This window comes from Pelobates fuscus, chromosome 1 (assembly GCF_036172605.1).
Source record: "Pelobates fuscus isolate aPelFus1 chromosome 1, aPelFus1.pri, whole genome shotgun sequence".
NCBI lineage: Eukaryota > Metazoa > Chordata > Amphibia > Anura > Pelobatidae > Pelobates > Pelobates fuscus.
In genome coordinates this window covers 162,098,307-162,242,485 of record NC_086317.1, presented here as the reverse complement: position 1 = coordinate 162,242,485, position 144,179 = coordinate 162,098,307, and the positions used below count along the sequence as shown (strand labels likewise).

General features: G+C 43.5%; 1 protein-coding gene across 1 annotated transcript; it reads right to left on the bottom strand.

Moving 5' to 3' along the window:
• Positions 1–29,734: 29,734 nt before the first annotated feature.
• Positions 29,735–142,730, bottom strand: SLC26A9 (solute carrier family 26 member 9). The gene is made up of 21 exons (XM_063444356.1): positions 142,611–142,730; positions 89,046–89,231; positions 86,198–86,337; positions 85,998–86,108; positions 85,658–85,833; positions 85,129–85,293; positions 84,889–85,041; positions 83,783–83,865; positions 80,318–80,465; positions 77,208–77,321; positions 76,184–76,261; positions 75,265–75,360; positions 55,839–55,945; positions 54,687–54,756; positions 51,225–51,317; positions 40,139–40,246; positions 38,847–39,134; positions 36,701–36,755; positions 36,291–36,436; positions 32,013–32,087; positions 29,735–30,118 (listed from the first exon to the last, which is right to left on the bottom strand). Exons 2-21 carry the CDS (start codon positions 89,168–89,170, stop codon positions 30,071–30,073), a joined length of 2,379 nt encoding a protein of 792 aa, XP_063300426.1. The 5' UTR covers positions 89,171–89,231; positions 142,611–142,730; the 3' UTR covers positions 29,735–30,070.
• Between the last annotated feature and the right edge of the window lie 1,449 nt (positions 142,731–144,179).

Sequence of the window (144,179 nt, the reverse complement as noted above, 5' to 3'; positions counted from 1 at the left end):
GTATAAAAAGGCTGAAGGAGAACGACCTGTACTGGGTGTCCACGCTACTAGACCCCCGGTATAAGCAGAAAGTGCCTGAAATGTTACCGAATTACGGCCAGTCGGAAAGGATGCAGCAGTTCCAAAATAAATTTAAAAGTATGCTTTACACAGCATATAAGGGTGATGTCACAGCACAACGGGAATCTAACAGGGGAAGAGGTGAAAGTAATCCTCCTCCTCCCACGACCACGCCGGCAAGGGCAGGACGCTTTACAGACGTGTTGTTGATGGAGGATATGTGGAGCTTTTTAAGTCCTACACATCGCCACAGCCCTTCGGAGTCCACCCTCAGACAACGACTCAACCGACAGGTAGCAGACTACCTCGCCTTAACTGCAGATATCGACACTCTGAGGAGCGATGAACCCCTTGACTACTGGGTGTGCAGGCTTGACCTGTGGCCTGAGCTATCCCAATTTGCGATAGAACTTCTGGCCTGCCCCGCTTCAAGTGTCCTGTCAGAAAGGACCTTCAGTGCAGCAGCAGGTATTGTCACTGAGAAGAGAAGTCTCATAGGTCAAAAAAGTCTAGATTACCTCACCTTTATTAAGATGAATGAGGGATGGACCCCGAAGGGACTGACAGTGGGCGATACATTCGACTAAAAAAAGGCCTGATGAGGGGGACTACGTAACACATCACTCCTATCTGGTGGCACATTAGATTGCACGCGCAGTGCCCCAAATTTGAAGTAGGAGGACCGACCAAGCATCTTTTTCCATCTCCCGCTTCCTGGGTGGAGGAAGAGAGACCTTCAATGACATCAGTGAGGACAAGGAACGGGACATGGCTAGCTTGGTATCCAACCTTGTGCAAATGGGGAGTTTGCGGTTGTGCAAATGGACAGTTTGCGGTTGTTTGCGGTGCGTTAAACGGGGAGTTTGGTCTGTCACTGTGAAGCGGGCGTAACCCTTACACTACCTGATCGCTACAACATCATACCTAATGTTTTAAAGCAGGTTATTCCAAACAATTTAGGAATGTTAGGTGATTTATGCCCTTTATGGATTAAAACCAGACTCTGCATCAACTATGTAATTTTCCATTGGAGTTTTGCCATGGATCCCCCTCCGGCATGCCACAGTCCAGGTGTTAGTCCCCTTGAAACAACTTTTCCATCACTATTGTGGCCAGAAAGAGTCCCTGTGGGTTTTAAAATTCGCCTGCCCATTGAAGTCTATGGCGGTTCGCCCGGTTCGCCCGTCCGCGAACATTTGCGGAAGTTCGCGTTCGCCGTTCGCGAACCGAAAATTTTCTGTTACACACTGACACAGAGCAGAATAGAGACTGTTCCCCCTACATAGGGTCACTTGGCAGATATGGATTGACACCTGTCCTCAGAGACCATGATACACACTGACACAGAGCAGAATAGAGACTGCCCCCCCTACATAGGGTCACTTGGCAGATATGGATTGACACCTGTCCTCAGAGACCTAATTGTGTAATAATGGTAATACTATTACCTATTATATAATATTGGCAGGGGCAAGGAAATTCCCTCTAAATAGATGGGTATAGGCAGAGAGTATGGAGACCGGAGTGATAAAGTGTCAATAAGGTGATATAAAGTTAAATGTATCACAGACACACAGTCACCCTTTCTCTTAGCTAGTTTCCAGAAATGCTGGATAGGTAGAAGGGCTATAAACAAAAACAGAACAAAAAAATAGGTAGCGGGTAACAGACCAGATAACTGAACCCGATTGAACAGTCACTAGCCCTGAACAAAATGGGACAGTCACAGTCTGGTCCCGCTTGTCCTATTGTACCGCAAGGAGACTCCAGGGGTCTCCAGGGGCTTAACCCCTAAACTATATGAATGCAAAACAGAAACAGTTGCTAAAGGTCTCAAACTAGAGTAAGTAATGAGACCCTAGGCATACCTGGATATACGTATAGTAATTGGAAAAGTAAAAGATGTACATAGATACTAATAGCCGGATCCCCCCAGCCAGGGAGGAAAGTGTTACAGAAGTAGTAAATAAATAAATCAATCAAATTAAATAAAGTATATACAAAAAATTCCAATCTCTACTGTCTGATGGGTCTGGGATATAGTCAAACTGCAGAGGACTATTATGGGATAGAGGGAAAAAATAAAAAATCCTTTAATGTTAATAATGAATAAATATATCCATATCCCTGCCCCTAATGTTTACCCAGCCATGTATATATAACCATTGCCTGTTACAAGCTAGGGCTTAGACCTAATACGTAATGGTATAGTATAGGTCCTCAGCTCTCAGGCAGAGATACAGTTGAATCAAACGAAGATATTCAAAAAATCAATGATACAAAATTGAACTGTATGACAGGGGTAATGCAAGCAGGCAATAAAGCAAAATAGGGAGAATGTAGAATAGAGTAAGAGGTCAGTGCTAAATGTACTGACAAATGCTTTATAAAGCCTCTCTCCCTTTTCAGCTAACTAGACAGACATAGTAGAGAAAGAGAAAAACAAATTAAAAGTGGTGATTTAGAGCATAATCAAAGTGCTCCACACCCAGTGTTTAGTCAGTGCCCATGTGAGAAACAAAGAAAAGTTAATGCTAAGAAACGCCCAACGCGCGTTTCGGTGCCTATGTCATGCACCTTCGTCAGGGACCAAAAGAATGTGGTCACTAACCTCCCTTAAATATACAATGCGCCCAAATTTTAGCCAATTAGCCGGGTCGGGGAAGAAACCCTCAGGTGTTCCTAAAATTACCTTGATATCTCCACTTGTTATCGGCATTCCATGCCGGGTGGGGTGTCACATGACCGCTGCCTCGAAGGAGCGGATTGGTGTGATTAAGGGCTCCTATGATTGGTTCAACACCACGTGGGGCTCCTTCGATCGGCAAGTAGTGTGTGGATGTATACCACGCCCCCCTTAAGTATCTTGAACTATCTGCCGATCATATCCATTTAATGGATATCAAATAGAAGAAATACCATTCCTATAACTCCCAGGCAGTCGCCCACATGAATACATTATACATAATTTCGAACCACAGACCAGTGTATGTCACTCCTGGCCGGCTGCTATATAAGGTCATATATGACCATGATTCAAAAGGGCCACCAACCACTACAACTCTCAGCCAGCCGTGTAATAGGGAGTCTAAACAAAATCTAGACTCCTATAGACGCGTGTATAAACTGTCCAGTGGACTCCCACTATATAAGTGGTAATAAATGAAGCCCGGGATACAATAATCCCTGATAGGAACTAGTCATACATACATGTACAGCACCGGCTAAGTGGACATTCCCAAAGTCCAGGGTATAGATGGAGTGTATCTCACAACGGTCTCCCAGGGTAGATGGACCTCCAATTAGGCGTCTATTGTATTGGAGGTGCAATGTTGCCTGGGAAGCAATTATGACATACTCCATAATTCATCCTCCTGTATGTGTCTGCGGTTCCGATGCATTTAAAGGGACAGTATCCTGAAAGGAGGTATACTTATAGGATGGTGGAGGAAAACAGGGATTATTAAGCCATACAGTGTAAGATATCTTGGGGCTTATGATATAAGATAAGGGTATGGGCTATAGAGGGGGTCAACAGCATCTAAATAATAAAAATAAATATACTAATAAAAAGGTCCAAAATTGCTATACAAAATCTTAAGTGAGTATGAGGCGTATCTTAAATATTTACATAATTACATTATTTATTTACATTATTTACAAAAGTGACTAAAGGTCTTAGTCTGCGATAAAGGAGGTGTATGAGAAACCCTCGTTGAGACCAAGGGGTGAGAGTGTCTTGAGTTTATAGATCCAAAAACTCTCTCTTTGTAAGAGTTTTTTTATCCAGATCTCCACCCCTTGGTCCCAAAGTGACCTTTTCCAAGCCACAAAACCTGATCCCATCTGAGGACCCCCTATGATGTAGTTTGAGATGTTTGGAGACTGGTGTGTCTATCAGTCTCCTTGGGTTCACTGAATTCACATGTTCTCTTATCCTTAATTTTAGCATCCGGGAGGTTTTACCTATGTAAAGTTTGTTACAGGAGCATGTAAGTAGGTAAACTACGCCTTTTGTCTGACAATTAAAGAAGGTTTTCACCTTAAACTCCTGAGAGTTGGAGTCTGTAAAGGTTTTAGATGGACGACGTATAAAGTGGCAAGCTTTGCACCTCCCGCACTGGTAGGTGCCTACCACTGGGAACTTTAGCCAAGTGGGATTCTGAGGGGTGCTCTTAAGGTGGCTAGGGACTAATAAATCCTTTAGGTTTTGCCCTCTTCTTGCAGTAACAGAAGCATGGGGAGTGATTACCTTATGTATATGGGGATCCTGGTGTAAGAGGGGCCAATATCTTTCCAGGATCTTTATGATTTGGTTCCAGCCCGCATCATAACTCCCAATGCACCTAATCACATCCTGTGATGTTTTGCAATTACTGTCCTCTGAAAGGAGATCGTTACGGTCTACCAGTAAAGCCCGTTTATAAGCATACTTGATGCATTTATTCGGGTACCCTTTCTGTTTGAACTGGCTCCGAAGGGTCTTAGCCTTAAGCTTAAAATCCTCCAGATTGGAGCAGTTCCGTCGAAGACGTAAGTATTGTCCAATTGGTATACCTCTTTTAAGAGGTGGGGGATGATAGCTCTCCCAATTGAGTAGGTTATAAGTCGCTGTAGGTTTTCTGAATAGCGTAGAAATAAGATGACCATCTTCTGTCATTGTAATAGTGATATCCAGAAAATTGATTTTATTGCCCCCTACTTCACTTGTTAGTTTCAAGTTGATATCATTTAGGTTCAGAGCCCTCACAAATTCTTGGAAGAGGTCAATGGTGTCCGTCCAAATCAGCAGGACGTCATCAATGTATCTCTTCCAAACTTTGATGTGCTGGGTATATTTCTGCATCTGGGTGTTAAAAACCATAGTTCTTTCCCACCATCCTAGGTGGAGATTGGCATATGAGGGGGCACATGCCGTCCCCATAGCCGTCCCTCTAAGCTGGTGGTAATACTTGCCCTGGAATACGAAGAAATTATGCGTCAAGATGAATTGCATTAAATCATGTACCAGGCGATTATGAGGCAACGAGGCCCCAGGTTGTTCATCCAGGAAGGCCTGGATGTGTTTAAGGCCCACTCTGTGTGGTATAGAACTGTATAGGTTCTCCACATCGAGGCTACATAGGATGGCATCCCCTGTTATTTTTATTCCCCCAATGATATTCAAGGTATGCTTGGTATCTCTTAGGTAGGATGGGAGTTTAATGACTAGTTTACGTAGAATCTGGTCTACATATAGGCTTGTGTTCTGGGTTAGATTACCCCTCCCCAAGACGATAGGTCTCCCACTTAATTCGGGTTTTTGTTTGTGTATTTTTGGGAGGGCATAAAAGGTCGCTGTTATGTTTTTTTTTGTCAGAATGAAATCAAATTCGTCTTTAGAAATTAGCTCTCTGCATTCACTACACTAACACACTCTCTGCATTCACTACACTAACACACTCTCTGCATTCACTACACATTAACACACTCTGCATTCACTACAAATTTACACACACACTACATTCATTACACTGACACACTCTGCATTCACTACACCCTAATACACACTCTGCATTTATTACACACTAACACACACTCTGCATTCACTAAACTATGCACACACTCTGCATTCACTATACTAACATACACTCTGCATCAACTGTACACACAGCATCCACTACACAAACATCTTGTATTCACAGTACACACACTACATCCACCACAAATTAAAACACTCTGCATTCACTATACACTGACACTGCGTCTAATACACACACTACATCCACTACAGACACTGCATCCACTAAACACATTTCATCTAGTACATACAAACACTACATCCACTACACAAACACACACTACATCACTGTACACACACTACATCCACTACTCCAACACTCTCTGCATTCACTACACATTAACACTCTGCATTCACTACACTAATACACACTCTGCATCCGCTACACACTAACACACCCTCTGCATTCACTACACATTAACACACTGCATTCACTACACTAACACACACTCTGCATCCGCTACACACTAACACACCCTCTGCATTCACTACACATTAACACACTGCATTCACTACACTAACACACACTCTGCATCCGCTACACACTAACACACTCTCTGCATTCACTACACATTAACACACACTCTGCATTCACTACACATTTTCACACACTCTGCATTCACTGCACTAACACACACACACTACATTCATTACATTGACACACTCTGCATTCACTACACACTAACACACACTCTGCATTCATTACACACTAACACACACTCTGGATTCACTATACTGACACACACTCTGCATTAACTGTACACACAGCATCCACTACACAAACATCCTGTATTCACAGTACACACACTACATCCACCACAAATTGAAACACTCTGCATTCACTATACACAGACACTGCGTCTAATACACACACTGCATCCACTACAGACACTGCATCCACTAAACACATTTCATCTAGTACATACAAACATCACATCCACTACACAAACACACACTACATCACTGTACACACACTACATGCACTACTCAAACACACTTTGCGTTCACTATACACACTGCATCCGCTACACAAACACACACTCTGCATTCACTGCACAAACAGTATCTAATACACACAAACACTACATCCATTACACACATTCTAATTCACTTCCACTATACACACCACATTCAGTCCCGCATCATTGTCAGCGGACTAGGTAGGGCGTGGGCGGGCCCGGGAGGGGGCAGAGGGGGGGGGGGGGGCCCAGACCTTGTGCTTTATCAGGGGCCCCACAATTTCTGATGGCAGCCCTGCTCCAGGAAGAAAACAAATGGTATGATGTTGCTGATGGTGCTTTCGGTGCGACTGACTAGGTTTGTCACCTACTCAAAAGGACGCATGAGCCTACAGGCATTGCGCATGAGCTTCCAGTAACATGGCAAATAAATTCCCAGCTCCCCAGAGGCTGTCCTAGCACCCCGGTCATACAAATATTCATTAACGGCTTTTTCTTGTTGGAGCAGGTGGTCGAACATTAGGAGTGTTGAATTCCAACGTGTCGGGCTGTAGCAAATCAAGCGCCTCACTGGCATGTTTCGCCGCTGGATATCTGCAAAGTGCGCCATGGCCATGTAGGAACGCCTGAAATGGCCACACACCTTCCTGGCCTGCTTCAGGACGTCCTGTAAGCCTGTGTATTTATGCACAAAGCATTGTACGATCAGATTACACAAATGTGCCATGCACGGCACATGTGTCAACTTGCCCAACTTCAATGCCGCCAACAAATTTGTTCCGTTGCCACAAACCACTTTGCCGATATCCAGTTGCTGCGGAGTCAGCCACGTTTCCACCTGTGCGTTCAGGGCGAACAGGAGTGCTTTTCTGGTGTGACTCTCTGCTTTCAAGCATCGTCAGGCACTTTTCCACCTGTGCGTGTCAAACCCAAGACGGCGTGACACTGCTGTATCCGGGATGTGGAATAGTACCTGGGGGGGTGCCGTTGATGTGGAGCAAGACGCAGCAGCAGAAGAGGATGGAATTGGAGGAGTAGAGGAAGGTGGCAGCAGGCCTGCTTGGCAGCCGTCAGCAGGTTTACCCATTGTAGGTGATATACCTGCCCTGACCATGCTTTGCAGACCAGGTATCAGTGGTCAGATGGACCCTTGCCCCAACACTGTGTGACAGACATGCCATTACTTCCTTTTGCACAATCGAGTACAGGTTGGGGATTGCCTTTTGTGCAAAGAAATTTGTCCGGGTATCTTCCACTGCGGTATCCCAATAGCCACACATTTTTTCAACGCCTCAGACTCCACCAGCTTGTATGGTAAAAGCTGGCGGGCTAATAGTTCAGACAAGCCAGCTGTCAGACGCTGGGCAAGGGGGTGACTTTCTGACATTGGCTTTTTACGCTCAAACATGTCCTTGACAGACACCTGACTGTGGGCAGATGAGCGGGCAAGGAGGACAGCAGTGGTTGACGTGGCTGAAGATGCTGGACCAGGAGGAGGATTGCGGCTTTGAGTTTGTGTGCTGCTTGTACTCATGTGTTGATCCCATAGGCATTTGTGATGTGCGATGATGTGCCTACGCAAAGCTGTTGTACCTAGGTGGGTGTTGGACTTACCACGACTCAGTTTCTTTTGGCACAGGTTGCAAATGGCATCGCTGTTGTCAGAGGCAGACACACAAAAAAATTCCACACTGCTGAGCTCTGCAATGACGGCATTCTGGTGGTGGACACAGCATGCGTTGATTGGCGTACTGTCGGGCTGACCCCGGGTGCCGATGCATGCTGTCTGACTGTGCCACTAGCTCCTTGCGACAACATCCCCCTGCTTCCAATTAGTCTCCTCCTCCTCCTCTCTGTCTCCCCATCTGAACTTTCCCCCTGTTCTTCTTCTTGCCGAGCGGGCACCCACGTGGCATCCATGGATGCATCGTCATCATCAACCGCTTCACTTGTATCTGACAACTCAGCAAAGGAAGCAGCAGCGGGTACAACATCATCATCATCACACCGTATGTCCATGTGTGTAATGCTGCCTGCCTGAGACATATCCCTATTATCTACATCCTCTGGCAATAATGGTTGCGCATCACTCATTTCTTCAAACGGATGTGTAAATAACTCCTCTGACATACCAAGTGAAGCGGCTGTGGTGCTAGTGTTGGTGGTGGCGGCAGGCGGGTTAGTGGTATCTTGAGAGGTGCCCAAAGCTAAGCTGGAGGAGGGTGGTGCGTCAAGGTTCCGAGCGGAAGCTGTAGAAGATTGGGTGTCCTGTGTTAGCCAGTCAACTATGTCCTCAGAACTTTTCAAGTTCAGGGTACGTGGCCTCTGAAAATTGGGCAATATTCTAGGGCCAAAGGGAATCACCGCACCACGACCACGATGGCCCCTGCGGGGTGGCCTGCCTCTGCCTGTCATTTTTTTTTGGATTAGTGGTACTATGCGTGCAAGCTACTGTGAGACCAGATATGAGTGGCAATGTGCACTGGCAGAGGTTGGCAGAGTACACGCTGTAAGCCTGACACCCGCTTGAAGACAACTAACTGCTATTCAATCTATAACAGTGAAAAAATTTTTTTTTTAAATGCACGCTATAGTGACACCAGATATGAGTGGCAAAGTGCACTTGCAGAGGTTTGCAGAGTACACGCTGAAGGCCTGACACCCACTTAAAGGACACTGACTGCTATTAGCTTACAGTGAAAAACTTTTTTGCTTTTTAAAGGCACGCTATTGTGACACAAGATATGAGTGGAAAAGTGCACGCTGAAGGCCTGACACCCGCTTGAAGGACACTAACTGCTATTAGCTTACAATGAAAAACTTTTTTGCTTTTTAAAGGCACGCTATAGTGACACCAGATATGAGTGGCAAAGTGCACTTGCAGAGGTTGGCAGAGTACACGCTGAAGGCCTGACACCCAGACGCTTGCAGACAACTAACTGCTAGTCAATCTATTACAGTGAAAAAAATTTTTTTGTTTTTAAATGCAAGCTTAAGCTATTGTGGCACCAGATATGAGTGGTGGCACTGGGCAAGTGGGCACAGTATCCACTGTGAGCCTGACACAGAAGCTGGCAGACAACTAACTGCTATTCAATCTATTACAGTGAAAAAACATGTTTTGGTTTTTAAATGCAAGCTTAAGCTATTGTGACACTAGATATGCGTGGTGGCACTGGGCAAGTGGGCACAGTATCCACTGTGAGCCTGATACAGAAGCTGGCAGACAACTAACTGCTATTCAATCTATTACAGTGAAAAAACATGTTTTTTTTTTTTTTTTTAAATGTTTCATTTTTATTAAGATGAAAAGTGGTGGATTGACACAAATCAGGCTTATCACAATCGACAGTTGGTACATAATGACATCGATATACAAGGTAAGGACAACTTTCAGCGGTATTAAACATCATACTCATGCTGTAACGGTACATATTAACGGAGGTTAACATTCATGACTACGTTATGAGTGGTGAATAGTGCCCCGCTCATGGAAGCTGGAATCTTTGGGGTGTGTCGGATAGGTACCATGGTACTTACGCTTCACCTCATGTTTTGGGGCTCGCCATGGCTATGAAAGCCCTTTTTGTGTGTGTGTGTGTGGGGGGGGGGGGGGGGTTGGAGGAGTTTAACTGGGAGGAGGGTAAGATGTGGGAGGGGGGGGGAAGATTGAGATGCTCTCACTCTATACAGCTTGATAAGGTATATCGAGACAAGTTGGTGCCACTACCTATATCACCATTTCGACCAGGTCCTGTTATAGTGGTCTAGTGTTCCACTTATTGTATGTGCCATCTTCTCGTACTGTTTCGTAATGTCCACTTTAGCCAGTACTGTCTGTACCTCAGGGACCGTCTGGGTTTTCCACAGAGCTGCTATGCACGTTTTGGCAGCTAGAGTTATGTGGGTAACCAGCTCCGCCTCGGAGGCTTTGAGGTCTTGGGGCAACATGTGGAGCAGGTAGTGTTCTGGCTTAAGTGGTATGTGTTTACCTATTTTAGAGTGGATTATGTCTTGGATTTTTTCCCAGTATTGGTCAAGTGCCTGGCAGTACCAGAATATGTGGCTCGTGTTTCCCACTTGGTGGTTGCAGCGCCAACAGTTGCCCTGCACCCCTGGGTAAATTTGGGCCAACCTATATGGCGTGTAATACCACTGCATCCATATCTTGTAGGCTGATTCTACGTGGTCCAAGCACCGTGTCGCCCGCTTAACCACAGTCATGGCCCTTGTCCATTTCGCAGTCTCTAGGTCACAGTTCAGCTCCCTCTCCCATCTGAGCATGTATGATTGTTTTGTAGGTCTGTCTATGTCTAATAATCTCTGGTAACACAGAGAGAGTGGTTTCTTAGGAGTTTTTTGGCATTGGCATAGTAAGTCAAAGAGGTTTTGAGATTGTAAAGGTGATGTTGTCTTGCTGGGAACTCCTACAATATGTTTTATACGCAGGTACGTAAATATTTCACTGTTTGGTAAGTGGTACCGGCTCTGGAGATCCGGGAACGGCAGCAGCCCTCCCGCCCCGTATAGGTGTGCTATTCTCCGTATCCCTCTTTTTACCCACCCGCTGAGGGCCAGGTCATGTGTGTGGTGCTGAAGACTCGTAAGCGGGGCTAGGTATTCCATCGGCTCACTGAGCATTTTTGGGGCCCACCGCAGCCAGAGTTGTAGGGATACTTTGGTTGTTGTAAGAAGGCTGGTGGGACGAGGTTGGGCTTTGGCTGGGATCCAAATCAGGTCCCTGAGGGAGTTGGGTGCATAGGCCGCGCTCTCCAGGTGGTGCCACAGTGGGCAATCCAGGGAGGAGAGGAGGCGCGCCGTCTGAGATAAATTCGTTGCTAAATAATATTTGGTTTATGTGTGGCACACCCACCCCGCCTGTCCCATAGCCATACTGATGTTCGCCAACGAGACCCTAGGTGGTTTTTTCCTCCAGATGTGTGCGTTAAGGAGGCGTTGGAACGCTTTGAGAGTGTATTTTGGTAAACTGACAGGCAGGGCCCTGAAGAGGAACAGTATTTGCGGTAGTATAATCATTTTTATGGCATTTATGCACCCTAACCACGATGCGTGTTTTGTACGGTTTTCCCATCCTTCCAGCACTTGCTTTGTTTTCGCTAGGAGCTTCCCATGATTATATTGGATGAGGAGCCGTCTAGAAGGTGCCAGTTGTGTGCCTAGGTACGAAATGGAGTCTTTCCTCCATTCAAAGGGATAAAGTGTGCGGAGGGTCGTGAGTTGGGATCTGGGCATATTCAACGGGAGCACTTGCGTCTTTGCTACATTGTTCTTGTAGTAAGAAACTCGGCCGTACTCCCGCAATAGGTCCAGGAGAGCAGGTAGGGAGTCCAGTGGGTTCGCTAGGAAGAGGAGTATGTCATCAGCGAATACCGCTATTTTCTGTGGGCCTATCGGGGAGGGTGTACCGGTAATGCTGGGGTCAGTTTTGATTTTGAGAAGCAAGGGTTCCAACGCTAGGATAAAAATAAGAGGGGATAAGGGGCAGCCCTGCCTCGTGCCATTCGACAGGGCGAATCGTCTGGAGACGAAACCGGAGTTCATAACTGTGGCTCGGGGGGGAAGTGTATAGGGATAAGAGCCCGGTCAAGAATTGTTTTGGGAAGTTGAACCTGCAGAGGACCTCCGACATATACCCCCAGTGGAGTCTGTCGAAGGCCTTTTCCGCATCTAAGGCCATCATTAATCCCTGTTCATTATTTCCATTATGTCTAGGGCCCGTCTGGTGTTGTCCTCCACCTGTCGCCCAGGGACAAACCCCGACTGTTCTGGAGAGACTAATTGGGCTAACATGGGGCGGAGTCTGTTCGCAAGTACCTTAGCGAACAACTTGGTGTCAGCGTTAAGGAGAGATATTGGGCGGTAGTTCGTGCATGAGTCAGTGGATTTGCCCGGTTTTGGGAGTGTAATGATAGTGGCCTCTAACATTTCCGGGGGTATGCTGCCTGATTCCAGAATGTAATTAAATAAGGCCGTGAGGTGGGGAAGCAACTGGTCCTCAAAAACCCTGTAGTAGTGAGTGGAGAAACCGTCCGGGCCTGGGGCTTTGTGTCTAGGTGTTGCGTGCAGAGCTTTGGATATCTCTGAGGCTTCAATTGGGTTGGTCAATGTGTTGGCCTGCTCGCTGGAGAGCCTGGGGAGGGACACTCCGTCCAGGAAGGTAGCAATGTCTTGGGGGCTTGGTTGGTGCTGGGTTGCCTCTCCAGAAAGATTATATAATCTTTCGTAAAAGTGGGCAAATTCGTCTACTATTGCCTTGGGGTTTCTGATTTTAGCGCCCGTGCTGTCCTTGACGTACGGGATTTTCACCTGAGATTCCCGTTTTTTGAGTTGGGAGGCCAATAACTTGCCTGCTCTGTTTCCCTGCCTATAGTAAGTGGTTTTCAATTTTCGGATTGCACGTTCCACTTGTTGCATCTGTAGTGCTTCTATGGTGGCCCTGATTTTTTGCACCTCTTGCCTGTCAGAGTGTGTAGAAGAGGCCTTGTGGCGTGTTTCCGCCTGTTTTAAATCTGTCATTAGGGTCTTGCTCTTTTCTGTAATTTGGCGTTTTAATTTTGCCCCCTGTCGTATGAGCAGACCGCGTGTAACCGCCTTATGGGCAAGCCACGTCATGGCGACGTTCGTGTCAGTGTAGTGGTTATCCACGAAGTAGTGTGCCAGAGCGCTACGTATCTCAGCTGCTCCCTCTACCCTGTCTATCAGAGACTCATTCAGTCTCCACTGTCCCCGACCCCGGACTGGGTGGAGCGTAGTAAAGACCGATGTGAGGGGGGCATGGTCCGACCAAGTTATTGGGGCCATAGAAACCTCCTCCAGAGTATCTAACCCCTTAGCGTCCACCAAACACATATCTATCCGGGAATATTGATCGTGTACTTTGGAGTAAAATGTGTAATCTCTGGAGGCTGGATACATTGCGTGCCATGTGTCGTGTAGGCCGTGTGAGTGGATGAGTGTAGTTACCTTTGCACCCAGTTGCGTGGATCTCAGATGAGATGCGGGTTTGCCGGTCCTATCCAGTCCGGGGTCTAGGACACAGTTGAAGTCCCCACATATAAGCGTCTGCCCTCTCTTTTTCTGGTCTATGAGTCGTAAGGCTTTCCTAATGAAGTCATATTGGTTGGTGTTGGGGGCATACAGGTTGGCTACTGTCACTTGGACATCGTTGAGCAGTCCCACAAGTATTAGGAGCCTACCGTCGGGGCTCTTGTGTTCTACCTCGCATGTAAATTGCCAGTCTGAGTGAAAGAGGATGCTGACCCCACGAGTCTTATTAGGTGCTGTGGCATGGTAAGCTTGTGGGTAGGACGTGGATGAGAATTTCGGTGGGTTGTTAACCGAAAAGTGGGTTTCCTGTATGCAGGCAACCGAGGCGCGCAGGGAGCGTATTTGAATGAGCGCCAGTCTGCGTTTTTGGGGGGTGTTCAGCCCGTGGTCCTTGAGGGACACTAAACGGAATTTATGGTCAGGCATCAGGGTAGATAATGGGGGAGGCCGTGAGGCCTAGTGGTTTGGGTGAAGCATTGCCCCGTGTCAACACGTGAGTGATCAGGTGGGACGGGTCACTTGTTTTACCCGTTGTCTTGTCTAGTAGTGGGGGGGGGGAGCATCTCGGGGATAGGGGGTCGGGACAAGGGGAACAACCTGGTGTATAACCATAATAACAAAACCATACAATAAAACAAAGTATATACAGTTCAAACAGCTAATAAGCATCATGTGGAGGACCCCACCGCCGCGCTCACACCCTCTACTGCACTGAGAGAGGGTCACAGCGGCGGGTGGTGTCCCGTAAAGGTATTAGGGGGGGGTATTCGATAATAGGAGAGGCCTGTACTTCTTCCAGAGCCCAGACCCTTCTGAGCTGGGTATAGGGAAACGGGTGACTGGTACGTGTCTCTGCAAAGTCCCGTGTGAAGGTCACGAATATGAGCCTCCCCCATGGAACTGGGAGGCAGTGAGAGAAGGGGGGGGGGTTGTGTTCAACTTGCCCATGCTGGGTTAAGTAGAGCCTGCGCCCGCTGTTGTTAGTAACAGTTCGGGGCTCCTGAGCGGTAAGTCTCAAGGCCTAGTGTCTATATGTCGAGGCCCAGGTTGGGCATCCATTTCAGTGGTGAGGCTGAGGCCAGTTTCTGTGTGCTAGGCTTGGGGGGGGGGGAGGGAAAAAAGGGGGGGGGAGGCTGAGTGACCGTACTCACGTGGGTGCCAAAAGTCCTTCGTGCTCAGCAAGTCCCGAATCGGGATAACCATCCTAGGGAGTCCCTTGGAGCGTGAGAGAAAGTAGGAATCAGGCTGGATCCGGCATCGCCATTCTGGTAGCTGTATAATCTCTTAGGCCTTGGTCCAGTCCGCCGGCACCTTCTGTGGGGAGACTTGTGCAGTGGTCGTTTTATGGTCCGGAAACAGGCCCCATATCTTGAGCTTGTCCATTGCCAGAGTCGGATCTTCAATCTTCGTTGGGGAGCCATTCCGCCAGACGAGGAGTTTAGTAGGGAATCTCCACCTGTAGGGTATTTTGTTGTTTCTCAGACATTTCGTGACGTTCACGAAGTCCCGTTTCCTGGCCATTGTCATCGGTGAGAGGTCAGCGAAAAGTGAGATTCCTTCGTAGGTGGCTGGCATCGCTGAGGCCTTCCTTTGTGCCACCAGCACAGCTTCTTTGGCACTATAGTAATGCAGTCTTGTCACTATGTCCCTTGGGACGTCGTGTGCGAGGTTTTGAGGTTTCGGCACTCGATGTGCCCGATCTAGGCGGAGGTCCGCCGGTTCTAGGTTTGGCTGGATTGCCTGGAAAAGTCGCTGGAGGTAAGCTGGCAGCTCCTCTTGTGTTACTGTCTCAGGCACCCCCCGCACGCGGATATTGTTGCGGCGGGAGCGGCCCTCCAGATCTGCCAGTTTTTCCATAAGGCGCTTGTTGTCAGCTTCCATTTTTTGTATTTTCTCCACAATGGAATCATTTGCATGGCAGAGCTCGTCCGTTTTTTCTTCCAGTGCATTGACTCGCGACCCCACTTCATGGATGTCTTTTCTCATGTCAGAGACTGCAGCTTGGAAGTCAGCTTTCATAGAGGTGCGTAAGTCTTGCAGCATGGACTCCAGGCGTTTTTCCGACACAGAGAGGCCCTCAGCGGTTGCTGGCCTCGAGTCTGTGTCTGATCCTGCCTCTGAGGTGTGAGATGGTGAGTGGGAGCCGCCGCCATCTTGCTCCATGCGTTGTTTGCCGCCTTTCCCCTGTCGGAAGAAATCCGAGGCCCTCTGTGATTTCGAGGGGGCCATCCTGTGTGCTGCCGGGTGTCCTGCCGTTGGGTACCTTTGCAGGTCGTTTCGGTCTCTTTTGCCGGTGTTTTGCCGCTTAACAGGCCGTTCCGATCACGGAGCACTTACAACATGCGACCACTCCGTCCGACCGGAAGTTCCGCCCCACATGTTTTGGTTTTTAAATGCAAGCTTAAGCTATTGTGACACCAGATATGCGTGGTGGCACTGGGCAAGTGGGCACAGTATCCACTGTGAGCCTGACACAGAAGCGGGCAGGCAGGCAACTGCAATTACATTACACAGAATAAAAAAAAAAAGCAGAGTGATGTTCTAGCCCTAAAAAGCAGTGATCAGATGTGTCCTTCAGGACTGTAGTGGACACTGAATACCCTAGCCGAGCTATCAATTCCCTCCCCCCCCCCCCTTAAAATAAAAAAAATTACACTCCTATGCATATAGTGCAGTGCAGGGTGTGTATAATGAATGCAGTGTGTTTGTAGTGAATGCAGAGTATGAATAATGAATGTAGTGTGTTTGTAGTGAGTGCAGTGTGTATAATGAATGTAGTGAGTGTGGTGTGTATAATAAATTTCATGTGTTTGTAGTGAGTGCAGAGTGTGTATAATGAATGCAGTGTGTTTGTAGTGAGTGCAGATTGTGTATAATAAATGTAGTGTGTGGTGAGTGCAGAATGTGAATAATGAAGTGTGTGTAGTGAGTGCAGTATGTATAATAAATGTAGTGTGTTTGTAGTGAGTGCAGAATGTGTATAATGAATGTAGTGTGCGTAGTGAGTGCAGTGTGTATAATGAATGTAGTGTGTAGTGAGTGCAATGTGTGTATAGTGAATGTAGTGTGTTTGTAGTGAGTGCAGAGTGTGTATAATGAATGTAGTGTGTTTGTAGTGAGTGCAGAATGTGTATAATGAATGTAGTGTGCGTAGTGAGTGCAGTGTGTATAATGAATGTAGTGTGTAGTGAGTGCGAAGTGTGTATAGTGAATGTAGTGTGTTTGTAGTGAGTGCAGAGTGTGTTTAATGAATGTAGTATGTTTGAAGTGAGTGCAGAGTGTGTATAATGAATGTAGTGAGTGCAAAGTGTGTATAGTGAATGTAGTGTGTTTGTAGTGAGTACAGAGTGTGTATAGTGAATGTAGTGTGTTTGTAGTGAGTGCAGAGTGTGTATAATGAATGTAGTGTGTTTGTAGTGAGTGCAGAGTGCGTATAATGAATGTAGTGTGTTTGTAGTGAGTGCAGAGTGCGTATAATGAGTGCAGAGTGCGTATAATGAGTGCAGAGTGCGTATAATGAGTGCAGAGTGCGTATAATGAGTGCAGAGTGCGTATAATGAGTGCAGAGTGCGTATAATGAGTGCAGAGTGCGTATAATGAAGGCAGTGTGTATAATGAATGTAGTGTGTTTGTAGTGAGTGCAAAGTGTGTATAATGAATGTAGTGTGTTTGTAGTGAGTGCAGATTATGTTTAATGTAGTGTGTTTGTAGTGAGTGCAGATTATGTTTAATGTAGTGAGTGCAGATTGTGTATAATGAATGTAGTGTGTTTGTAGTGAGTGCAGTGTGTATAATGAATGTAGTGTGTAGTGAGTGCAGAGTGTGTATATTGAATGTAGTGTGTTTGTAGTGAGTGCAGAGTGTGTATAATGAATGTAGTGTGTTTGTAGTGAGTGCAGAGTGTGTTTGTAGTGAGTGCAGTGTGTATAATGAATGTAGTGTGTTTGTAGTGAGTGCAAAGTGTGTATAATGAATGCAGTGTGTTTGTAGTGAGTTTAGAGTGTGTATAATGAATGTAGTGTGTTTGTAGTGAGTGCAGATTATGTTTAATGAATGTAGTGTGTTTGTAGTGAGTGCAGATTGTGTATAATGAATGTAGTGTGTTTGTAGTCAGTGCAGATTGTGTATAATGAATGCAGTGTGTGTGTGCTGGATGATGTGTATGTGTGTGCTGGATGGTGTGTGTGTGCTGGATGATGTGTGTGTGTGTGTGTGCGCTGGATGATGTGTGTGCGCTGGATGATTTGTGTGCGCTGGATTGTGTGTGTGTTGTGTGCTGGATGATGTGTGTGTGTGTGTGTTGGATGGTGTGTGTGCTGAATGATCGGGGGGGAGCATTTTTTTTTTTACTTTATGTGTTTATATATTTTTATTTTATTCCCCCCTCCCTGCTTCTTACCTTGTCAGGGAGGGGGGAGATCGCCTAGTGGTCCGGTGGAGGGAGCCAGCCGCTGCACACAGGGACCATCAAATGCTGTGTTCCCTCTCCAGCTCTAACTCTCGCGAGACCCGCCTGTGCGGAGCGTTGCCATGGTAACCCGTGGCAACCAGGGCCGGTGCTAGGATTTTTAGTTGCACAGGCGAAGATGCATTTTGGTGCCCCCAACCCTCATTTAAAAAAAAAAAATGCATCTTCACCTGTGTGTCTTTCCTCCCAAGCCACAGGCACACAGGCATAATTTTTCAGTCACACAGTCAAAGTCATACAGGTACACTGTCATACAAAGACAGCAATAATCATACAGAGACATACAGACACATACAGTCAGAGACATACAAGCAGAGACATACATGCATACAGAGACATGCAGGCATATAAAGACATACATGCATACAGAGGCATACCGTCATACAGACACATACATAGAGACAGGCATACAGAAACATACATACAAAGACATTCAGGCACATACATACAGACATACAGGCATAAAGAAACATACATACAGAGACATACAGGCATACAGACACATACATACATACAGGCATACAAAGACATACACACATACAGATACATGCATGCATACAGAGACATAACGTCATACAGACACATACATACATACAGAGGCATACCGTCATACAGACACATACATACATACAGAGGCATACCGTCATACAGACACATACATACATACAGAGGCATACCGTCATACAGACACATACATACATACAGAAACATGCATACAAAGACATACAGGCATACAGAGACACACAGACACACACATACGTACATACAGAGACATAAAGGCATACAGTTACATACATGCATACAGAGACATATATACAGACATTCAGAGACAAACATACATCCAGTTACATACATGCATACAGAGACATACAGAAACATACGTACAAGACATACAGGCATACGGACACATACGTACATACAGAGGAATACCGTCATACAGATACATACATACAGACAGGCATACAGAAAAATACATACTCACACACACACAAACTCACAGACACATACTCGAACACACACACACTGACAGACACACATACTCACATGCGCACACACACACTGACATAGTCACACACACCGACAGACTCACTCACACACAAACTCATAGACACACTTACACACACACTGACAGACACACACACTGACAGACACACACACACTGACAGACACACACACTGACACACACACACTGACAGACACACACACTGACACACACATACTGACAGACACACACACTGACAGACACATACACACTCACTCACACACACCGACAGACACACTCACTCACACACAAACTCATAGACACACTTACACACACACTGACAGACACACACACTGACAGACACACACACTGACAGACACACACACTGACAGACACACACACTGACAGACACACACACTGACAGACACACACACTGACAGACACACACACACTCACTCACACACAAACTCATAGACACATTTACACACACACTGACAGACACACACACACTGACAGACACACACACTGACAGACACACACCCACTGACAGACACACTCACATGCACACACACAGTAATTAATAAAGTACTTAATAATAAATTACATTTAAATGTCCCACCCAGCCTCCCTACCTGGAGTGCTGGCGTGGGTCTCTCATTGGTGGTCCAGTGAGGCTGCTGGGAGGCGTGCGGCTGAAGTTGATTAGGAGGCGGCGAGGGAGCTCTCTCATCTCTCTGACCGGCTCTCTCGCAGGCTGTTTTCTGATGTTGCGGGAGCCGGAATATGACGTCATATTCTGGCTCCCGCGGCATCAGCAAAAGGCGCGCGAGGGAGCCGGTCAGAGAGATGAGAGCTCCCTCGCCGCCTCCTAATCAACTTCAGCCGCACGCCTTACAGCAGCTCCGGGGATCCAGGAGGTGACTGTCAGGATCGGGACAGGGATCCAACACGCAGAGTACAAAGAGTGGAAAGGTACGTATACCGGGCCTTAGAATGGCCGGACTAACGTACCGAGAGTAATAGAGAATAGTCAGAGACAAGCCGAGGTCGAGGGAACGAGAAGACAGATAAGCGAGAGACAAGCCGGGTCAAGGGATAACAGAGAAGCAGGGTAGTACAACAAGCCGAGTCAAAACCAAATAGAGCAAACTAGAATACCAGAGCACTGAGTGACTAGACAAGCTAGAACCACGACAGGGCAATGAGCAGAAGAGAGAAGTAAGCTTAAATACTCTGGCTCTGGATGGTAAGCACGCCTCTGACAAGTACCGATTGGATATCGGACACTTGAGTGACAGGTCGCTCGTAATAGCGTCATGACGTCACGTATTGAGCGTCCTGCTAGAAAAGGACGTGGATTCCTCGCGGCCGGTGTTTAAGTGAGTGGATGAACCGCGAGGAACGAAGGAAACAGCTCGCCTGGACGGAGAAACCACCAAGTCTCTACCTCCCTTAGAGGTAGAGGCCTCAGGTACCCTGACAGTACCCCCCCTCTCAGATACGCCCACCGGGCGGAAGGAACCGGGGCGAGATGGGAAGCGGAGGTGAAATGCTCTGCGAAGGCGAGAAGCATGAACATCCTCCTGAGGTACCCAACTCCTCTCCTCAGGACCATATCCCCTCCAGTTGACCAGATATTGCAATTTTCCCCTTGAGATTCTGGAATCAATGATGGAGCTGACCTCGTACTCCTCCCGACCCTCCACCTGAACAGGGCGAGGCGAGGAGACCTTAGAGGAGAATTTGTTGCAAATAAGAGGTTTCAACAAGGATACATGAAAAGAGTTAGGAATGCGTAAGGCAGGTGGCAGAGCAAGGCGATACGCAACCGGATTGATACGAGTGAGAACCCTGTAAGGACCTATGTAGCGAGGAGCAAATTTCATAGATGGGACTTTTAGGCGAATATTCTTAGTACTCAACCATACCCTATCCCCAGGAACAAAAACAGGAGCCGCTCTTCTATGTTTGTCAGCGTGTTTCTTGAACAACGAAGAACTATGTAACAGAATTTGCCGAGTCTGATCCCATAATTTCTTCAGGTTGGCGACATGATCATCAACCGACGGTATCCCCTGAGAAGAGGAAACCGAAGGAAAAATTGAAGGATGAAAGCCATAGTTCATGAAGAAAGGGCTAGAGCGAGTAGAATCACAAACAAGGTTATTGTGTGCGAACTCCGCCCAAGGAATCAGACCGACCCAATCGTCCTGGTGTTCGGAAACAAAGCAACGCAGATACTGTTCGATCTTTTGATTGGTACGTTCAGCAGCTCCGTTAGACTGAGGGTGATAGGCAGAGGAGAAGTTCAATTTGATGCCCATTTGAGAACAAAAGGATCTCCAGAAACGTGAGACAAATTGAGAACCTCTATCAGAAACAATCTCCGAAGGAATCCCATGTAGGCGAAAAACCTCTCTCGCAAAAATCTCCGCCAATTCAGGAGAAGTCGGAAGTTTGGGTAATGGCACGAAATGAGCCATCTTAGTAAATCTATCCACCACCGTGAGAATAACAGTCTGTCTCTTGGAAGCAGGTAAATCAACGATAAAGTCTATGGACAGACAGGACCAAGGTTTCTCAGGAATGTCCAAGGGGTGTAACAGGCCACATGGAGATGCATGAGGTAGTTTAGTCTTGGCACAAGTCTCACAAGCAGCGACGAACTCCTCAATATCTTTTCGAAGTGAAGGCCACCAGAAATCCTTGGATATCAGAGAGTATGTCTTGCGAATACCAGGATGACCAGCTATTCTACTTTCGTGAAAACATTGTAAGAGCTCCAGTTGAAGTTCAGGAGGAACAAAGTTTCTTCCCTCAGGAGTGTCTCCGGGAGCTAGATGTTGTGACTTCAGGATCTGGTCAAGTAGCGGAGAATGAATTTTCAGACTGGTATTAGCAATAATATTGCATTTGGGTACAATGGAGGACAAAAGTGGTTCAACTGAAACAGAAGGCTCAAATTGGCGAGATAGCGCATCGGCTTTAGAATTCTTAGAGCCAGGTCTGTAAGTCAGAACGTAATTGAAATGGGTAAGAAACAACGACCAACGAGCCTGCCTGGACGACAAACGCTTGGCCTCTCCGATATAAGACAAGTTTTTGTGGTCTGTTAGAATGGTAACGGGATGTAAAGTACCTTCCAATAAATGTCTCCACTCTTTCAAAGCCTTGATAACCGCTAGTAATTCTCTGTCACCAATGTCATATCTGCTCTCAGTACCGGACAATTTTTTAGAGAAAAATCCACATGGATGTAATGGTTTATCAACACCCAACCTTTGAGATAAGACAGCACCTAAACCAGTCTCTGATGCGTCTACCTCAAGTAGAAAAGGCAGGGAAGTGTCGGGGTGAACTAAAATTGGAGCGGAAGCGAAAAGCTCCTTGAGAGTTTTGAACGCAAGAAGAGCTTCAGTAGTCCAATTCTTAGTATCAGCCCCCTGTTTGGTCATGTTAGTGATAGGTGTGATGATTGAAGAATAGCCCTTAATAAAGCGCCTATAATAATTGGAAAAACCAATAAATCTCTGTACGGCTTTAAGACCTTTGGGTAAAGGCCACTCTAGAATGGACTGGAGTTTATCCGGATCCATCTTAAATCCTTCCCCAGAGATCACATAGCCGAGAAAGGTTACCTGGGTTTGATCAAAGCTACATTTCTCCAACTTGCAGTACAAGCCATGCTGGAGAAGCTTGTGCAAAACCCTCCTGACTTGCTTGTGATGAGTTTCAATCTCACTAGAATGTATAAGTATATCATCTAGGTATACAATGACGCAATCTTGCTGAAATTCCCTAAGGACCTCATTTATCAGATCCTGGAAAACAGCTGGAGCATTGCATAACCCAAAAGGCATGACTGTATATTCATAGTGGCCATAGCGAGTATTGAAAGCCGTCATCCACTCATGTCCCTGCTGGATTCTCACCAAGTTATATGCCCCTCTGAGGTCTAACTTGGTGAAAATTGTAGAGCCCTTCAAACGATCGAAGAGTTCGGTGATCAAGGGAATCGGGTAGGCATTTTTAATGGTTATCTTATTTAGGCCTCGATAATCAATGCAAGGTCTCAAAGAACCATCCTTCTTTTGAACAAAAAAAAATCCAGCCCCGGCAGGGGAGGATGACCTCCTAATGAATCCCTTGTCTAAATTTTCGTGAATATACTCCTCTAGAACTGAGTTCTCTTTCGTAGATAATGGGTATACATGACCTCTGGGGGGCATGGTACCAGGGAGTAGGTTAATTTTGCAATCAAAGGACCTGTGTGGGGGTAAGGTATCGGCTTTCTTTTTGTCAAATACTGCCTTTAAATCTAGATACTGAGGCGGAATTTGTGTCTCTGTAGGATTGTCGGAGTTAGCCGATGTGTTGGTTAATCCGAGAGGTGAGACCTTCCGCAAGCATTTTCCTTGACAATTCTGTCCCCACGAAACTATCTCCCCTGACTCCCAATTAATAATAGGGTTATGTCTCCTCAACCAGGAGTACCCCAGGACTACGGGAATAGACGGAGAAGAAATGAGCAGTAAGGATATGTCCTCTCTATGTAGGATGCCAACAGTTAAGTTAATCGGTATGGTCTCATGGAAAATAACAGGCTCAAGTAACGGTCTACCATCAATGGCCTCAACAGCCAGTGGTGTCTCTTTTAACTGGGACGGAATAGCATGCTTGGCAGCAAAACCCTGATCTATAAAGCTCTCCGCAGCTCCAGAATCGATTAGTGCCATAGTCTTAACTACTCCCTTCTCCCACTTTAAAGAAACGGGTAACAGAAGCCTGAGCTCTTTGTAGTTGTGAATAGAGGACAAAGTAGAAACACCCAAGGCCTGTCCTCTAGAGAAACTTAGGTGCGAGCGTTTCCCGAACGATTGGGACAATTTAGGCGTAAATGACCTCTGACTCCACAATACATACATAAACCCTCCCTTCTCCTGTACTGTCTCTCCCTCTCTGTGAGATGAGTACTGCCTATCTGCATAGGTTCAGGAATACGTAAGTCCTCGAACTCAGAATTTTGAAAGGTAGGCGCTAATTTAAAGGAGGGTCTACGGGTCCTATCTCGAGTGTTCTGCCTCTCTCTTAAGCGTTCATCAATACGAGATATAAACGAAATTAAATCCTCCAAATTCTCAGGGAGTTCTCTAGTAGCGACCTCGTCAAGAATTACATCTGATAACCCATTCAGAAATACATCTATATAAGCCTGTTCGTTCCACTTAACTTCTGCCGCCAAGGACCTGAACTCTAGTGCATAATCCACAAGTGTTCGATTGTCCTGTCTAAGGCGCAACAGTAATCTAGCTGCATTGACCTTTCTACCAGGAGGGTCAAAAGTTCTTCTAAACGCAGCTACAAAGGCATTATAATTGTAGACTAGTGGATTATCATTCTCCCATAAAGGATTGGCCCATCTCAGAGCTTTCTCAATGAGTAAAGTAATAATAAATCCAACCTTCGCTCTATCTGTAGGATAAGAGCGGGGTTGTAATTCGAAATGGATGCTAATCTGGTTCAGAAAGCCACGACACTTCTCCGGTGACCCGCCATAACGTACTGGTGGGGTAATACGGGAAGAAGCACCTACAGTGGCTACCTCTAGACCTGAGACTGCAGGAGAAATAGAAGGAGTACGTGTCTCCTCAGGTGGATTATTAGTACGAGACAAAAGTGCCTGTAGTGCCAAAGCCATCTGATCCATTCTATGCTCCATGGCGTCAAACCTGGGATCCGAAGAACCAAGCTGACTGTTTGTACCTGCAGGATCCATTGGCCCTGTCGTAATGTCAGGATCGGGACAGGGATCCAACACGCAGAGTACAAAGAGTGGAAAGGTACGTATACCGGGCCTTAGAATGGCCGGACTAACGTACCGAGAGTAATAGAGAATAGTCAGAGACAAGCCGAGGTCGAGGGAACGAGAAGACAGATAAGCGAGAGACAAGCCGGGTCAAGGGATAACAGAGAAGCAGGGTAGTACAACAAGCCGAGTCAAAACCAAATAGAGCAAACTAGAATACCAGAGCACTGAGTGACTAGACAAGCTAGAACCACGACAGGGCAATGAGCAGAAGAGAGAAGTAAGCTTAAATACTCTGGCTCTGGATGGTAAGCACGCCTCTGACAAGTACCGATTGGATATCGGACACTTGAGTGACAGGTCGCTCGTAATAGCGTCATGACGTCACGTATTGAGCGTCCTGCTAGAAAAGGACGTGGATTCCTCGCGGCCGGTGTTTAAGTGAGTGGATGAACCGCGAGGAACGAAGGAAACAGCTCGCCTGGACGGAGAAACCACCAAGTCTCTACCTCCCTTAGAGGTAGAGGCCTCAGGTACCCTGACAGTGACCAGGCAGGAGGGAGCACTTCCCTCCTGCCGGTCACTGGAATTTTGCGCCCCCAGAGCCGGTGCGCCTTATGGACACGCCGGCCCTGGTGGCAACACTCTGACAGCCGCGGGTCTCGCGAGAGTTAGAGGTGGAGAGGGAACACAGCGTGTGATGGTCCCTGTGTGCAGGTAGCAGGGCAGGTCCTGCAGGATCACTAGCGGGAACGGCGTTCCTGCTTTAGAAAAAGTGCAGGAACGCCATTCCCATGCGTTCCTGCAGGACTCGAGCCCTGCTTTCCCTCCTCTATCTAAGAATGCAGCTTCAGAATGAATCTAAAATGGATGCTGTAAGGGAGGTGGGAGGGTCTGGAAGTGAGGGTCTGCTACTAATTTGCTGGAATGTGTCTGCTGACCATGACGCACAGGGTCAAAGTTTACTCAATGATGACGAATAGGGGGCGGATCGCCCGCCGTGGCGAACGCGAACACACTATGTACAGTCTCAAAAGCAACGTAACCAATCTGGCGAATTTCAATTTCAAATGTAACATGCTATATTTGACCCTGTAACTTCCCAAAACACCATAAAACCTGTACATAGGGGGTACTGTTTTACACGTGAGACTTTGCTGAATACAAATATGTGTATTTTATTGCAGTAAAAGCAAACAGTATTATGACATTGACAGTTAAAATGTCATGTAGAAGTAAAAAAATTAAAAATAAATCGTATTTTCTCCCTTTTTTCATATTAAATTATGTTTCATAGCGAAATATTTGATATATATAGCCCTGTTTCCCCTGAATAAAATGATATATAATAAGGGGGGTGCATTTAATATGAAAGAGGTGAATTACGGTTGGACAGACATATAGCGCAAATGCCAGGTTTTGTTTACGTTTTGTTTTGTTCACAACTTGTACGTTTGGCTCAGTCTTTAAGGGGTTAACTCTAAAATGGCAGAGAATTGAGCAGTGAGACTGCAGGGGCATGATCTATACACCAAATCTGATTCATTAAGCTAAAGATGTTTTGGTGACTCTAGTGTACTTTTAAGTTTGATATTCACTTTAAATTCTCACTTTTAATAATCATTTAAGTTTCAGATCAGGTTGAGAAGTAGTACTTGGGGAGTCAAGTATGTCACTAGAACATCTTTCCTATGATTTCTGCTACTCCTATTAACCATTAGGTAGTCCTACTAAACATTTATTCTGCTCCCATTCCTTGCTCTTACTCCCACAGCCTTAAACTTTCGCAATCACTATTCCCATTAAATGCTGCTATTCTAAATTCCCACCCTTCCCACTAATCACTTAAGTTTCTCTTCAACTCTCACAGCCCCAGCCAACTGCATACTTATGTTTCCAATAAACCATACCCACTTCTCTAACTGCATAATATTTAATTTTACCCATAACAGTTGCAAGAAAAAGTTTGCACTGTGATTATTTACATGGTGTGTTCAATAAAAACATGGCAACATTTCATTCTTTGTGTGTTATTAGTTTAAGCAGACTGTGATTGTCTATTGTTGTGACTTAGATGATGATCAGATCACATTTTATGACCAATTTGTGCAGAAATCCATATCATTCCAAAGGGTTCGCATACTTTTTTCTTGCAACTGTATTTTTTAATTAGGGTGTCAGCGTCACTTTGCAGTCCACAAGTCGAGGAAAGGGGAGTCATGATCTTGATTCATTGAAAGCAATTAAAGCCCATGCTAAATTCTTTTTCTGATAAATCAACCCATCTCCCAGTAATGTTTGACATCTTCATTCATTTTAGTGTAGATAATTTAATTGTTTATATTACTAACCAACTTCCACCCATGTGGAAAAAACAAACAAAGTGTAACTTATTTCTCCCAGCTTGATGGAATCCATGCTGTAATCCCACCTCTCTGGCTCACTTTTGATTATCTCAGTCAATCCAATGTTTCACCATAGGGAAGTGTTGGGATGCTAGTACTTATGTGCAGCAAATGCCCACACTGCACTAGTTAGCATCTCCTCATAGAGATGTATTGCCTAATGCATCTCTATGGGGAGCCTTCGCCATCTCTATATATAGCAAAGATTGCAGGACCTCGTCCAGGAAGTCCTTCTAGTGTCAGTCCAACTGACAGCCAGAGATGGATGTAAGGAGAAATGACAGGTTAAATGCCCGATAAGTAGTACATTAAACTAAAGTGTCCACTTAAGATAAGTGGCAGAAATGGTACTTATTCTGAGAGGTTACATGGGGGCTGATGAAGGATGATAATGGCATAGAATTTGTTGTTGTGTTGCAATGCAATGGTACGATATTCCAGTTTATTCTGTCTGAAAGGAAATCTCTTCTTATCTCCTTTATTCAAGGTTGCTGATTTGAAATACAATTGTAATGTTCCTGCTAACGTTGAAGAAACTAGCAATCACAGGGCTACCCTACCCCATCACCCCACCTTTCTTCTAGTGATGGCTACACAGGGTCATGCATACAGGATGTAGAATGTAACCAGGTCTATAAAAGGTTAGTGTGTGTGTGTGTATTTAGATGAGAAACGCTATACAACCATGAAAAAAATCTCCCATGAGTATCTAATCTATATTCCGCTTCTGTAACCAGCTTTGGAATTATATCAAGATATCACCTGCTTAAATTTCATTACAAGAAAAAAAACCTCTGAACTAATTAAGAAGAATCTGTGAGTTTTATGATCTGCAAAAGGGGCAATGGTAAGAGTTACATAAGTAAAAAATATGACCCTACTGTAGCACCATGTAACAAAAGCACAGCTTAGTGGAAAGGGGCCTTGACAGGGGTTAGGAGGTGGGCATGGGAGGAAGCTAGTGGGATTGGTTAATGGAGGGTTAAGGGACTGGGCTATATAAGTAGGCAGATATTTTGGAAAAATCACGCTTAACTTGCCTACCTGGCTGAGTTTTTCCCACCCTTGCTCCCTGGGTGTTTGGCCATAGTGGGGTTCCCATTTTGTCACAGCAGCGGGATAGGGAGCTATAGGAGAGGAAATAGGCTCCCCAGTAGGAAGGTTATGTTAATGGTTATTGGTATGTTTGGTAGGTTTCGAGTCCTGTTGGTGGCTTAGAACCTGATGGGTTAGGGGTGTCCGGGTATACCCCTACCATGGTTAAATTCTAATAAATGGTTGGCACTTTAAGTGATGTTATGTTGTTATAATGATATATATATATATATATATATATATATATATATATATATATATATGATATTTATACCTAACGGAAGGATATGGAAGTAATGGCGGGGCATAGGGCAATGACCCAAAAGTTTCTATGTTAAGTTATTATTATTTCTATAAGGTTCCGGATGCCCATATGGCGACGATACATCAGTCATGAGAATTATAGCGAGAGGACATAAGGACATGTTAGATGCTACACTGGAATTAAATGGACATATTAGAAAATGCAGTGAGTGTTGCGATACATTGCACTTCTAATCATTTGTGGAAAAACTCCGTACTTCTAGCCAGCCTTGACACAGCCTAAAGGGGCTAATGTTGACACTTTAAAAGTTCACTTCAATAGCAAAAAATAAACACAATTTAGTCAATAAAAGGTGTCACTGTTTAGTGACCAATTTAATGCAAGATTTGTTTTACCTGCATGCAACATAGCATTGAAAATACAGATAGATCATAAAGGAGATGAAATAAATAATGTGTCTAATTTCTTTATCTATATATACATTATAAACACTCTGCACCCCATATTTCAACTGCAGCATACAGTGTTAGTTGCCACAGTTCTGCTTCTGGAGTGGTTAGTACCTTAATAGCTGCAATTTATTTTGATACACCCTTAGTAATACAGGGGTGTCTGCTGCTAATTCTTCCAGCAGAATGAAGGCGAAAGCCTTGTCAATTATATGATATTCATAAGTTTCATAAAAAGAGAGGCTGTACATTTTTAAAGTAAAAGCAGAACCATTAAATGTTTATATGAAGCCTTACTGCACCCAGGAGTACTAGGTTATTTCATATGTTTTAGATTATATCTTGCACGTTCTTAGTCAGGTCAATGGACACTGATAATTGTAGAAAACGTCAAGGAGCGGAGAGATCCATCAAGAGATTTAAATCCATTCATGCGCGGAGTGATGTAAAAAAACAAAAACCACGGTTTCATCATAGGACATACTGTAATTGCATAGAGTGATTTTTTTTTTAAAAATGGCTTTTCTTTTTTTCTTTTTTTTTTATTCCAAGGATTGAAAGGTTTCTAATGAGTGACCAACAGTCCAAATAGGAAGTGAATTTTAATCAGCATAGAAAGTCAACTTTAGCCAACAGAAGATCAGAGAAGACAAAAGGATGTATGGGGTTTCGTTAATATTATTAAGATCCAACCTCAATTCTTTGTTAGCAGCTGATAATGTTTGAGCATGAATCCTATTCATGTCACCTGAGTTAGTTTGTTCTGCTGTTTGCTGAAACGCAGCTGGAACAAGAGTCCCCCTCGCGTCTAGCATGGATAAGATGGAAGCTCAGGGTTGCATTTATCACCAGGTGATTGTTATAATGAAGTCTGCAAGAATCTGCTCTGCAGGTAACGTAAGAGGGAAGGGGGGGATCTGCCGCTGTGCAGAACACTTCTCATTAAGTGATCCTTAGAGAGCTGTCTGGATTTCTGCTTGAAACATGCTGCCAAACATTGCCTGAAAAAGGGGACAAAATGGGAAATGAATGGGTTATAAAAATTCCCTTATTAAATGTGAAATCCTTATACTATTACTAATTGGGATTTTCTGGGAATTGTCCAAGGAATTTTACATTTTAGTCCAAAATAGCTGAGCTGAACAAGTGGAAAATATTTGGATACAAATATTAAATTACAAATGTTAATTTCCATGTTCATTTCACCCAAAACAAAAACAAAAAAATCACGGTTTAATAAATTATTAAGAATTATTCAATTAGGAAGGCATTATAACTGAGGAGGGAATTTGAAATCTTAAAGGAAAACTATAGTCATCAGAACAACTACAGCTTATTGCATTTGTTCTGGTGAGTATAATCTTTCCCTTCGGTCTTTGTGTTGTAAACACTGTCTTTTCAGAGAAAATGCAGTGTTTACATTACAGCCTAGTGATAACTCAACTGGCCACTCCTCAGATGGCTGCTAGAGGTGCTTTCTGGGGCAGTGCTGCACAGTGAACCTCTGCATGCAGACTCTGAATTTTCCTCAAAGAGATTCATTGATTCAATTCATCTCTATGAACAGATGCTGATTGGCCAGGGCTATGTTTGAATTGTGCAGGTTTGCCCATGATCTGCCTCCTTGACAGTCTCAACCAATCCTATGGGAAAAGCACTGTGATTGGCTTTAGACCACCCCTTCTGATGATGCCAGCAGACAACAGGCAGGTCAGAGAAAGACAGGGGCAAAGCCAGCAGTTGCAGACTTACATACAAGTAAGATTTTACTATATTTAGTGTGGCAAGGGGGAGGCAGGGAGGCTAGATGGTGGTTTTAACACTATAGGGTCAGGAATACATGCTGAAATATTCTCTAATTAAGCTAATCTTTCAGTTAAGTAGAAACACTCATAGAGTAGATCCTCCACAGGGATACAAAATCAGAACCTTTACTTAGGCAACATCATAGTTAAATGAACACTAAAGTATTAGGAACGCATACTTGTATTCCTGACACTATAGAGTTAAATCCACTATTCAGGTCATTGGCCCCCGTAGCATTGGTTTGAAAAGGTGGTTTTACTCACCTTTTTTCCAGACTTGATCATCTCAACCAATCCAATGCTATACCATAGGAAAACATTGGAAGGCTATTGCACATGCACATGCGCCAATAAGCATCTCCTCATAGAATCAATGCATCTTTATGGAGAATGTTCAACACATCCATGCAGCAGTGGACTAGGAAGTACCTCTAGTGGCTGCCTGAGTGGCTGCTACAAGAGGTGTTACTAGGCAGCAATGTAACATTAAAGGGCTGTGTTTACATTAAGCTGTAGTGATTCTGGTGATTGTAGTGTCCCTTTAAGATGAACACATCTCTGAGGTGTCACAGTTGACCTGAAATGCATCAGATTAATTAATTCCTTCCCCCCGCAAGCCTTAACTGCAATGTTGCTTCAATAAAGATTTTATTCTTTTTTTCCTTTTTTCTCCTTACTAACTCGAGTTTCAGCAGTCAGAGTCTGCATGCACCTCTCTCAGATTTAAGGAATATTTTATTTAAAAACTACGGTATGTCCTTCACTTAACTTAAATAACCTCCAGTAATTTTCATGCTCCGAGCTTGGCTTGCCTTTTCTAATTCCATTGCCAATTAGCCACAATTTTTGGACTAATATACATGGAACATTTGCAAAGTATTATGTAACAAAAGTCAGTAAAATAATTTTGTCAATCACATAGAAACTACTAATTTTAAAAATCATTACTTTTATCTGTGAATTGGATTCTATTACTGGACGATAAACTTAACTCTGGTAATCGAATAGCAAATTTACCATGGACTATTCAACTACAAGAGAAAATCATATAATGCCATCTATTCCTATGTGTGCTGTTTTCTTAACTCACCTCCTCAAGGTTTACATAATCATCACTGATCTCATCCTGAGTATCCTGTATATGAATATCTGCGTCACCAGCATTCTATAGTAGACATAAACCATTATTACTATAACTATTACAAAAAACAAACAAATAACGAACAGAATTTAATATAATTTGTTAGAAACAAGTGGTGATAGTCTCTTTATAAAACACTTAATGGTATTCCTGAGCAAGATATTAGGTCAACTACTTACAGCCAGGCATAATATTTTAATATGAACAATGTTATCCTCGTTGTAGCTGTTGAATTTTGGACTTTACATGAGAATAGGCAAGGGTGTTTGAGATATACTCCTGGGCATACTGGCTAGAGTACACAGTATATACTTAGGTTAGAACTATAGATCTGATCTAGAATTATATTCATGCACTTAATACTTTGGATAATTTCCATTAAATAAAAACTGCAAGCAAATTTTCTATCACGTGTCTACTGGCAGCGATGTAAAGCAGTTGTTTTACTTAATGTATATTTAGATGTCTGCACAGCCATTTTATGAAACAAACTTTCTTTGAATTTCATATAGTATTATGTTTGCATGCTACACCAAGGTTCCCTGTGGGCTGACTTTTCATTATGCATCAATCTCCAATCCTGGTGCGAGTGCAGTGTCAATGAAAGTGTCAGTGATACACAATGAATGAACTCTGCATATATTTTGTCATTGCTGCACTGTTAAACTATTTGCAAATTAGTATACCAACTTTTAGTGTACAGTTTATGTAAATCATCACCTTCGTTAATTAACAGAAATTATTTCCAGAACAGTTGTTGGACTCATGTGGTCATAATTAGAGTTGAGCAGACACTTGGATGTTCGGGTCCGGCGGGTTCGAAAAAAAGTCCGGGTTCGGGATCGAACTTGACCCCGAACCCCAACCCCAACCCCATTGAAGTCAATGGGGACCCGAACTTTTGGGCACAAAAATGCCTCTAAAAAGTCCTGGAAAGGGCTAGAAGGCTGCAAAAGGATGTAAAATGGGGGTAAGAGTAGGACTAGTGCCCTGCAAACAAATGTGGATAGGGAAATCACTTAAAATAACTTAAAATAACAGCAGCCGCTTAGTAGATAACTCCCTAATTCCCACGGTATTAGGGAGCTATCTACCAAAAGGCTGAAATACCTAAATTGGTCTTTCAGTCAAATTTACTAATACTAATTAAAGATTACTTAGTATTAGTAAATTCAGTCCCTATTCGCTATACCGCGAGTAGGGGCGTGTCTAGTAAACAGTGAGCAGCCAGAAAAAAAAAAAAAACAATTTCCCCCACCCCTGTGCGACGGGTGAGGGTCCGAAATAGGAATGTGGAGGGGGGACCTACTGTCCTCCCCCACCCCTGCGCGGCGGGTGGGGGCCCTAAATAAAACCTACTGCCCTCCCCCTCATCCCTCACCCCTGGGTGGGGGACATAAATAAGAATTTGGGGTGGGGGACCTACTGTCCTCTGCCCCGGCCCCCACCCCTGCGCGGTGGGTGGGGGCCATAAATAAAAATTGGGGGGGTGACCTACTGTCCTCCCCCCGGCCCCACCCTTGCACGGCGGGTAGGGGCCCTAAATAACAATAAGAGGGGGGACCTACTGTCCTCCCCCCCCCCGGCCCCCACCCCTAAGCAGCGGGTGCGGATCCTAAATAAAAATGTAACACCCCCCCAGTGACTAGTGGTCCCCAAACCCCTAGTCACTCCCCTTCCCCCAAAAAAATAACCCCTACCTACCCCCGTCATCCTAAAAAATAATGAGGGGGGACCCTTATCTAAAGACCTGTAAAAAAAAATAAAAAATAGACTTACCATTTGATGTCTTCTTTCTTCTAAAACAAAATGAGCACAAAACAAAAAATCCATTTTCACCCATGGAGGGCTCCGCGCAGACTGAGCTCTGCAGGGCGGGGAAAGGCTTATAAAGCAATTAGGCTCAGAGCACTCTGGTGGGTTTAAGCCATCCAATCAGAGTGCTGTGACAGGTAAATGAAGAGACTGACAGGTAAGTCTCTACATTTACCTGTCACAGCACTCTGATTGGTTGGCTTGAAATCCACCAATCAGAGTGCTCTGTGTCATTTTACACAGTGTGGGAAAGTTCTATGGAATTTTCCCACGCTGTGTAATTTTACTCATAACACTCTGATTGGTGGATTGAAAGTAATCAGAGAGTTATGAGTCAAATTACACAGTGTGGGAAAATTCCAAAGAACTTTCCCACGCTGTGTAAAATGACACAGAGCACTCTGGCTGGATTTCAAGCTAACCAATCAGAGTGCTCTGTGTCATTTTACACAGCGTGGGAAAGTTGTTTGAAATTTTCCCACACTGTGTAATTTGACTCATAACACTCTGATTGGTGGATTAAGTAACCAATCAGAGTGTTATGAGTCAAATTGCACAGCGTGGGAAAATTCCAAAGAACTTTCCCACGCTGTGTAAAATGACACAGAACACTCTGATTGGTGGATTTCAAGCCAACCAATCAGAGCGCTGTGACAGGTAAATATAGAGACTTCAGCCTGTCAGAGCACTCTGATTGGATGGCTTAAACACACCAATCAGAGTGCTCTGAGCCTAATTGCAGGGCGGGGCAAGGCTTTATAAGCCTTCCCCCGCCCTGCAGAGCTCAGTCTGTGCGGAACCCTCCATGGGTGAAAATTGCTTATTATTTTTTGCGCTCGTTTTTTTTGTTTTTTTTTAAAGTGCGTCGGTTATTATGGATTTTTATTTGGCCTTTTTGGGGGCTGAAAAAAGAAGATTTTAGAAGAAAGAAGACATCAAATGGTAAGTCAATTTTTTTTATTTTTTTTACAGGTATTTAGATAAGGGTCCCCCTTATTATATTTAGGATGAGGGGAGTAGGTAGGGGTTATTTTTTTGGGGGGGAGGGGGGTGACTAGGGGTTTGGTGACCCCTAGTCACCTGGGGGGGTTAAATTGTTATTTATGGCCCCCACCCGCTGCTCAGGGGTGGGGGCCAGGGGGGAGCACATTAGGTCCCCCCTCCCAATTTTTATTTATGGCCCCCACCCACCGCTTAGGGGTGGGGGCCAGGGGGTAGGACATTAGGTTTCCCCCCCCCTCAATTTTTATTTATGGCCCCCACCCACTGCTCAGGGGTGGGGGCCAGGGGGGGAGGACAGTAGGCCCCCCCTTTTGTTATTTAGGGCCCTCACCCGCCGGCCAGGGGGAGGACATTAGGTCCCCCCCAATTTTTATTTATGGCCCCCACCCACCGCTCAGGTGTGGGGGCCGGGGGGGGAGAGAACAGAAGGTCCCGCCCCTTATTGTTATTTAGGGCCCCCATCCGCCACTCAGGGATGGGGGCCAGGGGGAGGACATTAGGTTTTCAAAACGCGTCATTAAATCGCCGAACTCCAACCCGAACATACAATGATATGTCCGTGTTCGGGTCCAGGGGCCAAAAATCGTAATGTTCGGTACGAACTGCTCAACTCTAGTCATAATGCCTTTTTCACAACTAATCATTTTGCTAGTGAATCATTCATATCAGAGGTATGTCTGGGCAGGTGAGCTACAGGTTTGAATTATTATTATTATTATTATTATTATTATTCCACAGCAGGAACAATAGATAGATGAGGACTCTGCTCAAACGAGCTTACAGTCTAAATGAGATGGGATTCAAATACACAACAGGGCAGCAAGGGTGACAGCCACCAAACAAGGACGAAAAGTAGCAGAGCTGGAGGTGAGAGTGGAATATGGCTCTTTAGGAAAGCAAGAGACAGGCTTGGGTAAGTATATATAAGTTACTTTGGGAGTCCATAAGCATTTCTGAACAGATGTGTTTTGAGGGACTTCTTAAACAATTGAAGACTAGGGGAGAGTCTGATGGGGGTAGGCAGGCTGTTCCAAAAGAAGGGAGCCTCCCACAAGATGTCCTGCAAGCGCGAGTTAGCAGTAAGGGTGCGAGCAGCAGACAGGAGAAGGTCACCGGCAGAACGGAGAGACAGAGAAGGGGCATATCTATGAATCAGGAAAGAAATGTAAGAGGGGCTAGAGTTGGTTAGAGCTTTATAGGTAAGGGTTAGTAATTTGAATTGACACCTATATGACACAGGAAGCCAGTGTAAGGATCAACAGAGGGGTGAGGTATGGGAGGAACGACTGGTGAGAAAGATCATGTAAGTTGGAAATTCAGAATAGAACACAGTAACAGCCAACAAAAAAAGGATAAACAGAAATGCGTAGTGCGAAAGACGGATATTTGAATTGGAGGAATTTTCCATACCTTGCCTGTACAGGCCGTGTGTCTGGCTCCTGTGGTGTTGGCCATTGCATGTATAACAGCATCATGCACAGTGAGGAAAAGGTGATCACGGTTCAGACCACCTTCCACAAAGACTCCCCCAATCTCAATGTCATCATATACTTGAGCTGAACCAAGACAAAAGAGTTGAATGGAGACAGGATTTCATGTTTGGTACAGATCATGTCTTATACACCTGTCATTTTGTATTCTGAGTCATAAAAGTAAATTCACTATAGTATTCATCTATTCCTTCACCAAATAAAAAAATAAAAACACACAAGCATATCCTAGATTAAAGAAAATGTAGGTTCTTACACTGACTTAATAACGTTAGGTTATCCCCACACACTAGTGCTCAAAACATTACCACTATAAAAACAAAGGTTTACCTTGTACATCCGCTAAGAAGAAATTCACCCCGATTCTCTGATAACTGGAGCACAGCTAAGGGGGAAAAGGGCACAGTTATTTAAAATGCTGACACAGGTCAATGTATTTACTTTTTGGGTATTGCACTGAAAATATGTATTAGTTTTGTATGACAGCCAAATTATGCCTGAGGGCATATACCGTTACACTGCAGGGGGCACAGCACACTCTCTACTTCCCAGCTGCTCTGATCTTCCCTAAGTCTCGCAAGAGTTAGACAGAGAAGATCAGCCTGGAAGTGGAGATGGAGTGTGCTGGGCCCCCTGAAGTGTACAAATAGCCAGGGGCCCACACATCCCACCAGACCACCAGGGAATGTTATCTTCTCTCCCCCCGGCCTCACGTAAGACGCTTTGTGGGAGGAATAAAATAAAATGTTTTATAATAAATGAGAAAAATACTATATGCTCCCCCCCAGTACATTTACACACACTATACACTAACATTTACACATGCTACATCCTTACACAAACATGCAGTCACTACACACTACATCATTACACAAACACACTCTGCAGTCACTATACACACACTACATCCACTACACAAAGACACACTCTGCATTCACTATGCAAACACTACATTCCGCTACACAAAGACACAATCTGCATTCACTATACACACACCACATCCACACACACTGCATTCAATATACAAACACTACATCCACTACACAAACACACACTCTGCATTCACTATACACACACTACATCCACTACACAAACATACAATCTGCATCTTATACACACAAACACTACATATATTACATAAATGTACAATCTGCATCCATGACACACACACCTTATTCACTTGACACAATCTACATCCACTATACACACACCACATTCAATACACGCACACACCTCATCCCTGTGGCCCAGAACTTGAGCTGTGTCAGGGGCCCCGAAAGGGGCCCAAACCAAGTACTGAGTCCATATGCATGCTTATACTTTTCAGAGGTCCGATATTGTTCTATGTACACTCCTTGTTTTATTGATTGCATGTAATATTCTAATTTACTGACATTGTGGATTTGGGGTTTTCATACGCTGTAAGCCATAATCATCGCACTTATGACAAATCACGGCTTGAACTATCTTGCTTTGCATGTAATGCGTCTATCTCATATATTCGTTTCCTCTTTTACATTGCATTACTGAAATAAATTAACCTTTGCACGATATTCTAATTTTTCGAGTATCACCTGTATTGATGGCAGCCCTGATGGCAGCTATAGTTACCACTTCCTGATCTTTGCAGATGCCATTGTAAAAACTGCAGATCAAAGCGATTTTTAGCAAGTGCAGGAAAATTTAATTTATTGTTTGCAGATTTTTGCAAGCATTATCATAGAACTGCATTCTGTTGTGTTATTTTAGCACATTTCTGTTACTAATGTTGATCTAAAATAAAATGAAAACTGAAGCTTTTTCCAATCTTGCCTTAAAAATGGAAAAAAATTATATTTTGATTCTAAAAGTATTGTTGTTATTAGTTATTATTAAAACACTGTAGTATAATGTTTAGAATATAACCAAATGCAGTAAAATGTTTAGATTATTTGGACTATTATTAACATACAACAATAGCTCAGGTATCAGTTGAGTAAGGTTTCTGCATCACTAATTTACAATTTTCAGGTCCTGTCCTGCCGTCATGGCCGTCATGGCTTTGCTCCCTGGTATCCTGCTTTTGACAAGTGTAGCGAGAGCACATCATTAGACATGATCGCACTATGCTCAGGTCATTAGGAACATGCAGAGAGCATTGTTACAGTGCTCCCTGCATGGTCCACCCTTGGTGAGCCGGCCTACTTGATATATAGGGTACCTATATACAATAAAATAATTACAGCATATTATGCAGCAATAGCAACCAGATATTTCACATCTATAAACAAAGCAAGTAGCAAACAGTTCATTATTTGAGTAACCCCTGCTTAAAGGAATATTGTCTGGTTTTGTTTGTAATTCACATACATCACACATGAAAAGTGCTAAATATAATACTTCATAAAATACTGACTAAATATGCTAAATTTAATACTTCATAAAGATGGGTATAAAACAAGCCAAGAAAAACTCCCAAAACATAAATAAAACATACCTTCCCAAGAGCTTTGATCCCCATGAGGTCTACAAAGCATACTCCACTCATGTCAATGATGACAGTATGGAAATTAACAATTGGAGGAGCCGTAACAATAGGATCTTCAATTTGTGCTGGAGCAGACACACCATTTGTGATATTTGGCAGTGCTGAGGAACCCACTGTTAGTGTATTAGATGCAATGTAACTGATCGCATTGCTTGTCCCATTCATTGTGCTGTTGTTGTTGGAGTCTGTGGGTTGAGTACCATCAAAATCTTCCTGAAGCTCTTGCAGTGATAAAGTCTGTACCATGAAGACAAGAATAAAGCATTGATAAGACAAGCAATTTTAGCTGGCATCATGTTTTGAGCTAGCATTTTCTTTGTGACTAACTTTAGATTGGTTCTATTGAAAACATTCTAGAGCTGAATAGATGTTTCTGATATTTCTTATCTGCAATCTTTAATCAACTAGTGTCCAATTATCTACTTCGATGTTGAGCAATGTTTTAACGTAGAGAGTAACATTCCATTCAGATGAAGAATGTTGAGGATCCAGACATGCTAATTGTATAATGCAACATAACTGTGATGTTTTGGGGGGCAAGAAGAAGGGCTTAATACAATCCTTCATTTTCTTTTTTATAACAATGAACTATATCATGGCTGTTGTCTAGAATATTTGCAGCTCTGTTACTGATTAAGAGAAGGGCTTTAAGTTCTTTAAAATTAAATCTAAAATTAACTAATTTGAATTTAAAAAGACACTATAGTCACCAGAACAACTACAGCTTAATGTATTTTTTCTAGCGAGTATAGTAAGTCTCTGCAGGATTTGTAATGCAAACCCTGTTATTCAAAGTAAAGGCAGTGTTTACATTGCTCGATATGGACACTTCCAGTGGCAGTCACTTGGACAGCCACTAGAGGTTCTTCCTGGGTCTAATTAACGGTTCCTAATTAATTCTGGGAGGTAAATGAAAGTTTGGCCTTTGGCATATGAACTCTCTAGGATCTGGATACAGGTTTGTTTTTCCAGAAAGATATTAACAGTTCTCCTTTTAAATAGTTTGTACAATGATGCCCAGCCACCTGGACCATTTTAAGTCATGGTGGCAGCCAACTGACTATTATTTAGGCTTGAACTTTTTAACCTTTGAAATATGTTACATGAGTCCTAAAATTGTACATCCCTAAGCCAGTCATCACAAAGTCTAACAGTGTTCCATAGAAGACTGAAGGTCACTTAAAATTCTAGCTTGTATGGCATACCCTAGCTCCCAAATAATATGTCCAATATAAGCTTACTTTACTCTTCATAAACAGAGATCCTCGCTGTCTCTTGTGCTCTTCTTTCTCTTGTTTCTTCAAGTACTTCTTTTTTGTGAGGTAGACCTTGCAAGGATCCAACCCAGTCTGGAACATAGAAATAAAGTAATTTAGTGAACCTGGAACTTAGGCTGAACAAATTGTGAGCCACTGGATTACCTATAGACTTTATAATCATATTTACTCTACATCAAGCATGTCAAAGCCGCGGCCCATAATGAATATCTTTGCGGCCCAGCGAGCCGCGAGTACATGCTTACTATTAAGGCAGAGAAGGCATCTGCTCTCCCCACATTGCAGGTGCCTACTCTGCTAAAATGTACCCATACGGGAGGAGAGGAAGCTGGCGGCAGCGAGGGAGCTCAGTCTGTTCTTCCTGCTCCTCACTGCTCGCGCGCCCTCTGTGGTGATGCCTGGTGCCAGAATATGACGTAATTCTGACCCAGCATCACTAAACTGCGCGCCTAAGGAGCAGGGGGACCTCCAGAAAGAAGATCCTCACTAGACCCCAGGGAGGGGCCACACACCAGCTCCTAAAGGTAGGGAGCAATCAGAAATAAATAAAATGATTTGTAAATGTGTGCAAGAATGTGTGTGTGTGTGTGTGTGTCTGTCAGTGTGTGTGTTTGTCAATGAGTGTGTGTGTGTCTGTCAGTGAGTGTGTATGTGTCTGTCAGTGTGTTTGTGTGTGTGTGTCTGTCAATGTGTGTGTGTGTCGGTCAGTGAGTGTGTCGGTCAGTGTTGCGATGGCAGCGGCTGGACAGTGCAGGACCTGGAGGTGCACAGAGGCACGCAATGCCACGTCACATTCCGACATGACATTAACGTGCTTCAGCTTCACAGGGTTTCAACGAGTAGCGGGATGATTCACTTTGGCACAGGGTGCGGACAGCCCCATTGGGAGTATACCAGAGGCTGGACTCCAGAGTTGCATACTGGCAGTGGCAATGTGAGTGGAGTCTGCTTGTTGGCTAATACTGTTGTTTTTTAAAACAGGTGCAGGGATTTAGTAGAGGGGGGATGGGGTTTTATAGAGGGGGGGCTGGGGCCTATTTGAGGAGGGTGCTAGGGTTTAGTAGAGGGTGATGCTGGGATTTTTTTTAAACTGTACTTTTCCAAATAAACCTACAGTGAGGGAAAAAAGTATTTTATCCCCTGCTGATTTTGAAAGTTTGCCCCCTGACAAAGAAATGATCAGTCTATAATTTGAATGGTAGGTGTGTTTTTTTTTGTAATTTGTATTTTATTATTTTTTCAGCAACATGGGATGGGGGAAGGATACAGAAGGAAATAGGGGGGGAGGGGGAATTACATAGCAGAGTACAATGGTTATACCTTTTTCATAACATATACATGTTTTGTACATACCGAAGTGTTAGGGATTTTGGTTCTATGCCCTACCAACTCCTCCCGCATGGACATGTCTACCTATTGACTTCAACCTGTGGGTGTCAATCTTGCCTTTCTTAGCCCCACGTCTACCATTTTTGGGTTAGTGACCTACTATCCCTGCAGTGTTTCCCGAATAGTTGTTACTCATGCGGGGGTGAGGGCAGCACACTAGGTTATTGCCTCGAAGAGTGGCTGGTTTGTGTCTCATCCTAGCCTACATCTAATTTTGTGTCTCCTTGTTTGTTCAGGTTGACCCCACTCCATTCGCGCCATAAGTCCCACTTCCCTTGAAAGTGATGTGCGTGAGTTGATAGTTTGCCAAATTGCGTTTCGTAGGACATTTGTTTGTCTATTTCTTGAATGAGGTGTGGAATAGATGGGGCTGTGGTGGTTTTCTATGACCTGGCTATCAGTTTTTGTGCAGTCAATAGTATGTGATATATCAGTTTCTTTGCTTTGGGAGGGACAACCCCGGGGAAATCGAGCAACAGGCAAGTTGCGGGTTCAAAATCAATGTCCATGGTGGTGACCTCTGCTATGAGTTTGTGTACTTCTTTCCAGAACCTAACTAACCGTGGGCATCTCCACCAGATGTGTATGACCGTGCCTTGTTCTAGGTCACACCGCCAACATGTCTGAGAGATGTTCGGGTATATTTTATGTAGACGCGTTGGAACCATGTACCACCTGTATAGAGTTTTCTGGTGCTGTTCTAAGAGTGGGGCGGATTTAATCAATTTCCTCACAGAGGAGGAGATGTGATGCCATTTGCTTTCAGGAATGCTCGTGTTTAGGTCAGATTCCCATTGTTTAGCTTGCGTGGAATTATGGAAAGGTTGATATTGTTGAAGGAGCTTGTAGCATTCTGAGAGTGGCTTGAATTTAGGTGGGGGTTTTCCTGCAATACCTATCTTTTCCCATATTGAGAGGGCACTCTTCCCTGGGCCGCAACTTACTTGGGTCTTCTCTTTGGGTTGCCTGTTTAGGAAGGATTGAAGTTGGACATAAGAATAATGCGATGTATTTGGGATATCGTGGTCTAAGCTAAGTTTAGTGAATTCTATCAGCTTGCCCTCTTTGCACACCTGTGATAGGTGGGTGACCCCTTTAGCAATCCACGGTTTGGCGTGAAACGTCGGAATGCAGTCGGTTATGGCTTTTAGGGGAGTTGCCAAGGAAAGGGGGTGCCCAGTGTCGAATTTCGCTCTGTGTGTGTCCCACGTGTGGAGGGCCAGGGCTAGTTGCGTAGGCATGTCTGGGGTACTTGGTCTAGATTTTTTATTCAGCCACATTAAGTTGGAAATTTGAAAGGGTTCTATGGTGTCGGATTCCATCTGCACCCATTGAGGCTGGTTTTCTTTAGTGATGTGGTTCAGCAATGAGGTAAGTACTGCTGCCTGGTGGTATGATTTGATATGGGGGAATGCCATCCCTCCCTGTTTAATCGGGGCCGTTAATACGTTTTGGGAGATTCTTGCTCGGCCTTTTCCCCAAATGAATTGTATCAATTTAACTTGTATGTCCTTAAAGTATGTTTGTGGTGCTCGCATAGGGAGGTTCCTAAAAACGTATTGCAGTTTGGGCAGAATGGTCATTTTTATCGCTGTTATGCGGTCTGACCATGTCAGGAAGAGTCTTTCCCAGCCCCGTAGCACCTCTGTGCATTCTTTCCACACCCTGTTATAGTTAGTAGGGAACATGTCTGCCGTGTTTTTTGTAAATGTGAGACCTAAGTATTTTAGGTTATTCTTCCTCCATTCAAACTGGTAGTGTTGGCGTAGATTTGTGATCGTTTGTGTGTCTAGTCGGAGACCCATCGCCTGAGTCTTGGTGGTATTAAGGGAGTAGTAGGACATCTCCCCATATTCCTTGATGATTTGCATTATGTGAGGTAGGGAACTCTCTGGGCGGGAGACGTATAGTAATCGACTCCTTTGATCTCCGGGTGGGTTCTAAGTGCTGTAAGTAAGGGTTCTAAGGCCAGTACGTAGAGTAAAGGGGACAGCGGACACCCCTGGCATGTGCCATTTGTGATCTGAAATGGGTGTGACATAAATCCCGCTTGGAGTACTTGGGCTGCGGGGTGAGAGTAGAGTGCAAATGTTTGTCTGATAAATTGGGGTGGGAGTCCGTATCTCTCCAGTACTTGTCGGAGAAATGGCCAACCCAGATGGTTGAACGCCTTTTCTGCGTCTAGCGCTAAAAGTAGACCGCCTGGGCCCGACCTCCTCATTCTCTCTAGGATGAGGGATAGTTTTCGAGTATTGTCCAGTCCTTGTCTTCCCAGCACAAACCCAGTTTGATCATCGTGTATGAGTGATGGTAATATTGGTCCCAATCTGGAGGCCAGTATCTTAGCGTATATTTTGGCGTGTTTAAAAGCGAGATGGGTCTAAAGTTTTTGCATTGGTCTGGGGTTTTTCCTGGTTTGGGCAGGGTGACTATTGTTGCTAGTAGCATTTCAGGGGGGAGCTCACCTGTGCTTGTCGTTGTCTGGAATATCTTTACTAGCCATGGACCTAATATCCCCGCAAATTTTTTATAGTACGCATTGGATAGACCATCCGCCCCCGGAGATTTCCCTATTGGAAGTTGGTTTATGGTGCGGAGCACTTCCTCTAGGGCGATAGGTTGGAGTAGGGCATCAAGTTGGTTTTGTGTGATGGTGGGGAGGGGGAGACGGGCCAGGTACTCGCTGATGGTGTTTACATCCCGGGTGTTGACTCCCGGTTGTTCTTTCAGGTTATAAAGCCCTGCATAATATTTTGCAAATTCTTGGGTGATATCTGGGGGGTTTAATATTTTATTGTTATTCGGGCCTAGGAGGTGTGTTATCTTAGAGGTCGTTATTTTGTCTCTTAATCTGTTGGCTAAATATTTAGTGGCCTTCCCGCTGTGGTGGTATGAGGTCGCCTTCATTTTATGGAGGAAATAAGCTGTCTTCTCTGCTTGTAGGTCAGTTAATTGGTTGGACAAGGTTCGGATTTGGGTCGCCAAGGTTAGGGAGGGGGATCTTTTGTTTAATGAGTTGAGGATTGCCAATTGCTTCTGGCAGTCTATTAGGGTCTTTTGTCTGTGTTTCTTGAGGTAAGATGAGCGTCTAATGAATAAGCCCCGTACCACTGCCTTATGTGCTGACCACACTGTTGTGTCTAAAACGTCATCGGTCACATTAGTACGGAAGAATTCTGTGAGATCGGTCCTCATCTGTTCTACGAATGATTGGTCCTGTAACAGAGATTCGTTCAATCTCCATTAGCCCTTACCCTTAAATTGGAAGAAATCGTGCAATACCATATATATTGGGCTATGGTCGGACCAGGTGATTTCCCCAATGGTACAGACAGAGACCTGTGCCAGGGTGGGTTGGTCAACATAAAAGGTATCTATACGGGTATACGTGTTATGCACTGCCGAATGGAAAGAGTAGTCTCTCTCGCTCGGGTGTAGCACCCTCCAGCTATCATATAGATTGTGTCTCACCAGTGTTTTTGCTAGTGCCTTGCCTGTGGCCAACATGTTTTTTCTCACCTCTTTGGGGAGTGCTGAGGTGTCTAAGTCGGGGGATGTAAAAAAGTTAAAGTCTCCACTTAACACTAGTCCTCCCTGTCTGTGTTTATCTATTTCTAGGAGGAGATGTTTAAGGTAGCGTTCTGCTCCTGTGTTAGGAAAGTGTGCGGACACTAGGGTATATTGTATGTTGTTGAAAAGGCCCACTAGTATTATGTATCTACCTTGGGAGTCGATGGAACATGTCTGTTCCTGGAATGCCACATCTTTGTGTATTAGTATGGAGGTTCCTTTCGTTTTATTTTCGGAAAGGGCATGGTATTGGTTCGGAAATAGTTTAGTGAAGATTTCAGGGGTTTTGTGTTTTTTAAAGTGCGTCTCTTGTATACAAGCGATGTCTATCGAATGGTCTTTCAGTTCTTGCAGCAATAATCTATGTTTATCCGGGGAATTAAGCCCCTTTACATTATATGTCAACACTTTCATGTTAGGTTGGTAATAAGGTGGGGAACGCTGTCGGTGGCTCCCGGGAGTCTCCTGTTGGGTGTGATTGCTTAGTGTCCTGGTACTTCGGCCTGTACAGGTGAAATTTTATTTCAGTTTGTAACAAAGGTACTTGACTGGAGTTTTATAGTCTTGTCACTTTTATTATTTTCTTCATGCAGCACAGATATTATCTGCAAATGTGAGTATACTCATTCAAGCACCAACACTTTAATTGTTTAGTTGTTACACTGTTTTTAATTGCTTTTATCACTCTTTATTGTATACTCACTTTGCTCTTACAAAGAAATTAATTTAATACACTGTTGCTTATGTTTAGCACTAGTACTATTTAATTTATCTCCCACATTTTTGTTATTAGCGTAGGACCCACTGATATTGGGGTACTTTGAAGCAGTAGTGGGCTTAACATCATATGGCCATATGGTGGAACTAAATCCCCATATTTATTCTCTTAGATAGGCGTTTTAGAGTAGCCTTCTTAGTTGTGAATTTTTACATGTCTGAGTGCGCCGTAACTAGTTTTTCTGTATGAATTTTGGTCACTGCGGCAGCACCTTTCATGCATAATGCATCTTTCGGGTGTGCCCCCAATCTCTCCTTTGTGCAAATATATTTGGAATCCAGACCAGATTCCTTTGGGGTTAAGCACCCCGCCCAGGCCCCCCAGCTTCTGAGACCTCTTTAGAGGTGGCCACAGGTGTGTATAAATAGGAGGAGTTTTATAGTCTTGTCACTTTTATTATTTTCTTCATGCAGCACAGATATTATCTGCAAATGTGAGTATACTCATTCAAGCACCAACACTTTAATTGTTTAGTTGTTACACTGTTTTTAATTGCTTTTATCACTCTTTATTGTATACTCACTTTGCTCTTACAAAGAAATTAATTTAATACACTGTTGCTTATGTTTAGCACTAGTACTATTTAATTTATCTCCCACATTTTTGTTATTAGCGTAGGACCCACTGATATTGGGGTACTTTGAAGCAGTAGTGGGCTTAACATCATATGGCCATATGGTGGAACTAAATCCCCATATTTATTCTCTTAGATAGGCGTTTTAGAGTAGCCTTCTTAGTTGTGAATTTTTACATGTCTGAGTGCGCCGTAACTAGTTTTTCTGTATGAATTTTGGTCACTGCGGCAGCACCTTTCATGCATAATGCATCTTTCGGGTGTGCCCCCAATCTCTCCTTTGTGCAAATATATTTGGAATCCAGACCAGATTCCTTTGGGGTTAAGCACCCCGCCCAGGCCCCCCAGCTTCTGAGACCTCTTTAGAGGTGGCCACAGGTGTGTATAAATAGGAGGAGTTTTATAGTCTTGTCACTTTTATTATTTTCTTCATGCAGCACAGATATTATCTGCAAATGTGAGTATACTCATTCAAGCACCAACACTTTAATTGTTTAGTTGTTACACTGTTTTTAATTGCTTTTATCACTCTTTATTGTATACTCACTTTGCTCTTACAAAGAAATTAATTTAATACACTGTTGCTTATGTTTAGCACTAGTACTATTTAATTTATCTCCCACATTTTTGTTATTAGCGTAGGACCCACTGATATTGGGGTACTTTGAAGCAGTAGTGGGCTTAACATCATATGGCCATATGGTGGAACTAAATCCCCATATTTATTCTCTTAGATAGGCGTTTTAGAGTAGCCTTCTTAGTTGTGAATTTTTACATGTCTGAGTGCGCCGTAACTAGTTTTTCCTTTACATTATATGTCAACACTTTCATGTTAGGTTGGTAATAAGGTGGGGAACACTGTCGGTGGCTCCCGGGAGTCTCCTGTTGGGTGTGATTGCTTAGTGTCCTGGTACTTCGGCCTGTACAGGTGAAATTTTATTTCAGTTTGTAACAAAGGTACTTGACTGGTTGGTAGGGGTGTGGGTCTCAGGGAGGAACAGGGGAAGTGGGGGTTAACTTGTGGGTCTCGTACCCAAATCGGCTCCCAGGGGTGGTGCCGTAGCTCGCCGCCTGGTGGGCAGACGCGAGGTGTGGGGGGGGGTGGTGGTAACACTGACTATTGTGTAGTGTCAGTCACCGTAAAACCTCGAGCGGTTGTGTCTCTGCTATGTAACAACCAATAAATATGCCATATTATACACGTGTAGTAATATGAAAACCTTATGCAGTATCTCGTTATGCATACATTCTTAGTTATTCGTTAACACTAATTGGGCAGTGCCGGAATCTAGCCAGCGAATAACGCTGCATTCTATGAGTTTAGCAATGTCCATGTGAATGTCTCTGGGGAGATCTCTCCGCATCTTGAACTGGGTGAACGTGGCAGCCCATAGAGGATTAACTTGAACAGTCAATAACATAATGTGTGTAGTGTACAATTCATAGTTACGTGTCGGTGCACAGGCTCCGTGGTCTTAGCGGGTCGCACATTCCGGTGTTATCCGCGGAACTGTGGTCGCTTGGGATGGGTCCGTTGCTGGGACTGGGAGGCCCCAGTCCTTCAGTCTCTGGAGGCCTTGCGCTGCGTTGTTAATGGCGTGTATTCCATCTTGATAGGAGACCAGAAGTTTGGCCGGGTAGCCCCAGTGGTAGATTATGTTCTGTTCTCTCAGGGTAGAAGTTATGCCCGACATAGATTTTCTGAAGTGCAGGGTGTCTGCCGAGAGGTCTGCGAAGATTTTTATGGCCCCGTATTTCCCTGGCATGTCTGCATTTCTGCTGGCTTTCATAATTCTCTCCTTTGCGTGAAAAAAGTGTATTCTCGCAATCACGTCTCTCGCCGCTGTCGGTGGCAGGTGTTTTGGCCTGCGTAGTCTATGGGCTCTGTCAATGATGAGTTGGTCTGGGTGGATTTCGGGTGTGAGTTCGTGGAACATGTCGAGGAGGTAATCATGCAGGCCAGCGTTTTGTACAGTCTCTGGGATTCCCCTGAATCTAAGATTATTCCTCCTAGATCTGTCTTCCATGTCTGCTATTTTTAGCCTATGTGCTTCCAGAGTGTCATCCATTTCTTGGAGTTTGTCTGCTAGGCTGTTGTGTGCCCCGGCATATTCGTCCATCTTTGTTTCAATCTGGGACGTGCGGTTACCTAATTCTTGTATGTCTTTGCGGAGTTCAGTTGTCAGAGACTGAATCTGCTTTTGTATATTATTCTGTAAGGATTCTGAGAATTCTGCCATGAGTGCACGGATGCCCTCCATCGTAATATGCTGCTCACCTGGCTCATGAGTTGGAGATGCCTGTGGTGAGAGGGAGTGTTCCCGCTTGCTGTGGCCGCCGCCATCTTGTGCAGGCTCCAGCTCTTCTCTGTGCTTGGAGGCCGCGTTCTTTGCGAGGAAAAATGAGGCGTGTTCCGTTTTTCCTGACTTCGTTTTTTGGCGTTGGGATATTGTAGCACCTGTTTCCTAGCCGGGTAGGTTGGTAGTGCTCTGTCTACTGCTTATTTTCCGCTCGTTTTCGGTTTCACCGCCGGGAGCTACACTGACATGCGGCTACTTAGCTCCGGCGTCAAGCCACGCCCCCCCGGTAGGTGTATTTTAACAGTAAAAGACAGAATAACAAAAAAAATCCAGAAAAAGTTATACATTGATTTGCATGTCAATGAGTGAAATAAGTATTTGACCCCTCTGACTTAGTACTTGGTGGCAAAACCCTTGTTGGCAATCACAGAGGTCAGACGTTTCTCATAGTTGGCCACTAGGTTTGCACACATCTCAGGAGGATTTTCTCCTCTTTGCAGATCCTCTCCAAGTCATTAAAGTTTTGAGGCTGCCGTTTGGCAACTCAAACCTTCAGCTCCCTCCACTTATTTTCTATGGGATTAAGGTCTGGAGACTGGCTAGGCCACTTCTGGACCTTAATGTGCTTCTTCTTGAGCCACTCCTTGGTTGCCTTGGCTGTGTATTTTGCGTCATTGTCATGCTGGAATACCCATCCACGACCCATTTTCAATGCCCTGTCTGAGGGAAGGCGGTTCCCACCCAAGATTTGATGGTACATGGCCCTGTACATCGTCCCTTTGATGCGGTGCAGTTGTCATATCCCCTTAGCAGAAAAATACCTCCAAAGCATAATGTTTCCACCTCCGTGACGGTGGGGATGTTGTTCTTAGGGTCACAGCCAGCATTCCTCCTCCTCCAAACACGGCAGTTGAGTTGATACCAAAGAGCTTGATTTTGGTCTCATCTGACCACAACACTTTCACCCAGCTCTCCTCAGAATCATTCAGATGTTCATTGGCAAACTTCAGACAGGCCTGTACATGTGCTTTCTTGAGCAGGGGAACCTTGCGTGCGCTGCAGGATTTCAGTCCTTCACTGCGTGTTAACGGTGTGTTACCAATTGTTTTCTTGGTGACTATGGTCCCAGCTGCCTTGAGATCATTAACAAGATCCTCCCGTGTAGTTCTGGGCTGATTCCTCACTGTTCTCATGATAATTGAAACTCCACGAGGTGAGATCTTGCATGGAGCACCAGACCAAGGGAGACTGACAGTTATTTTATTTCTTCCATTTGCGAATAATCGCACCAACTGTCACCTGCTCACCAAGCTGCTTGGCGATGGTCTTGTAGCCCATTCCAGCCTTGTGTAGGTCTACAATCTTGTCCCTGACATCCTTGGATAGCTCTTTGCTCTTGGTCATGGTGGAGATTTTAGAATCTGATTGATTGATTGATTGCTTCTGTGGACAGGTGTCTTTTATAGAGGTAACACGCTGAGATTAGGAGCACTCCATTTAAGAGAGTGCTCCTAATCTCATCTCGTTACCTGTATAAAAGACACCTGGGAGCCAGAAATCTTGCTGATTGATAGGGGATCAAATACTTATTCTGTCTCTCACTGTTAAAATACACCTACTATCAAAATTATAGACTGATCCTTTCTTTGTCAGTGGGCAGACATTCAACATCAGCAGGGGGTCAAATACTTTTTTCCCTCACTGTACGTTTCTATGAAAATTTAAGTTGATTTTTTTTTTTGCGGCCCACATAAACTTAAATCTTGTTTATTTGGCCTGTGCTAGCCTTTGAATTTGACATGCTTGCTCTACATCATGCCTGAAAATGTCCACTCTCCCTGCAGCCATTAGTGAGCAGAAATTCTACCTTGGCAGGGGTGCCATAGAACTCCTACTGTCTGTGGGGATCTCCCATGCTCTTTGAGAACAGCAAAGAAACAGCCGGCATACCACCAGACAGGCTGTTAGTCACAGTCAATGTTAATAATGTTTTGGTACCCTCACTTTACAGTAATTAACTTTTAAAATCAGAAATCACGTTACATGCTGCTGCCCTGTACATTCCCATTAGTAATGCAGCAGTTAAAGTAGTAGTTTGAGGAGGTATGATGTGGTAAGTTACTTTTAGGTCTGGCTAGTAACATAGAACTTTTCGAGACCCACTTGAACATCTGAAAATATCAGTATCTCTACTGAGTTACATAGGAATACTTAATAGGAAAATAAGGACATTATTGTGTAGTAATTACATTCACCACTATAAAACATGTTATTTGATGAAAGGGATGCTAGGTGAAAATCACCTTCAGGAATAAGTAATTGAACCAAAATTTTAAATTCTAGAGAGGAAAGTCTGCCGAGGTTACCCATCTCTAAACTCACACGAATACCTGGAAAAGAAAAGGTAATAAAAATGAACAAACAAAAAGAAAATGTTACCTTTTTAATAACCTTTTGCCGGAATATCTCAGAATTGGCAAAATATAGAGGAGAGCAGTAATTGACTATTTTAATTCCATCGATAGGTTGCACCTAAAAAAACATAGAAACAAAATAAAACAGCACCATAAGTTATATAACGAAAATGCAAACATAGCACAACATTTCTTTCCATAGAGAGACACATAATTAGTCACAACTTGAGCCTTGGCTTTACCATAGATGTTTTGATAATATGCAGGAATATCTTGTGTTAGTGAGAGCCAAGGGCTAGTGTGTCATAATTTGGACAGAATAGTGAATTGCATTGTAAGTAAGAAATTCTGGGATTTTTAAAAAATTATTTTGGCTTGAATTTTGAAATGTGTTTTTTTTATTTCAAGACAATTCGCTGTTTAGTGAATAAACGCTTGTAGTTCTAGTCAGAACAACAAGAAAATATGCATTTTGCTGCCTCTTTTCTCTACCCCCACCACCACCATGCAGGGCTGCCACCAGAAATTTTGGGGCCCCTGACACAGCCCACCATCTGGGCCCCCCGGGGCCCGCCCCCCAAGTCAGTCCACATGACCTGCCCCAAGTCTGCCCACATGACCCGCCCCCAAATCTACCCACAGGGCCCATCTTAAAGGACCACTCTAGGCACCCAGACCAGAGAAACTGCTATGTTTATACTGAGGGTTAATCCAGCCTCCTAAACCTCTAGTGGCTGTCTCATTGACAGCCGCTAGAAGCGCTTGCGTGATTCTCACTGTGAAAATCACAGCGAGAGCACGCAAGCGTCCATAGAAAAGCATTGTAAATGCTTTCCTATGCGACCGGCTGAATGCGCGCGCGGCTCCTGCTGCGCATGCGCATTCAGCCGATGACGTCGCAAAGAAGAAGGAGAGGAGGAGGAAATCTCCCCGCCCAGCGCTGGAAAAAGAGGTAAGTTTAACCCTTTCCTCTCTCCAGAGCCTGGCGGGAGGGGGTCCCTGAGGGTGGGGGCACCCTCAGGGCACTATAGTGCCAGGAAAACGAGTATGTTTTCCTGGCACTATAGTGGTCCTTTAAGTCCACCCACAAGGATGAAGTGTGTGTGTACTGAATTTGTTTGTGTGTGTGTATAGTGGCTATAGAATGTGTGTAGTGGATACAAAGTGCGCGAGTAAAGTGGATACGCTGTTTATAGTGGATTCAGATTGTATGCTTGTGTAGTGGACAGAGTGTGTGTGCATAGTGGATGTATTGTGTATATAGTGAATGCAGTGTGTGTGTTTGTGTAGTGGATATAGTGTTTGTGTGTATAGTAAATGCAGAGTGTGTGTTTGTGTAGTGGATATAGTGTTTGTGTGTATAGTAAATGCAGTATGTGTGTTTGTGTAGTGGATATAGTGTCTGTGTGTCTAGTAAATGCAGTGTGTGTGTTTGTGTAGTGGAAGTAGTGTGTATATAGTGACTGCAGAGTGTATGTGTAGTGAATGTAGTGTGTGTATAGTGAATGCAGAGTGTGTGTTTGTTTAGTGGATGCTGTGTGTGTAGTGGATGATGTGTGTAGTGGATGCAGTGTGTGTGTGGTTGTGTAGTGGATGCATTTTATGTGTGGTTGTGTAGTGGATGGTGTGTATGGTTGTGTAGTGGATGATGTGTATGGATGTGTAGTGGATGATGTGTGTGGCTGTGTAGTGGATGATGTGTGTGGCTGTGTAGTGGATGATGTGTGTGGTTGTGTAGTGGATGATGTGTGTGGTTGTGTAGTGGATGATGTGAATGGTTGTGTAGTGAAAAATGTGACACAGACGGAACTCTAAATCATACAACAAACAAAATAGCTTGTCCAATGCCCGTTTTGTTTGTTTCATGATTTGGCCATATGGTGGAGTTGCAGAATTCACCTAAAATTCTAACAAATTATGATTCATTTGAAACTTCCTTGTTTTTTTTATAAATTACAGTGATTTTAATTGCATTTGCATCCCAATATAATTTTGCTAGTACTTGATCTGAATATATCCCGGGATTGGGTTCATACCGTCGTATACTTTTTTCCTTTGAGCAAAGTGTAACATGCTAAAGCCTTTTATACAGTGATATTATAAAATGGTATAACACTATTGGGAGTTGTTTTTCCCCTTACCGAATATGTATTTGGTAATTTGATTGGCACTATATTATTGGGATGTGACATTTTAAATGGAGATTAATCCTTTGTGAAATTAATACTGCACATATCTGTATCTCTAGAGTTTGTAATATAGTGTTTATACAAGTGAATATAACATTCAAAAGCATGCAATAAATTCCTGTTCAGATCAGTTAAACATATTTAATATATATATATATATATATATATATATATATATATTTTTTTTTTTTTATTATTTTTTTTTTTATATAGAATGGTGAAATTTGACCCTACAAGCAACCTTCAATTTCAGAAATGTAAATAATTTTTTCTAGTACTATTTTACAGCTAATTTTCAACATTGTTGTATTGTTGACAGTTGTTTGTCTTTTGATTTTGATGTTTTTGGAGACTCCCTCTATAAGTCTGGTACTTTTACCACTATTTTATCAGTATTCAAATTGTTACTACCTATTCTCAAAGCAGACATTGTGCTTTCCCTCATTGCCATCCCTTCAAATGTCACATTATCTAAGTCTGAATACGGTCTCTTCAAATAATATATGATAACTCTTTACAGGAAACATTAATTCGATTAGTTCTTCTAAGCAACACTTTAAATATCCTATAAATCAACCCTCTCAGCCATATGTCCAAGAATAGTAAAGGGTGGTCCCCCAAATGCAAGACTCAATGGCAAAATAAGGACCCAATGAAGGACACACAAAGATCCTAGTTATGTCATAACCTCACAGGGCAAGTTGGTAAATGGTGAAAAGTTTTACATCAAAGTAGAAGTATTTAAAAATTGTTCAAGTCAGCTATTTTTCCAGTTCATCCATTTTGGACTAAAAGTTCCATTTCCTAAGTCAGTTCTCCAAAATTTCTAGTTTCGTACATAAATGCCAAATGTGTAACATTAATACGGAAGATGAAATCATGTAATCATGTAATAGCGATCATTCTTTATAAAAATCTTGAAAATAGTATATAAAGCGCTGCTTTTGTTACAAAGTTAAACATTTTTTATTGCCTACATTTGCTGATATGGATTTACTTCACATATATTAATACATTTTATATGAAGTATATTTAATAAATTAAAATTAAACATTAGCAATAACATATTTTTACCCATTTCAAGTTTTCTTATGGACCTGTTCCCTGTTAAAATATTTACTATATTTAATAAATAATAATTGTATAAGTTAGTGTCTACAGTTCGACTTTCTTTTCTTTTTACTTTTTTTGTAGTTTTTTTTTGTTTTTTTTGTTTTAGAATCCTTATAACAGTAGACAAACCGAACTGATAAAAACAAGCATAGAGAGAAACAGGTGGATTGGGTGTTAACACTTACCTTACTATACACTTTAGGGTTTTTGTAAATGTCAGTAGAATAAACCTGACCAAGTGCTGAACCATTTCGACTGTAAGAGTAACAAAACAGGGGAAAACAGATTCATATTTAGTTGCATATATGTTATTTCTATAAGCATCTCAAAAACTATTTATTTTTTTATTTTTTTGTATTAGATAATAGTATATGAAAATTAATATTATTAACATTTTATTTTTTTAATCAACATATTCTGCCGCACTGTTAAAATGATTATTCCACAAAATGACTCTAGATGGAAATATAGAAGGTGGAGCCTGCTAATGGAAAACTTGAATATCGCAGAAAAAAAGTCGCTAGAAGCTGTGGCAGTTATATAAAAATATATCCATTTATTTAGTACTTCATTAAATAAACACCCTAACATTAAATTTAATATATTCATTTTTAATGTTAGTGCTCCTTGATTTTTGATAATGTCTCTCCCTAACCCTATTATCCATATCTAAGCAGTCTCCTGGGCAGTCACGCATCCTCTTCTAAGATCATCCATCTGGTTGATCCCTGGTCTGATCCCAGAAAAGCAATAGGGGTTAACTGTGCATGCATGGCAATTACCAGGGTCAGCCAATGGAATGCTTCTATGAGAAGCATTCACAACGATTAGCGTGATGACTCAGAATGTGAGGACTTAAATTATTTAAAGTTTTAATAAAGAAGTGCCTCTAGTTGCGCTTTGTTTGACTGTCTGACAGCCATTCTGTTTCTCAGAAATGGTAATGTTTACATTTGTCAGACAGCAGGGTTAGGGTCTATGCAACAAATCCACTACATTCAGATGTAATGGTATTGCTGCCTAGAGTGTCCCTTTAACCCCTTTAAGGGGTTAAAGTGAAAACAACATCTTCAACACTTAAAAAAAACAAAAACAGAAAAATGGAAATATAACAAATAAAACAGTCTAATGTGTTTCCTGCATGTACACACTTAACCCTAGCAAGGTACAAGAAGACTCTATAAAATATTTAGGTCTCATGCCCATTATATATGGACATATACTGACAGGCAGGTGTAATAGAGTGGGTAGTGTTCCCTCTTCCTCAAAAGCCATTTTGAGATGTATATACATCCGGTCTCATAAATGTATAAGAAGATACATGATACAGTACTTACAACTGAGTGTGGAAAACCACAACCAAGACAGAAAACCCCACTCCAACAGCCACTCCATATGGCAGACCCAAGATAAAGGTGGAGAAAAAGCTGACAAGCCAGACACACTGCAAGAATAAAACAAAGATGGTCAATATAAAAATGCATACAGTCAATGTCTTTTATAGTAGCAAAGTTGTTCAGTAGTGATACTTGGATCAATATTACAACAAACACATAGCACGTTTAGTGTTTGCTGCCCTAAAAGGTTATATGTCTCAAACGAAGAATAAACAATAACATACTCTCACATTACTCACACAGATGGAATATATAAACCGAAAAAACAATGAAACAATGATGCAATATATAAAGTTTGCTTGGAAAAATTAGAAAGGATAGGGAAACTGGAGATGCAGTACCTTTATGCTCTATTATTGTTACATTATATTATTACGCTTATTGTGTCCCCTTTTTTATTTGTTTTTAATTTCTATATTTCACCTTCGCCAAGGCAGTTAGCATATGTTATTGTTTGTTGTGTTATGTCTATCTAGTTTATAAAGGTATGATCCATGTGATTAAAGTCCCTGTGGTGAATTAACACAGTTCTTTCAAACAGCATATTAGGAATCATGTGGAATTGGGAAATTTGCATCCCTTCGTGTAAACTGCCTTTCGGTGCCCCTGAAAAATAAAACAACCAACAGCTAACTATTTGTTCATTATCGAAGTACTCCCTAAATTCAGAATGCCACTTTTTTACTGTTGTATGTTTCTTTGTTTCTCTCTCTCTCTCTCTCTAATTGATTGCAGATAACTATCAGTATTTAGACTGTCTGGCTGAGTCTGGAAATAAATAAGGAGTTTGACAGATAAGAGGCATGGCCCAAATCCAGGCTGCATGCTTGGCACCAAACCAGTCATGTGACCAAGCTTTGCCAGCCAGCAAGCCATTGTAAGCCGTGTTTAAGTAGGTGGTTCACCGTTGATTGTCCTTTAATCCACGTAACAACAGAGTCTATAGCTCTATATTATTCTTTGCAATGTTTTCCACTTGTACTGAAAGAGCTAATTTTTAAAGTCACTGTTAACAGAGCCTCCTTAATAAGCCACCGGCTGTTTGAAACTTTCAGCTGCAGCAGTGGTTCTAAAAGCATCCTTCATAAAATAATCTTTTAGGCCACAGGACTACAGCAGTATGTTGACTTGTCACAAACTCCAGGAATTGATCATAGATCCTTAACAGTTGTCACCGTTTCCTTCCCGAGTGTACTGATTTCCATTCCATTGCAGTGCTGCTTAATCACTCAATTTAATACCAACACATGTGACTCTGATGTTGCGAGGCAGGGAACTAATTAACTCTTACTTCCTTGATTAATTAAAAAGAAAAACTATGCACCAGCACTAATACAGCTTAAAGGGTTACTGCGAGCATTATAACCATAACAGGACGTTTGCCCAGGAATTGGGCCTACTTTCCAAGCAAGTGCCTATTCTGCCAAAATATCTCTGTGTCCGGTGTTGAAGAGGGGATGGGGAGTCCAGGTGGCAAGGGAGGCAGGGTCTCCCCGCTCAGCTCCCTTGTGTGTCCTGGAATGAGCCGGCAGCCGGGATGAGACATCGCCTCAGCATCACTCTGTTCAGGAAGAACACAGTGTTCCCATTGCCAACCAATAGCCACCAGGGAGAGGATCCTCCCAAAGCAAGCTAGGGAGGCAGGGTGGACCTGTTAGTTTTTAAATGTGTGTGTATGCATTGATTTTGTGTGTATGTCTGTGATTAAGTGTGTTTGTCTTGTGATTACGGGTGTATATATGACATTGTGTGTAGATCTGTGATTGTATTTGTGTGTAGGTCTGTGATTCTATGTGTGAGTCTGTGATTGTGTGTGTGTGTATGTGTGTGTGCCTGTTGTTGTGTATGCCTGTGATTGTGTGTATGTATATCTATGGTTATTTGTGTATATGCAGGTAAAGACCAAAATTAAGAGGTATAATTAGCTAGCCCAGAACCAGAATCCAGGTGGCTAATGTGAGCAGCAAACTACTAGAAAGGTCAGGAATTAACTTAAAACATATTTCACTTTAAAATGTCCTTTTGGTGACTATACATTGGTATTGCATGTAAAGGTGCATAGTACCATTACAAGGTGCATATCTTCAGTGTATTCTGCTGTGTAATCCTGCATTAATGGCGCTAGGGGATACAGTGATGTACCCCTAATCCTCATACATACAAATGGTAAGGCAGCGACTGGCTTGAATAAATCTAGTCTCTGTATGCTATCAAGATGAGATCACTGGGTGGGGTTGGGGGTACAACTGAAAGAGAGCCTAGGAAGTTTGAATATTTTTCTAATTATATATTATTGTATTTAATTCTCTATAGACTCTAAGACTTTCAATTTTGTGTTTGCTCCTCTAATTTGAAGGATTTTTGTAAACCAGGTTCTGCTTCCGTTTTTCCCCAACGTTGTCAATTGTTACGCCCTATGCTACTCAATATTATGCAATACTAGCTGTTACCTGTTAGTGGCAGTAGAGCACTGCATTATCCTACTGTTTACATTTTAATAAATGCTGCTATTTGGCACCTAAATGATAATTCAATCTCATTAGATGCACTGTTGTTTTCTAAAGAGGCCAGGGGGATTAATTAACCAGAACTGATTAAATGTAATCTTGCATGTTTGTCTAAATATGAAATAGACAGAGTCTAAGAAGGAAGAAATAATTAAAGGAGGGTGCAAAAAAACTACTGAAAACAATCAAAAATGGTATTATGCTTGGCCTAATCCCTTCCTTGGGCTTCAGTTAGCTACTTCTGTGATGAGGTAGTGATGTTATGTGTACTCTGCTTCCATCTAGTGCCCTGGCGTAACCCCATTAAAACGTCTCAATAAGTCATAGTTATGGTTCAAGGGCAAAGACCCAGCCACTGCCACCAATGTGATTGTCATCAGTGATCAGTGTACGACACTAGATTTAATCAAAGGTAGATCAATGGAATCTCCAGATGGCAAGTGCGATCACTGGTTCAGTTGTGCAGACTTCTTCCTACTGGATGGATATTCCACCACCAAATGAGGTCTAACTCAATTCCTAGAAGCCCCATTTGAGCTGAACTTAAAGGGACACTATAGTCACAAAAACAGCTACAGCATAAAGGGACACTTAAGACCCCTGAAGCACTTTAACTTGCTGAAAAGCTTTATGTGTGAGGAGTGTGTCATATTTTTTCAATTTGCAAAAAGTGCAGATTTCAATAGAAATTGGCACTTTTATAAATTAACCTGGTTACACCCCCTTTGCTTTCTAACAGATAACATATCCTGTTACTTCCTGGTTTTGGTTAGCTCAGTGAAGCTAAACTCACGAGGCAGCAATTGCTCAGAGCACCTGTCTTGCAAAGACTGATTGAGATGTATTGGAAAGTCTGTGATTGGACAGTCACATAAAGTTTGGATGGATATATGCATAAAAGTTATAATTTGGGGTATATCTACTAAACAGTGATTTTTATTTATTTTGTATTTGGGCAGTGGAGTGTCCATTTAATGTATGTATGTAGAGAAATGCAAAGTTATGCACTTCGTGGTCAAGAATGCACAAGCAACTTACACCCTAAATGAATTAGGGATAACCACAAACGAGAAGGATTTGGGAACTGTTATAGACAGCAAATTAGGCAGCAATATGCAATGTCAATCTGCAGTTGCTAAGGCCAGTAAGGTTTTGTCATGTATAAATAGGGGCATAAATTCTCGCGATGAAAATATAATTTTGCCTCTTTATAAATCGCTGGTAAGACCACACCTTGAATATGCTGTGCAATTTTGGACACCTGTTCTAAAGAAGTATATCATGGCACTAGAAAAAGTGCAGAGACGAGCTACAAAATTGATAAAAGGAATGGAGCATTTTAATTACGAAGAAAGGTTAAAACATTTAAATCTCTTTAGTTTGGAAAAACAGCACCTTAGAGGGGATATGATAACGTTATAAAAATATATTCGGGGGCCAGTACAAACCATTATCTGGAAATCTATTCATAAACAGGGCTATACATAGGACACAAGGTCACACATTTAGGCTGGAAGAAAGGAGATTTTATCTAAGGCAAAGAAAAGTTTTTTTTACAGTAAGAGTAATAAGGATATGGAATTCTCTGCCTGAAGAGGTGGTTTTATCAGAGTCCATACAGATGTTTAAACTGAATTGGATAAATACTTGCAAATACATAACATACAGGGATATAATTTCTAATTAGTGGGGTAATAGCTGCTTGATCCAAGGAGACATCTGACTGCTATTATGGGGTCAAGAAGGAATTTTTTGTTCCTAGTTTGTTGCAAAATTGGAAGCGCTTCAGACTGGGTATTTTGCCTTCTTTTGGATCAACAGCAAAAACATATGTGATGAAGGCTGAACTTGATGGATTCAAGTCTCTTTTAAGCTATGTAACTATGTAACTATGTAGATACTGCCTTTTCAGATAAAGTATTTACATTACTACCTAATAACACCTCTAGTGGCTGTCACTCAGATGGTCACTAGAGGTGCCACTAGATGTGCAGCCCTGTCATTCAGCATCTCCACGCTCTGCATAGTAGTGCTGAAAGTTCCCCATAGAGATGCACTGATTCGATGAATCTCTATCAGTAGATGCTGATATGCACAGCACGGCATATTGTCGTGCATACGCATTAGCCTCCCAATGGACAGCAAAGCATTAAAATGGTTGAGATTGTCAATTCTGATGATGTCAGCCAAGGAGGTGGAGCAGGGTTGGTGCTGGAATAAAGGTGAGTTTTCATCCTTTGTCAGGGGACAAGAGGGGGACGGCCAATTAATATGTATATTTAACATAATAGAATCAGGTATACACGTTTGTATTCCTGACCCTATAGTGTTTATTTAAATGAGCAGCTCCACCCAGTGGCGTAGCGTGGGTTGTCAGCACCCGGGGCAAGGCAAGTAATTTGCGCCCCCTAACCCGTGGATTTTAGCATAGTGCGTGGAGAGAGTGCTGTTTGTGCGTGGAGAGAGTGCCGTTTGTGCGAGGAGGGGTTCTGTGTGCGTGAAGGGGTTCTGTGTGCGTGGAGGGGATCTGTGTGCGTGAAGGGGTTCTGTGTGCGTGGGGGGGTTCTGTGTGCATGGGGGAGGGGGTTCTGTGTGCGTGGACGGATTCTGTGTGTGTGGAGGGGTGCTGTTTATGTGTGGAGGGGTTCTGTGTGCATGGAGGGGTTCTGTTTATGTGTGGAGGGGTTCTGTTTATGTGTGGAGGGGTTCTGTGATGCGTGAAGGGGTTCTGTGATGCGTGAAGGGGTTCTGTGATGCGTGAAGGGGTTCTGTTTGTGTGAAGGGGTTCTGTTTGTGTGAAGGGGTTCTGTGTGTGGGGGGGGTTCTATGTGCGTGAAGGGGTTGTGTGCGTGGAGGAATTCTGTGTGCGTGGGGGGGTTCTGTGTGCGTGGGGGGGTTCTGTGTGCGTGGGGGGTTCTGTGTGCGTGGGGGGGTTCTGTGTGCGTGGAGGGGTGCTGTTTATGTGTGGAGGGGTGCTGTTTATGTGTGGAGGGGTTTTGTGTGCGAAGGGGTTCTGTGTGTGTGGAGGGGTTCTGTTTATGTGTGGAGGGGTTCTGTGTGCGTGAAGGGGTTCTGTGTGCGTGAAGGGGTTCTGTGTGTGGGGGGTTCTATGTGCATGAAGGGGTTGTGTGCGTGGGGGGGTTCTGTGTGCGTGGGGGAGTTCTGTGTGCGGGGGGGTTCTGTGTGGGGGGTTCTGTGTGTGGGGGGGTTTCTGTGTGTGGGGGGGTTCTGTGTGTGTGTGGGGGGGGGTTCTGTGTGTGGGGGGGGTGCTGTTGGTGAGGGGGAGGAGTGTAGTGTGTGTATGGGGGGGGATAAAGCATTGATATATTTATATTTAAAAAAAAATAACTTTTGTATTACTCCCCTCCCTCCTTACTGTTGGTCAGGGCCCAGGGGAGAGGGGGAACAGCTTCAATTCAATCCCTGGTGGTCCAGTGGTGGCGCGTGCTGTTCAGCCTGCAGCTCCTCTGGCTGCAGGCTGACTTCGCTCTCCTCCCGCGAGAACAGCAGGCAGGTCGGAGCGTTGCCATGGTAACGCACGGCAACGCTCCAACCTGCCTGCTCGCGGGAGGAGCATTCTCAGCTTGCTTACTGCTTCCTTTTACACCGGGTAGGGGATCAGAAGCTCCCCTACCCGGTCTGCCTGCTCGGCCACGCTACATTCTGTGACCGGCAGGAGGGGAGCACTTCCCCTCCTGCCGGTCACCCTGTAATTGCTGCCGGGGCTGGTGCACACTAGGCGGCCGTGCACCGGCCCCCTAGTGTGCCAGCCCACCGGGAAATTTCCCGGTGTCCCGGTGGGCCAGTCCGCGCCCCCCCAGATGTTGCGCCCGGTGCGGCCGCCCCCCCCTGCACCCCCCATGCTACGCCTCTGGCTCCACCCTTGATCCGCCTCCTTGTCTGAGATCAATCTTGATGGCCTCAGCCAATCCAATGCTTTCCCGTAGGAAAGCACTGGGAGGTTAATGCGCACGCATAAATCAATTAACCTGTCTGAGGAACGTTCAGTGGCACCAGGGCCAGATTAAGAGCCTAGTGGGCCTGGTGCTGACAAATATGATGGGCCTAATTACAGAATCTTATTGACCAAAAACACTAAAACAGTCATACCTCTCAAGCGTCATGTATCTGATGGAGTTGGTGTTGGAGGAAAACTCAAAGGATGCAGCTATAAGAAAACACATACTCTATGCTAACCTTTCTCTAATTTATGCTTTCAGCTTTCAAATAAATCCATACCCCCTAACAGCAGTGTCCAGTGAAGCAGGAAGTAAATGGGCGAGGTCAAAGGATGGGCCACTGACGCAAATCACGTGACCAGAACTGACAAAAAGGGGCGAACATACCCAAAAAGGGGGCATGCCTGTCCAAAGAATTTGAAGGCCAGCCTAGCATCAGTGTCCCTATGTATCACAGTGTCAGTGTCCCCGTGTTGCCCAGTGTCCCCATGTCTCAGTGTGTCCCATGTCACCAGGATACTAGGGGACATTGAGAGACATGGGGACACAGTGAGACATGGGGACACTGAGAGACCCGGGGACCCTGAGACTCTTGGGGACACTGGGAGACTTGGGGGCACTGAGACACTTGGGGACACTGGGATAAATGGGGGCACTTGTGGATACAGACATGGGGACACTGGGAGACATGGAGACATGGGGACACTGGGAGAAATAGGATCAGAGACATGGGGACACAGAGACATGGGGACACAGACACTGGGAGACATGGGGACACTGAGACATTTGTGGACACTGGGAGAAATGGGGTCACAGACATTTGGGGACATTGGGACACATGGGAACACTGAGACACTAAGGACACTGTCTGGGAGACATGTGGACACTGGGAGACATGTGGACACAGACATTTGGGGACACTGGGAGACATGGAGACACTGGTAGAAATGGGGACACTGGGAGACTAGGGGACACTGAGACACTAGGGGCACTGGCTGGGAGACATGGGGACACTGGGAGACATGGAGACACTGTGTCCCTAGTGTATCTGTGCCCCAATGTGTCTCCCTATGTCTCTCAGCATCCCCATGTCTCTCAGCGTCCCCATGTGTCTCAGCGTCCCCATGTCTCAGTGTCCCCAAGTGTCTCAGTGTCCCTATGTTTCCCAGTGTCCCCACGTCTCTGTGTCCCCTACTGTCTCAGTGACCCCATGTCTCCCTGCTGCCTTTCCCTCCATCCTTCACTTACCTGAGCTGTAGTCTGTCTCTGCAGGCTGGGAGCTGCTGTCTGGAGTCTCTGTGCTGTGTAGCTGCTCCCCCGTAGATCAGTGAGTAGAGCTGTAACTTCCTATCCCTGACTCTCTCCATACACAGTGACCCCTAGTGGCCGGTACTGGTATTGCAGAGTAATATCCGTTTATACTGAGAAAAATATTAGCATTTGTATTGCCGGTATTACTGCAAAACCATCACGGCCAGGCAGCCTTAAATACTGGCTGTGCTTTAAAATACCACTCAGGTGGCAAACCTAAGAGTAGTGTGAAAAAAATTATTATTTTTTTTTTTTTAAATGGGCCTATTCCATGGGCCTGGGCCTGGAGCTGCAGCTCCATCAGCCCCTATGTTAATCCGGCCCTGAGTGGCACCATGCAGAACGTGAAGACATGGAACGTGTTTGCTGCACATTGTGCAGCACTAACCCAGGAAGCACCTCTAGTGGCCGTCTGAGTGACCGCCACTGGAGGTGTTCCTAGGCAGTAATGTAGGCAGTGTTTACATGAAAATGTTTGCAAGGACCTGCTATAGACACCAGAACAACTACATTAAGCTGTAGTGCCCTTTAACCCCTTAGTGACCAGACTGTTTTTCAATTCTCTTATCGGTTAAATGTAAAATTAATTCTGAATTCACTTTGCATTCTCACTTTAGTGAATAACCCTGTTGATGTTTCAGGTTTTCAGTAGCCATATAAACCCGTTTTAACCTCAGTTATTTCCAGGGATACATCTGTCAGATTCTGAAACTAAGTAATGGGAGAAGATTGTGAAAACAAAACAGGCAGCTTACACATTATGGACTAAGATTATATTTCTAATTCAGCAGAGGTCACTTGCTGGCCCCACTATCTCGTTACATCCTACTTATCGTAATCCTGGATGTCCTTAACATATGTTAATCTTCAAGCAGCGCTTCATAGAAATAATGTTACATTCAGTTTATTTTAATAAAACTGAAATTGATCTTAAATCTATCATGTAGACAAACAACAAAGAGTTGGGAGATCTATTTGAGATCTTGGAAAAAGAACAGAAACTTGCTAACATAAACCTTAAAAGAGAAGGGATTTTTGTTTTTGACTTCTGGCAGATCATTGCTCAAAACATTTCTGAGATCATTTCCACAGACTACAATAAGCTTATAAGTACAGTGACACATGTGACTTTGCACTGTTTTCCATTTCATTATTTACACACAAGATTATTGCCCAACTGTTTCTCTATATTTCATTTTTTGATATTCCACTTCCTGGTTTTTATCATTTCTCATCTCTTCCAAGCATGACGATATTTTTTGAAAGCAAACACTCAATTATATGCTATCATGACTTGGTTATACTTTCTCATAATATATTTGAATGTGCACCTATAAATAAAAAAATGCAAAAGCTATGTTTTTCCAGAGTGGGCAGATTTCTGTAATTCCACTTTATAGGTATTTTCATCAAAAATGAAAATTTTTTTATACTCCGATTCAAGAGAAATTTTCCCTTCTATAGTGCACTTTTTCTACACAATGTCCTGATTCTAAAAGGCTGACATGCATGACGGTGTAAACAGGCATGTTGCTACTGAATTCATTTATGCTTGGAAATTAAATGCACAAATTAAAAGTTGACCTTTAAGGAGGACAATTAGCCCAGAAACAAGAGCTTGCAATTTAAATTGCTAATTTGTTGAAATACTTTTATTGCAAAGGCAGAACCTGCGATAGTCCCTCATCTCAGCAAGCTCCACATAATTCTTATATGTATCAACTTTGTAATTGGCTACTTGGTATACCTACCATGCTTGAAAGTTGATCTGAGATATTTACTATTATGCACCAAAACCTGGCCTTTTCATCTCTTTGAACTCAGTCAGTCCATGTTAAAAAAGATAAATAAAAAAATAAAGGCCTTCCCCCTCCTCTTGTACCACCCCGTTGGCTGTGTTGTGAAGAGTTTTAAATAGGGCCCAGACTCCTGGGCACAAATAATAAAAAATATATCGACCTATCATTTTAATAGATCTTAAAGCAGCTCTATCGTGGATATATGTACTTTTTAATATTCTTCCCATAATTTTTTTTTTTGCAGTCTAGCTGCCCCAATTTGTTTTTTACATCTCTGCTCCCCTGTTTTTACCTTGTAAATACTCTTCATTTATACGCCAGAACTTCTTCTTATCTGGCGCCATCTTTAGTAGTCTGTCAGTAATGTTTACTCACTGCCTTTTTCTTTGCCCTCCATGATTCTGTTCTCGTTCGTACCTGGTAACTCTCTGTCTCGTCACTGCATGCCCAAGGTTAAGACTTAGGGAGTTTTACTAGGTAAGCACGAAAAACAGGGCTGAGCTTAATGTGATGAGCCTCGCAAGATTTGAGCAGAGATGAGTAGGTTGGGAAAATGTAACATGCAAAAAACAAAAACAAGAGTATAATGCACACACTAAAAAAGGTGAATACTTCATGCAGGGTGCTCCAGATAGGGAGGGCCAATCCCTGGAGACATCAAATGGAGACAACGTTTCAGCTCCTCTCTGAGCCTTTATCAAGGAGCCAGTGGCATACATATAGGGGTTGCAGCTGCGACCGGGCCCATCACTCCACTGCGACCGGGTGCCGCCATCATGTTTTGCGGCTCTAGTCTGCGCGGCAAACTGCCGGGGCTGCCGTTTAAGGGATCCATCGGGTGGTCCATTCTGTTAGGGCCACCCGATGGGCATGGATTTTCAGGGGGCCCGGTCAGCACTGCAGCGCTTTAACAGCGCAACCAGGCCCCCTGTGATATCATCACACGCTGGGAGAAAGTGGCTGCCGCGGTGACTCCTCCCAGCATACACAGAGCCCGCGTGGGAGGAAGCAGAGGAGGGAGTCAGAGTGGGAACTCTGACTCCCATCAACTTGAGCCACCACTGGACTCCAGGGAAAGTCACCCTCCTGCACCTAAAAGGTAGGAAACAGGAGGGTGACTTGAACATTTTGTATATGTGTGTGTGTTTTTGTTTGTATGTATGTATGTGTGTATGTGTACCTGTCTGTTTTTATGTATGTATGTGTCTTTGTATGTATGTGTGTCGTGTGTGTGTGTGTCTGTCTGTCTTTATGTATGTGTCTGTGTGTATGTCTGTCTGTATGTATGTGTCTGTATGTATGTGTGCCTGTCTGTATCTATGTATGTGTCTGTCTGTATGTATGTGTGCCTGTCTGTTTGTATGTATGTGCCTTTATATGTATGTGTGTATATGTGTGTGTCTGCCTGTGTCTGTGTGTGTGTGTCGGTCTGTATGTATGTGTGTATGCATGTGTGTTTGTCTGTGTCTGTCTGTGTGTATGTATGTGTGTATGTGTCTGTATGTGTCTGTCTATATGTATGTGTGTGTGTGTGTGTGTGTATGTATGTCTCTCTATGTATGTGTGTGTGTGTCTGTCGGGGTGAGGGGGGGGACCTATGGATCAGTTTTGCACCAGAGCCCAGGGCCGGCGCTACCATTAAGGCGGACTAGGCAAGGGGCGCTTGGGAAGGGGCGCCACCAGGAGCGCCGGCCCCCCTAATGCTGCAGCCGCCCGAGCGCTCTGTAGAGCGCCTCAGACGGCTGCAGCTTCGCCCGGGCTGGTGCGTCCATGAGGGCGCACCGCCCGGGCGCAGCATGAAGAGAGGAGCTGACAGGAGGGAAGTGCTCAGCGCTCCCTCTGTCACTCCTTCACTGTAGCGTGGCCGAGCTCTGTACTGTCCACCGGTACAGGGAGCATTTGTCTCCTGTACCCGGACGGACTAACAGGAAGTGAACACTGAGTGTTCACTTCCTTTTAGTCCGGCCGGGTACAGGAAACAAAAGCTCCCTGTACCCGCGGACAGTACAGACAGTGGTGTATTTTGGATTTGTGCTGCCCTAGGCACGACTAAATTTGGCCACCCCTAATATCTAAATTTGCCCCCCCAATTCGAGTCAGGGCCATTTTTTTGACTGACAGACACATGCCCTCATTGATACATGCACTAATATACACTCACTGACAGATACGCAGTCATTGGCACACACATACAGTCATTGGCACACACTGTTTAACCAACACACACTTTCACTGACAGACACACACTGACACACCCACTCGCTAACAGGCACACACTCTCAGATACACATAAAATTACATACACACACTGACACACACACTCACAGGCACACCCATTATCACTCACAGACACACACTGACAGCTTCACTCACTCACTCACAATAAGGTGGACAGCTCCAGAATACGAGTCAAACAAGGCATTTTTCTGGGAGCTTGGGTGGCATTTTTTAGCGCCCCCCCCTGAAAGTGCCGCCCTAGGCAAATGCCTTGTTTGCCTTGTGGTAAATACATCCCTGAGTACAGAGCTCGGCCACGCTACAACATAGGTAGGGGAGGGTGGGGGGAATAAAGGGAGGGGGGGGGGAAATAAATGGAGAGGGGGGGGGAGAAATAAATGGAGAGGGAGGGAGGGGGGAGAAATAAATGGAGAGGGAGGGGGAGAAATAAATGGAGAGGGAGGAAGGGGAGGGCAGGATAAATAAATGGAGAGGGAGGGAGGGAGGGAGGGAGGGGGGGGAAATAAATGGAGAGGGAGAGGGAGGGGGGGAAGAGAAATAAATGGATGGGGGGGAGAAATAAATGGAGAGGGAGGGGGGGGGAGAAATAAATGGAGAGGGGGGAGAAATAAATGGAGAGGGAGGGGGGGAGAAATAAATGGAGAGGGGGGGATAAATAAATGGACAGGGAGGGGGGAGAAATAAATGGGACAGGGAGAATAAATGGACAGGGACGGGGGGGATAAATGGACAGGGGGGAATAAATGGACAGGGAGGGGGGATAAATGGACAGGGAGGGGGGAGAAATAAATGGACAGGGAGAATAAATGGACAGGGACGGGGGGGATAAATGGACAGGGGGGGAATAAATGGACAGGGAGGGGGGATAAATGGACAGGGAGGGGGGGGGAATAAGTGGACAGGGAGGGGTGGGGATAAATGGACAGGGAGGGTGGGGGAATAAATTGAAAGGGGGGGAAATAAATTGACAAGGTGGGGGGGAAGTAATTCACAGGGAGTGGAATTGACGGGGTTAGGAGGGGGAATGAGAGTGGGGAGGGGAGAAGAGAGTGACAAGGGAGGGGGGAGAAGAGAGGGACAAGGGGGGAGAAGAGAGGGACAAGGGGGGGAGAGAAGAGAGGGACAAGGGGGGGAGAGAAGAGAGTGACAAGGGGGGGAGAGAAGAGAGTGACGAGGGGGGGAGAGAAGAGAGTGACGAGGGGGGGAGAGAAGAGAGTGACGAGGGGGGGAGAGAAGAGAGTGACGAGGGAGGGAGAGGGGGAGAAGAGAGTGACAAGGGAGGAGGGAGAGATTGACATCTATCACACACACACAATGCACCCCTTGCACACAGAAAAACACACAATGCATTACACACACAGACACACACACACAAGCAATTCAACCATTGCATACAATGCATCCCTTACACACACATAAACACTCAATGCACCCCTTACACACACTCAATGCACCCCTTACAGACGCACACACTGCATCCCGTACATACACAGAAACACACATTGCAGCCCTTACACATACAAAAACAGATTCACACAATGCATTCCTTACACACATATCAGGACATCCCCTACTCCTGTGAACAAACTATTTGGTGGAACATGAAGGTGGACCCTGGGGCCCAGACCATGAGCTGTGTAAAGGGCCTTTAAAAAAATGGAGCTGCTTTCCGTTCTCCCAGAACACAAACAGCCTCCAGAGAGCCTGTTCTACACCAGACGAGTGGAGCCAGACTGCAGCTAGAGCCCATCACCATCCTCATCTGATTGTAAGTAGGCAATCTAGTATATTATTTGTGGCACTAATCTCTAATTTACCTCACATTAAAGGGACACTTTAGTCCCCAGAACCACTGCAGCTTAATGTAGTGGTTCTGGTGTCTATAGCCTGTCCCTGCAGGCCTTTTAATGTAAACACGGCAGCACTGCAGCACTTGCGTTAGTTAACATGGGGCATTGTGATGTCATATGGGGGGGGGCGGCAAACTTTACTTTTGCCTAGGGCGGCAAAAATCCTTGCACCGGCCCTGCCAGAGCCCCATGGATTGTGTGTACGCCACTGCAAGGAGCCGAAATGTTGTCTCCACTTTCAAATAATAAGACTGCTTTTTAGAAGGAACCTCAGGTGTGCTTGGATATTTATTTTCTTTCATGGGAAAATTTTACTTGACAAAGGAATTGCCTTACGCTTTTTTTGTCAAGCGGAGTTTTGTCAAGCGGAGAAAAATACACAAGGCAAAGTAGTCCCTGTGTGAAATAAGATAAATATCTTACAGGAAGACTACAGACACCAACAGAGCCTCCAGAGATCGTCTCAAGAGTTTCTTCTAAAATAAAGCCAAATGAAAAAACATTACAGCCCTATGAAATAGTTAAAAATAACAACAATTAAAACGACATGAAGACAAAAAGCTGATAAAATCAAAACAGCAATGCAAAAAAATTATCCATGTGAGACAACCAACCACAGTGCTCCAGGGCCAGATTAAGAGCCCAGTGGGCCTGGTGCTGACAATTATGACGGGCCTAATTACAGAATCATATCGACCAAAAACAGTAAAACACTCCCAAGCGTCATGTATCTGATGGAGATGGTGCTGGAGAGAAAGAAAACAGCAGCTATAAGAAAACACATACCCTAGGCTAATCTCTCACTGATTTATGTTTTCATCTTTCAAGTAAATCCATAACCCCTAACAGCAGTGTCCAGTCAAGCAGGAAGTCAATGGGCATGGTAAAAGGGTGTGCCACTGACACAAATCACGTAACCTGCCAAAACGGGCGAACATGCCCAAAAAGAGGACATGTCTGCCCAAAGAATTAGAAGGCCAGCCCGGCATGAATGCATGTCAGGCTGCCTGCCAATCATGCAGCTGGCCAACTAAGGGCATACTATGCAGACAGCACCCTGAGCTTGGCATAAATGCATCTAATGATGCGCTCGCTCAACGCTTTCTAAGGCATGTCCCCTAGCACTCGCTGGTCCACTTGTCTCCTTACCTTCTTACTAGCAGGCAGAAGCTCCTGGTATATAGTCTGGGACAGAGAAAAGCTGTATGTAGTGAGTGTAGAAGAAAGGGAACATGCCACAGTGTTAGAGAGACCAAAGTCAGCATTACCTTAAAGGATCACTATAGGGTCAGGAACACAAACATGAATTCATGACCCTATAATGTTAACACCACCATCTAGCCCCCCTGGGCCCCTCATGCCTCCATAGATATAGCAAAATCTTACTGTATTCAAGCCTGAAGCTGTAACTCTGCATGCTGTTAGACTCAGAAAAACAAGCAGTCTGCTGACATCATTAGAAGTGGTGGCCTGATCCAATCACAGTGCTTCCCCATAGGATTGGCTGAGACTGACAAAGAGGCAGATCAGGGGCAGAGCCAGCATGATTCAAACAAAGCCCTGGCCAATCAGCATCTCCTCATAGAGATGAATTGAATCAATGAATCTCTATGAGGAAAGTTCAGTGTCTACATGCAGAGGGAGGAGACACTGAATGTTTGGATGTATTTTAGGCAGCCATGACCCAGGAAGGATCTCTAACAGCCATCTAAGGAGTGGCCAGTGAAGTTATCACTAGGCTGTAATGTAAAGACTGCATTTTCTCTGAAAAGACAGTGTTTACAGCAAAAAGCCTGACAGTAATGATTCTACTCACCAGAACAAATTTAATAAGCTGTAGTTGTTCTGGTGACTATAGTGTCCCTTTAACTATATTCATTGTCAGCCAGTCCACACAAGTTTTGTTCCCATACATCCATCTTAAGTTTCCATACTTAAGTAAGAGTATGTGAAAAGTAGTTAGGGTTGCCACCTTTCTGGGAAAAACATACCGGCCTTGCTAATTTGCATAATTAAATATGTATGGGTGACATCACATGATGTAAATCACAAGGAGTGACATAAGAGAAAATGCTGTAAAATCACCAAAAAACTACTTAGTTTGATTCTGCTGTATAGATGGATTCCTACCAGTGCCCCCATATCTCCCAGTGCCCCATGTGTTGATTACTCCAGGTCTCAGTGTTCCTATGCATCAGTGTCTCAGTGCCCCATGTCTCCCAGTGTCCCCTTGTGTCGTGTCCCCAGGTCTCCCAGTGATCCTATGTATCACAGTGTCTCAATGCCCCATGTCTCCCTGTGTCCCCATGTATCCCAGGGTCCCCATGTCACTAGGACTCTAGGAAGACGGGGAGACCTAGAACCACGGAGACACCAGTGACACTGGGAGACTAGGGGACTCTAGCTGGGACACATGGGGACACTGGGAAAATAGGGGACACTTGAAGACATGGGGACACAGACACCAGGGACACAGACACTAGAGACACTGGCTGGGGGACATGGGGACATTGAGACATGGGGGCACTGGGAGACATGGGGACACTGAGACACCAGGGCCACAGACACTAGGGACACTAGTGTGGAGACATGGGGACATTGAGACACATGAGGCACTGGGAGACATGGAGTTACTAGGATACATGGGGACAGTGAGACACTGGCAGACTGGGGGCACTGGGAGACCAGGGACACTGGTTGGGAGACATGGGGACACTGAGAGACATGGGGACACTGTGTCCCCATGTGTCTGTGTCATAATGTCTCCCAATGTCCCTTAGTGTCTCAGTGTATGTCTGTTTGCAGCCTTTCCCCCCATCCCTTACTTCCCTGAGCTGTGTAGGATGTCTCTGCAGGGTGGAAGTTGCTATCTGGACTCTCTGTAGCTGCACCCCTGCAGATCAGTGAGTATAGAAAGGCAGGGAGGGATATGCTGGAACTTCCTATCCTGCCTGTCTCCACACACAGCGACCCCTACTGGCCAGTGCTGGTATTGCATAGTAATCTCTTGTTTATACTGAGAAAAATACCAGCATTTGTATTGCCAGTATCACTGCAATATTGGCACCAGCCAGGCAGCCTCAAATACTGGCTGCACCAATAAAATAAAAGCCAGGTGGAATCCCTAAGAGTAGTGTGTGAAATTTTTTTTTTTTTTTTAAATCAATGGGCCTATTCCATGGGCCTGGGCCTGGAGCTGCAGCTCCATCAGCCCCTATGTTAATCCGGCCCTGCAGTGCTCCTTCGTCAAGTTTTGCAAGATAGCTTTATTTATTATGAGTGAAAAAAGAAAACGTAAAATAATGAGTATACAACTTTTTTGTTTTACATGTTTTTTTTTTTTTTTTATCTTACATTTTTAAGTACAGCAAATAGGTAGGAGTCAGTGACTGGAGTACCTAAAAATATAAAGAGAATTAACTCATTGCTGCCTATAAGCCCTAAACACTGTTTGCCTTAAAGGGATACTATACTGTAAGAAATACAAAGTTGTATTCTTTACACTATAGCTCCATCTGCCCCCACTAACCACCTCCCTCTTGCACTGTATTATTTACACTATAGCTCCATCTGCCCCCACTAACCACCTCCCTCTTGCACTGTATTCTTTACACTATAGCTCCATCTGCCCCCACAAACCACCTCCCTCTTGCACTGAAAGAGTTAAAACCCGCTTAATGTACTCACCTGAATCCAGCGCCGAGCTCCCTTGCCGTCAACAGGCGCCACTCAACGAGGGAGGCTAATGTGCGGCAAGCATCGCAAGCATATTAGGCCCTCCCCATACGAAAGCATTGCTTCAGTGCTTTCCTATGGAGATTTAACTGATGCTGGAGTCGCCTAACATGCAGAAAGTGCCTCAAGTGGCTATCTGACTAACAGCCACTAGATGCAGTCTTAGTCCTACAAGGTAATTATTGCAGTTTCCCTAAAACTGCAATGATTTACATTGCAGGACTAAGTAGGAAAGGGGCATTGCACCCAGACCACTGCAGTGAGCTGAAGTTGTCTGAGTGCTTATAGTGTCCCTTTCACAAATATGTAGCTCGAGTGAGCTCAGGTGCAAACTGGAATATGCAGGTGCACAAGTGTAAACCCAGTTTAAATAGAGGTAGTGAAACATTGTACATTAATAAAGAACTCCTGGGAGAGTCATTGCATGGGCCCAAGAGACTACGCATTTCCCGTGCCCTTTAATGGGATCATATATTTTACTAAGTGGATTAAACATTCTGAGCCATTCTAATGGGGGCTATATATTTTAGGGCATTATTCCCTAACTGGGTTAACTCCTTATGGTCCATAAGAATGGACATCTCATGGACCCTCATAAGAGTGAAATTTTGTTTAAATCTTAGTTTCAAAACTCATTTTATTTTTAGTCTCAATGCCATAGAAGAAAGCAGCATGTCAAGCAGATTTCCACTACAGCACTGAGAGGGATTTATTCCACTGGTATAGTTTACCTAGTGAGACCAAGGGTAAGGTAGCAGTTACGCCACCGAAAGGGCTTTATTTTTGAGCCTGTAAAACTGAGATGCCATCTAGCATAGAAACGCTTACTCTCCGGCCCGGAAATCAAAGTTACGCCAATTAGTAAGCAGACGACATTTAGTAAATAGAAATTTTTATGTAACATTGCTGCAACACATATCAACAATAACAAAAAAAACACACAACTTGTGCTCCAGTAAATTGAGTTGATTCAGAGAAAAAAAAAAAAACACAAACCACAGCCACACATTGGGAATATTTAACTGACTACATCATATATAAGGCACAGCACTCAAAATATTTTAAAATAAAACATATGTAAGTGGCATAATTTCAATGGGTATGTTTTTGGCATTGGCGGCAGATGAAATAAGGAAGAATAAATAAAAGTAGTATTAAAAAATAGTAAATAGTAAAAAAAAAAAAAAAAAAAAAGTAATACATCTGAATGGATTAAAGTCACCCAGAACTGCTTTGAAATTGTAATTCTCTGCTATTTACAAGAAACAGCTTCCACAGCTCCCATTGCGGTCAACCACATGACCTCCTCATAAAAAGATATATCAATTTAGCACTATTTCACATTCAGCATTTGTATGCAGTGTTTACTTTTAGAACTTTCTAATTTTCTCTGTGCAGAGCTTCATCCCTGCTAGCAGCCTCTGTATGAATTAAGATAAATATCTTACAGGAAGACTAAGGAGGCCTACCGAGCCTGCAGAGATTGTCTCAGGAAGATAGAATAATTTCCAGAGTGTGGGCTTTGTCTGAACAGTATCATAGAAGCATTGTTCTGAAATCTTTTCTCTACAATTTTATGGTATTTTATTTTTACATTTATTTGTAAAATATCAGATATTAAATTATTCAATGGTGTTATGTATAAAGTATATTTTTGCTAATATTTATTTCCATGTAGCTTTTTTAGTAGTATATTCCAGAAACAGTTATTTGATTAGGTGTTCAGAATATATTATATTATGCTTCCTGTGTCAGCAGTGCTTCTCTATGAGAAGCATTTGATTGGCCACTGCCCAGCAAAATAAAGAAAGTTGTGCTAGGAAAAAAGGGGTAGACCTGCTTGTAGAATCACATTTTGCAAATGTTTTTGACCTCATTGTATAAGTGCACAAAAAAATATATGAATTTCGAGATCTAAACATTCCCTTTAACACACATTTTTCTAAAGGGCAGACGGAATGACTTACACAATCAAGCTTGCTTTTCTTCCAAAGGTAGAAGGGATCAGCCAGTTGCTTTAACGAGTTCTTTAAATTCACGGCTATCAGTGCGCCCAAGACAGACTGCAAGGTAGGAAGGAGTAAATGAACAATGGACGTGTAGACATGCAAACACAGGATGTGGCAAGAGAAGGAAACAAGATATATGATTACAACATTTAATTATTACAGAACAGGATAAAAGTAGCTGCTAAATGATGTACGATTTAAATTAGAATTCGATTTGCACCGTTTTCTTGGGTAAACAGGTGGAAATGTGTGTTAATAGACTGAGCATAATCCTATGCCCATAAATTATTGTATTTCAGCAATAAATCACAATAAATGTTTTATAGTATTTATTATTATTATTGAAAATAAGAAACTACATTTACTACAACTCTTTTACAGTGCTTCTCAGATATCGGCCAAGAACATGCTCACTTCAATGGCATATAACTGTCACAGGGCAGATTTTTGTGTGAACTTGCACACACCATCTGCAATTGTTAATGAACACACACTCTTAGTTACCTACATGGGCTTTGGTTAGATATGTGGTTCTTCTATTCAAATAATATTTAAAGATGGCTACCATTATGGAGCAAGAATAGGCCAGGTGAAACATATGCTTTTGTTAAAATATCAAAAAAGGCTATAATTTATTCAAACTTTTATTTTATATAATAAGAAAAAAAAAATTTCAGAAAATTGGAATAAAAAAATTGAATGACAAAAGTTGGTGCCTGCTGTCACAGAAATCATTCATCAAAAAACCATCATTGTGCTACATCACATAGGTATTTAGTGATACATTCTTACAATGTGCTTTATAACATAGTAACCTTAAGCAATAGCAGGGCATATACTATCATTCATCCGGACAAACAATACTAGAGAAACATACCTTTGGTAAAGGATTCAGGTACGTTCCAAGTGCCAACATAGTCACCATTACCACCATCATCACAAAGAAGCTGGCCATCTAATGAGCAAAAATGGTGAAGGTAGAATAATATTAGTTACTTTAACAATTATATATAATTTGTAAAATGAGGAGCAAAAATTTTAAAATTTGTAAAATAACCCACCCAAGTGCATCATAAAACATTTTCTAGAGGTCCTCCAATTGTCCAATTAGTAAGAATTTATAATATAAATTCTAGAGCCCTGGGTAATTACCCTTAAACTATACTCCTGCTTAAAATTATTTTCGTATTATTGCTCAATATATATTTATTTAGTATGATTGTTTTCATAAAGGAACACTATAGTGTTAGTAATACAAACCTGCATGCCTAACCCTGTAGTTTCCCTGTCCCTATATAAATATATATATATATATATATATATATATATATATATATATATATATATATATATATAATAACACAAGATCCAGCGCACTCTCCTATCTACTAAACAGCAACTTCAATGTTGACAGATTTTATTAGTTTTTTTTTTTTAAGTTTTTTCTAAAGGTTTTATATATATATATATTTATATATACACTCCATAATAATAAATAATAGTGACTGTTATTATAACGTATACTAATAAATGTGTATTAGTAAAAACTTGTGCCTGCTATGCTTATGTTTTCACTCTGTCCTTTATAATGACTGGAGATACAGCTGTTTTTTAACAGAGCATGGCATCTCATGGGGTTAAGTGGGTAGGGCTCTACAAGTCAGGGGGTGGTTAGCACCCCGCTATTTTTAAACTTCATCAGTCATCACAGAGGCGCTGCCTGTTGCTTAGGGTTTGGCCTCATTCACAATTCCTCTGAAGGTGTGGGGGCACACCATAACCTGCCTAGGGCCTTCTGACATGCTAATCCTTCTCTCAGTTTTCTTAGGAAGTTTGTCTGGACTGATTATACCCTTAGTCAGTTCTTAGAAGAGCTAATGAGGGTTGACTACACATCTTACCTGGGATTTTCCTCCAGCTCCATCTACAGCGAGAGTGACAGACAGAGCACAGCAAATCACATGGATGTAAAAGAACGAACCAAAGAAATTACTACATCCAAGAGCCAACATTTCCTGTAAGAAATATGTAAATATATATTCAGCACAGGCAAAATCTATACCAAGTTAACAGGGCATGGAACTCGCATTCTGGAAACCACACCTACATGATGTGCCCACATCAGAGAAATTGATTATCAATGTAGATTAAGTAACTTCTTTTCAGGAAGCTTTTAGGGACACAACAAAAGCACCAAAATAACTTTAGCTTTAAGTAGTGGTTTTGGAGTGCCCCTGCAGTATCACTGCTCAATTTTATGTAATTTAGGAGTTAAATCACTGTGTTTACGCTGCACTAGTCACACCTTCCTGCATGAGAGTTGCACAGCCTTCCTAAACACTTCCTGTAAAGTGTCAGGGTATTTATATTGGCAGACATTTTGTGCTATGATAGAAATTAAAGTGTATATTGCCTGAATCATTCTGAACAGAGCAGACTCCATTTTGTTATTTTCAAGTTAACAAAAGACACAAGATTTCTATCCCTTCTGTAAAACTAACCACTTTGCCAGAGCTAAAGGAATGCTTAGTATACACAAACCTGTTGATAAGGAATGAGAACGGGGGATGGACAGACTGTCTAAATGCTAATGGAATATAATCAAGATTCTATCCCTTCTGTAAAACTAACCACTTTGCCAGAGCTAAAGGAATGCTTAGTATATACAAACCTGTTGATAAGGAATGAGAACGGGGGATGGACAGACTGTCTAAATGCTAATGGAATATAATCAATTCTAAACCCAGACATTTGTGACAGAGAAGATTAAATAATTAAATTTTACTTTCGATATTGTATAACGTCCCATTGTAAGTTTAGGGGTCATACTTAGTTATAACTGTCATATTAGAAATTATAGCATAATTTGCCAGACGCATAGTCTGAAGAAAGCCCAAAGAATCTCTTTGATCTGACAGTAAACTTAAATTATAAATAACCATAAAGATAAGGTAAATGACGTCAAAATAGCCACCAGGAAAAGTTAACTCTTTCCTGGATAGGAATGTTTAGTGGGATGAGACTGCCCTCTATAGACCAAATACTTAAATTGTTATCTGGAAGGTAACCACACATCCAGTGTTTCTATTGGTCTATTACCTAGTGACGAACAGAGAATCTTTTCCTTTAAAAGTTAAGACAAAGGGAAGAGAGAGGTATGCAGAGAAAGCAAAAGGAGGCAGAAGGATGCAAAGCAAGACAAAGTAGGCGAGAAAGAAACATTCCTTGACACTTAGCTACCTGAGAACATCTCTTTAACTGGTAAATATACTGGCTTCATTTAATTAATCTAAATTAATTAAAATTTTCTAATAGCTTGATATATGACTGGATAAATCACGATTAGATTTCGATATTTAAAAATCTTAGTTACTAAAGAAATATATTATTAAACTTTCTATTCTGCAGATAGAAATGAATAATTATGTATTCATGTGACATATCACATGTTAGCATTTCGTGATATTTATCCGAGTGTATTGATTTGCTCTAAAATAAGATAAAATATCTGTTTAAGCAAGTTAAAATTCTGCTTATAGAACATGGTAGATTACTCTTATTGGATGGTTCTAGGAAGTGTCTAATGAACTGGTTTAAATGTTGTTATTTTTTTTTAAAATCACATGAGAATAGGTGTTAATTACTTAGGAGGTCTAGCCAGCATTGAAATGGTTATTCTAACTGTTAGCTAAAGTTTTATGGCCTTAAGCTGCAGCTCTGTGTCTGTGTGTAAGTTTCACTTTCGAAGCTCTGTGAAAGACAGTCATAAATCTTGTCTTGACAATTAAGGCTGTTAACCATTGAAAAATGTTTTTGTATTGCCATTGTATTGCATATCATGTTATACTAAATATTCATTGATTATTGTCACACATGTTACATATTATTATTATTATTTAAATTGTCACAATAAATTGTATCTATTTTTATAACAAATTGTGATTTTATTTATATGGAATACATTTCACTTACACGATAGCGATCTTTGGGATCTGAGAATTGAAATAGTGGGCAATTCTCAACTGTTTACTATTATTATCCCATAAATATCCCCACAAAAGTGAGTTCGAATATTTAAACTCCATTTTTTGCACATTATGTTTCATTTTGAATTAATTTAGAATTTTAGAATCTCCTGCTCTGTTAATAGCTTTCTATACACTACAGGAACATTTAAAACCATGTATGGGAGATATGGCTAGTGATATAGTAACAGAAACAAAAGTGATTTAACTCCTAAATGGCAGAGAATTGAGGAGTGAGACTGCAGGGGCATCTTCTATACACCAAACCTGCTTAATTAAGCTGAAGTTCTTTTTATGGCTATAGTGTCCATTTAAATGAGCTTGGCAACAATTGATATTTGTTTACAGTTTCCTCAGAATAAGATATAGCGATATACCTTTAATATATATAATTAGCTTCCATTGATTAATTAATTTATGCCTCCTCATAATAGTAACATTACGTGTGATTTGAGTACTCACTGATACTATAAATGGCTTAGTTGCATCTACGTATTCATTTTATATATCTAGAGGTACATAACATTATATTCTTCCAACCAGTTATTGGTTTTCTACACAGTAAAAAATAAAAAAGACTTTCTAAAAGATGTTAAAAAATACGAAGGATGCAATCAGCACCAAATATAAAGAACTTTTCAGAGTTCTACGATTGCACAGACAGACACACAAACAGTCACACATGAACAGACACACATAAACAGATGCAGACAAACTGATAATCACATAGAAATAATATTAATATATTGAATGACACATTTTACAGCAGTTAAACATCATTTGGAAATTAATAAATGTGTATACTATTTTGAAGTGTAGGTTCTTTTAATTAACAATTGACTCTTATGGCTGCTAAGATGCAACTCAAATACAGACAAGTGGCTGAATGTGGAGATTGTTACCATTGCTTAATAGTCATTTTGTATCCATAGTAAAAAAAAAAAAAATCACAAAAGCCCAGCTGTGTCAATCTATAGAGATCTCACCTGGTTTGGGTCAACATCATAGCCATGCTTAGCTCCAAGAGTCCTGCCCATCGCTAGATTAATCACATACCCAACTATAGCCAGAGAAAAAGCTGTGCCTATCATATCGCCCCACTGACTTACGGTGGGAAGGGTAGGAGCAGGAAATCTGCAAAGAATGAAACAAGTCTAAGTCATTTTAAATTAGATACCATCATTTATGCTGTACATAGCTACAGTATCTCAAAAAGTAAATACACCTCTCACATTTTGTAACTATTTTATTATATCTTTTCATGTGTCAACACTGAAGAAATTACACTCCTGCTACATGAAATGACACTCTGTTGAGTTATTTTAAATGGACAGCAACTTGTCACTGTTATACAGGCTGTACACATACTACTTTACATTGTAGCAGAGTGTAATTTCTTCAGTGTTGTCACATGAATAAATATAATACAATATGTATAAAATGTGATGGGTATACTCACTTTTGTGAGATACTGTATATAAATGCTTATATCAAAGTACCATAAAGAGGTTGGTCAAACCCACGATAAAACACAATAAAACTCCCCACGGTGCAAATAGAAAAATAGCTGTTATTCATTATCTGCATATCTCAAGTTGGACATTGAGAAGTCCTATTTCAGCACAGACACTCAAGAAATCATGTTTTTTCTCAGCTATCCCATAGTTACCAGCTTGATATGCAAAAGAGAGGCATCGTGTTTCAGGCATCGTGTTTCCGACTTCATACCGTCTTTTCTGTAGATCCACTTGGCAATGGACTGGTTGCTTTCTGCGAACCGTGCTATGTGCCTCCACAGGCAGGGAGGGAGGCAGGAGAGGACCCATGGAACTCTGGCCAGCAGCTCCGCCTGGTTCCTCTCGCCTGGTTCCAAAGCTCAGATCTCGCGAGAGTGAACTCTAGCCCCGCAGGCTAGAGTTCACTCACCACTGGACCAGCAGGGATTGCAGCAGCACGGCTATTTTCTAAACAGTCCCCCCACCCCCAGAGTCCCTCCAAACAAATACACACATATAGCACCCTCACACACACACAGCACCCTTACACATACACACACCCACACTAACAGAACCCTCACACTAACAGCACCCTCACACACACACAGCACCCTTACACATACACACACACTAACAGAACCCTCACACTAACAGCACCCACACACATACAGCACCCTCACACACACACAGCACCCCACACACACATACACACACACTAACAGCACCCTCACACACACACACACAGCACTCTTAGACACACACACACATTATTATTTTATTATTTATATAGCGCCATCAGATTCCGTAGCGCTGTACAAAGGGTCACATAGCCCTCAGAAACAAACACACACACAGCACCCTCACACACACAGCACCCTTACACACACACACAGCACCCTTACACACACACACAGCGCCCTCACACACACAGCACCCTCACACACACACACACAGTGCCCTCACACACACAGCACCCGCGCACACACACACAGCGCCCCCCCCACACACACAGCACCCTCACACACACACACAGCAGTGTGTGTGTGTGTGTGTGTATGTGTATATGCATATACACGCGGCATGTGTGTTTGTGCTTTAGGGTTCACACCCATATGCAATAGGCTGCGCACACATATGATCTAAACCTCAAAATCACCAACACATTTTTTGGAGAGTAAAATGTTAACAGTTGACAATTCTCGAATGGTCCTTCACAAGACTATTTAAATAAGTTTAATGTAAATGTTTTATACATACATAACAACTCTCTTACTATTATACCCAAGAAGGTTAGAAAAATATATTCATGAATTCCTATGAGATGTGAAACCATTTAAGCACCGTTTGATGGTCTCCTCCTTCATGCATTAAAAGTACCAGCAGGGTTAAATCCCTGCTGGCACCAGGGTGTGCCAGGTATCATTGGATACCTGAGCTATGTGCAGTGCTTAAAGTGAGTGCTACAAAAAGCCTTTTAAATCCCTTAAATAATCAATCGCGCTCAGCAGCGGTGATTCTCTGATTCTGAGCCTGTCTCCTGGATGAAGGAGACCCTCAGGGCACGAGGAGACACTGGTCAGGTCTCCCTGCATGCCTCTGTATCCAGTGATCAGCACTAAACTTTTTTAGCTGCCCAGCACCGGTCACTGTGTTCAGAAGTTACAGCATAAGAGAGATTTCCCTCTAATGCTGCATTGACACAGTACAGAATGCTTACATACTCCTCTTTACTGGTGTGAGCTGGGAAATACTTATTTCAACAGAGAGAAACTCTCTGAGGTAAGATTAGGTGGAGGGAGTAGGGACTGGATAAGGGACAGGGCTTGGAGTTGACTATGGGCTGGATTAGGGGTAGAATGAGGGGTAGGATTAGGGGTTAGGTTATGGGTAGCATTATAGGTATGGTTAGGGATAGCATTAGTTGTTGTATTATGGGATGGATTAGGGGCATCTTCATGGGCAAATTATGGGCAGGGTTAAGATCAAAGTTATTCATTGTGGTATATAGATTAGAAGGATTAGAAGGATTCCCTTCTCTGGTGCACGTGTCTACGTTTGGGGAAACTTCCCAGAACATTAAAAAATGCACCAGAGCAGGGAATCCATCTAATCTATGTCCGGGAACATTCCCCGAACATAGATTTGAGGTATTCCCTGCTCTGCTGAGTCAAAGATCCTGAAGGTAAGTTTCCTAAAAGGGTTTAGAGAAGTATGGCTGTTTACCCTGTACAGTGGCCTTCAGAGTGCCCTGGTTAGCCACATGTTCAAATACTGTGATTACATCTCTATGTTCTGCTCCTGAAGCCCTGGCATGTTTTGTCACATGATATGCTCAAACCAGCTGTAAAGATTTGGTCTGCTTGTGAGGTAGCAAGGAAGCTATTAAATACTGGAAAAATTGCGGCTGTTCGCCTGTATAGAATGAGTCTGCAATATCGCATATCTTGAATTTGCATTGTCAGTTTCTATTTCTTTTTTTTTTTTTTTTAGTTGATGGGCTTGGATCATCCAAAGATGAAACGGGATCAACTGCATCTAAAAAAAAAAACATTGTCAAAGGATGTCGAGCTACCCTCTTGAAACAACACCATCTTGGGCCTCAATGCCTCAGAAAAAAAATATATCTGATATTAGGGGATTTTTCAGATGACATTGGCCTTTGCTTCTTGGATCGTCTACCTATGGGGCCAAGGTTCAAACCACTGCCAAGGGAAGGAAATATTCTGGCTGTATCTTGCTAAAACACTATTTGTAAAGGTAAATTGCATGGAAATACAGAGAAGTGCATCGGGTCTCTGTGGCTTCCATCTTTGCCCCTTCCATTTTTTATTTTACAAACTTTCTGTATATCTGTGAAACTCTATCCACCTGCACATTCTAGTGTGCATGCACATTGTACTAATTTGGAATAGTGGATTTTAGTTTCTTACATACATTTTCATTTTATGTACTTACCCTAGAGGGATTTGGCCCACTATATTCATATTATACTTTTCAGGGAGGTTTAAGCTACCAGATATAGCTGTCGCAATTATGACCTGAAAGAAACCAGGGAAACATGCCTTCATTGAGGATCCAAAGTATGAGATTGTTAAAACTAGTATCCATCATATCCTATTATTTAGGCCCCTTTTTGTCTCCATGTTCCCCACCAATTCAAATGATTAAAGATCGTTAGTTTGTTGCATATTTGAAATCATTAGCCATACTTTACTAAATTGGAACTGGTTCATTCTCTAATACTTTCACAAGCAGTTTATCACAGTGTCACTTGGATGATATTTTGATATCTTGCAGAAGAGTCCTATGGATTTATTTTTTTTAACAAATCAAATAATGATACATACTCATAAATGAAATCGAATGGGCTATGTTTAAATAGATCAAGAAAGTTAGTTTTGGCAGAAACTATATTTTTAGTTTATGTGACTAGTGTTCCGTATGGCATTACCTAATGGGACTGAATTTTCCTTTCTCAAGGAGATAACTGCAGAGGGATTATATAGGCGAAATAAGATCAATTGCATCCAGCAACATATTACTTTTGCATCATGCCACACAGCTAATACACTAGTAAGAAGTTCACTATTAAAGGACCACTATATGCACCCAGACCACTTCAGCTTAATGAAGTGGTCTGGGTGCCAGGTCCAGCTAGATTTAACCCTTTTTCATGTAAACAAAACTGCTGTTTACCTATAGGTTAATCCAGCCTCTAGTGGCTGTATCATTGACAGCCGCTAGAGGCGCTTCCGCGCTTCTCACTGTGATTTTCACAGTGAGAAGATGCCAGCGTCCATAGGAAAGCATTGAGAATACTTTCCTATGGACTGGCTGAATGCGCGCGCGGCGGGGGGAAAAGGTAAGGGATTAACCTCTTCCCCTCCCTAGAATCCGGCGGGAGGGGGGACATGAGGGTGGGGGGGACCTAGAGACCCTGTAGTGCCAGGAAAACAAGTATGTTTTCCTGGCACTATAGTGGTCCTTTAAGTAAATTCTGAAGAACAATATATGACAACTGAGAAACAGAGAGATAGGGAAAAAAAACAAGCAAACCGTACAATAATGATTTCCATGGGAATTGGGAAGCGTATCTTGTGCATATATTTGAGGTTTAGCTCCTTGACAATGATGAGAAGCACGGAACTGACCAAAGCAAAGATCAAAGATGCCACATTGGTTTGTGGGAGTTTCTTACAGATGTCAATAAATGTCTGGAAGGGACAGAGAATTAGTGACATGACCAGTTGCAATTATTATTAGATATACAGTCATTCAAGGCTGGCATGGTATATACATACATAGACAATGGCCAGGGGGCCGCTGTAGGGTGGAACTGTGACTCCAAAGATGTATTTGAGAACAGAGATGAGGATTTGCAAACCTGCAGCTGTCATAAAACCACGAATGAAGGACTCAGAAAGATAAATGGCAACAAAGCCAAACTGCACAAATCCAAGGGCAATCTGATGGTAAAGACATTAAACCAATGCATGCATTAGCAATGTAAGAAACATGAGACAGAAGCCTACATTGCTAGATTCAGGATGAATACAGACAGACAGACATTCAAATTGACTGACATTGTAAATTATAAACAAGGTAAACGTATAAATTATCATGCAAGCGTGAAGTCAACCTGATTCTTGGTTTAAATTTATGTTCAGCATTTATTATTTCATCCATCCTTCGGACTTTGGATATCCAAAGTTGCTATCTGTATACATGGCTCAAATGCCATTTCCTACACAGTATTTCCATCACACCTCTCGGACAGAATTGTATCCAGTTTGGACTTACTACTGCCACAGAACACAGATATTTCATTACCTGAATAATTGCGGTCAGGCAGGCCAGGGTAGCTGAAACTTGCATCCGTGCATTGTTCATTGCCACTGTGTCTGTGATAGTTTCATTTGAAGTCTCATTCAAATACTGGAAATCGGATTCTGGGGCCAGTTGTAGACAAATGTTTCCCACAATGATGCTGATGACAGCAAATGTGCCTGTTTTAAGAGAAGCACATGCAAATTAGGAAACCACATCTATACTGCACACTTTTATTTTTAAAATAATTATCCCCTACTTAAGGAATTGAACAATCATAAGTAGGAACACTTATTTTAAAAGATACTGTGGTGTTAATGCTCTTAGATTGTTGTCTCCTTACCTGGTACCATTTGAGGAATTCCTCCAAGGAAGAAATACACAACAAGAGGAAAAAAGGAGGAGTATAGACCATTTACTGGAGGTAGATTAGCCAGAAGAGCAAAAGCCATACCTGGAACAGGAAAAAAAAAATTGTTTTGCACTACTGCCAAGCACGTGTATTCACTTAATAAAGATTAGACCCTTGCTACTATAACTGACCTTGAGGCACTTGAATGGTGCCAGAACTGAGTCCACCAAGGAGATCTGGAAGGGCATACTCCTTTATATTATATTTGGGCAACCAAGTGAGTATGGGAAATAGTCCAAAGAAAAAAGATTTCAGCTTGGTTGGAGAACAGCTAAAATAAAGGGATGTTAATGTTAAATGTTAAAACATAGAGTAAAATAGTTCTAACTTCTCATGCAAAATTTTAAAAAAGCTATAGTACCCAACACAGAATTCAGCATGATAACTAATTAATAAAACAGGTTACAGGGCATGCAGAATTCCAAATTTAGAACCATATTGCTGCTTTATCAGTAATTATCCCTATATGCACTGATTACCAAATTAAGACCTCAATTTAATATTGTTGAATAAGCTTTCCAAATGATTAAATATTTTTCGATTAAATGTTCAAATTATATTTTCAACATATTAAAATATCAAAAAATATGGGGGGGAGGGTGGGGGGGTGCAGAGCCTGGACTGCAACAGGCAAGACGTGCATCTCGCAAGCTCCTGCTGCCAATGTTGATTACCCGGTGATATCCTGGGCTGGCAACTTGGAGACCTCTACTCAAGGCGACTCCCACGCTGGGGGCACCTTAACATACCTGTGGATACCTTAATCAATGCTCTGAGGCACCGAGAACAGCGGCGGCAGGTTAGGGCCTACTGGAGTCAGAAAGGGGGAGAGACGGCCGCTCTCCTCCCACTGAACTAAACTAGATATCCTGCCCCCTCACCCCCCTGGAGAGCAGTCAGCTACACCAGCGTTACCTTTCTAGTCCACTGAGCAGATCACGCAGTGCATCCAAAAATCCCAAGATGGCGGACAAAGTCTGCACAAAAACACATGGCTCAACTTCAACCAAGAGGGCACTCAGCGACACTAATGCCTACTCACTGAGGCAGCTGGATCGAATCTTCCAGGCCTTTTGGCTTAAGATACAAGCTTGTCTACAAGACACCACTACCTACAGCTCTGTGCCGTGGAAGGGTGTCACGGTTCTCACCGCAACATCCAGACGGCCAGACGAGGTCGCCCCAGAAGTGCCTGATGAGGGACTTGAACCTGGGTACTCTACAATCCTGGACCTGCTCTCTTGCCTCTGAGCCACTATACAGCTCTAGAAATTGCTTGAAGTATAATCTTGCCTTGTATCCAGCACTGGGGGCTGGACGTTATTCTGTGGCTGCTCCAACATTCTCAGCACACCTGTGGCTGATCACCAATTAGCCAGGTATAAGACACTGCCTCTCCCTGAGGGCAGTGTCAGTTCATTGACTCTGGTTCAAGTATTGCTGTTTCGTGTTCCAGTGTGCTCCTGACCTTGGATTGTTATTTTGTTGTACCCTGACTTCTGGCATCCTCTGACCTCGGCTCTCTACTCGCTTATCCTGATTTATGGCACCCACTGACCTCTGGCTTACCCACGACTATTCTCCTGGTTTATCCGTTTCTGTACTGCGACATGGAGCATTAACCTGCACAGCCCCTGTGCACAGACTCACAGGCCAGGTGAGTTATTACCTGACCACCTTGGCCTGTGTTTAATTGCAAGGGTGAGCATATATCTGCGCTACAGACTCCCAACCAAGGTAAGCCGTTACAAAGGGAAACAGGAGAACAGGGCACTCAGGCACGGTGAAGTCTCTTTAGAGCATAAAAACCAAAATGAAGCTCCCGCAACTTCACTACCGCTCACCCAGGCAGAGAACCACACAAGGCAAGACCTCCAAGCATCGTCGGAGAACCACATACCAGCAGAGAAGATTCCTTACCACCTTTGCCCCCCTGTGATGGGGATAGACTTGGTCCTTCAATTAACCCAAGTCTGTGGTTTACAGCTGTCGGCTCTCCTGCAGGCCTGGGGCCGAAGAGGCACCATGCTCCAGAGTACCACTGGCCCAAGTGACACAGCAACCCTGCCCCCTAGAGGAATCGGCTAAACTAGCTTATGGGACTGATACCTAGACATATTTTCTCCTTAACAACCAGAGAAGCTATTTTTGCGTTTTACATGCCATGCACCAAGCCTTGCGTATTATGCTTTTTCTTATGATTTGCTTTTCATTTATGTTATCTCCCCATACACTGCCTAATATTACTGCAGTACAGCTTACTACTGACACTGCACCCAGGGGTACATTAACAGTGATCTTATTAGCATGTTTACCTAGCGTAACACTTTGTTGTATCACCATGTCTGACTAGATACCAGGTTATCAACATATAATGAGCATATCTAGTTCAATTCACTGTACTAGCTAATATTATGACCCTCCTTTGTTTACTCTCGTAGTTAGACATGATTGATTAGCTTGATGTTTATCTTGTTTCTATTATATTATAAAATAGTGCAAGTCCTTTCTAAATACCCCAATTGTAACATGTGACACTATGCTTCAGGAATGCCGTTGGGGTACCTCTAGCTTGTTTGTAATCAGCATATGCACTGCAAAAATACAAAATAAAAAAAATATCACCTATAGTACTATATACTATGTATACAAAATCTCAAAATATAAAAAAAATATATAATTTCTTTATACTATCTAATCCTTTTAAAAGTGTATCCAAAAATATTAAATTATATGGGAAGATTATGTGAAAATATCAACTTAAGACCTAAATTACCCACACAATGAAGACTAAGTTCTATTATGTAATTTATTTTATAGTTTAGGGTAGACATGACATTAGATTGTTAATTGTGTTCTCATGAGTGTGAAATTAATAACAACATTTACTCAGTCTTCCAAGATAAGTCTTACTGCTTCTATTACAGCAAACATATGAGCAGGTCCATCTATATCAATATTCAGATGTTAATACGTCACCTAAATATTTTTCGAGCTTTACCCCCGACAGGGTAACTGCGACTCCTTTTTTCATAGTCCTCATTAAAGAGCTCAAGAGAATATATGGATCGATCAACAATATATCGAGGCCGCGCTTTACTCATATCTGGGTCCAAGCAGTAGGTGATACAATGGCTGTTGATCCCTCTTAAAAGACTTGATTGCCTGGAAAAAGCAGCAAATCAACATTTTGAAATTTGGGAACGTTGATTTAAAGAATTAAACCACTCAATGTCACATGATAATTTATCCAAAGACCTAAAATAAGGAGAAACTCTGCAAACACTGTTGATTTATTTATACGGAAAAAAGTTAACTTTTAGCCATATGTCCTGGAGAGAGAACTGACAAGTGCTCCTGGAACATTTAAAAGGAAATGGTTACCAATTAAATAGAAAAAATAATTACAGGTATACTGTACAATGCTATTCTCCAAAGATAGGTCCTGATTATTTTTTTTTTAATCATGAAAATGACAAAGGTCTAATGTTTTCGGAAGCTACCTTACATGTATGCGGTACGCAGAGCGGGTACAAATTTTGTTTAACTCGTAACTTGGCCAAGTATGCTGTCATTAGAATATGAGCCCAGTAGTACTATTTGGGTTAATGCTGGGAAATATCATCTGCTGTTTTATAAGATCACAGAATGTCCCTAAACGCAGTCTGATCAAACATCCTTGAGAAAGCCTGGACAGTTTCATGCTTGTTGTCTTTCAACTTGTACCATATCCTGAGCGGATATCAGTGTGGAAAAAAATGGGTCATTGTTTACCTGAGGTTTTTTTTTTTTGAGTGGGTATAGTGTATGTCACATTGTGCTTATATACCTGGAAGCGTGTGTATGTGTGTATGTTCAGTGCCCTATTAGGATTGAATGACAAAGCTTTATGTGTGCTTGGGTGGCTAATACTGGAATATAGCAGCTGTAACAGGAGAGAGGTGATAAATATAATTAAGATGACGAGAGAGCCAACAGAGCTAATATCCATTACAAAATGCCTGGTTTACAAAATCTAGACACAATGCATCCATATGGAAATGTTTTCCTGGTCAGCTAAAATTTTAAAATAACCTATAAATCACCAGAATGAGCAACTGAAGGATTAAAAGCAATGGAGAGACAATATAATAGAACATGTACACTAAACAGAAATGAATGTATTGTGTCAATCCAATTACAGAGACTTCTCGAACAGTTCTTGTAATACGTCTCATAAGTAACATAAAGGGTCTAACAGTGTGTGGCAATTGTATTCCATTTCAGTTGCATTAAAAAGTGTTTGTACCATTTGTCTCTTGCGAATGTAACACTGTCACACAACGGTTCATTTGTGCGTCAATGCAAATTGGCCCCTGCATTTTGCAGGCTTACTGCCATTTCCTTGTCACAGATGATCCATTCAGATATAAAATAACTATCTCATGGTACCTGCTCCTCTTTTATCTGCATGCTCACTGACAGCTCTGTGTCTTTTCCAGCTTTCTGCACCCTTGTATTCATGGGCAGATTACAAAGACAGACATTGCCGCTCTGCTTGTACTTGCCAATGCTGGCAAAGATGAATTATGCTGGGGCCTTTGTGAGGATTATCAGATGATTTTTTTTTTAGATGCACGTAAATAACCAAAATGATGTTGCACTATCTATTTGCATTTGTGGTTAACTACGTACACTGATCAGCCCCCAAATGAAAACCACTGACAGGTGACGTTAATAACATTGATTATATCATTACAAGGGAAACTGTCAAGGGGTGGGAGATATTAAGCAGCAAGTGAACAGTCAACTCGTGAATTTCATTTGTTGGAAGCAGGAAAAATGGACAAGCGAAAAGATCTGAGTGACTTTGACTAGGGCCTAATAGACAACCGGGTCAGAGCATCTCCAAAATGACAAGTCTTGTGGGGTGTTCTCAGTATACAGTGGTTAATACCACTGTATACTGAGAACATTTTTGATGCTCTTCTTCGCCCTGTGACTACCCCTCCTTCCACCACCTTGTCCGCCACAAACTTTGCATCTCATTTCACTGAGAAGATCTCTACAATCAGGAAAGAGATCTCTAATCTCTCTCCTTCCCCAATCATTATATCACCCAACCCCACTCCCCCTGCCATCCTATGCACATTTGCACCTGCTACAGCACAAGAGGTTTCTGCACTGCTCCTGTCCTCCCGCCCCACCACCTGCTCTCTCGATCCTATTCCCTCGCATCTCATCCGAACTTTGTCTCCCTCTCTTGCTCTTCCTCTCGCTAGCATTTTCAATCTCTCCCTTTCCTCTGGCACATTTCCCTCACCCTTCAAACATGCAACCGTAACCCCGATTCTGAAAAAGCCCAACCTTGATCCCAACTCCCCATCCAACTACCGCCCTATCTCGCTACTGCCATTTGCCTCCAAGATCCTCGAGAGAGTTGTGTACGCCAGATTGACAGACTTTCTCGAATCCAACTCTCTGCTTGACCCCCTTCAGTCTGGATTCCGCGCTGGTCACTCTGTCGAAACTGCTGTGACCAAAGTATCCAACGACTTAATTGCTGCTAAATCTCACGGCCAATACTCTATCCTAATCCTCCTTGATCTTTCTGCTGCCTTTGACACTGTTGATCATCAACAGCTTCTTCACATTCTTCGTAACTTTGGTCTACGGGATACTGCTCTCTCCTGGTGCTCCTCCTACCTCTCCCAGCGCTCTTTCAGTGTTTCTTTCTCTGGTTCTGCCTCTTCTCACCAACCCCTCTCTGTCGGCGTCCCCCAAGGATCTGTCCTCGGCCCCCTATTGTTCTCTATCTATACTGCCTCCCTTGGTAAACTCATCAGCTCCTTTGGTTTCCAATATCATTTATATGCAGATGACACGCAAATCTACCTGTCCTCCCCTGATCTCGCTCCGCCCACCTTGACTCGTGTTTCTGACTGCCTCTCTGCTATTTCCAACTGGATGGCTGCTCACTTCCTTAAACTCAACCTGTCCAAAACAGAACTTCTAGTTTTTCCTCCCTCAAGTGCTGCTACTCCTGTTGTCTCCATCCAAGTCAACGGCGCTATTATCACCTCTACCTCGCAGGCTCGCTGCATAGGGGTTCTTTTCGATTCTGACCTCTCTTTTACTCCCCATGTCCAATCGATAGTCAAATCCTGTCGCTTCCAACTCAAGAACATAGCGCGCATCCGCCCATATCTAACGCCGGACGCGGCTAAGATATTGGTTCATGCTGTTGTTCTCTCTCGCCTCGACTACTGCAATCCCCTTCTGACCGGTCTTACATGTTCCCAGCTTGCACCGCTGCAATCTGTAATGAACGCGGCTGCGAGGCTTATTTTCCTGTCCGGTCGCACCTCCCACGCCTCCACGCTCTGTCAGTCCATGCATTGGCTTCCAGTTAGATATAGGGCCCAATTCAAAATTCTGGCACTTGCTTACAAATCCCTACATAATGCTGCTCCAACATACCTATCCTCCCTCATACACAAGTATGTCCCGTCAAGACCCCTGCGCTCATCCCAAGACCTACGCCTATCCTCTGCCCGGATCCCCACCTCTGACGCTCGCCTTCAAGACTTCTCGAGGGCTGCACCTATTCTGTGGAACTCCCTTCCCTCCTCAATCAGACTTTCACCCAGCCTCCACTCCTTCAAAAAATCTTTGAAAACTCACTTCTTCGTTAAAGCGTATCAATTAAACTGTCAGCAGGCTTCTCATCCCCCACCCCATGACTCCTTTCCTGCAACTGTCAAAAATGACCTACCAAGCACTCAATAAACCCTTCTCTAACAAACTATTTAATTCCCCTACTTTAACCCGTTTGTGTCACTATACCCCACTCCCTCTAGCATGTAAGCTCATTGAGCAGGGCCCTAAACCCCCTCTGTTCCTGTACGTCCAGTGGTCTGATCTCAATTATGTGTCTGTAAGTCCACCCATTGTACAGCGCTACGGAATTTGTTGGCGCTATATAAATAATAATAATAATAATAATAACTACCAAAAGTGGTACAAGGAAGGACAACCAATGAATTGGCGTCCGGATCATGAGCGGCCAAGCCTCATTGAGACACATGGATAGGCAATCTTGGCCGATCACCCAGAACAGCTTCTGTAGCTCAAATTGCTGAAAAACTTAATGTTAGACATAATAGAAATGTGTCAGAACACACAGTGCATTGCAGTTAGCTGCGTATGAGATTGTGTCGCCGTACACCAGTCAGACTGCCTACATACCCGCAGAAGTATGGGGAGAAGGTATGCCAGCTGAGGAAGTGTTATGCTCTGCTGGGAATCCTTGGGTCCTGGCATTCATGTGCATGTTACTTTGACAAGTACCGCCTACGTAGAGATTGCTGCATACCCCGTACACCACTTCATGGCAATGGTGTTTCCTGATGGCAGTGATAATACACCCTGCCACATTGCAAAAAATGTTCAGTAATGGTTTGAACGTAACAGAGAGCTCAAGGTGTTGCATTGGCCTCAAAAATCCCTAGATCTTAATCACATCTGTGGGATGTGCTGGAACAACAAATCTGATCCACGGAGGTGGAGGACCCACCTGGCAACTTGAAGAACTTCAAGGTGTTTTTAATGTTGTGGCTGATCACTGTGTACAGATATAATATGGCAGTGGAATCACTGTAGCAAAGAAATTATAATCTAACTAGTGCAATCCCCCAAAAAAGCATGGATGACCACAGAACTTTTTTTCAAGATATACCAACATTTGAGTAATTCATATAAGTTTATACCATTTCACCCCTTAATCTAATATGCTGTATAATTTAATATTTTATTTCTAGTTAGATTTCTATTTCACCCCTTCAATCTATAACCATTTCATATTTTACACCATGGTCCCCTATGCCATCCTTTAATATTTTATCCAATTACATTATATGCCATCTCATTATGTTAGCCCAGGCTAGAGCAGGACAAATTTTCAAAATTCCAAAGCCTGGAGTAGGTAACACTACTCTCAACTACTAGTTTTAAGTACACTTCTTCTTAATGCCAACTTAGTTGGAAATAAATTTGCTGTTCTTCAGATCAGCTTATGAATGTTAACTTAACGCTCAGTAGCAACCTTATGCTGCGTCATATTGGGAATTCAAAGTGCATTCAAGACAAATAAAAATGTTTAGCCAAATTCAAAAAAAAATCTCCAAGTTAGTTTTTTTTCCAAAGAAAAGAAAATGTTACTTGCGCTTTCTCCTTAATCCCTATGTATATTTAGACAAATGGAGGTCATTTAGTTGCTCCAATGGCCATTGGAGGGAATGCCCGCCTATTAAGGGTTAATAAGTATAGGGGTGTATATAAAAAATACCCCTTTCTGTCTCATTAGAGATATTTTTGCCAGAAGCTCAAGGAAGCAGGCTGAAGGGTCAGTGTTAGGACCCGCTTAGGGGGGTCTGCCTTGACGTTGGCAGGCGGGCATTCCCTCCAATGGCCATTGGAGCAACTAAATGACCTCCATTTGTCTAAATATACATAGGGATTAAGGAGAAAGCGCAAGTAACATTTTCTTTTCTTTGGTTTTTACTATATATTGGGGCTGATGTGTATTGTAGTCGTTGCTGCTGGTCCAGCAATAATGGGACTAAGCGCAGGACTTCTCTTTTTGTATTTGTATTTACTTTGTATCACACAGCCTGGTTACAATGCTGCTGCCCATCCCATGTGTTCCCTATTAAGGGTTAATAAGTATAGGGGTGTATATAAAAAATACCCCTTTCTGTCTCATTAGAGATATTTTTGCCAGAAGCTCAAGGAAGCAGGCTGAAGGGTCAGTGTTAGGACCCGCTTAGGGGGGTCTGCCTTGACGTTGGCAGGCGGGCATTCCCTCCAATGGCCATTGGAGCAACTAAATGACCTCCATTTGTCTAAATATACATAGGGATTAAGGAGAAAGCGCAAGTAACATTTTCTTTTCTTTGGTTTTTACTATATATTGGGGCTGATGTGTATTGTAGTCGTTGCTGCTGGTCCAGCAATAATGGGACTAAGCGCAGGACTTCTCTTTTTGTATTTGTATTTACTTTGTATCACACAGCCTGGTTACAATGCTGCTGCCCATCCCATGTGTTCCCTATTAAGGGTTAATAAGTATAGGGGTGTATATAAAAAATACCCCTTTCTGTCTCATTAGAGATATTTTTGCCAGAAGCTCAAGGAAGCAGGCTGAAGGGTCAGTGTTAGGACCCGCTTAGGGGGGTCTGCCTTGACGTTGGCAGGCGGGCATTCCCTCCAATGGCCATTGGAGCAACTAAATGACCTCCATTTGTCTAAATATACATAGGGATTAAGGAGAAAGCGCAAGTAACATTTTCTTTTCTTTGGTTTTTACTATATATTGGGGCTGATGTGTATTGTAGTCGTTGCTGCTGGTCCAGCAATAATGGGACTAAGCGCAGGACTTCTCTTTTTGTATTATTTTTTTTTCCACTTTGGCTATTTTGGCCTTAAATTTAAAATTGCATTTTAATTCACTTTAAATTCTCAGTAATTCTAATTCTTGCCTCATTCAGCTGAGCTCTTTGGCACTTGAGAGACTTAAAAGAACACTCTTGGCACCATAGCAACTTCCTTACAGTGAAGTTGCTATTGTGCCAATGGGTGCTGTGCTAAAATTTTTCCTTAAAGGAACACTATAGTGTTAGGAATGTATCCCTAAAGCTATAGCGTGCCCTGTCCCTAACTTAATAGGTGTCCCCCACCTCTGGTCTTGAAAGGGTTAAAACCCTTTTATTACTTAACATCTCCCATGGCTAGGTCTCCCATGATGCCTCCTCCAATGGTGATGGTGGTCCCCCCCACACTCAGGGTCCCACTCCTGCTGGCCTGAAGGGGGAGGAAGGTGTTAAACACTCACCTTTCTCCATCGCCGGGCTCCCTCGGCACTGGGGAAATCTCCTCCCTCTTCCGACATCAGGGCTGAATGCGCATGCGCGGAAGTCCATGGGAAACCATTTCTCAATGCTTTCCTATGGAAATGAGACAGCCACTAGAGGCTGGATTAACCCGTATGTAAACATAGCAGTTTCTAACTATATTTTTAGTTTATGATGACAATGTGACTAGTGTTCCGTATGGCATTGCCTAATGGGACTGAATTTTCCTTTCTCAAGGAGATAACTGCAGAGGCAGTATATAGGCAAAATAAGATCAATTGCATCCAGTGACATATTACTTTCTCTGAAACTGCTATGTTTACAGCTGCAGGGTTATCCCTAGATGGACCTGGCACCCAGACCACTTCATTGAGCTGAAGTGGTCTGAGTGCCTATAGTGGTCCTCTAAATAGAACCCCATTTATAAAAGAGAGTGAAAAGGGGCTTTTACTAGCTCCCCATTCATAAAACTGAGTGAAAAAATGATGTACCACCAATTTATGCTTTGGACCTCTAAAGGAAGTTGCTGGGCAGGTAGAATTGGACCCATCTTGGAAAGTTTGGGGTTAAACAAATTGATTTCTCCATAAGGTGAGACAGAGCATTCAGTGTGGGGAACTTATATTAATTTAATCTTCACTCCAATTTCCTTCTGCTCCTGACCCAACCTCTGCAAACATAGACACAATCAAAAGCAACAACAAGCGCAACATTTGTCCCTGTGGTAGTGGACGAATCCTGAAACGCATTTAATAGTAACATGAAAAGTGCTGATTAGCTGTGATTTAGTAGCTCATGCATTCTCTGTATGTGATCATTGTGCAATGTTCAAAGTATGGACAGAAAGGAAAATGATAAAAATAAATATGATGAGCAAACATGATAAAAAAAGCAGCAAATTAAATTTCATGTTATGCAAACAGATAGAGTATTCGCAGACAATAGCAGTGAAAGCCCAAGGCTTTTGTCAGAAGCCTGTCCCAGACCAATCTGAGCTTGACAAGCCATTCTCTATACTGCAACGAAATAGAAAATGAAAATGTACACATATACAAAAGGCACATTACCCTTAGTATTTCCATATTACCATTTTGGGCACTTTGGGTTTATTCACTAAATACCAAACTGTAGTCAATTGATTTTTGGCCAAACTGCCTAAATTCTGCAATTCAGTTTTATAAAAACAGTGCAATTTGGTGCTTAGTAATGAACCCCTATCTAGAAACATATGTATCATCACTTGTTTCTGTGTTGTATGTGCAGTTGACTAAATTATATTAAATAAAGCAATGCAGATTAACCATAAATGTATTAACCATATTATTCGGAACATGCAAGATAAAAATCCCTTAAAACTCAAATAAAACAAACAAATATATTGCAAATAAACACACCATAACATGCTGGTATGTTCCAAGCCTATTGTTTTACACAAATATGTATTCCTGATGCTATAGTGCCATAGTCACCATTTAGGTGATCGGCCAGCGTTGCCAATGTTGGAAAACTGAGGTTTGCCTTTTTCTCATGAACCCTTTATTTGGTTATTTTCAATGAACACTATAGGCACCCAGACCACTTCATTTCAGTGCACCCTATTTATCCCTGCAGTTGAAAACATAAGCATCATGCAGGAATGCAATGTTTTCTTTGCCACGTTAGCCTGTCTCTACTGGCTGTCGACAGGGCCGGACTGGCCCACCGGGATACCGGGAAATTTCCCGGTGGGCCGTCGGCACCTGGGGCCGGGGTGACCTGCGGCCGCAGGGAGAACTTGATTGGCGGCCGCAGGGGAAGCTCTTCTGCTCCCCCTCCCTCGCGGGCTAGAAAGAGACCGTAGCCGGAATATGACGTCATATTCCGGCTCCAGTCTCATTAAGCTGCGCGCGAGGGAGGGGGAGCAGAGACAGAACAGCCTGCTCCCGCAGAACAGCCTGCTCCCCCAGTGGCCGCCGGCCCAGAAGAGCTTCCCCTGCGGCCGCCAGCACAGCGATCAGTCTGCCCACCCACAGGTACCAAAAGGTATGTATGTCTGTGTGTGTGTGTGTGTGTGTCTGTCATGCTGTGTGTGTGTGTGTGTCATGCTGTGTGTGTCTGCCTGTGTCATGCTGTGTGTCTGTCTGTGTGTGTGTGTGTGTGTCTGTCTGTGTCGTCTGTGTCACGGTGTGTCTGTATCATGGTGTGTGTGTCTGTGTCATGCTTTGTCTGTCTGTGTCATGCTTTGTCTGTCTGTCATGCTTTGTCTGTCTGTGTCATGCTGTGTCTGTCTGTGTCATGCTGTGTCTGTCTGTGTCTGTCTGTGTCATGCTGTGTGTGTGTGCGTGTCTGTTTGTTTCACGGTGTGTCTGTGTCATGGTGTGTGTCTGTGTCATGCTGTGTGTGTGTGTCTGTGTCATGCTGTGTTTGTGTGTCTGTGTCATGCTGTGTCATGCTGTGTGTGTTTTCTCTGCAAAGTCAGTGTTTACATTCAAAAGCCTGCAGGGACAGGCTATAGACACCAGAAACACTACATTAAGCTGTGTGTGTGTGCTAGTGTGTGCTAGTGAGCTTGCTTGCTTGCGTGTGTGTGTGCCTGCTAGTCAGTGAGCTTGGGTTTTTATGTCAATGAGCTTATGTATATTAGTGAAATTGTTTGTCTATGAGGCTGTGTATCAATGAGCTTGTGTGTGTCAGTGAGATTGTCTGTGTCTGCATGTGAGTATGCTTACTGTATAATTAAATGTTTTACTCTGAAAGGACCAATATATTATATTAGAAAAAGCTATATATATATATATATATATATATATATATATATATATATATATATATATATATATACATAACTCTATTATCTGGGGTGGCAAGACATAGCCTTACATATTACATGCGACAATATATGGCGCAATGACTTATGGGGCTGGCATAGATTTTTTTTTCCAGGGCTGCTTTGTATCCCCAGTCCGGCCCTGGCTGTCGATATGACAGTCACTAAGAGGCGCTTCTGTAAAATAGTGTTCCTTTAATTATTATTGCCATTTATATAGCGCCAACAGATTCCGTAGCGCTTTACAATATTTTGAGGGGGGGGGGGAGGGGTGTAACAATAAATAGGGATGGCCATAAGCCTGTTTTCAGTTTGTTATTTTGGCTTTGTATTCACTTAGAATTCCCAATATTTCTAATTGTCAACAGAAAAATCATACTAATTTCTCCCCCTGCTGGCAAGTGGTTTGAACTGCTAACTATGTCATCACACTGACTCAGTGCTTCAGAGTACCACCTGCTGTCTGTTGCTGTACAAGAGCTCTCACAGAAAAAAATGGGAACAGTCAGGTCTTTGCCAGAATAAACTAGTTTCTTGCAGTTTGTCACAGATATACATAGCTTGTCAGCTAACTGGAGGGTGGGGCCAAACTGCTCCAACATTCCTACTGCTGGATCAAAAAAAAAAAAATCCCCCCTTCTTTCCCTTCCATTTAAACTATGAGTGACTACAAGCTTCTCCCCAGATTAGAAGAGCTAGAATTCACATTATGTTTTGTCAGCTAAATGATCAGCATAACATCATGGGAGGTTTAGTTCTTGGGATCAACCTTTTTAACCACCACTAAAACAGTACCAGTCCCTCTGAATCTTATGTATCTGTTCTGCATATCAGGGTTCTATTTATTTTTTACATGGTTTAGCAAAAATGTTAGGGTACTTGCATGTATCATTCAAAATATAGATGTGTACAATAACATCTGTATAACTGATGTCTATTAACATTCATCAATGATAACCTTTGTACAATTCAGATATCTAATATATCTAAAATGACATCTGTGTATTTCAAATATATAATATATCAACACTTATCAACACTAAAATAAAGATGTATAACATATAAACTAATAACATTTTCACTTCATTGCACTTTTTATTCTTATATTACAGAGTAATCTCCATTTAACTATAAAGAAAAAAAAGGAACATTCATGAAAAATGACTATTCTGTCAGGAAAACACAGCACACTAGTATACTAAAATAAAGAGGTGCTTGTGTGTCTATGCGCACGCGCGCACACACACACACGCACGTGTAAAATTAGTGTAAACTGTTGTACAAAGCCCATATGGCAAAGTATGCCACACCCCAACACAGTTTACTTTGTTCTATTAGCAAAACTAAGTACAAATAGAGTGTTGGACTCTGAGTTATCATGCAAATATTAAAAAAGGCATTGTTTGACAGTATCAAAATCCAAGTTGTTTTTGTTTGAAAGGCAAGCCTAATCCAAAATTAATGTGTCTGCAATTTTTCTTTCAGATGGTTTTCCACTGAATTTGTGTAAAAGCGGAAAGGTGTTGGCACCAAAAGCAAGTTTACACAGTGATCTTCCTGGCAAGGTATTTACTAAGAATTTTCTTGTACGGCGGTATAGTGCTCACTTCAAAAAGGTAACTTTAGAAAAAATGGCCTGTAGAATATCATTTATAGAAAGCCACAAGATCACACGTGGTGGGGAACTGGTTCTGGATGCTAAATTCTTAAAAATCCATTTTGTGTATGTGTGCAGTATCCCACAATCTATCTTTCTGTGATGTGCTTTGGGATCCCAATGTAATAGGGTTATTTACTAAAATATGATATGTTGTCAATTTAAATTTAATTTAAAGTGAATTTTCAATTGTGGTATAATAATAGATGTCTATTTCTCCCTTTCCTTCTTTCCTTCCTTCGGGTTATATATCTAAACCAAGATATAAAGACATCCATATACCATCTTTTTCTAGCTTCCCTCTCACCAACGCGGTCTTTCTACACATATTTTATTAGTGGTAAATAGTGTATGTTTTAATATATGATTCACTAGCCTTCTCTATAACAGCATAGATGTTAGAAAGACACATTTGAAATGGGTTTTACATACAGGACCAAATAGTAATCCTAGTAGGGGAATTTGTAGAAATATGGAACAGTATAAGTTGTGTACTAGTGATGTCGCAAACATAAAATTTTCGCTTCGCGAACGGCGAACGCAAACTTCCGCAAACGTTCGCGAACCAGCGAACTGGGCGAACCGCCATAGACTTCAATGGGCAGGCGAATTTTAAAACCCACAGGGACTCTTTCTGGCCACAAAAGTGATGGAAAAGTTGTTTCAAGGGGACTAACACCTGGAATGTGGCATGCCGGAGGGGGATCCATGGCAAAACTCCCATGGAAAATTACACAGTTGATGAAGAGCCTGGTTTTAATCCATAAAGGGCATAAATCACTTAACATTCCTAAATCACAATGGATATGGATTGACACCTGACATATGACATATTGACATCTTGACATACGGATTGACACCTTGACATATGGATTGACACCTGTCCTCAGAGACCCTGATACACACTGACACAGAGCAGAATAGGGACTGTTCCCCCTACATAGGGTCACTTGGCAGATATGGATTGACACCTGTCCTCAGGGACCCTGATACACACTGACACAGAGCAGAATAGGGACTGTTCCCCCTACATAGGGTCACTTGGCAGATATGGATTGACACCTGTCCTCAGAGACCCTGATACACACTGACACAAAGCAGAATAGGGACTGTTCCCCCTACAAAGGGTCACTTGGCAGATATGGATTGACACCTATCCTAAGGATCCCTGATACACACTGACACAAAGCAGAATAGGGACTGTTCCCCCAGCATAGGGTCACTTGGCAAATATGGATTGACACCTGTCCTCAGAGACCCTGATACACACTGACACAGAGCAGAATAGGGACTGTTACCCCTACATAGGGTCACTTGGCAGATATGGATTGACACCTGTCCTCAGGGACCCTGATACACACTGACACAGAGCAGAATAGGGACTGTTCCCCCTACATAGGGTCACTTGGCAGATATGGATTGACACCTGTCCTTAGAGACCCTGATAAACACTGACACAGAGCAGAATAGGGACTATTCCCCCTACATAGAGTCACTTGGCAGATATGGATTGACACCTGTCCTCAGGGACCCTGATACACACTGACACAGAGCAGAATAGGGACTGTTCCTCCTACATAGGGTCACTTGGCAGATATGGATTGACACCTGTCCTCAGAGACCCTTATACACACCGACAAAGAGCAGAATAGGGACTGTTCCCCCTACATAGGGTAACTTGGCAGATATGGATTGACACCTGTTCTCAGAGACCCTGAAACACACTGACACAGAGCATAATAGGGACTGTTCCCCCTATATAGGGTCACTTGGCAGATATGGATTGACACCTGTCCTCAGAGACCCTGATACACACTGACACAGAGCAGAATAGGGACTGTTCCCCCTACATAGGGTCCCTTGGCAGATATGGATTGACACCTGTCCTCAGGGACCCTGATACACACTGACACAGAGCAGAATAGGGACTGTTCCCCCTACATAGGGTCACTTGGCAGATATGGATTGACACCTGTCATCAGGGACCCTGATACACACTGACACAGAGCAGAATAGGAACTGTTCCCCCTACATAGGGTCACTTGGCAGATATGGATTGACACCTATCCTAAGGATCCCTGATACACACTGACACAGAGCAGAATAGGGACTGTTCCCCCAACATAGGGTCACTTGGCAGATATGGATTGACACCTGTCCTCAGAGACCCTGATACACACTGACACAGAGCAGAATAGGGACTGTTCCCCCTACATAGGGTCCCTTGGCAGATATGGATTGACACCTGTCCTCAGGGACCCTGATACACACTGACACAGAGCAGAATAGGGACTGTTCCCCCTACATAGGGTCCCTTGGCAGATATGGATTGACACCTGTCCTCAGGGACCCTGATACACACTGACACAGAGCAGAATAGGAACTGTTCCCCCTACATAGGGTCACTTGGCAGATATGGATTGACACCTATCCTAAGGATCCCTGATACACACTGACACAGAGCAGAATAGGGACTGTTCCCCCAACATAGGGTCACTTGGCAAATATGGATTGACACCTGTCCTCAGAGACCCTGATACACACTGACACAGAGCAGAATAGGGACTGTTCCCCCTACAAAGGGTCACTTGTCAGATATGGATTGACACCTGTCCTCAGGGACCCTGATACACACTGACACAGAGCAGAATAGGGACTGTTCCACCTAAATAGGGTCACTTGGCAGATATGGATTGACACCTGTCCTCAGGGACCCTTATACACAGACACAGAGCAGAATAGGGACTGTTCCCCCTACATAGGGTCACTTGGCAGATATAGATTGACACCTATCCTAAGGATCCCTGATACACACTGACGCAGAGCAGAATATAGGGACTGTTCCCCCTACATAGGGTCACTTGGCAGATATGGATTGACACCTTTCCTTAGAGACCCTGATAAACACTGACACAGAGCAGAATAGGGACTGTTCCCCCTACATAGAGTCACTTGGCGGATATGGATTGACACCTGTCCTCAGAGACCCTGATACACACTGACACAGAGCAGAATAAGGACTATTCCTCCTACATAGGGCCACCATTTTTAGCCCAAGGCAGCTCATCTCATCAGGCCTTTTTTAGACGAATGTATCGCCCACTGTCAGTCCCTTTGGGATCCATCCCTCATTCATCTTAATAAAGGTGAGGTCATCTAGACTTTTTTTACCTAGGCGACTTCTCTTCTCAGTGACAATATCTCCTGCTGCACTGAAGGTCCTTTCTGACAGGACACTTGAAGCGGGGCAGGCCAGAAGTTATATCGCAAATTGGGATAGCTCAGGCCACAGGTCAAGCCTGCACACCCAGTAGTTAAGGGGTTCATCGCTCCTCAGAGTGTCGATATCTGCAGTTAAGGCGAGGTAGTCTGCTACCTGTCGGTCGAGTCGTTCTCTGAGGGTGGATCCCGAAGGGCTGTGGCGATGCGTAGGACTTAAAAAGCTCCGCATGTCCTCCATCAACAACACGTCTTTAAAGCGTCCTGTGCTTGCAGGCGTGGTCGTGGGAGGAGGAGGATTACTTTCACCTCTTCCCCTGTTAGATTCCCGTTGTGCTGTGACATCACCCTTATACGCTGTGTAAAGCATACTTTTTAATTTATTTTGCAAATGCTGCATCCTTTCCGACTTGTTGTAATTTGGTAACATGTTCTAGCCCTAAAAAGGGCTTTTTGGGGTGCTGTCCTTACAGCAGAGATCAGATGAGTCCTTCAGGACTGTAGTGGACACTGAATACACTAGCCTAGCTATACATTTCCCTATCAAATGAGCAGCAGCTACACTTTCCCTCCTCTATCTAAGAATGCAGCTTCAGAATGAATCTAAAATGGATGCTGTACAGGAGGTGGGAGGGTCTGGAAGGGAGGGTGTGCTGCTGATTGGCTGGAATGTGTCTGCTGACTGTGAGGCACAGGGTCAAAGTTTACTCAATGATGACGAATAGGGGGCGGATCGAACCGTGCATGTGTTCGCCCGCCGTGGCGAACGCGAACACTCTATGTTCGCCAGGAACTATTCTCCGGCGAACAGTTCGGTACATCACTATTGTGTACTAAGAGTAAAAACTTTAGGTTTTACAGGGACACTTCAAGTACCATAACCACTATGTCTTAATGCAATGATTTTGGAACATACATTGTCCCTTTAATTGAACAATCTAAAAAAATAGCTTTTTTTTTTAAAGAAATTCCAATGTTTACTTTGTCTAAAAAAGAGACCTAAAAGTCTGACACTCATTAGAGGCACTTTGCCTTTACGGCACTTGAGTTCCCGAGGTCTTCATATTTGGTGTCATCACACACAGCCTGATGCATCTCAAATTCTCAATGCTTCTCTATAAGTTCATAGTACTCCTCTATGAGAAGCCCTACATTCAACCTGATGATCACACAGAACGCAGCGCGATTGCTGTGAGGAGACTGTCTCAGAATTGGATTACAGGTAGGTTTCATAGATTTTTTAAAAGAGTTTTTGTATGATTAAAAATTGTGGACCATGAATTTATAAAGAGCAAGGAGCACTCTAACATAAAAAAATAAATACATTTCTAATGGGGTACGCTTCCCTGTGGATCTTCCTGCCTCTCTTCATCCTTGTTTTGTTACCTCTTACATGCATCCAGCAGCAAAGCAGTTAAAAGTCCGTAACTAAGTAATTTCATGTAAACAAAATGGATTGGGGTCAGAAGGATTTGTACTGACCCTTAAATTGCAGGTTTTAATCTTGTTCTGACAAGTTATCCAAACTTTGTCCTGCTGAGGATTATCTTCCTGAATTACGTCACACCATACATACAGTAATCTGACGTAGAATTCTCTAATTCCCCATCTCTACCTTAAAGGTAAGGGAAACAGCATTAACCATTTGCTGGGTACGAAAGACTTGCAGGGTTATATACTAAAAGTAATAATACATATTTTACTTAATTGCTTACCCAACCCTGCTCCTTGAAACAACCTTAGGAAATATAACATACCACAAACATGCAATATACTGCAGACCTGACAAAAACACTTTTAGAGTGGATAATCGACACAAATCTTGATTTACCGTACTTCACTTTCTAATATTTGAAACTCTGTGATGAGAATTGCTGCCAGAATATATCCCCATACAACTTTCTTATTACCTTTAGCACTCTGAATGTATACAGTCATTGTAGAAAACTTGGCTCATGTATGTGGCAACATGCCTAGCCAGGGGGAAAAAAAGGCAAATCAAATTTTTTTTTTCCACCTTGGCTGTTTTGGCGTGATTTTTCAATTCCAAGGTCAATCGGCCTTGACAGATGTGATTTCTGTATTGTATACTATATAATTATACCCAGGGGCGTATTAGCCGCGAGGCAAACAAGGCATTTGCCTTGGGCGGCATTTTCCAGGGGGCGGCAAAAAACGCCGCCCCCAAATGCCCAGGGCAAATGTCTTGTTAGCCTTGCGGCTAACAGACATGCTGGTTGCTGGTTGCTGGGCGGCCGGCGAGGGAGCTCTTCCCCTAAGCTCTCTGCTCAGCTCCCTCGCGCGCCGCCCGCAGAGTGAGACTGGGAGCCGGAATATGACGTCATATTCCGGCTCCGCCTCCCAGCCTCACTCTGCGGGCGGCGCGCGAGGGAGCTGAGCAGAGAGCTCAGGGGAAGAGCTCCTTCGCTGGCCGCCCAGCCTGCCCGCCAGTGCCGTCCTGCAGCCACTGGACCACCAGGGAATGGGAGAACCCCCCCACCCCCAGCATTCCCAAAGGTAGGGAGGGGGGGGGGAGTAAATAAAAAAAAAATGTGTTAATGTGAGTGTGTGTCTCTGACTGTGTGTGTCTGATAGTGTGTGTGTGTCTGTTAGTGTGTGTGTGTGTGTTAGTGTGTATGTGTGTGTCTGTTAGTGTGTGTGTGTGTCTGTTAGTGTGTGTGTTAGTGTGTATGTGTGTGTGTCTGTTAGTGTGTGTGTGTGTCTGACTGTGTGTCCGACAGTGTGTGTCTGTTAGTGTGTGTGTATGTTACTGTGTGTGTGTCCGACTGTGTGTGTTTGTTAGTGTGTGTGTCAGACTGTGTGTGTTTGTGTAACGCTCAATTGTTGATAAGATGGAAACAACTGCAGATTTCTGAATTTGATAACGTTTATTACTTTAAAATAAAAAAGATAATCAATTTGAACTGTCTCTTTAATTCCTGGCAGGTTATAACCAGCAGCGGTGTTTGAAGTTGTTTTAGGATAAGGTAACTTTAACACAACCAGCGAGAAGTTCCAAATTAGGATGCAGATAATTAATAAGTGGAGCAGATAGCAAACCACTTAGATTAGAGATGGTTATATATTAACTTGAGCCAATCTGGTTTACTTAACTTATGAAGGAGAGATAATCCAAATTGGTGATGGAGGTTCCACAGAGGATCGAGGTTGCAACAGGCAAGAGAATGTCCAGAAACAGTCCGAGGTCGTAGGAGAGGAGAAGGAGGGTAAATGATTAAACAGTCCGGGTCCGATACACAGTAGAAGTAATTATCCAGTTTGAAGTTCGCGGGAGCTTTCGAGTTGATCAAGCACTGTGGTGTTGGCGCGGACTCTCTATGAACCCTGGGAACGACCACGTCATAGGAGGGGGAGTGGCCGCGCTCCGAGAACCCGGAAGTCCACGGTTAGCGAATGCCGGAAGGTCTGACAGAACCCCCCTCATAAGAAGCAGCCACCGGATGCTGTCAACGAGGTCTGGATGGGTAGCGAGCATGGTACGCGTTGATAAGTCGACGAGCATGCACCGCGGAGGACGACACCCATGAGTCTTCGTCAACACCGTAGCCCTTCCACCGGACAAGATATTGTAAGGAACCACGATGGATTCGTGAGTCGAGAATCCTCTGAACCTCGTATTCTTCTTCACCTTGTACCAGAATGGGATCAGGAGTGGTATGAACATCCCTCATGAAAGGGTCGGAGTGGTGTGGTTTAAGCAACGACACATGGAAGACTGGATGCAGTTTCATGGTAGGTGGAAGTTTCAATCTAACCACGTTTTCGTTGATGAGTGACAATATACGAAAAGGGCCAAGGAAGAGTGAACTTAGTTTCTTTGAGGGACGGTTGGTAACAATGTTTTTTGAAGAGAGCCATACGAGATCACCAACCTTGTAAGTAGGGGAAGGTCGTCTACCAGTATCGAAAAACTTTTTCTGAGCAGATGATGCATTTTTAAGGTTATCACGTAACTTGAGGAAGAGGGCAGACATGAACGAGTTATGGTTGGAGACGTATGGATTAGAAGAAGGAAGTCCTTGATCGGGAAATGAAGAAGGATGGAATCCAAAATTTGAGAAAAATGGAGTCATTTTGCTACTAGTGTGTACCGAGTTGTTGTATGAGAACTCTGCCATTGGTAACCACGTGATCCAATCATCTTGTAAATGAGAGCAATAACACCGCAAGTATTGTTCAAGACATTGGTTAACTCTCTCTGTTTGTCCGTTAGTTTGAGGATGATAGGCTGAAGATAGTTTACGTTGAATGTTGAGGGAGGAACACATCTCATTCCAGAATTTGGAGGTGAACTGAGTTCCTCTGTCTGATATGATTTCTTCAGGAAGGCCATGGAGTTTCACGATGTTGTTGATGAATACTTTTGCAAGTTCAGATGAAGAGGGTAATTTCTTTAAAGGAATAAAATGGGACATCTTGGTGAAACGGTCCACCACCACCAGAATGGTAGTATGATGTTGCGAAGGAGGGAGTTCTACCAAGAAATCCATTGAGATGGACTGCCAAGGTCTTTCTGGAACAGGTAGGCTCAGTAATTGACCGAATGGTGGATGATGGTCAGATTTTGATCTCAGACAGGTTGGGCAGTTTTTGACATAAGATTCTATGGTTCTGTCCTGGCGAGGCCACCAGTAATATCTTTTAGACAGCTCCAGTGTTTTCCTTGTACCAGGATGACCAGCCAGAGGGGAATCATGAATCAAGGAGAGTATTTTATTCCTAAACAAGGGAGGAATGTATAACCTGTCTTTGAAGTAGTACAACCCGTCCTTTTTTGATAGATTGCCTTGTTTGGGAAGTTCAAGATCTTCTTCCTTAAGATGTTTAATATCATCAGTTAATGACGAAATAATACCTATGATTTTAGGAGGTTGAGTTTCGTTTACAGGAAGATCTTGGTGAATTCTGGACAGGGCATCTGCCTTTTTATTTCTGGATCCAGGTCTGTAGATGATTTGAAAATTGAAACGGGAAAAGAAAAGATTCCAGCGTACTTGTCTGGCAGAGAGTGTTTTGTTGGAATGAAGATATTCAAGGTTCCTGTGGTCGGTATAAACAATTACAGGAGTGTGTGTGTCTTCAAGTATGTGACGCCAGTTTTCGAATGCAGCTTTAATGCTTAATAATTCTTTTTCTCCTACAGGATAATTTCGTTCAGCAGGAGACAAAGATCGTGAAAAAAAAGCTACTGGATGAAGAGGATCTTGAGGCGTTTGGTGTTGAGAGAGGACAGCCCCGATAGCTGTATCAGAAGCATCCGTTTCCATGACGTAGAGAAAAGCAGGATTAGGTAGTTGAAGAATGGGAGCACTTGTGAATCTCCGTTTTAATTCATCAAAGGCTGCTTGAGCCTCTTCGTTCCAAGCAAAGGACCGTTTACTGCTATTGAGCAGGTTGAGGGGATGAGCAACCTTAGAGTAATTTTTAATGAACTTCCTATAGAAGTTGGCAAATCCCAAAAAACGTTGTAAGTCTTTAGTATTAGTAGGGGTAGACCAGTTGACAATGCAATCTATTTTGGAGGTATCCATACTTATTGAATGAGGGGAGATAACATATCCCAAAAAAGTGATTTCATTGACTTCAAATATACATTTTTCTGGTTTTGCGTATAATTTGTGTGTTCTTAATCTGGATAATACCCATCTCACGTGTTTTCTGTGTTCTTCAAGGTTGTTGGAGTAGATGAGAATATCATCTAAGTAAATGATGACACAAACGTCTAGGAGATCACGGAAGATATCGTTGATGAAATGCTGAAAGGTTGCAGGGGCGTTACATAGTCCGAAGGGCATGACAAGATATTCGTAAAGACCATATCGGGTTCTGAATGCCGTTTTCCATTCATCATTGGCCTTGATTCTAACAAGGTTATATGCCCCACGAAGGTCAAGTTTAGTGTAGATGGTAGCTGTTCTTAATCTTTCAATCAACTCATTGATCAGGGGAAGAGGGTAACGATTCTTAATAGTTATTTTATTTAAAGACCTGTAATCGATGATGGGGCGTATAGTCTGGTCCTTGTTCCTCACAAAAAACATGCTGGAAGCGGCTGGTGAACAGGAAGGTCTAATGAACCCCTTCCGGAGGTTTTCATCTAGGTATTCCTTGAGGGTTTTTAGCTCTGATTCAGAGAGGGGATAAATATGTCCAAAAGGGATAGGAGCACCAGGAACAAGGTCAATCGGACAATCATAGGGTCGATGAGGAGGAAGTGTCTCTGCTTCCTTTTTACTGAACACATCAGCGAACTCCGAATAGCTGGAAGGTATAGTGGATTCCCTAGTAACATGCAAAATGGGGATGTGTTGTAGACATGTTTTCTGGCAATATGCAGAGTTAAACGTGAGAGAGAAAGGAGCCCAGGTAATAAGTGGGTTGTGAGTCCTTAACCAGTCTATCCCTAATATTATAGGATAAAGAGGAGAATTTATGACATCAAAAACAAGAAATTCAGAATGGACATAATTAGTAGTAGTCCTTAAAGGGACAGTTTCAAGGCGAATGGGCCCCGAGGAGATTAAGGAGCCATCAATAACTCTGACAGAGACGGAATTACGTTTTTGAACACAAGGAATTTTATTTTTTGTAACAAAGGATGAGTCCAGGAACACCCCATTAGCACCGGAATCAATAATGGCCTTAGTCGTAATTCTTTCTTTGTCCCACTGTAATATGAGAGAGACAGAGGAGAAATGAGAGGTTGGTTTGGAAGGAAGTACACTCATTATAGTCGTGGTAGAACCATGCTTACCGCCTCTTGGACGTTTCAATAGGGGACAGTCTGGGACCACATGTTCTTGCGAAGCACAGTACATGCAGAGGTTCAGTTGTCTTCTTCTGGTTCTCTCTTCTGGAGTAAGAGGACTTCTCACAACCCCTATTTCCATAGGTTCAGCGGAAGTTATAGGTTTCTCCGGTGCCTTTGAAGAGGTGAAGGGTTTTTTCCATAGAGAGCTAGTGAGTGATTTCTCAGCTTTTCTTTCCCTAAGTCTTCTGTCGATACTGATTGCCAGTTGAATAAGTGTATTCAGTGTAGTAGGTAGTTCAGTTCTGGAGAGCTCATCTTTGACAGCTTCAGATAATCCAATACGGAACTGGTTACGTAGAGTTATGTCATTCCACTGAGTTTCAGGTGCCCATCGTTTGAATTCAGCAATGTAATCTTCAACAGGCCGGTTTCTTTGCTGCAGTGTTCTAATGGTTAAATCTGCAGTCGCTTGTTTGTTTGGGTCTTCGTAAAGGAGAGACATGGCTTCAAAGAATTCATCCAGAGAATCCAATATGGGATCATCATTCTCAAGAAAGGAATGAGCCCAGGCCATGGGTTCACCTCTCAAAAATGAAATAACGGAACAAACTTTAGATCTTTCCGTAGGATATGATCGGGGTTTTAACGCAATCAACAACTTGCAGGAATTGATGAACTCTCGGTATTGGGACCTGTCTCCAGAGAATTTCTCGGGGTTGGAGACAGCAGGGTCACTAGCCGAGTGTGTAACTGTGTGAGGAGTATGGGTTTGCAAGTCCCTTACATAAGTAAGGATTCTTTCATTGGTGATCTGTAGATCTTGCATGCCTTGAGTGAGAGTATCCACCCTTTGGTTTAATCTGGTGATTTCAGAAGTGAGATCTGCTGTATCCATTAATTAGGCTTGATCAATCTGTAACGCTCAATTGTTGATAAGATGGAAACAACTGCAGATTTCTGAATTTGATAACGTTTATTACTTTAAAATAAAAAAGATAATCAATTTGAACTGTCTCTTTAATTCCTGGCAGGTTATAACCAGCAGCGGTGTTTGAAGTTGTTTTAGGATAAGGTAACTTTAACACAACCAGCGAGAAGTTCCAAATTAGGATGCAGATAATTAATAAGTGGAGCAGATAGCAAACCACTTAGATTAGAGATGGTTATATATTAACTTGAGCCAATCTGGTTTACTTAACTTATGAAGGAGAGATAATCCAAATTGGTGATGGAGGTTCCACAGAGGATCGAGGTTGCAACAGGCAAGAGAATGTCCAGAAACAGTCCGAGGTCGTAGGAGAGGAGAAGGAGGGTAAATGATTAAACAGTCCGGGTCCGATACACAGTAGAAGTAATTATCCAGTTTGAAGTTCGCGGGAGCTTTCGAGTTGATCAAGCACTGTGGTGTTGGCGCGGACTCTCTATGAACCCTGGGAACGACCACGTCATAGGAGGGGGAGTGGCCGCGCTCCGAGAACCCGGAAGTCCACGGTTAGCGAATGCCGGAAGGTCTGACAGTTTGTTAGTGTGTGTGTCAGACTGTGTGTGTTTGTTAGTGTGTGTGTCTGTTAGTGTGTGTGTGTCCGACTGTGTGTGTTTGTTAGTGTGTGTGTCTGACTGTGTGTGTTAGTGTGTGTGTCTGTTAGTGTGTGTGTCCGACTGTGTGTGTTTGTTAGTGTGTATGTGTCCGACTGTGTGTTTGTTAGTGTGTGTGTCCGACTGTGTGTGTTTGTTAGTGTGTGTGTCTCACTGTGTGTGTCTGTTAGTGTGTGTGTGTCCGACTGTGTGTGTTTGTTAGTGTGTGTGTGTGTCCGACTGTGTGTGTCTGACTGTGTGTGTGTTAGCTAGTGTATGCGTATCTCTCAGTGATGTGTGTGTATGTGTGTGTGTGTATTGTGTGTGTGTATTTAGAAGGCGGGGCAGGGGGGAAAGGTTGGGTGGGGGTGGCGCGCGCGCGCGGGGGGAGGGGGGGTGTCTGAGTTTTGTCCTGCCTAGGGCAGCACAAAACCAAGATACACCACTGATTATACCATATATCACATAGCGTATACCCATAGAATTCATGCTCTTAATTTAAGTAGGTACGATCTAGTATTCTCTGCAATTCAAAAGTAATTGGAATTTTTGTTTTGCAACTTTTTGGTGAAAATGTTTAATTATTAGAGGAGCTATCACTTTTTTTTAAAATTCTTTATTTTTGGTATGCAGGTAGGTACAACAGTGCCTGTATCGCCACAACAGCATCAGCAGGCTCGATTTCCATAAGCATTTTATAACAGTATTGTGGCATGTAGGGTATGCATACATTTTTAAATGGGAAAGGTAACGATAATTAAGAGGTCTAACATTCAGATGCAACGGCTTGTCAGCGTTTAAATAGGCTTAGATAAATCAAGAATATGCTGCAATTGAAATATGTTTAAGCTGTTTACAAGTTATCGACAGACGCCACTACAGCGTGTTGAACGGTGTACTAAGGTTAGACAATGGCGTAAGAGATTGCACATTTTATGTAATGATAACAAGCTTGGCTATACAGTGAGATCATTAGATTAAAGTAAAACAAGATAAAATATAACACAGTCAACGTTGAACAGTACTAGATTAGCTATATCTGCATAGGTGTAGAGTGGCAGTAAGTGGAGTCGTTTAGCTAGTTGGGAAACACGCTGTATTATCCACCAACCTCCCGGGGCCAGTCTGGTGTACTCTATGCAAGAGGATGGGATATGTAACATGGCTACTCGGCGGGGGCTCAATTTAGTGTATCTGCGTGGACAGTTCATGCTATGCCATAAAGAGTCCATGGCTGTGGGCGGCATGTAGTTGGGCTGCGGGCTTACAGTCCATCTATCAGCCAATACCCCTGCTGGGAAGGTCAGAGCCATGAGTTGGACGGGTCAACAAGAGGCCGGTGAGCTGTTGGTACAAGAAGGGAGCACTCCAGCCCCAGGCCGGAATGAAGGCCAGCACCTGCAGTCCACAGACTCGGACTCTCGTGGTCGAGGCCGGGTCTACACTCTGTTGGGCGCCATGGGGAGCTCGGATGTTCTGCCGTCGCCTGCGACGGTCGGGCTTCCGGCGGTGTGGTCGGTGCTGTGGAGGTGTCCTCCAGGAGGCCTTCAACCCAGGAAGGATTGCAGGGCAGGCTGCGACATTAGCTTTGTGTGGTTTACCCGATGTAGGTTTTTTCCAGCTCTGCACCTCGTCCCCCCTTACTGTTCCCACCGGGTCAGGTGGTTCCCATCTGCAACATAGCTTCAGGCGCTCCCAGAGCCTCTGAAAGAGCCTGTCCAGTCTCTCAGCGTACTGCTCCTCTGTGTAGTATCTTTGGCTGCTTTTATGGGCTGGCGCGGGCTTCTACCACTGAGTTGTGGCTGCCATCTTGTGTGGCCCACTGGCCGCGTTGTTCGGGCTGCGGGGTATAGCTGGGGCTTGTGGTGTCTTTTGCCCTGGTTTGGTGGGGACCGGGATGACCCCTGCCGGTCCAAAGTGGGGTGATCGGGGACCCATGTAGAGGTTGTAGCTTAATATGGCCCCAGGAGAGCAGACGTCTCCCCCGTGGTCCGTTTGTCTCGGTAGGTGGTGGGCCTCGCTGCTAGGCTCCGGTTTCTGTGGTCGGAGCTGCAAGCTGCGCATACCGTTAGGTGCCGCTTCAGGTGCTAGTTATCCTCCTCAGTCTGGTAGGCTATTCCAGGCTCGGTAGGTCGCCATTAGGGCTCAGATTATGCCCCTTGCCACCGGAGCATTTAGCATGTGCGTCCGGCCATCTTGACGGTCAGGCCCCGCCCCTTGAGGAGCTATCACTTTTGAGGTTTTGCGCCTTTGCTCTTCTTATCTCTAACCTCTCTACCACACATTTCCCTCTGTCTGATTAGCATCTCCTAGCTTGTGCTGTCAATGTGTCCCTCACTCAACATTACAAACCTTATCTTAGCTTCTCAGAAATCCAAGCGCTCTTCATTAGTGATGTCCCGAACTGTTCGCTGGTGAATAGTTCCAGGCGAACATCGCTTGTTCGCGTTCGCCACGGATGGCGAACACATGCGCTGTTCGGTCCGCCCCCTATTCGTCATCATTGAGTAAACTTTGACCCTGTCTGTACCTCACAGTCAGCAGACACATTCCAGCCAATCAGCAGCTGACCCTCCCTCCCAGACCCTCCCACCTCCTGGACAGCATCCACTTTACATTCATTGTGAAGCTGCATTCTTAGTGAGAGTAGGGACAGTGTAGCTGCTGCTGATTTGATAGGGAAATTGATAGCTAGGCTAGTGTATTCAGTGTCCACTACAGTCCTGAAGAACTCATCTGATCTCTGCTGTAAGGACAGCACCCCAAAAAGCCCTTTTTAGGGCTAGAACATCAGTCTGCTTTTTTTTTTTTGTGTGTGTCACAATAGCTTGGAATTAAAAAAAACTAAACTTTTTTGACTGTAATATAATAGCAGTCATTTTCCTTCACGAGTGTGCGTTTCAGGGCCTGCCCAGTGCCACCACTCACTCATGTCTGGTGTCCCAATAGCTTGCATTTAAAAAAAACTGAACTTTTTTGACTGTAATATAATAGCAGTCAGTTTCCTTCACTAGTGTGCATTTCAGGGCCTGCCCAGTGCCACCACTCACTCATATCTGGTGTAACAGTAGTGTACATTTAAAAAAAAAAATACAATTTTGACTGTAATAGATTGAATAGCAGTTAGTTGTCTGCCAGCGTGTGTGTCAGGCTCACAGCGTATATTGTGCCCACTTGCCCAGTGCCACCACTCACTCATATCTGGTGTCACAATAGCTTGCATTTAAAACAAACTAAACTTTTTTGACTGTAGTATAATAGCAGTCAGTTTCCTTCACGAGTGTGCGTTTCAGGGACTGCCCAGTGCCACCACTCACTCACTGGTGTCCCAATAGCTTGCATTTTAAAAAAACTAAACTTTTTGGACTGTAATGTAATAGCAGTCAGTTTCCTTCACTAGTGTTCGTTTCAGGGCCTGCCCAGTGCCACCACTCACTCCTATCTGGTGGCACATTAGATTGCACGCGCAGTGCCCCAAATTTGAAGTAGGAGGACCGACCAAGCATCTTTTTCCATCTGCCACTTCCTAAATCGTTGCCTTATATACACGTCCCCTGAAAGGGGACGTAACAGGGATTAAACTGATAGGAATAGTACTACGTAACACACTACTCCTATCTGGTGGCACATTAGATTGCAGGCGCTGTGCCCCAAATTTGAAGTAGGAGGACCGACCAAGCATCTTTTTCCATCTCCCGCTTCCTAAAATCGATGCCTTATATACACGTCCCCTGATAGGGGACGTAACAGGGATTAAACTGATAGGAATAGTACTACTTAACACACCACTCCTATCTGGTGGCACATTAGATTGCACGCGCAGTGCCCCAAATTTGAAGTAGGAGGACCGACCATGCATCTTTTTCCATCTCCCGCTTCCTGGGTGGAGGAAGAGAGACCTTCAATGACATCAGTGAGGACAAGGAACGGGACATGGCTAGCTTGGTATCCAACCTTGTGCAAATGGGGAGCTTGCGTTTGTGCAAATGGACTGTTTGCGGTTGTTTGCGGTGTGTTAAACGGGGAGTTTGGTCTGTCACTGTGAAGCGGGCGTAACCCTTACACTACCTGATCGATACAACATCATACCTGATGTTTTAAAGCACGTTATTCCAAACAATTTAGGAATGTTAGGTGATTTATGCCCTTCATGGATTAAAACCAGACTCTGCATCAACTATGTAATTTTCCATGGGAGTTTTGCCATGGATCCCCCTCCGGCATGCCACAGTCCAGGTGTTAGTCCCCTTGAAACAACTTTTCCATCACTATTGTGGCCAGAAAGAGTCCCTGTGCGTTTTAAAATTTGCCTGCCCATTGAAGTCTATGGCGGTTGTTTGCAACATCACTACTCTTCATCTGTATCAGTTGTTCTTTACTGACCAATCTCCACTTTCACCAATCTCAACTTTATCCTGTCCTTCTCTATTATTTTCTACAGTTCTGCCCTCTCTACCTCTCTGTATATAGCTGCATCTATGAAAGCACCCTTTAAGCAGCAGTCACCTATTCAGCCTTAGCAAAATAGGCTCACCCATTATCTCCAAAGATGTTCCCATTCTACAGAATTATATTGTAGAAAGTCTAACACCAGACCTCCTCCATTAGATATTCATGCTATGCTCTTATAGCTATATTCTCTCCCTTGTCTAAGAAGAGTATTACACCTTTCTTATCAGAACCTGTTTTCATGACCCCAAGTGCCTTTTTAAAACCTTTAACTCCTTACTCCACCCACTGCTACTGCACATTACACTAACCCCGCAGCCAAAGATTTTGCATCTCACTTTCCTAACAAGACTGAGTGAATTAGTAATGATATCTCCCTTCTTTCCACTAGCTCTGCTTTAACTCTTTTTTTTCCCCAACATTACATTTCTTAGCCTTGTCTCTCATCTAAAGTTTTTATCCAATCAAATGTTCCATTAATCCCATTCCCTCTTACTTCATCCAATCTCTTTCCACTAGTCTCATCTCATACCTAATGCATATTTTCAATTTGTCTGTACCTTCAACTGTCTACACCAGTACACTCAAGTATGCAATTGTCACTCTCATTCTGAAAAAGCCATCTTTTGACACTACTACTCATTCCAATTATGTCACATATAGTGAAAAAAGTATTTGATCCTCTGCTGAACGTTTGCCCACTGAAAAAGAAATGATCAGTCTATGATTCTAATGGTAGGTGTATTTTAACAGTGAGAGACAGAATAAAACGCATATTAAAAAGTTATACATTGATATTAATGTAAATGAGTGAAATAAGTATTTGATCAGCCTATCAATCAGCAAGATTTCAGGCTCCCAGGTGTCTTTTATACAGGTAACTAGCTGAGATTAGGAGCACAGAAATAAAGTGATCCTATTCTCCACTCGTTACCTGTGAAAAAGATACCTGTCCACAGAAGCAATCAATCAATCAGATTCCAAACTCTCCACCATGGCAAAGAACAAAGAGCTGTCCAAGGTTGTCAGGGACAAGATTGTAGACCTACACAAGGCTAGGAATAGGCTACAAGACCATCGCCAAGCAGCTTGGTGAGAAGCTAGCAGTTGAAGAAACACAAAAATAACTGTTATTCTCCCTCAGTCTGGTTCTCCATGCAAGATCTCACCTCGTGGAGTTTCAATGATCATGAGAACAGTGAGGAATCAGCCCAGAACTACATAGAATGATCTCAAGGCAGATGGGACCATAGTCAACAAGAAAACAATTGGTAACACACTACGTCATGAAGGACTGAAATCCTGCAGCACCCGCAAGGTCCCCCAGCTCAAGAAAGCACATGTACAGGCCCGTCTCAAGTTTTCCAATGAACATCTGAATAATTCAGAGGAGAAAGCGTTGTGGTCAGATGAGACCAAAATCGAGCTCTTTGGCATCAACTCAACTCACGGTGTTTGGAGGAAGAGGAATGCTGCCTATGACCCCAAGAACACCATCCCCACCGTCAAACATGGAGGTGGAAACATTTTCTTTCTGCTAAGGGGACAGGACAACGGCGCCGCATAAAAGGGACGATGGACAGGGCCATGTACCATCAAATCTTGGGTGAGAACCTCCTTCTCTCAGTCAGGGCAATGAAAATGGGTCGTGGATGGGTATTCCAGCATGACAATGACCCAAAACACACAGCCAGGGCAACCAAGGAGTGGCTCAAGTAGAAGAACATTAAGGTCCTGGAGTGGCCTAGTCAGTCTCCAGACCTTAATCCCACAGAAAATCTGTGGAAGGAGCTGAAGGCTCAAGTTGGCAAATGTCAGCCTTGAAAGCTTAATGACTTGCAGAGCATCTGCAAAGAGGAGTGGGACAAAATCCCTCCTGAGATTTGTGCAAACCTGGTGGCCAACTACAAGAAATGTCTGACCTCTGTGATTGACAACAAGTACTAAATCCTTATTAGTACTTATTCCACTCATTGACATGCAAATCAATTTATAACTTTTTTGACATGCCTTTTTCTGGATTTTTTTTATTTTTTTTTGTTATTCTGTCTCTCACTTTTAAAATATACCTACCATTACAATTATAGACTGATTATTTCTTTGTCAGTGGGCAAACATTCAAAATCGGCAGAGGATCAACTACTTTTTTCCCTCACTTTCCAAATCCCCTTCTTACCTTCACTTCTAAGATTCTAGAGCAGTTTGTATGCCCCTGTCTTACTCACTTTCTCAACATTAACTCATTAACATTAACCCTCTATTCCTTCTACTAAAAGAGTCCTTCCTAAAGTTAACAATTTACTTTCCACTAAATCAAAAAGCCTTTACTCTCTCTTTTATTTATCCTCAACCTCTGAATTTGACACTTCAACTTCTTCACATCTTTGGCCTCTTTGACAGTGCATGTGCCTGGTTTTCCTCCTATATTTCTCAATGGACAGTTAGTGTCTTCTTCTCTGGTGCCATGTCCTCCTTATTACTCGTCTCAGTATGAGCGCCCCAAGGCTAAGTTCTTGGACCCCTTTGTTCCTTTTTTACACTACCTCTCCATACCAGCTTCATTGGATTTCAGTACCATTTATATTAGGCTTTTCAAGAGCCCACAGTGCCCCACTTCATTCTGTAATTAATGTTGACACTAACATATACAATCCTCAAAAATTCCAATCTACTACTAACTGCACGCCTTGTTAATTAACAAACACACTTTTCTCATTCACTTTGTTCTACTACTGATTTATTCCATTTTCTTTCATCTGCTTGTTAGTAAATTACTAACTCCTGCACCATTCCTCTGGGATGTCCTACCTTATCCTATTAGACTTTCCCCAAGCCACCACTCCTTTAAAAGTCACCAAAGTCAACTTTCTATATTAAAGCTCACAATCTTCCTGGCTAACTCTTTCCTCAATACATTTACAAAGTCCCTCCCATCCCTTTACACTTCACTTTTTCCATAGTACATTTCACTCTTTTCCCCACCAATGTTTGTTTTTTCCACACAGTGCTTTAATTAACTTAATTAGACACAAGTACAATATATTTCAGCCTTCCCTCCATTCTGACATGCTGTCCCTCCTGTTATGTTCCTGTAGCCCTTCCTCATACATTGTAAGCTCACATGAGAAGGGTCTTCTGCTTGTGTCTGTCAACATTATTTTTCTGTGTCAATTAATTGTTAATATCCTAATGGTATAATTTTAAAGTGTTGTGGAAAATGTCGAAGCTGTTTACAATAATAAAAATAATGCTATTTATGGGGGAATATAATAGACTCCAACTATAGCAAGCCAGTGGACGTTATATAGAACATGTTATGATTATACTGGGAGTTATGAAGGGCATATCAACGTTTTCAAACAGGTGTTAGGTTGATAACAAGAAGTGTTTTATCTGCTAACTCTATTATAGCCAGTCACCTGGCAATCGATATTGTTTGTTAAGCAGCAATAAGTTTCTCAGTCTGCTATCTTTCACCATAATCTATGACCTAGCAATGGCTATTTGTAATAGGCAGTAATAAGTTTCTTTTTTCCATGTGATTCGGCTATTGAAACACTGTTTCTAGCTGCTTTAAAGCAATCCATCCTGTGTAACTTTTATTTGTAGCACTTTTTTAAACGCCACATTGTCAAATGGTTAACTACTGATCATTTGAACATTCCCTTAAAAGACCTCTATAGTGCCAGGAAAACAAACTTGTTTTCCTGGCACTATAGGGTCTTTAGGTCCCCGCCCCCCCCCCCCCCCCCCCCACTCTCAGGGTCCCCTCCCGCTGTGCTGAAGAGGGCTGAAGGGGTTAAACACCTACCTTTCTCCCATAGCGCTGGGGAACTCTCCTCCTCCTGCCGACGTCAGTGCTGAATGCGCATGCGCGGCAAGAGCATTTCTCAATGCTTTCCTATGGACGTCCAGCATCTTCTCACTGTGATTTTCACAGTGAGAAGCGAGTAAGCGCCTCTAGAGGCTGGATTAACCCTCAGTGAAACATACCAGTTTCTCTGAAAATGATAAATGATATATATAGCTGTGCTAGAGTGAAAGAATATTCAACAGTTGATGTATAATTCCTGTCAGGGAACCATTACCCTCAGTCTATATTTCATTTAGTCCACTTTGGAGTCAGTCCCCGACTGTTTTTACAGAGCCTCTTTTATTGCTCTTTTTCAAAATATTTAATAAAATGTAATCAATTGTTATGTCTTTTAAATATTAGTTCTATATTCTTGGTGTCTACTGGATTAGTCTCCTTTGGACATATATATTCTTCTCTATTTTTTAAATCAGTGACTATGTCTCCAGCTCCTTATGACTTCATGTTCCAGGAGCTGCTTCCTTAGTATACCCTCATGTCTCTAATGGGAGTACAAAATGAGGTCCTATGGAAAATCCAGAGAGACTACAGATTCCTTCCTCCATCTACCATCAATAGCAAAATAGTCAGAATAGAAGCCACCTGAAGCTTTGGCTTTTCCTTATATTGTCAAAAACCATCATTGTAACAAAAAACTGTCTATTTTAATAAAAACTTAAAAGGAACAATATTGCCTTAAAACTTTATTTTACCTTAGTTGTTGCAGTGTTCCATTTTATTGTATTGCAAGTAGTCTTTCATACAGATTAATTGTGTCATAATTTTGTAACTCGATTAATTCTTCTCTTTGTGTATAAATTATGTTTAGTTTGTTAGCACGGCTAAATTAATCCATTTTTTTTTAAAGGCCCTATGTTCTGGCCTTATTCCTTTTTCTCTGCTGTCAGTGGTAATGACTGCAGTCTTGTGATTTAATTGTAGACACAGAAACTCTCACCTGGGGACATGTACACATAAAGGGTAGAAGGTGAGGAAGAAAGGGACACAGATCAAACAGACCTACCCTTTGTGCTATCAGTCATGTAAATAGTCCATTGAGTGTAATACTGGACAATAACCAGCTTAAGGTTCTAGCAATCTTGTTGCTTTTATTGAAATCTGAACCTTCTTTTAAGCAGAGCAGGTAGACATACAGATAAGGAGTTTTTAGCACACTTAGACTGATCACTACAAGATGAAAAGAGAGTGTATTCTGAGTTTTAGACTGCAACACATGAGCACATGAATAGATGTAAAGTAAGTTTTATAAACACAGCCAGGGCCAGTGCAAGGATTTTTGGCTACACAGGCAAAAATGCATTTGGCACCTCCCCCCTCCCCATGGCAAAACAAAAATCTTCACCTGTGTGTCTTTTAGCTCCCCTCTTGATTGTTCTACACCCCTTACTCAGCTCCTGTCACCCTTCACTCTGTCCCTGTCCCCCTCTCACTCTGTCCCCTGTCACCCCCTCACTCAGTCCCCTGTCACCCCCTCACTCAGTCCTCTGTCACCCCCTTACTTAGCCCCCTGTCACCCCCTTCCCTCACTGTGCCCCCAGTCACCCCTTCACTCAGCCCCCTGTCAACCCCTTACTCAGCCCCCTGTCAACCCCTTACTCAGTCATCCCTCACTTAGCCCCCTGTCACCCCTTCTTCCCTCACTGTGCCCCCAGTCACCCCATCACTCTACCACCTGTCACCCCTTATTCTATCCCCTGTCACCCCTCCTTCCCTTACGCTGCCTACTGTCACCCCTCCCTAACTCTGTCACCCCCTCCTTCCCTTTCTCTGCTACCTGTCACCCCTCCTTCCCTCACTCTGCCACCTTTCATTCCCTAACTCTGCCACCTTTCATTCCCTAACTCTGCCACCTGCTCACTCAGTCCCCTGTCACCCTCTTACTTAGCCCTGTGTCACCCCTCCTTCCATCACTGTGCCCCCTGTCAACCCATCACTCCGCCCCCTGACAACCCCTTACTCAGTCCCCTATCAACCCTCACTTAGCTCCGTCACCACTCCTTCCTTCACTGTGGCCCCAGTCGTCCCCTCACTCAGCCTTCTCTAACTCCTCACTAAGTCCCCTGTCACCTCATCACTCTGCCCCCTGTCACCCCATCCCTTTAGCCCCTGTCACCCCTCCTTCCCTCACGCTGCCCACTGTCACCCCTCCCTCACTCTGCCACCTGTCACCCCCTCCTTCCCATACTCTGCCACCTGTCACCCCTCCTTCCCTTACTCTGCCTCCTGTCATTCCCTAACTCTGCCACCTGTCACCCCATTCCTCCCACGCTCTGCCACCCCCTCCTTCCCTCACTCTGCCACCTGTCACCTCCTAACTCTGCCACCTTTCACCCCAACCCTCACTCTGCCACCTGTCACCCCTCACTCTGCCACCTGTCACCCCCTTTTCCCTCACTCTGTCAACCCCTTCCTCTCTCACTCTGCCACATATCACCCCCTCTCTTCCATTGTGCCACCTATCGCCCCTGCACACTCTGCCATTTGTCACCCCTTTCAAACTCTGTCACCTCCTTTCACATTCTGTCAACCCCTCCCTCCCTCACTCTGCCATCTATCACCCCCTCTCTTCCACTGTGCCACCTGTCGCCCCCTGCACACTCTGCCATTTGTCATCCCCTTTCAGACTCTGTCACCTCCTTTCACACTCTGTCACCCACTCACCTTCCCTTGCTCTGCCACACTCGAATTAACCCCCCCTACTGCTACACTAACCTTTTCTCTCACTGTCACGCTCTCCACTCCTCTTCCTGTCACACGTCCTCCTACAATGTGCCAAACTCACCCCCAACCCTGCCGCACTCCCCTTTAACCCTGCCACACTAACCCTGTAGCATTAAAGGACCACTATAGGCACCCAGAACACTTCAGCTTAATGAAGTGGTCTGGGTGCTAGGTCTAGCTAGGAGAAACGGCTATGTTTAGAATAGGGTTAATCCAGCCTCTAGTGGCTGTCTCATTGACAGCCGCTAGAGGCGCTTCTGTGCTTCTCACTGTGATTTTCACAGTGAGAAGACGCCAGCGTCCATAGGAAAGCATTGAGAATGCTGTCCTATGGACTGGCTGAATGTGCGCGTGGTTCATGCCACGCATGCACATTCAGCCAATGACGACGAGAAGGAGGAGGAGAGTCCCCCACCCGGCGCTGGAAAAAGAGGTAAATTTAACCCCTTCCACCCCCTAGAGCCCAGCGGGAGGTGGGCCCTGAGAGTGGGAGCACCCTCAAGGCACTATAGTGCCAGGAAAACGAGTATGTTTTCCTGGCACTATAGTGGTCCTTTAACACCTCTAATCCTGTCACACCCCCATCACTCTGCCACACTCACCCTGTCAATTAAACCCATTAATCCTGTCACATTCACCTCCCCTTGCCCTATCACACTCACTCCAATAATCCACAGGGCCGGCCTTAGGGGTGTGCGAGCTGTGCGGCCGCACAGGGCGCCATGTAGCAGGGGGCGCCGTGCGGCCGCACAGCCGGCCGGGTTTAAAAAAAAAAAAAAATTTATTTTTTTTTTAAATTTGCAGCGGGGGCGGAGCTTACCGTGCGGCGGGGGCGGAGCTAAAAGCGCCGGAAAACGGCTGCAGGGGAAGCAGGAAGGAGTCCCAGCTTCCCCACCAGTCACCAGGAGCTGCACTGCCTCCACAGGTAACTGTGATTGTCAGGTGAGTGTGACTCTCTGCCTGTGTGTATTACTGTGTGTGTGTGTGTGTGTGTGTATGACTGTCTGCCTCTGTGTGTGTGTGTATGACTGTCTGCCTCTGTGTGTCTGTGTGTGTGTGTATTACTGTCTGTGTGTGTGTGTGTATGACTGTCTGCCTCTGTGTGTCTGTGTGTGTGTGTATGACTGTCTGCCTCTGTGTGTCTGTGTATGACTGTCTGCCTGTGTGTGTCTGTGTGTATGACTGTCTGCCTGCATAGGCGTGCGCACGGGGTGTGCCTGGGCACACCCTAATCCCCGCAGCACGCCTATGTATTGAGACCGGCAGGGGAGATCTCAGGATCTCCGCTGTCGGCTCATGCAGAGCCGGCGCTATCCGAGCGCCGGCTCTGCTCTCAGCCTTCCTCCCCACCGACCCACAGGCAGGGAGGGAGGCAGGAGAGGACCGGCGGAGCTCTTGCCAGCAGCTCCGCCGGGTTCCTCTCGCGAGATTTGAGCGTTGCCGCAGCAACGCTCAAATCTCGCGAGAGTGAACTCTAGCCCCGCAGGGTAGAGTTCACTCTCCACTGGACCACCAGGGATGGCGGTAGCATGGTCCCCCCTCCCTACATAAGGTAACAAGGGAGGGGGGATATTAACTAAACGGCACCTCACCTCACCTCCACTGGACCACCAGGGAAGGCAGCAGGAACAAGAATCCCCCCTCCCTACATAAGGTAAGAAGGGAGGGGGGATATTGAGTCATGTACCCCCACCTCCACCCCCCACAATCACCCACACACAGCACCTACACACATACAGCACCCTCACACAGCACACACACACATACAGCACCTTCACACATACATACAGCACCTTCACACATACAGCACACACATACACAGCACACACACACACACAGGACCTACACACATACAGCACCCACACACACATACAGCACCCACACACATACAGCACCCACACACATACAGCACCCACACACATACAGCACCCTCACACAGCGCAAACACACACATACAGCACCCACACACACAGCACCTTCACACATACAGCACCCTCACACAGCGCACACACACACATACAGCACCTACACACATACAGCACACACATATAGCACCCCCACACACACAGCATACATACAGCACACACACAGCACCCACACCCACATACAGCACCCACACACATAGCGCCCTTACACGCACACACATACACACACACACACACACACAGCAGTGTGTGTGTGTGTATAAATAAATATATATATATACACACATACATATACACGCGGCGTGTGTTTGTGCTTTAGGGTGCACACCCTAATGCAATAGGCTGCGCACGCCTATGTCTGCCTGTGTGTGTCTGTGTGTATGACTGTCTGCGTGTGTGTATGACTGTCTGCCTCTGTGTGTGTCTGTGTGTATGACTGTGTGTGTGTCTGTGTGTATTACTGTCTGCCTCTGTGTGTGTCTGTGTGTATTACTGTCTGTATGACTGACTGCCTCTGTGTGTGTCTGTGTGTATTACTGTCTGTGTCTGTGTGTATGACTGACTGTCTGCCTGTGTGTGTCTCTGTGTGTGTGTGTGAGACTGTCTGCCTTTGTGTGTCTGTGTGTGTGTGTGTATGACTGTCTGCCTGTGTGTGTGTGTGTATGGCCGTCTGACTCTGTGTGTGTCACATACAACCAATACACGCATATCACACACTGTTAATACACCCATTACAAATATCACACATAGCATACATATCACACACAGTCATCACACCTACTATCACATACACAGACAACACAAACATTACAGCATACATGGATGACGGGGGGGGGGGGGGCGCTGTGAAGATTTTTCGCACAGGGCGTCTAAATGCCTAAGGCCGGCCCTGATCCCATATACCTGCCAACCTTGTGATACCTCCCCAACCATGCCACATTCACCCTGTCACATTAACAATTTAATCCTGTCTAAAATATGTTTTGTCTACCCATGGATTACACTTATAAAAAAATCTTCTCTTCAGCTACAAAATGTTATACTTGCAAAATAATCTATGTAGAAAACTATATAAAAAACAACTCACTACTGGAGGAGTGTCAACTCTACCTTTTGCCACTTACTGGAGAGTCCTCACCCTTTTCCAACCTACAGAATACCTACTGCATTATATTAAACTGCCCATCTCCATCTTTAAAAAACATATCTGCTTAAACACCTGCTGAATGCTGCCAATACTCTGTTCCCGATCCTCTAGAGGAGCACACACCCTCCAACGTTCCATAAAATGGATTGTTCAGATCAAAAAAAATTAGAACCATGGAGAAGATGAGACAGGAGCTTAAACATTCCACTTGGACCCCATAGCTGGATTTCCTGGATTGGGTACACCTGGGGAATGGGGGGATGGGTTATGGGGCTGCTGAGGGGGTAAGTAGTCAATGATCAATTCTTTGCTATTTGCCTTTTCTATCTTTCCCCCAGGTTTTCTTCTCTCTTCCCTGTTCTCACCCATGCACGCAATCTGTCCTTTACCCTAAATTGCTCGCTTTTGTCCTCTTTTGTTCACTATTTTTAGTCCCCTATAGAAACACATCAACCTCTGCATTAAGTACAATGCTTTCTTTGCTCTACCCAAGTCTAATTATCCTGCAAGTCTTATTATCCTGTAATTATTTGGAACTACAGAATGATGGATGTACACCAGTTGTTTGTCATTCACATGAGCTCTTTTTAGGATGTATTTTCTTATTTGGCACAGTTTTGTTTAGGTTGGGCATTTCTGCATATGAATATAGAAGAACGTAAAGTTGGATACCCAGAAGGGAAACAACTAAGTGTGTGTCCGGGGCGACCAAAACAGGGGATAACCCTCACATAAGTGCATAAGTAGAAAAGCCGAACTGGTGGGTCATAAAAAATAGGGCGCCCCCTAGTAGATTACCATATATATATATATACAAAATAAAACAACCTTTAATAGTTACTGCAATAAAATACTAATACCTATAATAGAAAAAATACAAGCAACACTGTATCCACAAAGTTTTACTTCCAGACTAGCAATTTAGCTACTCAGCAATAGACCTCGTTTATTATTTTTTGCATTATTTCTCTCCCCCTAAGTTGGTAACAATTTGCTACTTATTACCCCATTAGATTCCTTGTTTGGTTACTGTTAAGGGATTTTGTAGGGAGAGTTCATAGAAGCATTAGAGCAGTGGTAGTCAACCTTTTTCTACCTACCGCCCACTAATGCATCTTTTTGGTTGAAAAAATTTCCTTACCGCCCACCAGTTTTCGCGCAAATGTGGAATATTTTTAAGAAAGGAGGGTGTTTTTTAAAAAAAATAAATGTACGTACATTTATCTTTTTATTTCTACTTAATGCAGGTTTATAAGGTTTTTAACTTTATAACGTTTAATGAGAAAACAATAAAGTAAATTGAAATTACCTTTACTAGTGATTAATGAGATCCTTGAGGTTGATGCTGCGACACTAAATATTTGATATCTGGTTCGATTTTCGTAAGGAACAAACGAAGGTCTCTTTCAGTGATATTCAGACGACTTCTCTGTTTGCGCATAATATGATTTCTCATTTGTGCGTCGGCTCATCTCCTCTCCCTCCTCAATTCCCCTCCCCACCTTTTTTTCCCCTTTTTTCTATTTTTTAACCGTCCTTATAGCAATGCCCAGTAGGAAGGCTGAGCTAGGTAGCCCACTTACTATAGTCCACTATAACAGACAGGCACACATACACACAGACATGCACACACACATGCAGACACACACATAAGACATACATAGACACACAGACATGCAGACACACATACAATGACACATACATACAAAGACAAGACATACATACATACAGACACACACACACACACATATATATACATACAGACACATACACACACACACAAGACACACATACGACACACACACAGACATACAAGACACACACAAGACATACATACAGACACAGACAGGCACACATACATACACACACAAAGACACAGACAGGCACACATACACACAAGACACATACATACAAACAGACAGGCACACATACAAACAGACACACACAGACATGCACACACACATGCAGACATACATAGACACACACACAAGACACACATACAATGACACATACATACAAAGACAAGACAAGACACACATACATACATACAGACAGACACACACACACATATACACAGACAGACACATACACACACACACAAGACATACATACAAAGACACATACAGACAGACACACACATTATATTTAAGTCACCCTCCTGTTTCCTACCTTTAAGGTGCAGGAGGGTGACTTTCCCTGGGGTCCAGTGGTGGCTCAGGTGGATGGGAGTCAGAGTTCCCACTCTGACTCCCTGGTGTTCCTCCCGCGCGGCTCTCAGTTTTAGCTGGGATGAGTGACCGGGGAATCACTTCCTCCCAGCTCTGATGTCATCACAGGGGGCCCGGTCGCGCTGTTAAAGCGCCCAGCGCTGACCGGGCCCCCTTACAATCCGCATCCATCGGGTGGCCCTGACAGCATGGGCCACCCGATGGACACTTTGGAAGGCGGCCCCGGCGGTTTACCGGGCGGGCCGGAGCCGCAAATGGTCACAGCGGTACCCAGTCGCACGGGTACCGCCGGCTCGCACCCGCCCGCCCGATCAACCTGGAAATCCCTACCGCCCACCTGGAATCCTGAAACGCCCACTAGTGGGCGGTAGGGACCAGGTTGACGAACCATGCATTAGAGATTCTCTCATATTTAGGATACTAACACTAACACACTTTTCTTTTGATTTTGATTCTATTTGATATTCCTTAGGTGACATCCTTAGGCTATATATCCCATCCAGGCACGACTACTCACCTATCTATATCTTCATATTTTTTCTTTTCAATGTATTTTATTATTTTTTCTATTATAGGTATTAGTATTTTATTGCAGTAATTATTAAAGGTTATGTTTTATTTTTGTATATATATATGGTAATCTACTAGGGGGCGCCCTATTTTTTCTGACCCACCAGGTCTGCTTTTCCATTTCTGCATATGGCCTTTTCAGGTGCACTTTTTGCTTGGGTTTGCACAGAAAGTTTCTATTTACTTCTGTAGACAGATTCTAACTTCCTTACCTTTTCTTTTGTTTGGGGTACTTCCCTGTGTTAGTTTCCCTAGGGAGCGGCTCCTATTTCTGGATTATTGAAATGTTTCCCAATATAACACAAGTGTCCTCTTGTCACCAGCTCACTCAACTTTGTGACGTAATCCCTCCATTTTCACTTAAAGTACAGTAGATTACTTTAGGTATTCAAAAGCTGTTTCGCTAAGAATAATACTCTGGAACTACTTAGAGATGTGAAATTCCTTTTTTGTTTTTCAAGAACTTAAAAATAAATCAATATTATTTTAAAAAGATCTCAAATGTGTCACAGAGGAAGTATGTCACAGAGAAAATTGATATTTTAATTACATATCAATTACATATATTTGTTTAGAATTGACTGAAAAAAAATACTTAACCCCTTAAGGACCAAACTTCTGGAATAAAAGGGAATCATGACATGTCCGACATGTCATGTGTCCTTAAGGGGTTAAAGGACCACTATAGTGCCAGGAAAACAAACTTGTTTTCCTGGCACTGTAGTATTAATAGGTCCCCCGCCCCCACCCTCATGGCCCCCCTCCCTCCAGGCTGAAGGGGGAGGAAGGGGTTAAAATCTCGGCTCTGGGGACTCTCCTCCTCCTTCGGATGTCATCGGCTGAATGCGCATGCGCTGGCGTCTTCTCACTGTGAAAATCACAGTGAGAAGCGCCTCTAGTGGCTGTCAATGAGACAGCCACTAGAGGCTGGATTAACCCATATATAAACATAGCAGTTTACAGCAGACAGGGTTAACTCTAGATGGACCTAGCACCCAGACCACTTCATTGAGCTGAAGTGGTCTGGGCGCCTATAGTGGTCCTTTAATAAAAGTATACATTTGAAAAACACCAGTTTTTTTTTTTTTTTTTTAAATCATCTCTTCAAAAAATATACTGACAACTATCTGGAGTGATTTGGAGTCTGTACACTGCAGTTTACAGTTGCTTCTAACAATCTGTGTTCTTTATTGTAATGTATAGTATTTATTTGAAGTAGAATGAATCAGTCATGTTGTTACAACTGCAATATCTCCAATACCTCTTCAATCCTCAACGTTGCAATTTCGATAACCAGCAGGTTAAACTTTCATGCATTCTTATAGTGTTAAACTCAGTGCTATTAACCCCTTAAGGACCAAACTTCTGGAATAAAAGGGAATCATGACATGTCACACATGTCATGTGTCCTTAAGGGGTTTTAAATTGGGAAATAATAATATCTATGCTTGGCACATTTGTGTTTATGGACATTCAACTGATCATACAAATCGCTTCTTATCTGATATAGTTAGATATATCTAGAATTTTACCAGCAGTATGAAACATTGCAGTGAAGGATAGATCTCAATGTACTTATGTTATGTGTTGAAGGCACCTGTTTTTCAGTGAACTGCGCTATTTTTTGAATTTTCATAGTTGTTAAAGGGACACTCCAAGGACCATAACCATTACCACTCATTGGCTAAAAGTATCGGACGGAGAGCTTCTGGCTCTCTGTAGTTAGTGATTGAAGCGGTAAGTGGTGCCAGTGTAGAAACGGTTTGACCATTTAAATTTGGGTGCCACCAAGGCACTCAGCGAGCTCTACTGGTGCTTAGAATGTTCTTTTAAAATAACACTTTACTGTTAGGAATATAAAAATGTATTCCTAACACTGTGTTTCTCTGTCCCCTCAAAACCGCCCCACGGCAGTGTAAAGGGTTAAATAACCCTTTATTTACTTACCCAATTCCAGCGCTGTTGTCCCTCACCTCCTCTGAGGCCAGCCGATGGATGGGCTTAATGCACGAATGTTGTGTGTGCATTAGGCCTTCCCTAAGCATCAATTCTTTCCTATGGGGTTTTCCTTGATGCTGAATGCCTTAACCCCTTAAGGACACATGACATGTGTGACATGTCATGATTCCCTTTTATTCCAGAAGTTTGGTCCTTAAGGGGTTAATGCAGAGCCAATTTCAAACTTCAGGAAATGCCACTAATGGATGTCTGGAAGATAGCAAGTGTGTCAGCAAACCTACTCTCAGCTATATAAAGCTATAATAATAGGGTGTCTCTGCCCAAATATCAGTGATTCAGCAGTGCTTTCTTTAACATTCCTTGATGGCATGGTGGAAGTATATACCTCCTTTCCATAGGTTCTCATCACAATTGACACCAACTGCATTACAAGCACATTCACACTCCATTCCTGCTCTTCTCTTACCCAGTTTCATACCTCCATAATGTTACACAGTGAGAGAATAGAATGGAAAGAGCTCCTGCTTCACTATCTCATAGTCACATGGTTAATTCAATGTCATTGATTTGATACCAGAATCAAAAATAAACGTTTTTATTTTAATGTAATTTGCATTATAAAATCTAGTCCATAAAGCCTCACACACCCTCATTTATAAGCTAGCTATGCATACTATCCTGTAGAGCAGTGATGGCGAACCTTTTTGAGCCCGAGTGCCCAAACTGCAATACATGCCAACTTTTTTTCCCTCAAAGTGCCAACACGACAATTAAACCTGAATACTGAGGTTTACGTTTAGAAAAAACTACTCGTACAGTTAACAACTTTTGTTTTAAAAGAAGAACACAACATAGAGTTAAATTATACAAATTTTAAATAATGATATAAATTAAGCTTATATTAGTATCTCCAACAAATGCAATACATACACACAGACTGCTGAACACATTCACACACCGAGACATAGACAGACTGCTAAATACACACACAGTCCGCTAAATACACGCACACTGCTGAGTACGCAGTCTGCTGAATACACGCACGCAGTCTGCTGAATACACACACACACACACACACACACTGCTGAATACATAAAGACTGCTGAACACACACATATACTGCATTGAGGGGTGCAGTGTATGTGTCTGTGTGTAATGTTGTGTGTGGGGGGGGTGGGGTGCTGTGTGTGGGGGGGTGGGGTGCTGTGTGTGGGGGGGTGGGGTGCTGTGTGTGTTTGGGGGAAAGGGTGCTGTGTGGGGGGGGAAGGGTGCTGTGTGGGGGGGGAAAGGGTGCTGTGTGGGGGGGGAAGGGTGCGCTGTGTGGGGGGGGAGGGTGCTGTGTGTGGGGGGGGGGCAAATGGTGCTGTGTGTGTGGGGGGGAAAGGGTGCTGTGTGGGGGGGAAGGGTGCGCTGTGTGGGGGGGAGGGTGCTGTGTGTGGGGGGGCAAATGGTGCTGTGTGTGTGGGGGGGAAAGGGTGCTGTGTGTGTGGGGGAAAGGGTGCTGTGTGTGGGGGGGAAAGGGTGCTGTGTGTGGGGGGGGGAAAGGGTGCTGTGTGTGTGGGGGGGAAAGGGTGCTGTGTGTGGGGGGGAAAGGGTGCTGTGTGTGGGGGGAGGAAAGGGTGCTGTGTGTGGGGGGAGGAAAGGGTGCTGTGTGTGGGGGGAGGAAAGGGTGCTGTGTGTGGGGGGAGGAAAGGGTGCTGTGTGTGGGGGAGGAAAGGGTGCTGTGTGTGGGGGGAGGAAAGGGTGCTGTGTGTGGGGGGAGGAAAGGGTGCTGTGTGTGGGGGGAGGAAAGGGTGCTGTGTGTGGGGGGAGGAAAGGGTGCTGTGTGTGGGGGGAGGAAAGGGTGCTGTGTGTGGGGGGAGGAAAGGGTGCTGTGTGTGGGGGGAGGAAAGGGTGCTGTGTGTGGGGGGAGGAAAGGGTGCTGTGTGTGGGGGGAGGAAAGGGTGCTGTGTGTGGGGGGAGGAAAGGGTGCTGTGTGTGGGGGGGTGCTGTGTTTGTGGGGCGGTAGGGGTGCTGTGTGTGGGGCTGCTGTGGGTAGGGGTGCTGTGGGTAGGGGTGCTGTGTGTAGGGCTGCTGTGTGTAGGGCTGCTGTGTGTAGGGCTGCTGTGGGTAGGGCTGCTGTGTGTAGGGCTGCTGTGGGTAGGGGTGCTGTGGATAGGGGTGCTGTGGGTGCGGGGGTAGGGGTGCTGTGGGTAGGGGTGCTGGGGTAGGGGGGGTAGGGGTGCTGTGGGTAAGTGGGGTAGGGGTGCTGGGGTAGGGGTGCTGTGGGTAAGTGGGGTAGGGGTGCTGTGGGTAAGTGGGGTAGGGGTGCTGGGGGTAAGGGGGTAGGGGTGCTGGGGGTAGGGGTGCTGTGTGTAGGGGGAGTAGGGGTGCTGGGGGTAAGGGAGGTAGGGGTGCTGTGGGTAGTGGGAGTAGGGGTGCTGGGGGTAGGGATGCTGTGGGTAAGGGGGGTATGGGTGCTGTGGGTAAGTGGGGTAGGGGTGCTGGGGTAGGGGTGCTGTGGGTAAGTGGGGTAGGGGTGCTGGGGGTAAGGGGGTAGGGGTGCTGGGGGTAGGGGTGCTGTGTGTAGGGGGAGTAGGGGTGCTGTGGGTAAGGGAGGTAGGGGTGCTGTGGGTAGTGGGAGTAGGGGTGCTGGGGGTAGGGATGCTGTGGGTAAGGGGAGTAGGGGTGCTGGGGGTAGGGGTGCTGGGGGTAGGGGTGCTGGGGGTAGTGGGAGTAGGGGTGCTGGGGGTAGGGGTGCTGAGAGTAGGGATGCTGTGGGTAAGGGTGCTGTGGGTAGTGGAAGTAGGGGTGCTGGGGGTAGGGATGCTGTGGGTAAGGGGGGTATGGGTGCTGTGGGTAGTGGAAGTAGGGGTGCTGGGGGTAAGGGGGTAGGGGTGCTGTGGGTAAGGGGGTAGGGGTGCTGTGGGTAAGGGAGGTAGGGGTGCTGTGGGTAGTGGGAGTAGGGGTGCTGGGGGTAGGGATGCTGTGGGTAAGGGGGGTATGGGTGCTGTGGGTAGTGGGAGTAGGGGTGCTGGGGTAGGGGTGCTGTGGGTAGTGGGAGTAGGGGTGCTGGGAGTAGGGGTGCTGTGGGTAAGGGTGCTGTGGGTAAGGGTGCTGTGGGTAGTGGGAGTAGGGGTGCTGGGGGTAGGGATGCTGTGGGTAAGGGGGGTATGGGTGCTGTGGGTAGTGGAAGTAGGGGTGCTGGGGGTAGGGGTGCTGTGGGTAGTGGAAGTAGGGGTGCTGGGGGTAGGGGTGCTGTGGGTAGTGGGAGTAGGGGTGCTGGGGGTAGGGGTGCTGGGAGTAGTGGGAGTAGGGGTGCTGGGGGTAGGGGTGCTATGGTAGGGGTCTGTTGGTAAGGGGAGTAGGGGGTGCTGTAGGTAAGGGGGGTAGGTAATTAAATCAGTATCCCCCCCTTCCCTTCCCTTCTTGTTACCTTTGGTGAAGGGGAGGGGGGGAACACAGCCATCCCTGGTGGTCCGGTGGTGTTATGCAGGACAGGACAGGTCCTGCAGTTCTCCTGTCCTCCCGCGCGATGCTGTGTGGAGCGTTGCCATGGTAACGCGCGGCAACGCTCCACACAGCTCGAGGGAGGACAGGAGAGCTGCTTCCTCGATCCCTCCCCCCTGCTTCCGGTCCTGCCGACACGGAAGCAGAGTAGGCGCCTGCCGTTTCGGGCAGGCAGGCAGGCGCCTACTCTGCAGTGATGGCAAACCTATGGCCGCGTGCCCACAGAGAGGGCCCGGCGTGCCACAGGTTCGCCATCACTGCTGTAGAGGAACACATGTCTCTGACAGAAGTCACTAGTCATTGATATAATAACATATAATTAAAAGGAAACTATAGGCACCAAAACAACTTTAGCTTAATGAAGCAACTTGGGTGTACATGCCCTTGCAGTCTTACTGCTCAATCCTCTGCCATTTTGGAGTGAAATAACTGTTTATGCAGCCCTAGGCACACCGAAACCCTTTTTGTAAAGAGTCATCTAATGTTTACACTTCATTTATGGCAAATTCTGTATCATTTTGAATTTCTTATCTCCTGCTCTGTTAATAGCTTGCAAGACCCTGCAGAAGCCTCTTGTATATAATTAAAGTTCAATTTACAGCGCAGGCGACAACTTTTAAAGTTACATCTGATTGAAAGTGAAACCATTTTGTTTTCATAAAGGCTGTGTAAGTCACAGCTAGGGAAGGTGTGGCTAGGACTGCATAAACATAAACAACAGTAATTTAACTCCTAAATTGCAGAGAACTGAGCAGTGAAACTTCAGAGCATGATCTATACACAAAAACCACTCCATTAAGCTAGTTATTTTGGTGATTATAGTATCCCTTTCCAACAGTTCAGGAAGTGTCACTAGGTGATAGTGATACCATTATGACAGTCAGCAAGTGGGAGGAGTGGATAAATTGTACCATTTCACTATAGCAGTTTTAAATACCTTTAATTTAGAAAAATATGATTTAACTTAATTTACTGTATGTATGTATTATGCTCAAATGCAGACATACTTTTTACATTCTGTTGCAATTTTTAGTAAATAATTTTAGCACTAGTAATGCCTTAATGGTTCTTAAAACTTCTTACAAATACCTACAGGCAAGATTTTTGACCACTTTTATTTATATATTTTTGTCACACCAACTGTATGTAAGAATATAATTGTTTTGCTCTCATACTAACATTTCAGACTCTGAAGTGGCCATGGCGCTTGGAGTAATCCTTTAATGTCACAATTTTGCACACTTCAGTACTATGATTCAACGGTCTACTGGTCACATATTCGCACCAGGTAATTAACACATGAAAAACAAGAGTCTAAAAAAAAATCCCATTGCTTGTGAGGAAAACCTTTGAAGGGTGGTATAGGAAAGCCCTATATATAAACATAGGCAAACCTTTGATACACGTTACTATATAGCAAAAAATCCAACACAAAAAAAGTTACTGTACAGCAGGGGTTCTTAACCTTTTTAGTCTCACACCTCCCCCAAAAGTAAACTTAAAATTCATACTTCCCCTCCTTTCCAAGAGCAATAATTAATGGATAAATTGGGGGCGTGGCCTGGACGCAGAGCCGAGCGGGTGCAGGACAGAGCTGCTCCCGCTCTAAACGACAAATCCGCCAGGAAAAACGTAGAAAATCAGTCTCGGAACCCGACAAATGGGCCACCTACAGAAGGCTGCTGATAAGGGCTACGCATTGGTACCACACATCAGGTACCGATTGCAGAACACCCGACAAAGCGACCCGAGGCCTACAAGCATGGCCGGCGTGGAGGAGGCGGCCGCTCCTCCGTCGCCAGCGACGGCTTCCAGACGGAGACTAATCCCACGTTCCCCCCCCTATGGACCGGTGGGGGTTATCCCGGTCCCAGCTCACCCTTACCTGCTGCCAAACAACGACGGGGCAACCCGAAAACGACAGCCACCCTGTGCAGCTGCTGCCAAGATGGCGGACTCCACACGGACCCCCACCACATGGGACCTAATGGAGCCGCTGGAGGTCCGCATCGACAAGCTACTCACAGCCTTCTGGGCGAGGCTTGAGAGCGGACCACGAAACGTGCAACCACCGCCCGGCCCACCGCACTCTCCCCACCATGCACCAAGCCTGTTCTGCCGGACAGCTCCCGAGTCACACACCGACAAGCGGCAGAGAAGACGGGTGAAGCCAATCACGCACTCCAAACCACCTCACCACGGCGGCGGAGTCTCTACCAGGCCCAAAGCTGTGCCTCAAAGCCCAAAACTCGACCAACGACAGAGACGCGGTCCTGAGAGCCGCCCACGATGCCTTCCCAGGCTGAAGATCACATGGAGTCAGACTCCAAAACACCGACCACACCGTCGGAGGCTCACCCGCCGCTGGCGGCGGCAGAACACCGGAGCCCCACATGACGCCCGCAGAAGGGATGACCCGGCCTCCTCGAGTAACCGTGTCAGTGGGCCACAGGTGAGGGCCTTCACAGAGGCCTGGGGCTGGCAGTCGGCAGCCATCAGTCCGCACCGAACCGCACCCCTATGGATCTCGCAAGCTGCTGGAGACATCTTTCCCGCTCCTCAGACGTGCGCGGCTGCACCACCCAGCAGCGGTATAGGCTGAACTAACCTCTCTAGCAGTCAGTCTCACTACCATATTTGGCTATGGACTGTTGGGACATTACCTGCTCGGCTACACGACCTCTTTCTGCTGGACTTCTGTTTGTAACTTAACCTCCAAGTTGAATGTTAATTCCCATGTTTAAATATGTCACACGTACAATTACAACGGTTAGGCCACGCATACTGTCGTACACCCTCACACGCATAGATGAGCTTAGAGGATTGCAATATACTTGCTTGTCTCCCTAAACGGTATATGAGAGTAAGCCCCAACACGGAGATCTACCACCAACATACACGGTACATGTATCTTTCATGATGTCGCTAACTACTGTCTCCCACCAAACCTTACACACGCCAAGCGATCTAGATACAACAATTAATGTTTGAAGCTATTGCATACACAAGATTTCCTGCTGATTGAAACTAACCATAATGAACATACTCTATGTGTACCTCAATAACTTAAAGCCTATCTATTGATCATAGTCACTAATCTTATACCTGCATCTATCTTGACTCATATGTCGCCTTACGCAGCAATTTAGATTAAGCAACTTACTCGAACATACAATAAAGCTGTCCAGCATGGGGGAAAATGTTATGCTATTGTACCCGCCCTAACTACGCTAGCAGATAAGGTTCTGTAAGCAATGATCACTAGCATGTTCTTTCTAATATGTATTTTGTTCTCCAAGCTTGTATAAACCTGTTTACACGACGTTCTAAAAAACAAAAATATGGCAGTCTTTCTTGGAGGTGTCTTGCCCACCACCTTGCTACCGCAAACTTGTGTTACCCCGCAATGCCTCCTTTTTCTCTTCTGTACCCCACAACGCATATGCCATAATAAAAGAAAGATTTACAAAAAATTAATGGATAAATTACGTAATTGACATGGAAATTTTATTTTAACATCCTCAGATAAAACAGAAACAGTAATGAAAATGTTGCTGTAGTGGTTTTGGTGACTATCGCGTATTTTTATCATTGAGAAAAAGCTTTGTTAGTTAAAAAAAAAACAAATCTGGCTCCAAAATTTTTGTCTGGCTCATGGTTTCAAAAACATTTGTCAAGCCCTCTGTTAACTAAGCTAGCAATTATTAAAATTGAACGGTTTTGGAAAAATACATTGTTGCAGTCATTCCGACAGTACATTGCAATATAACAATAACGGTCGTCTAGTGCGGACTTATCGTTACTGCTCTTCTACTGTTCTTGCGATTGTTGTAAGAAAGTGTTTCCGGCATTGGGCTTTGGTACAAGATTAAACTATACAGACAGTTCGTCTTCATTTTACTAAATACAATCTCGCACGATTGTACCACTTTACCACTTAGATTATACGATTTCTGATTATCCAGATGCCGCTGACATTTTTTTGAATCTGAATATCACAACTCGACTGTGCCAAAACTAAATTCTAAAAAATGTTTTAATGAGGAACGTCACTTCCCACTAACGCCTTTGCACCACCCCATGGGAGGCACATCTCACAGATTATGGACACCTGCTATACAGCAACCTGTATTGTATAAACTGTAGACTGGTCACTCTCAGGAAACAATAGTACTTACAAGCATGTATCTAGTTGAAAAATTTCCATTTTTAGTCATAGTTATATTTTTGCAATATTATGCTATACACACATATCATCTTGTCATGTGTATGTTACTGAGAAGCTGTTGACATCCTCCTGACAAATACCACAGTACCAAAGTTGCTTCTCCTTGCCAGTGGAAATCTAACTCTGATTTGGTGCCAGCAGAGCCATGGTCCTCTGGCAATGTAGATAGTCAAACTGTCTGCTAACTGTTTGACAACTTACCTGAGGTCATCAGGCGCCAGTCACTTGCATTGAGAACCAGAAGCTCCTATAGGAAACTGATGTTGGCGCTTCTGAGCTAAGCATTACCATGTACGGCCACCTCTTTTAGCTACAACCTGCACCACTGGACTAGCTAAGAACTGAGAGCTCCTTGCTTAAAATTGAGGAGGTGACCAGTGACCGGCAGTCTGCAGAATACAGGTTAGATGGCAAAGTGTTTACAAACAGTGTGCCTACGTTGATGGGGTGCCAGAGTACTCCTGACACCATAACCACTACAGCATAAGGTTATGGTTGTGCTGGAGTGGTTATGGTGCCAGGAGTTAGCATAACGCAATGGAGTTTATGATAGAACAATTTTAGTGCCACGTTCTAAAAGTGAAACATTCAGCGTGGAAACCAGTGGAATGTTCCTGCTGATTTCTCCACTTTTAGGACTACTCAGATTACATAACTTTCTTTGAGTTGATCAATGTGAAGGAGGCTAATTAATTCATATGTGCTCAAGTGCTTCTGTAGCAGCAAATATAACTATGGCGAGAAGGCGGTTCAGTGTTAACAGACTTTAATAGTTTTCAACATGATGATTTAACCATTGCAGTGCTTATTGCCTTCAAACCTGCAGAATGCAACAAATTTAACCTTTTACCTTTCAGATAATATTGAAACCCTACAATATATGTTTAACCCTTTTCCATTAGAGATCTTAACAAAAACCTTTTTAGTTTCAATATTCTCTTGCTGAATTGGAAAAAAAGTCAGTTATGCTTCCAGTTCGGCTACTTTGGACAAAGATTTCAAATTCACATTGAAATCACTTGGATCTCTCACTTTTGAGCCCACAATGAACTGGCCCTTATGCAGAGTGAGCCTATAGCTGACTATGGGTTTTTTGTCTGTCCTGGTGTTTATATATATATATATATATATATATATATATATATATATATATATATATATATATATATATATATATATATATATATATAAAATTCAGAGGTCCCAGCACTCGTTGTTACCGGTCTTTCAACTGCTCCAGTGCTGAATCTCCCACCAAAATGTATATAATCCAAGTAAAGAGCACTCTGGAGTCTTTGTAATAAATTCAAACTGTTGCTTTATTTTGCAAAAACAGTGATCTTGGAAAAAGTCTGCATAGACTGAAACGTCGACCTATACGTTGCAAAATAAAGCAACAGTTTGAATTTATTACAAAGACTCCAGAGTGCTCTTTACTTGGATTATATATATATATATGTACAAGGTAAGGACTTCAAAGTGGCAAGATTATAGTAAAATAATACTTAGCTTTTATTGATACATGTTAAAAAATAAGTCAACGTTTCAGTCCCACCAAGAATGAAATGTTTTAATATATTTTTTTACATTTATTTATTACCTCTCATTTCCTTTTTACAGGTCATTTGAGCTGTCCCACAAACATAGAGCAAACAATACTAGGGGAGTGCTTGAGTTGTAAATCCAGGCCTGTCCTCGGTATTAAATACATATCAAGACCCTAAATCAGGGGTGCTCAAAAGGTAGCTTCAAAGATGTTGTAGAACTACAACTCCCATAATACTTTGCATGCCTTTAGAATGCTTCAGAATGACAAAGCATCATGGAAACTGTAGTTTTAAAACATCTTGGGATTTACCTTTTGGGCCCCCCCTGCCTTAAATGGACTGTGTTAAAACTCCTGTAATAATATAGGATTAGTTTTTAAGCAATACATACATTACTATGGTTCTTGAACTGCAGTGTCTAGGTTTGTGAATGTGCCTGCTATAGTGCCCATGGCTTTATAGAAAGCTCATACATGGGTCACTTTCATTCTCCGAATCTAGTAATAGAATGAACATGACCTTGATGTGCCCCCCCCTTGCTTTAGCCAGGAAGGAGTTAATGGTGCGGTTCCACATCATATCTGCCCTATCAGTTATTTTCCACAGTAATGTGAGTGTTTTGCTCTTTGATAAGATTCAGTAGTGTTTAGAAGTCACTTTGAGAGTCTTTCCTGACAAAGACAGGTACTGCTAACCCCCTACCTGCCAGTATGGATATTGTAATAGGGCAGGAGTATGTGTCCTGATATCTGTGTATTAGGGAGAGATAAAATTATGCATCATGATGCCTGTTTATTAGGGAAACGTGAGGGATATCGATCCTGATGCCTGTGTATTAGAGGGAGATAGATGGGTGTTTGTAATTATATTACTTGGTGTCAGAATTGCTTTCTGATGTTTTGCATCATATATGTATCACTTGCAGTCTATTATATCAGATGTGTACCAAATATATATTTTTCCATGCTAAAATGTGTGATAAATCAAGCTGTGGCTATAGCCGATATGACCAATTCTTCAAAATCATTTTTTTGTTTACTTTTTTCAATTACATTTAAATCCACAGCAAATAGCTGTTTAGTGAATAAATAAATAAATCCTAATACCTTGAGGAGCCAAGAGAACCGTGTAATTAAATCTGTGTTTTATAAGAAGGTGAGGGATATAAGCTGTGATATTGGTATAATAGGTGTGAGCTATGCGCCCTCGTCAAGGAGAGAGGTGTGTACCTTGATGCCATTGTATTAGGAGGATATATGGACTTATGTCTGTGTATTAGATGGAGAAATGATATGAGTGCACTAGTAACTGTTTATTAAGAAGATGTCAGAGATATGAGATAGAGCCTTAATATCTGTGTGTTAGAAGGAGGTGAGCACAATGTGCAATATGAAGGAGTTATGTGCATTGATACCTTCCTATTATGAGGAGATGGGAGGTATGGGCACCAATACCTCTGTATAAGGAGGTGAAAAGTATGGGGTCTATTCACTAAATCGGGATTGTAATAAATTAAAAACAGAATGGCAAAATCTAGGATAAAATTGCCAAGCAGTAACTAAGAATGATCTTTTCATTTCAGCAAATTTAGCTTAAATTGTACTATTTTGTACTATTGGCTAATATTTGGAGTTTAGTGAATACCTCCAACGTGTCGTGATATGTGTAGAATGAGGGGGTTATCATCATAAGTACTGTATCACAGGAGGTAAGAGGTATGTGTGTCCCAATAATGGTGCAACATAGATTTAAAATAGCTCTATGTTTGGATACAGCACACACCTTATTGCCCTTTACTCACCTTGCCTCTATTACCCTTTTACTTAACATAAATAATCTGCCAATCTCCTGCACGTCACACATTATGAATATGTTTAGTCTCAATCTTAAAATCAACTAATAATATGCCACTGTGCGTCATTGGGTCCCAGTTACAAGAACCCCCAAATCACACAACCTGATCAGAGCAGACAAATAGAACGTAACAATTTTGCAACAAAATATCATATAATGCAAATGAGGGAACTAAAACTGGTCATGTAAAAATAATAAATAAAAAAACACACACACACAAAAAAAGGAATGTATTTGGAATAAATCGATTCACAGTGGATAAATGTGGTCTGTATAAATATTTTGCTATAATTTCAGATCTAGTCATTAAGTGTTCGTAATATTTTATATGTATTTATAATTTATCTGATGAAGAGTATGTTCACATGCGGTTTCCTTAAACAGTTACAAAGCAAGGAGAACTGTAATTGCATCAATAATTGTATCTATTCTAATATAAGAATTTAGAAAAAAAAAGAAAACAAGGGGAGGAAAAGGCCAAGATTTGCAAGAAAAAAGACAAACAGCATAAAATGTAATTTCACTGTTCTTGCCCCACAAACAAGCATTGTACTACAATAAACTTTTACAGGTTTACCAGGTCCCTCTGAGCATGAAATACAGCAGTTAATTGCTATTTCCTTTTATTTCTTACCTGGCAGCTTGGTATCCTAGGTGTGATCTCACCAATAGGTCCCTAGGTGTGCTAGAGGTAACTGAAGTGGAGCTACTTGAAATAGAGTAATAGAAATGTAAGCAAACGTTCTCCTTTCAGATTGCAAGCTGGCTCATTTATAAACAGTGGCAAATGAGGAGGGGGGTGGCTATGGGAGACTCTGGATTGGCTGCTACTGAGAAGTGATTATAAATGGTACAGAAGGGCTCAACCTAGAAGATAGGGATACTGATAAGAAGAGAGGGGGTGGGATAGAGAATGGAGGGGGTAGTGGAGAGAACAGAACAGCCCTCTTTTTGTTCCAGCCTCTATCCTCCCATCCCTTTGCTTCCTTTTTCACCTTGATCTCTTTCTGAAATTTCCTAAATACGCCCTGGGACAAAAGACCACATTGAGAAAGATTTCCTAAGAATTGAACTCAGGTAAGGGGAGAGGGCGGTAGGAAAAAAGGCTTAGAGGGGGCGCTGTCAACTAGCCCCCCTCCCCTCCTTCCCTTGGCTGTGAATACACTTGAAATTCATCTTCTTCTCTCTACAGTTTCCAAAAGAAGGCATTGTGATCAGACCACCCTTCAGTCCCATCACACACAAGCCATGGCACAAGGGATCTTCTGCAGGAAGAAAACCATTACAAGGAGGGGTGAAAGTGGTTTGGGCTCTGTCCTTTGATGTGGGATTACTTAGATGTATACTGGTCTTTTCCTTGTTCTTCTCAGTCACAAAACATGAGATGTTTTGGAATATATTTAATATTGATTAGGAAGGGGGTTACGCACAGCACAGGTATACGTTTTGCACAAATACCCATGTTTATTTGCCCTTTTCTTATTTCTAGGTCAGATTTGTCACCTTTAAAAAAAAATTACATCAATATACCCCTTATTTAAATGTTAAAGTTTTTATATTATACAGAACTCTTATCATATCTTATGGGAAAATAATGCCAGTAAAGGATTGTATGACTTGTGCATTCCTTCAGAACCACAAAACGGCATTATTTTCTCCCTAATGCGTATTTCAGCATTATCAATCTTGTATAATACATGCTTTGTTAAAATTAGGATTAATGTTTTCAGTTCCTTCAATAAGGCAACACAGGGACATACATGTCCCAATCTGTACAAGAATGTTAGGAGTTACACACCCAGACTAAAGCAGATGTCCCTAAAGGAATACTCCAGCACCATAACCACATCATAATGTATTTCCTGGGCACCGTCTTACTTTCAAGTGTTAAACCATTTTTGAATAGATTAAAACTGAATTAGAGTAATCCAGGTGCAATGCTTCTCTTCTGTAACTGTTCAGCAAAAGCAGAAGCATTTGCACAAGAAGCAGTGATAGACACTCTCACAGTCACTGGGTGCCCATAGCAAGTATTCTTCAGCATCGTACATTTTTGAAGAATGACTGGCATTTGACAAGCAGTTCCAGAAAGGAATCTGTACCAGTGCAAGTGGAACGCTGCTTCAGTGTTAAACCTTTCAAAAACAGTTTAAAACTTAAAGGTATAACAATACCTATTAACCCCCAGCACCATAACCACTTA

Excerpts from the sequence above, each read along its gene's own strand:
- SLC26A9 (XM_063444356.1), bottom strand. The coding sequence starts at position 89,170 with ATGAGTAAAGCGCGGCCTCGATATATTGTTGATCGATCCATATATTCT. Across the intron at positions 55,946-75,264 it reads AGAAAAGCAAGCTTGATTGT|TGTGTCTGGCTTGTCAGCTT; the intron begins GTAAGTCATTCC and ends TTATTCTTGCAG. Across the intron at positions 32,088-36,290 it reads ACACGGCCTGTACAGGCAAG|AATGCTGGTGACGCAGATAT; the intron begins GTATGGAAAATT and ends TGTCTACTATAG.